Below are 144,179 nucleotides of genomic sequence, written 5' to 3' on the forward strand. Positions count from 1 at the left end.
GTATATAATTATACCCTCAATTACATTCTACAAATCAAACGGGTATTCTAATATGAGCACAAGCTCCCACACAGCTCTCAGCTAACGTGAACATTGAATATAATTTTACAATATGCAATCCTGATGTTTGTGGCCATGAACGGTGGCCATTGGAACCCATATAATATACGGGGAAATTGTTAAACGTGACTGTGCACAACAGTGGAAAAATACGATATAAACGTTCACTTGAGTACAGTTCAAATTATTTCGAACTCCTTTCGGCTATTGATCGCTTACCAGGATATTACTCTCATTGAACTAGCGTACAAGAAAAATAAATGTGTATAAATAAATATACTCATATTAACTATATGGAGTGCACATTTTGAATTCGGCCCTGATCTAAGAACTAAACTAATGAAACGAGAAATCCACATTCCTACAAGCAGCGACAAAACTCAAATAATCATGGCGATGGGGTGACGTGCGGCAACTGACTAATAAAATTCAATCATATCTGATGTTTGTGCTCGAAAAAAACGTGCACACTAAACTTAAAACCAAAACTATTCAATTTATAATTGTTGTTAGGTATTCGATTGGCAGTCAGAGTTGCGTGATTTCGTGACCATTAATGGAAGAATGATACCAAAATAAGGGTGTATGAACAGTACATAGAAATGAGAAAGGTTAATGGGAAAATGCTTTGAGCAAACTTCATAATTGATTTGTAATTCCGTTCTTTTTTCCAATTACAATCTTGTATTACATAGAATTGATTTTTTCTGATCATATGACGTTTTATATAACGTCTCATTTATCATGTCTCATACATCATCGTTCGGAGGAATCAGTCGCATTTATATACTATGCAATAAATTCAGTCAAATAAATAAGTCTCAGAATACCAACATTGTTTGAAGTTTGTATAAAAGATTTGTAAAATGTTTTTTGTTCTAATTTGTTTGAAAATGCAGTGCCTGTATTACGCTAAATCATTATTTGTTATTTCTGGAAAACATATCAAAACACGCACAAACCAAATATTGTTATTTCAGGTCCCAAGTATGTTCATGTAAAGGCGAGTTGAGTCTGAAACAGAAATGGATGGTGGTATGTTACTTAGTGTTTCTGATAAACTTGGTGTGATATTAACACGATTTGATAAAATGAATGTTAAACTATCGAGAATTGAAGAATTAAAAAAAAGATGTGTCGAGGATAAAACAAAAACAAACAAAACTATTGTTATGAAAGACAATGAAGTTAGAAATCTTCGGGAATGCATTGAACAAAAATCAGATGTGTCCACCACTGAAGCTATTACCGCACGGCAAGTGCAAAATGAGGATAGAAGCCGTAGAAATAATTTGATTTATTATGATATTCCAGAAAGATCGGAAAGTGGTGTTTGCTATAAGTTTATTAAACAACACATTTCACTTTCTTTGGTGTGTTTTTTTCTTTTAATTTATATTAGGCATGATTGGAATTATTAAATGCATTATGCGTATAAACAATTATATTTGTTCATTAAAATATTTCTGTCGTTAAATGTTCGAGGTTGTGCAGGAAATGAGAAGAGACATGGTATTTTAGATGGTTAAAAAAAATGTTCAATTGTATGTTTACAAGATATTCATTGTCAGATGGGTAAGGAAGAAAAATGGGAAAGTGAATGGGGTTATAAATGTTTCATTAGTCCATATAAGGGCAACTCTCGAGATGTTGGGATTTTTCTGAAAAATAATACATACAATCCATGGTTTTAAAGGGAATAGCAATTGAAACTGTTGGAAACTATGTTTCTTGATTTGACAGTCCAAAACCAGCGTTTTACGTTGGGTACTATTTATGGCCCAAATACAGATAAACCAGTTTTTTTAATGACATTGTTGACATTTTCGAGGATTTTGTTATTTTGTGTGGAGACTGGAATATTTTTCCAATATTAATTTAGATTCAAAACAATATACAAAATAATCCAAGGGCGAAATATTTATAGTTTGGGTGACATTTGTAAAGATAAAAATTCCAACACAATTCGTTATACCTGGCACAAACCAAACTCACTACAACAGATTCGCCTTGATTGTACTTCCTCGTATCTCCTGATATTACTATATTTGTGACTAAAGCAGGTATCTCATATGGGTATAGGTCAGACCACAGTTTAATAACGTTGTCATGTAATTCTACCTTTAAGGTCGGGGTCGATGTTTTTGAAGTTCATTGTTAAATAATAAAGTGTATGTTGAAAAAGTAAAAGATTCTATTAATGAAATAACCAAGCAATATGTTAATACAGAAAATAGTGATCTTGATGACTTCAATTGGCCATTTACCATTGACCCACAGCTCTTTTTTGATGTATTAATGAATATTAGGGGTACGACAAATGCTTATAGTTCTCAAAAGAAAAAAGAAAGAGATAAATATCAATTAAATTTTGAGTCTCAAATTAGCGATTTAGAGAAAAATATTGCTGTGAACATTCCTTTTTGTTTGGTTTCAGATTTAGAGAAGAACAAACAATAACGTTTTTCATAAAGAGAAAACAAAGGAGAGGGGGAGGGTAATGCTTCGCCCGGAAAATTGAATTAGGAGAATAATGCACTAAATATTTTCTGAATTTAGAAAAAAGAAATTATATTGAAAAAACAATCACTACCTCAAAGTTGATGACACAATTGTTACAGACCCCAAAGTAATTCTATCTGAGGAAAGACGAGTTTATGAAAAGCTTTACAAAAGTTCTGCTACTGAGCAGATTGATAATTACGGGGAGCCTGATGTGCACTTACCGCTATTGTCAGCTGAGCAGCAGGCATCTGCCAAGGGCGCTATAACACTATCGGAATGCCTCAATGTTCTTAAACATATGGAAAACGGTACTGATGGCTTCCCCTCAGAATATTTTAAGTTTTTTTGGCACGATATTAATTTATTTTTAATCCTTTCCATAAATCATTCTCTAGTATCTCTACAAATATTGAAAAGGCGTTTGACAGTATAGAATGGAGATATATTGATGCTACTTTACACTGCTTGCTGTGGCTTTAAAGAAAAATACTAATGTCAGGGGGGTAAAAATTCAACACAATGAATATAGTATGCACATGAAACAACGTTACTGCTTCGCTATAGAAAACATTTCAGATATACTGAACTGTAACCACGGTAACAGAAAATCTTCACGCACTAAATAATTATACTCCATACACGACATAACATACCGCACTATCAATTCAACTGTTGAAACTTAATGACATCGTTAGATAGCGTTCACAATTGTGACAACGAAGTGCCCTGGGAACAAGCGAAAAATGTTGGTCTGATTTTATCGGCCACATTGACTGGATGGATGATTTTCCTGTTTCACGTTTGCCCTGCTAAATTTCAAAGTTCATACTAGATCTGTTGTTTGCCGGCAGTGTTGACGGTGATGTTTTATGGCAAATCACACAGTGTAGCCGGACAGTGTATTTTCTTCTGAGGCGGTGTACTATGACACTCAGCATTGTTGTGAACTCACTATTAATCATCGACTACTACTGCTGCTGCTTCAAAAACTATTATGCTCCCCTTATTTCGAAACTGGAAGGGGACCTGCATTGGCGTATCTTACAAGGAACATACAGAACTGGGATTTTTCTGCTCAATGCAAAACAATGCACAAACTATAATTGCCCAACATATTTTGTATGATTGTCCCAACAATAACGACCCCAATTCATTGAGACAGGCAATTGCCTGCCAGTCTCACTAAAACGCAAACGCTCATTCCGCACTAGTGGTTTGTGCTGTTGCCAACACATAATGCTTCAAACTTTCTGTCTCGAAAAATCATTGAAATTTAATCAGAGTAAGATAAAAAGGAAGCTAAACTTACTTTATTGGGCACTTCATTACAAGTGAAAGGCTTAAATTTAAATCAGTGTTAGCAAAGCCTAAACCTACTGATACACCAAGTATTCAGGGATTCTTTGGATCAAGCTGGGTGTAAAATGTGAACACATTCAGTATTGAAGTACTATAACGGGACCAAAGAATTGATGCTTCGAGCTGATGCTTCATAATCAGGTTTGGGTGCAGCTCTCACACAGAAAAAAACAACCATTAGCATTTGCTAGCATCGCATTGACAGGTACAGACACTTCTTATACACACATTGAGAAGGAGCTGTTAGCTTTTGTGTTCGGCATTGTACATCTCCACCAATATACATATGGTAGGTCTACACATTACCCTAAAATAAATGTCTCAGAATGTTGCTGAGACTGCAGCATTAAAAATGAATCTGAAGTGCCACCCAGGAAAACAAATGCAACAGATGACTAGCAGACAGAACTAGAAAGTGTAAAAATGGCACAAACCCTGCTCATTTTGAAACCAAGATGTCTTTATATACAGAGATGGTTAAAAATATACAGTCATGTAATCCAGAATCAAGAATGGATTACCAAAACATAAGGCAGGTCTACCTATATCTATAAATTGTTATTACCATTTTCGTGATGAGCTGAGTACACAGAATGGTATAATCTTCAGGGGTGAATAAGCTGTTATAGCCAAAGGCAAGACATGCTAGAGCGCATGCATTCATCACACCTTGGAACAGAGGGTGTATAAGACACAGTGTATGTATATAATGGCCAAACATGACAACTGAAGTAGGTTGTGAAGTATGTTTTACCTTGAGTACAAGACAACAGAAAGAGACATATGTACCACACGATGTGCCAGACCGACCAAGGTGGGGATAGACCAATTTGTATATGGTGGAAGTGATTACCTAATAACAGTAGATTACTATTACAATTTGTATATGGTGGAAGTGATTACCTAATAACAGTAGATTACTATTACAATTTCTCGAAAATCGATTACCTACATAATAGCAGCGCATAATCAATCATCAGAAACCTCAACGCACAATTCCCTCATCCCAGACAAGAAGCATCAGAGAAACATGGGGTTTTGAACACACTACATCATCCCTATTATCTACAAATCAATGAAGAGCAGTAGCGGATCCAGAGGAGGGGGCAGGGGGGCCATGTCCCCCCCCCCCCAACGCATGACGATTCATGTGATCTGGATTACGCATAGCTTCTCTGCGATTTACGCTCCGTATATCTTAAGCGAAGCTTGCCCCCCCCCCCCCCAAATACATTTCGCTGGATCCGCCACTGATGGAAAGGTCGAAAAATGCAGTAAAGTCAGCGAAAACCACAATGAGAAAGGTAGCTGGAGCAGATTCAAACCTGGCTATGCAGTAAAGTCAGCGAAAACCACAATGAGAAAGGTAGCTGGAGCAGATTCAAACCTGGCTATGCTTGAATTTAGAAACACTTCTACACAAGACATATCTATAAGCCCAGCACAGAAGTGAACAGGTGGACAAAGACTACCAACCGTAAAAAACCTCTCAAACCCAGTATCGCGAAGAATGCTGCACAACAGATAAAGCGCAATAAAACCCAACCCCACACAACAAATCAACAAATTACAGCAAATTTTACAACAAATCAGCAAAAGATCTACCCGCATTAAAACAAAGTGAGACAGTAAGTATGATGCCAACCAAATTGAAAGCAAAAGAATGGTCAACAAGAAAACAAACATAACATACTATAAAAGGACAACTGAAGATGAAGAGCATACTGCAGAAACCGTAAACATCTGCAAAAGAATGTCGAGAGATTTCAGCCAATTGCAGATCATAACCAGATTCTTGAAAATTCCACAGGAGCTACTAATTCAATCTGATTTGGTCTCTGTTAATTACTATTGGGGTGGAATTATATCTGTTGATCCTTTGGTACGGCTATCCACAAAACTTGTTTTATCCAATGTGCCTCCCTTCTTCCCAGTGATTGTATATTGAAAACGGCCTCTTGGCTAACCGATTCCTCTTGGTTTTAAGCGCCTATCACTCAAACATGTCCAATCTTTCCGAAGGAAATTTTACATATGGTTGAACGTCGGTAAATTCAATAGATTACTACCTGCTACTTTTGAATGACGTTTTTACAATACTTATGTTTCTTCGGATGAATTACAATGTTTTTTTATATAAATCAAAAGGACAAATAAGAATTTCCCATGCGTTAACCATCCACCCATCTGATCATTTCTATTATGACGCCATTTTTCTCATACAATAGTATCGTTCTACATAGCTAGCGCGTATATAAAAACATTTTTTAACAAAATCAAAATGTACATGCGTTTCTGTCAGTGTGTAATTTGTTCTACTTTCATCATAATGTATTTGCTTTTTGTGTTATACTTTTTTTAATGGCACAATCAATTTCAGGTATTACTTTAAATGAGCGCGGAGCACAAGACGTCGTCAATAAAATGATTGATATCAAATCGTGAACATCAATTGACTTTTATAATTTACATGAAACGCATACTTTAAAGCAAGATGAACATACCTGGAGGATTGTGTGGAGGGGTAATGCAATATTTTCACACTGTGACACAAATCGCGCTAGCATAGCCATTTTATTCCATGCAGATGCTAATAAATGTAAATGTGCTTACTCTGGATGAAATCCTCAGGGGTCATTTATTGAATGTTCACATTTTAATTAACGACAATTCACTGCATATTGTTTTATGTCTATGCCCCTATAAATGGGGTAGAGCGTATGGCATGCTTTAAATTTTCAAAGAATCACCTTAATACACTTAATGATGACCCCGTTATTATTGGTGGAGAGTTTTAACTGCACAACTTCAGCACCTGTTCTTGACCGCAATGGCGGCGTCGAACCAGACATTCACACTTCACGTTTTTATTGAATATTTTAATTCGCTTTAAATTGATTGATGTATGGCGTTTGTATCATGGTAATGTGCACAATTTTACATGGAGTAGAAGGAAGACGCTGGTACGTCTAGCCAGATTTTATAATACAAAGTTTTTATCTATCAAAATTAACTGCATTTCAATCAGCAATGGCGTACTGGGGTGTACATATCAGTGCTGGGTGACGATAAGTATGATCATATAATTTCCGACTTTTGGGATAGTTGGCAGCAACATCGCGCCAATTACGTGAATCTTCAAACTTGGTGGAATTTGAAGAAATAGAAAATCAAGGTGATCTTGCAGCAATATTATCATTTTAAATACAACAATATAAACACCAAAAGCTTGAACTCGAAAATGCTTGCTAAGTTCACAAAGGTGGATGCGGGGGGGGGGGTGTTGCTACACTCGCTCGTGATATTATCATGTGATAATATAAGGTTATTACGAGAATATATCAAAGTATGCACGAAGACAGTACAGCTGGAGTATCGACCGACGAGCAGCAGAGGTCGATGCGCGGCGTACTGTCTGAGTGCATACTTTGAGGTATTCTCGTAATAACCTTATTATTATGCATCTTTTCCTTCCAAGGATACACCATGGGAATGCTGAAATTCAAAATGTTTAGAGCAGAGTCAGCGAACTTCTTTGTGTGGAGTCCGGTCAAACTCTGGTGGCAGCCATGTTTATTAGAGGACGCTTACGCGCGTAATCAGTCCATATTTGGAATTCGCATTTCCTAATATGGTAGGATGAAAATACCCCGTAAAATACCGCAAAAATACGGCACGCTTTAACTTATGATGTTACGGTGACAGATGTATAATAATAAACATGACAAGATGATGTTGGATTCTTTATTTTAAATTAGTTTTACATATATCTTTTGTTTGTCTTTTGTAGGAGTGTCCAGTCCGTGATTTGAAGTTGTAATCTCTGAGTTTCCAGCGCGTTGCTCTGTTTTCTGTACCACATATAACTAAAAATCTGTATTGCATGTTAGTGTTTGTGAGAAAAGACATGCAATAATGGTGTTTTAACCTATGCTCTTCTGATCAATAGATGTTGTAATTGAATTGAATATTCACTCGGTTTTAATTTCGCTATTTCCGCTGACAAGTGAGATGCGCTAAATCAAATCTACGTGTACACGTAAAATAACAATAAAACTCACTATTTCCTTGACAAATTGTGAAATTACAGCCCAGTAAATATGCTTAAATCACCAAAATAGTGAAATTAAATGTAAGTAAAAATGAATGGTTCTACAGTACACTACATATTTCAATTATTTAGTGGCCGATTTCTACGAAATGGCGAATATTCGACCCTTATTTTTCACATCGCCGATTTCACGCGACATTAACATTGTGTATGGTCTTTTTGCATGTATGTGTAATTGTGTCTAAAACAATATTTCCAAAAGATGTGGTTATTTTTATGTCGTCATATTTAACACCCCCCCCCCTAAACAAAATCAAAGTCATATCTATTGCCGCTTTGATAATAGTCTCATGGAATTCTCAGAGTTCCACAACTATAAACGTTCGAATGATGAAGGCTTCACAAATATATCAATCAAGATGTGCGGTGACTGTGTTTAACTTGGATCAAATGTATAGAGATACCTAGTATTTAACAGATAGTCATTTCAAAATGTGTCGTGGTTATTTACTTGGAGATCACAAAGAATCGATGTAGCTTCTAGGGCACATTGAACTCGATATACGTCATACGTGGTAGATATCTAAATGATAGTTCAGCATACAAAATGATTGAATATGTGTCAAAATAGGAATAGGCAGTTGGAAGCCATATGAATAGTTAATGGTAACCTAACTTGGGAATATGACGTCTCATCTGACATTTAGGATACATTTACATACATAGGGATATACATTTTGCTCATACAAGAAAGTAAGTAAGTAATTCTTTATTGCTATCGTATCCCATTTGAGATCTTGACAAAAAGTACAATAAAGTCAAAAACATGTAATAATAAAAAAATGAAAATAAAAGGAAATACTAAAAATACAGTAAATGAATGAAATAAATACACATCTCACAATAAGAGATAAATGAATAATTGTAATATAATGTAAATAAATGTAAATCTGTGTTTTGTGGGGGGTTTTTTTGAGGCAGCTGGTACTGAAGTTATTGTTTGATTTTTTGCTCCCTAAGCATAAAGCAAGTATAAATGTGTTTTGAAATGTCTTTAATTATGTGATCCTTTTTATTATTTAATATGTTTATTAATGTCTCTCCATGCATTTTATGTTTAGTAAAAAGGCTGGTTCTTTCTTTATCATATAGCTGGCACGTGAAAAGGAAATGTTTCTCATCTTCAATTTCTCCAAGATCACAGACAGGGCATATTCTATCAGAGATGGAGATGTTTTTGTATCTGCCTGATTCAATCTGTAAACGGTGGGCACTTATTCTAAGTTTAGTCATTGCAGCACGATATAGTGGATTTTTAATTATTTGGAGGTATTTCTCAAAAGAAAAATCAGTTTTTATTTCTCTGTATGTTCTCAATTTGTTTTTGTGATGCACGCCCTTATCATCATCAAACATGCATTCTTTACTTTTTTTCTGGAATTGCATTTTAAGTTTTTCTGTGATGTCTTCAATAGTAGCATTGCTGTATTTAATTTGCCCGTATTATTGTCTTTAACCACTATACGCCCTGTTGTAAACCTATTTATTTTAAATACTTTTGCTTTAAGAATTAGAGCTGGATCGCCAATTCAAACGACTTTATCTGTGCCCATTTACCTTGTGTTGTTAATCACGATGTCTCTTCTATATATATATAGATGTAATATAGCGTCACTACGTAGTTAACTTTAATTGACAGCGTGACAGGCAGTATGTAAACCTAACAATTTTACCGATTTTTAACATGTGAGATTTATCTAACTATAACCACGGTAGCAGTAACTAACCCCGTCACTAAGTAACCATATTAAGATCACACGAAATGGTTAAAATGCCCTAGTGTCAAGCGTCACGCGTAATGACACCGTTAAATGGCGTTCACAACAAAGGAACTTGCCGCCGGGGAAGTCCTTGGAATACACATTTTCTATTTGTCATACTATCTAATGACGACAGGAACCCGCGAAACTTAACTTCAATACACATATACACGGCAGATACCTATTTTGCTTTTGCAGAAAAAAACATGCACCAGAGAACCTCAACTGTGTTTATAAACGACAGCGTCTGGAAGATAATATCCTTGCACCTCTCCCCAAAATACAATAAAAGAACATAAATAACTATTGATGCAAATGCTCAGAGTTTAACTCATCACAAACTACCATGGATCATCAAAAGCTAAAATTATATTTATATTTACAAATGATTTGTACTGTAAAGTCGAATAAACAGTTACATTAGATTATGCTAATTTAGGTTGATGGGGGAACTCTTTGATTAGACTTGAAAGCAACACTTGAGCATTGTTCTTAGGCACTTCAATTTTCGTTTCTTTTCATGTGTTATGAAATGACTAGATACGAAATGCACATGTGGTACGAAGTAAGTTGGGAGGAAGTACATATGCGATACGAAGTAACTTGGAATGAAGTACATATGTGGTACGAAGTAACTTGGAACGAAGTACATATGTGGTACGAAGTAACTTGGAACGAAGTACATATGTGGTACGAAGTAACATGGAACGAAGTACATATGTGGTACGAAGTGACTTGGAACGAAATGCACATGTGGTACGAAGTGACTTGGGACAAAGTTCATATGTGGTACGAAGCGACTTGGGACGAAATGCACATATGATACAAAGTGACTTGGGACAAAGTGTACATGTAGTATCAAGTGACTTGGAATGAAGTACTTGTGTTGTACCAAGTACTTGGACAATGTGTTCATGTAATATGAAGTTACTTGGGACAATGTGTGCATGTGGTAAGAAGTTACTTGAGACAATGTGTGCATGTGGTATGAAGTTACTTGGGAAATGTGTACATGTGGTATGAAGTTACTTTGGACAATGTGTACATGTGGTATGAAGTTACTTGAGACAATGTGTACATGTGGTAAGAAGTTACTTGAGACAATGTGTACATGTGGTATGAAGTTACTTGGGACAATGTGTATATGTGGTATGAAGTTACTTGGAACAATGTGTACATGTGGTATGAAGTTACTTGAGACAATGTGTACATGTGGTATGAAGTTACTTGGGACAATGTGTACATGTGGTATGAAGTTACTTGGGAAATGTGTACATGTAATATGAAGTTACTTGGAACAATGTGTACATGTGGTATGAAGTTACTTGGGACAATGTGTACATGTGGTATGAAGTTACTTGGGAAATGTGTACATGTAATATGAAGTTACTTGGAACAATGTGTACATGTGGTATGAAGTTACTTGGAACAATGTGTACATGTAATATGAAGTTACTTGGAACAATGTGTATATGTGGTAAGAAGTTACTTGAGACAATGTGTACATGTGGTATGAAGTTACTTGGGACAATGTGTACATGTGGTATGAAGTTACTTGGGACAATGTGTACATGTGGTATGAAGTTACTTGGGACAATGTGTACATGTAATATGAAGTTACTTGGAACAATGTGTATATGTGGTAAGAAGTTACTTGAGACAATGTGTACATGTGGTATGAAGTTACTTGGGACAATGTGTACATGTGGTATGAAGTTACTTGGGACAATGTGTACATGTAATATGAAGTTACTTGGGAAATGTGTACATGTGGTATGAAGTTACTTTGGACAATGTGTACATGTGGTATGAAGTTACTTGGGACAATGTGTACATGTAATATGAAGTTACTTGGAACAATGTGTACATGTGGTGTGAAGTTACTTGGGACAATATGTACATGTAGTAAGAAGTTACTTGAGACAATGTGTGCATGTGGTATGAAGTTACTTGGGAAATGTGTACATGTAATATGAAGTTACTTTGGACAATGTGTACATGTGGTAAGAAGTTACTTGAGACAATGTGTACATGTGGTATGAAGTTACTTGGGACAATGTGTACATGTGGTATGAAGTTACTTGGGAAATGTGTACATGTGGTATGAAGTTACTTGGGACAATGTGTACATGTGGTATGAAGTTACTTGGGAAATGTGTACATGTAATATGAAGTTACTTGGAACAATGTGTACATGTGGTATGAAGTTACTTGGAACAATGTGTACATGTAATATGAAGTTACTTGGAACAATGTGTATATGTGTAAGAAGTTACTTGAGACAATGTGTACATGTGGTATGAAGTTACTTGGGACAATGTGTACATGTGGTATGAAGTTACTTGGGACAATGTGTACATGTGGTATGAAGTTACTTGGGACAATGTGTACATGTAATATGAAGTTACTTGGAACAATGTGTATATGTGGTAAGAAGTTACTTGAGACAATGTGTACATGTGGTAAGAAGTTACTTGAGACAATGTGTACATGTGGTATGAAGTTACTTGGGACAATGTGTACATGTGGTATGAAGTTACTTGGGACAATGTGTACATGTGGTATGAAGTTACTTGGGACAATGTGTACATGTAATATGAAGTTACTTGGAACAATGTGTATATGTGGTAAGAAGTTACTTGAGACAATGTGTACATGTGGTATGAAGTTACTTGGGACAATGTGTACATGTGGTATGAAGTTACTTGGGACAATGTGTACATGTAATATGAAGTTACTTGGGAAATGTGTACATGTGGTATGAAGTTACTTTGGACAATGTGTACATGTGGTATGAAGTTACTTGGGACAATGTGTACATGTAATATGAAGTTACTTGGAACAATGTGTACATGTGGTGTGAAGTTACTTGGGACAATATGTACATGTAGTAAGAAGTTACTTGAGACAATGTGTGCATGTGGTATGAAGTTACTTGGGAAATGTGTACATGTAATATGAAGTTACTTTGGACAATGTGTACATGTGGTAAGAAGTTACTTGAGACAATGTGTACATGTGGTATGAAGTTACTTGGGACAATGTGTACATGTGGTATGAAGTTACTTGGGAAATGTGTACATGTGGTATGAAGTTACTTGAGACAATGTGTACATGTGGTATGAAGTTACTTGGGACAATGTGTACATGTGGTATGAAGTTACTTGGAACGAAGTGCACATGTAGTATGAAGTTACTTGGGGGGAAGTGTACATGAGGTACTAAGTTAAAGTGTGATACGTATTTTCCTTGTGGCACCAATTAACCTAGGAAAGCCTTTGTCACATTTAACAGATGGAAACGGTGTGTTGTATGTTGTTCATATCCCGCATGTATGATGTGTCTTCTAGAAGTCATAGGACATATGTATGGTGTTATATGCATACGACTGAATTATAGCTGGGATGAAAAAAAATAGCGCAAGGATTAAATCAGAGCATGATACTTAACAATATTGACTGTAAATTATTAATATTAAATATTGTGTTAGATTTATCATCTATGCTAGAGGGCTATATATTATACCAGATTTTCAGTTACATGAATAAGTCGTTTTGATTAGCTGAGAGTGTATTTTTAATTATGCAACACCGTATACCACGGTTTTTTGTGTTTAGATGTAGTTAGATACAAAATTTAAATTCAGGATGGAAGTCGCCAGTTTAGAATTTACTGTTTCTTGAAGATTATGCGAGCGCCACCTATAGCTCAAAAAAGCAAATCTTTCGTTCAAGTTACGCTATAAGAACCACGCTTGAAGTCTGTATCGCGACAAAGCCGCATAGCCCTACAGAAATTTTAAGAGCGTGTGAATCATTGTAATTTGGAGAATAGAGCTGTATGATCAACAACCGAGTAGTGATGTATGTCAGAACAAAAACCAGGTATCCAGGTTTCACACAAATCTGGCAAGCTACAATTCTCAGTTTGATCCTGTATCGAGCTCGCAATAACAGTGGTAAATTGACTATATGGTTAAAACTGTGGAATAGATAACCCAGTCAATGACTGTTTCTGAATTGAAGTCAGAACTTATCATAAATAGGGGTTGTGTAGCGTCCATTCAAATCACACAGTATAAAAGTTGACGATCATAGTAGTCTGGAATTGAAATTTCATGTCATGTACGACTGTGGATAAGTTTTGAAAACGGTAATTCATGTGATACCAGGAATGTCGCCATCGTTATTTCGTAAGTATCTTTTCCATGGAGTTGTTACATGTAATCGCGTTACTAGGGAACCAACCTGGTTCTTGGAAAGTAAGAGTTATTATATGCAGAACTGGTCAAAGGTCGACAAGAATTTAGTGAATGCATGTGTGCTTAGAAATCGAGTTGTTGCATGGCTAATGGAAAATGGTGCAGATGACAAAATACTACTAGACAATAATTATCATTTAGGTGATAATAAGTCAGACACTGGAAGCAGGCTTAGGGGAAGGTCATCAAGGTTAAGCCTTGTTTCACACCAGAACACATGCATCTATGCTAGAAACACACATGCTAAGAAGAAAATGTGGAAATGGAAGCAGAGTTATAGGATAAACTTGTCCTAGAAAAGCAACTATTGTGTACCTGTAATATGACATTACTTGGAGAGAAACAAATCTTCAAGCATCATTTCCATCCCTTGCATTGTTACAAGCTGCCTTTAACACACGGAATAGTCCAGTCAGAGCCAAATAGATAGTCAGGCTGCATGTGATGGCATAACACACCACTGACCCAGCCTGAAAAGTCGAGAAAATGGTCTATAGTATACTTACATACACAAAAATTGAGTATGAAGTGGGCCCAAACATTGAAGTAGATCCACTACAAGTAACTGCCGCAGCCATAATTCCGACAGTGGACATAGTCTTTCTAAAATGGTACAATTGTTTATTTAGCAGAAAATAGCGGTGTTTAATTGTGAGACATTGAAATCATTACTGCAGGCATTTCAGTGAGACCTGAGGACTGCTAATGCTTGTAACGACCACCGGTAGTTTACAGAAAATAATGATTGACAGCTCATGCAAGAAACCAGCCAATCACAGATTCGGTGGTCATGTCATTGCGTGAAGTACACAGGAAATTAAAATATGCGATACTAAATACACGTTGACGTTTACTAATATTGGTCTCCGGAAATAATTGAAATTATCTGTTGAGCACGAGCACGAGGGAACAGCAAAAAAAACACATGGATCCGTGACCTTTATTTTGTTGACCTCTAAACAGGAAATGAACCGAGAAATGCTCTGCCTAATATTACAACCGTCATTCACTTGCGTGCAAAATTAATATCAAGGGAAACTATGCAGAATTGCACAGGTTAATTTACTTCCAAAGCTTTTATTGACACCCAGAGAAAACGATTGCTTTTTTTAAATTCTGATATTGATAAGAAACCTAGTCATGTGTTACATTGGTATAACAATAAATTATATTTTTTAATTTGTCGTTATGAAGAAGACAGCAATATACCAGTTCATAAAAATGACGATTGGAGCCTCGTTAACAATTAAAGGCCAATTTCTCTTCTACAAGTTATAAGTTAGATTTTTGAGAGATGTGGTTTAAATTATGTATTCGATGGAGTGGAACCTCTTATCCATCTCAAAAAGCAAATCAACTGTGTCTCAACTTCTCGAAGCAATGATCCCGGGACCCTCCGTAGACGACAGTATTTTCATGCGAAGTCAATTTTGGATCACCAGGTCATTCCTAAATGCGTAATTAGGACTGAGTCGAAAATCAATTTTGCGTGCCAGAAATCAACCAAAGACGCTTATTTGAATATAATTTTCGCTGTCAAGACAAAGTTCAGGTTAATAAAATAAGATTGACGACGTTTTCCCAGGAGAAAAAGGTGAATTATTTGTTGCAAAAAACGGAGAAAAATTGATACGCAAAAATTGTGACGTCGACTCTACGCATGCAAGGCAGCATCATGGAAATTGTCTACAGTACGCGTACACGCATCTTTCGATGACGTTGATTATTTTGCCAGCGAGCCGAGGACGCCGTACATTGTACATTGTAAGGTAAGAGCTCTTGCCCTTTTCCACAAATTTTAATATATTCTTAACAATTGCTTTACCTCTAAAACTCTGCACACCATGCTATGATTATTCACTGTTTTGAACTAAACGACTCATCGCTTAGCAAAGCTGATTTTCAGGACTTATTGGCACATGATGTCATGAATCAGGGAATCTAATGGCCAAAAATAAATCGCCAAATATTACATCGTACTTAAATGATGACAGCGATTTACTAGGCCTATGGCCTGTGAACTCGTATGATTTGTGTGATGTGCACATGCACGGTGCGACTAGTAACAATTACCTAACCTGCCGGTCCTTCACGGCCACAGTTGTTACGATGTATCTCAATAAAATAGCATCTAAAACCAAAATAAGGCCAATATGTGTAAATACTTGTACATTAATAGTCTGATCTATGCAGCCAGCAATAATTAAATTGCAAGAATAGCATTGGCAAAAAAAGTCTAGGGCATGGATACGATTTATAGTCTTTGCCCATTAATGTAATGTTATAGTGTATATGAAGTATGTGATCATGATCAATCTTCATGATCATTTGTGACTACGCTATTGATTATTCGACACAGACTATCACACACTGTATAATATTGAGCAGAAAGTCATGCAAGAAATTGCATTTCATTCACCACATTGGCATGGCTGGCTGTACTCATTTTTACTTTGTCATGACCATTGTTTGGCCCACTACAATTTTCTTGTGATTTAGGCGGATTTTTGTCACATGCAAGAAACAGTAAGAGCTGCAATGTGTACATCAGAGTGCTTTAATCATGTTTGTGTTGTTGCGATTGGAGATAAATGGCCACAGCAGGAATGTACATAACTTTAGGCGGTAACTGATAGGGGCCAATTCCTTGTGATCATGTCTACATACACATGTACATCAGTTTTGCTGTCGCCAGCTGCCATTTTTGAAATGGTACCCCCAACCAACAGTTCATGCCACTCACCTCAACCTTAAACAATGACATGTGTTGTCATTTGTTATTAAAGCGCGGTAGTCGTCGCGCTGCGCATGTGCGAAATATATGGGTCTCATATAAACAAAGATGGCGACTTTGACTGTTGCGCAGATCAACGAGTACGAACTGAGGCGTTTCCAAGCTTTAATTAGGCATTTTTCATGTGATTGGAAGGTATCGAAGGAGTCACCGTCGGTAATCAGCGCAAGTCGCGCCCAGGTCAAACCTCATATTTGTGATTTCCATTTGAAGAACGCATTGGATTGTGAGAAAATCAATGTCTATCAACACATATGTCGCGCATGCGCAGCGCGACGACTACCGCGCTTTAAGGCCGAATTTTATTTTTATGGAAATGAGTTACCTTTTCCTAAAATGAACAAAAGTTGATATTAATATCATGATGTAAAAAAAAAATGATTGAAAATGATTGTATTTAATATAGACAGAACATGTTGGAGAAAAAATAAATCTAAAATAATAAAACTCCTGCCTAAGTACCCAATATGTTGTACCCTAATACTAGAAATACCAAATTTGTTTTTCATTGGCCTCACAATGGTTTGAGGTCTTTTTTAACATGGTCCACATAAATAATGAGGGATGAACTGGTATTCTATACAAACAGGTCCATGCATTTACATTCTATTTTTCTGGTTTGATGTTGACTTATTTATCATTGGTGATACCAGGATTTTACTCCTTATAGCATATGTGTGGGCTGTCTTATGCAAACCAACAATGCTGCTCTTGCACATGGCCAGTTCACTCCGGTTATATGTCAGATGGCACATTGCCATGCGATAAATTCATTAATGATACGGGTTCTATCAGTCTGATGGGATTGATATCATCAATGATATTCCTATGAAGTACAATTACATTCCATAAAGTCTCTTTGCACCTACTTTATTTCCTATTCATTCTGAATGGACAGTTGGATGAACATACAATAGCCTAAAAGTAAGGGGGGTGTATTTGCACAGCACTCTGTAATTTTGCATGATATGGGTCTATAATACTGTCTTGTACAATGTTGTAAACAGTTAATTACTGGTTTTGTACAGTTTATTGTTGCAGATATATTGAAAACAACAAGATATAGTATTTTCGGCAATATGACTACTACCAAACTGGTTGTCGGTGGTGATACCTATCATATGGATCTTCCGTCAACACTTGTGCGCTTTTGCACCATTAGTTTTTTCATGCACATCATTCAGATTTAGTCACGACACTCTGTTTACAACACTAATTTACCTCATTATAATGTAAATGTGCATAACCTGTGTTTATTTTCGTTGAGAGGATGCTTGAATGCACGGTAGTGCTTTCAGCATCCACGGTAGTGCTTTTAGCATCCTCTCGCCAGTTATTTATTTGCCTCATTGAAAACACCGACCGCTCGCCCAAACACTGGTCACTGGCAGAGGAGTGATCGAAATAGTGGTTTTGAGTGGTACAGTTTGGGGATACAACGGGTACTAACTAATTTTAAACTCCGCACTACTTTTCAAATCTATACCACACTGTATCGTTCGCGGCGGAAACATCATCAGTGTCCAATATTAAATAACTGAGTTTGCGTAATTATTATGAAAGCGATATATTACAATGTTGAAATTTTTAGAGCAGGTACAACATTGTAAACAACTTGAAATTTGCGTAATTAGAAAACTTCGGCAGCGCACTAAGTAAACGACCTTAAAATATACAAGTTTGCGTACAGCACCGTCAGAACTAATAACAATTTTACAAGATCGACGCGCGGAGCGTGAAAGAAAAAGATTGCTAAGATAACGCACCTGTTTAGTACGTGACTTGGGGGTCAAACTTCGGTCAACACGCACTAGACGCCATCATTGCCGTGCAGTAAGTTACGCAATGAAGTACTTAATGTTCAATTGCGTCCCAAAATGATGTCGTTGATCACTTGATCACGTTTCTAAGCTTTTGGTGCAGCCAAATTTATTTAACTTTGTGGAAATATATTTTTTTTTTTAAATTACCCAGTTCTTTCTGGGACTGTAGTGTATTGAGTCATAAAGGTCATGCCCCCTGACCACCTTTTACCTCTTCATCCATGATGCAACAGTGTGTGTTATATAGTAATGGCTGCCACTAAATAAACCAAGTTACCAAGTTCAATCTGAGTGTTATCGTGCGCATCAGCAAGGGTCTGACGGAATATCATATATGGCGACGAGGATAAAGGTCCAGTTGACGTATATAAATCTATTTTGGGTGTTATTTTCATCGGATTGTCAAGAAAATGGCAGGTGAAAACGGAGCTCTGCAATGACAGTGATTGCTGGCGACATCGGAGGACTGCATCATTTTGATGTCAAAGAAAACCCAAATTCCATTTCACAACGATGGAAGAAATGGAGGAGAGCTTTTGAGCTATACTTAGTTGGAAAAGGAGTGAGTGTGGACGGACAGAAACGAGCACTACTTCTACATACCGCTGGACTGGATGTTCAAGAAATTTACGTCACACTGGTAGGTGACAATGATGAAAATGACTATGAGGAAACATTGAAAGTACTGAATGATCATTTTATTCCAAAAGAAAATATACCATTCGAGAGACATATGTTCAGACAAATCACACAGGGAAGTGACAAAACAGTGAATGAATTTGTGTGTAAACTCAGGCAACGGGCGGCTACATGTGCTTTTGATGGACGACAGGATGAGTACATACACGATCAGCTCATCGATAAATGTCACTCAACGCAGTTATGTAGAAAATTCCTTGAGGGAAAATGCCACTTTGACTGATTTACTGAAAGTTGCAAGAGCATATGAGGCAGTAAATGTACAGATGGAACTGATGGGTGAAAACAAAACTCCAGCACAGGTGAATTTTGTTCAAAGTGGGGAGAAACGGTTTTCTAGCGACCATGGCGCCCAGAAATCATTCAGAAGTCGAAATACAACTTGTTTCAACTGTGGTAGATTCGGACATTTCGCCAAAGATAAGATATGTCCAGCTAGAGGGGAGAAATGCCGAGGATGTGGTGAAAGCGGACATTTTCAAATCAAATGCCCAAAGAAACAACGAATGCTCCACGTCAAAGATGGAAGCCAAAACGACGCCATCGCAGTGAGAGAAATCGTGACAGCGCCAACTACGTCGAAACTAAACAAGATGTTACTGATGAAGCAGCTCAGAAACCAAATTATGCATTCACAGTAGGCAACGATACAGATAGGGATAGAGGGATTATATCACTCAATATTGGAGGGATAGACCTACATGATGTACCGATAGACTCAGGGGCAACATGTAGACCAACATGGGAATGGCTAAAGTCCCAGGGTATCGAATGCAAGTCCAGGTCCGACACTCCAACTACTGTCAACCACTGTCAACATTAGGATCGTTTACAGCGGACAAAGTAACAACAAATGAGACCAAGTGTCGGACAGACTTCGTTGTGATACAAGGAAAGGGGAACACATTGATGTGTCGAGAGACGGCTGAGAAACTCAAACTATTTCGCATTGGACCAATTGATGTGAACCGTGTTGGCAGAACAGCCTACAGGAATAACCATTCGCAAGGAATACAAAGACATACGGTGTGGGTCTTCTGAAAGATTACGAACTCAAACTACATATAGACACCTCAGTTAATCCAATCACACAACCAGTTCGCAGAATACCATACGGCCTCAGAGAGAAAGTTGACAAGAAACTAGATGAACTGTTGATGGGTATTATTGAGGAAATACCGGAAGGTCCAACAGAATGGGTCTCGCCACTGTCATACCAAAATCAGATGGGGATGTTTGAATTTGCGTGGATATGAGACGTGCGAATGAGGCAATTTTACGCGAACGACAGCCAATGCCTACAGTCGATGAATTACTGAATGATTTGAATGGTAGTACAGTATTTAGCCGGCTCGATTTGAAATGGGGATTCCACCAGATTCTGCTGAGTGAAGAAAGCCGACAAAGCAACGTATCGAGGTCTCTATCGGTACACCAGACTGATGTTCGGTGTTAACTCTGCGCCAGAAAAGTATCAACAGATAATTCACGATGTGTTTCGTGACTGTGAGGGCGTTGCAAATATCACAGATAATGTGATTATACATGGTGCTGATCTGAAAGAACATGATGAAAGATTAATCGCTGCTTTAGATCGCGTTCGTGAAGTCGGATTAACATTGAATAATGAGAAATGTAAATTTTGTTTAGCCAAACTGACATTCTTCGGACACGAAATAACCCAGAGAGGCATAAACCCGAGTGAAGAAAAGGTAGCAGCGATACAAAATGCGGAACCGCCAAAGAACACGAGTGAAACTAGATCGTTCATGGGTCTTGTGCAGTATGTTTCAAAGTTTGTACCCAACTTGTCGTCGATTGCAGAGCCAATTCAACGACTAACTAGAGATAACGTCACGTTCGTCTGGAGAAATGAACAAGATAACGCTTTCAATGAATTAAAGCGACTGATAACACAAGCAGAAACACTGGCATTTTTTAGTCTCGACTGAAAGACTAGAATAATCGCAGACGCGTCACCTTACTGTCTTGGAGCAGTTTTGACCCAGTTACAAGATAACGAATGGAGAGTTGTTTCCTACGCATCTTTGAGTCTTAGGGATGTTGAACGTCGATACAGCCAAACTGAGAAGGAAGCGCTGACACTGGTATGGTCGTGCGAAAGATTCAATATGCATATCTTCGGTAGAGGTAGAGTTAGAGACTGACCATAAACCGCTTGAGTGTATATTTACGCGTACTTCAAAATCTTCAGCACGAATAGAAAGATGGGTCCTGCGGTTACAATCGTATTACTTCAAAGTCGTTTACAGGCCTGGTAAGACAAATATTGCGAACACATTATCCAGATTGAATTTGAAAACTTGCGATAAGGGTGAAAGTTACGATTTTGTACGTGCAATCATTGAAACAAGTGTGCCAATCGCATTAACGGCCAGGGAAATCGAGGAAGCATCAGCTGAGGACTCAGAAATAAACCATATAAAGGAATGCATCGAGACAGGAAATTGGAACAATTGTAAAATACAGGCATTCTTACACGTAAAGAATGAACTTAGCTCATTTGGTGAACTACTACTACTACGTGGCACTCATATCGTGATTCCACAATCTATGCGCAGTCGTGTTTTAGATCTTGCACACGAGGGACACCAAGGTATTGTGAAAACCAAAAATAGGTTACGTACAAAAGTATGGTGGCCTAGAATTGATAAAGATGCTGAGAAAACCTGTCGAGAGTGTCATGGTTGTCAAGTCGTTGGCGAACCAATGTCTCGTGTGGTACCTTCGTGTGGACCATGGCAAGATTGTAGCGCAGATTTGTTAGGTCCGTTACCTTCCTGTGAATACATATTAGTTGTCGTGGACTATTATAGCAGTTACTATGAGGTAGTTATTTTGAAATCGATAACAAGCGCCAAGATAATCAAAGCATTGACTCCAATATTTGCCCGTTTTGGAGAACCCTACACATTGAGAACTGACAATGGGTCGCAACTTGTGTCAGACGAGTTTGAATTATACCTGAGGGAAAACGGCATAGAGCATCGGACAACAACACCGCTGTGGCCACAAGCAAATGGCGAAGTAGAACGCCAGAACCGGACCTAAATGAAAGCAATTCGCATTGCACAAATTGAAAAGGCGTAAGGAAATGTTGAAATTCCTTACGGCATATCGTTCCACACCACAGACGACCACTGAAGCTACACCATTTAGTTTAATGTTTGGTCGTGAAATGAAATCTAAATTACCGGAGTTACGTCGTGAACCTACTATACTTGATGAAAACACCCCTGAATGTGACTGGTCGAGAAAACTGACGGGAAAAGCGTATGCAGATGCAAAACGGCGTGCAGTCGAAAGTCCAGTAGAGATTGGGGACAAAGTTTTATTAAAAACTTCCAAAACCAACAAAATGTCAACTTCAGCCCAGATCCTTGTGAAATCTTAGATAGAAAAGGAGGAGAGGTTACATTTAAAAGTAAAGATGGAGCTGAGTATAAACGAAATGTAACATTCGTGAAAAAGTATCATGAGAAATCTGAATCAGAAATCACTCCAACAATGACACGGACTAAACCTCTCGTTGATGTAATCTCACAAGCACCGTTGACACCAGCTCGCAATGTCATAATTCCAAAACGCTATGACGATTTTGTTGTATACAAAGGATAATTATATGTAACTGCCTTGGTGACTTTTGTTGTTATGAACTAAACTGTTAGCAGTGTTATAACATTTGTTCCTGTTGAACTTTGAGGAGTTTTAATTTTAGACATTCGCAATTTATTTGAACTCTTTACGTGATGAGCTTTAAGATATTCCAAACATTTGCAATATTTGAGCTGTCGAATTTTTGAGATTTATACAGTGATATTGCCAATAGTTCGTTGAAATGTTGATTTACTGTAAGTCTGAAGGAAGGAGGGATGTAGTGTATTGAGTCATAAAGGTCATGCCCCCGACCACCTTTTACCTCTTCACCCATGATGCAACAGTGTATGTTATATAGTAATGGCTGCCACTAAATAAACATCTAGTTACCAAGTTCATTCTGAGTGTTATCGTGCGCATCAGCAAAAGTCTGACGGAATATCATAGGGACGAAACTAATTACGATATAACCGTCGTCATCCGGACCGCTATTAATGACAGTTGGGTATTTGCAGTTAGTAATATAGTGAACAATTAATCAAAAGATATGACTTGTCCAGTACTTAGTGTGATTGTCTGTATGATTGAAGGTTACACCCTATGTCTTTTATCTGTTCTGTATTTGGTTAAGTTTTTGATACGTAATAAACAGTATAAGTCCTTGGTCAGAGAGAGAGAGAGAGTTCGACGAGGCGAGGGAGTCTTGGGGAGTGCTGGGCAGAAACCCCGACGAGGCAGTTTGCCTCGAGGCATTCTCGATGTGGCTAAAGACTAGCTATTGAAATGTATTTCGTTGTGTGTGTCTATTTGACTGTAAAGCTGAAGTGACTTTCCCGGTCCGGTACCTCAAGCAGACGTGACATAGAGACATGACGAGAATTCCCCCTGACACGTGTTGGAGAACCCCAGACCAGAAGAATTTCCTCATGATACATCTTCGAGAATTTCCAACATTGACTGTTCATAAAAATCACAAAGATGGTTGAGGTTTGAAGTGAGCGAAAATTTCGAGTGTAACCTAAATTATCTTGAACAATAGCATTAATCTAAAAGACTTACGAAATGTACGTGTGACTTTAGCATATGGTGGTCGAGAAACCATAACATCAAACTGCACAAGATTATGATCGGTAACCAAATTTTGGCTGACTTTAACACCAGTTATTAGCTGAACAGATGCACGCGTTATCAGCAAACCGATTATATTATAAATAACATGGGTAGCAACTTCAACGTGTTGCAACAAATTTTGCCGAATTGAGTAAATACAATAACTGCAAAGAATCATGGGATTTATTACTGCCAAGATGAAACTTGAAATTGTCACCAATAAGTAGGAGTCCGGGTAACGGATTATTAATTTCCAGTAGAGAAGAAAATTCAACCAAGAAGAACTTTTTAGTCAACTTGTTTTTGTCGGATGCAGGTGGTCTATAATTAACGACAGTCCGTAGGAGTACACTTTGTAAACAAAAAGAAACGTCCACTCAAAAGTTTTAAAAGAATACGACTTCTTATTATCTAACTTGAGGCCAGGATCGCGACGTCCTCCTTCACGATGAGTACGTGGTTGCTGATAGAAATTGAATGCATAGACGGTCGCGTGGAAATCCGAAATTACAGGGTACTCGCGTCGCTTAATCCATGTCTCCGTAAGAAACACAAAATCCAATTTTTGTTTCAGTGAGTGTGGATGACAATAGTCCGATCTTTCCTGTCAGCTACCTCGCATTCCACAGCCCATTCATATTCAGTTTACACATATTTTTTGGAATTCTTCGAATGGGTACTAAAAAGACGCAAGGTTATCAATGTTAAAATACGAACCTAATGGTAGTTTAAGATGACGGTCAATGTGATTTTGTATGCCTAATTCCTCCTTTGGTGCAGCGAGGGTGGGTAAAAAACTTGATCTTCCGAGCTGCTTGCAATCCCGGGTGGTTTGACGTACGGGGGGAGAGTGTATAATAGGCCGGCTCAATGAGCTAATACCAGCAGCAGTCATTGCAGATACCAATCACGATTTTCACAAAAATCTAATGAGAAACACTAACTAGTAAAATCCTAATGTCACTAACACTGTCACTATAAGTTACAAAAAAACTCTGTTAAAAACTGGTAGCAGACGTTATAAAAACTCAAAAGACGAGGCAAAAATGCAAGTGGCAGCGGATCAGCAGCGCCACCAATTAGGTATTCCTACTTTTCGCGAAATGTTTCCCCTCCTACAAATCTTGTAGTAAAAATGTTGGACATATCTGCTTTTTGAGTTAAGGTCAGTGCTTCCACTGTGTCATTAAACCAAATTTACGAATAACTTAGTAATAATAAAATAAGCATTCTTTCAAGTCTATGAAGCAAGTTCATAAAAGGAGCTGCTTGTATGACACGTATCTGTCAAAGGGAAGTATGGCCATTACGTCAGCGTGTACCCACACAGACATTAGGTGACTGCGTGGATATTGACAGTGCAGTGCTTCAACCAATTTGAGTGAGAACACTGAATATACTCACTTTTACCGAGAACATTATTATTATTCAAATGATTTTGGAAATTCTGTATGACATATATATTCCTGGAAATGACATATATATTCCTGGAAAACGCTACTCCAACGTAGCCCATATATGGGCATCACGTGACATCCGTCTATGTTGCAACAGTGAATCTGTGTGTACCGCCATTATGGTCGAGCTTTATTCTTTAAATATATTCAAACTATGTTAACTGCGTCCAAGGAATCACTTTATTAACATAAGGATACTAAAGATGGCAGGTGAGACATTATTTTGTCAAATTCATTCATAATTGGTGAGTTTTATTTTGCACAGCAGGTTGAATTCCCGACGTATATTTTACTTTTGTGACAGTAAGGGAGCGGTCGCCGCGAAAAAATGTTGCGAGGCGTCGCCCCTCCAAGATCAAGCTGGAACCCTTTGTGGCAGCAAAATTTGCCCTTCAAACTGCAGGAAATAGCATTTCAGAGGGTCTGGATTTCAAAATTTTAGGAGGGAGAATGCCCCGGACCCCGATAGTAAGGTCCGTGCCTTTTGCGCGAGGTTGGTGAGCAGATCTCGCCCATCGATGCACAATTTCGTGCCGCCACATCTGTGTTTTAACCAATAAAGTCAAGTGTAAATAATGATTTAAGCTAACTCGGAATGTGCGTTTTGCGCGTGTCAAACCAGTAAAAACACTGGCGTCAACACAAAAACAAAACAGTCACTTTAGGCACACACTCACGAAAATTAGAATGAGATATTTCCGAGACTTTGACTCAAGGATTTGTACAAGAATACATTTTGTGCGAAGCTAAGTCAAAAAATAAAATTTCACCTTCCTAGAGTGCAGGTCTGACCGTGGAGTATGAACAAAGTCGGATCAAAGAGAAACGCTTTTTGCGAGGCCCGAAAATACTTATGTTGACCCAACTTCAGGAAATCAATGTATGAACTTGCTTGTTAGACTTGAATAATTGATGGACTTCTGAATCAATAAACTCCAAGATTCAGTAAATGTGAATGATTTATAGACATGTACATTTGAACGCTTGATGAACTAATTGTTGAAATATTTTGTAATACTGTAATAATGCATACTGTTGACGTAATAGAAGGATTGGCCTTGATTCAAAAACAATATAGTATGTTTGGGCAAACACTCAGAGTAGAATAAAATATGCCTGAATCTTGTTCTCAAATAGTTATTTAATTATAAGTCATGGCCACAATTTCAGGTTTTTGGCGTTGCAATGTCAATGGTAAGTTATGTTTGTCCATTTTTGCCATTTGACTGCATGTGTGATCTGTCCATCAAGTTTATGCAGAATTATAACCCTCCCCCCCAAATCACAAGAAAGTTAAAACTAAGTTAAGACTAATTTCTTGGCAACGAAAAAAGCAAACCAAAGTAGTAACTTTACCACATTGAAGCAGAATGGAATGGAATATGTAGGAGATTTTCAAAATTTATAGAAGAGTGTATTTAGCTGTTGCCATGTACGATGGGCGTGATTTTTTTAGATTGTTTCACTAGAGTGCAAGTGCGATACGCTGACACACAGACGACGGGTGGACAGACAGACGCACGGACAAACAGAATAGCGCAGACTAGCTGTGGCTTTCTAAATGAGCAAATTTTGAATTGTGTAAGATGAGCCATGTTAACATACACTACGTTCTTTGTCCACGACTTGTGTAAATTTCGTCACGTAATCCCTCATGGTAAAAGACCACCATCTACAAGACAATAGTTCATATACAAAAGATAGCTATCACGTTACACATTCTGTCAATAACATACTCGCGTAGTTCCAAGTAATTCATCTCATCTCGTTTGTAAAGGTTACTGTTCGCACACCCTAAAGAATGAGAATTCATTTATCAAATACTGTCGTGTTAGTCGGACGAGTTAGTTGAACAGCATTGCGAGAGGTTATCACCATAGAGATGGTTGATCCGAATGACTCCTTTTGCCTTCTAATGCAACAGTGAAGCTGTCTGTACCGCCATTTTGTTAGAGCTTTATTCTTTAAATATATTCAAACTATGTTAACTGCGTCCAAGGAATCACTTTATTAACGTAAGAATACTAAATATGGCAGGTGAGACATTATTTTGTCAAATTCATTCATAATTGGTGAGTTTTATTTTGCCCAGCAGGTTGAGTTCCCGGCGTATATTTTGCTTTTGTGACAGTAATTGCTATGTTGAAACGAACCGATGAGGTAAATTGCATGGCATACCTTCGGCAAACACGTTCTAACATGTGATATTATTATCTGCCCGTGTTGGCCCATAATTTGAAATGATAATATTCGCAGAAATTTACCAAACATTTAATGCAATCCAGTAAAAGCACTGGTGTCAACACAAAAAACAAAATATTCACTTTAGGCATATGAGATATTCTCGAGATTTTGACTCAAAAATTTGTACAAGAATACATTTTGCGCGAAACTAAAAAAAAAAAAATTACCTTCCGAGAGCGCAGCAGGTGTGACCTGCCTGCCAAGTTTGACCAAGAAAATCACAGAAAAGTTAATAAGCCGTTCCTTGCGAACGTTACCCAACGTCAAGATGACATTTCTGGGCATTGAAAAGATATATATAAAACATAACAACTTTGGGACCATACTCAAGCCGAGTGAATAGAATGAGATATATCCGAGGTTTTTACTCAAAGATTTGTAGGAGGAGATTCATTTGGCGCAAAGATTTTTAAAAATCAGTTGTTGAGCGATTTTATCGCCGAACTAAAGTGAAGGTGTGCCTGCCAAGTTTGAATGAAATCTGCCCGTCAAAAAAATAACAGAAAAATTAATACGTGAAAATGACACACAGACATTATAAGGGCAATCCAAGCTGTTCGCCAACAGACAGCCAGACCATGGTACATCCATGGCCAGACTAACACATAGTAGCGAAGACTAGCAGCTGATACTAGTAAGGTTCGCGTTCTCAATTTATGGCATTTGCGTGACGTAATCCTATGTGATAAAAAACCACCATGAACTAGCCATTAGTTCATACACAAAACGATAATATTTTGAATGCCACTGAATTGCTAAATGCAAATTTGTATAAAAGAAAATGGCATTGCAAATATATAATTAATTTTGTGTACTCATATACTTCCGATCTATGTCAAGTTTAAATAAATATATTAATAAACGCATATTTTGAAGAGACCCTATGAGAAAAAATAACCTATTAATCCTTTTAATATTCCACAAAAAATAAACTTAGCCACATTTTACGAAAATCACAGTACAATCTGTGATTGTAACAGAGCAATAGATATATTGATTGATTGATTGATTGGTATAGATGTTATTAATTGTTATTTTAAATTACATTTTATTGTTAAAGAAAAAACACAAATTATATTATAATTATGCATGAACAGTTAAATAGCTGATATAACATTTAGTCGAGGATTATTATGTGAATTGCAAAAATTGAGAATCAATATCCAGGCATGAGAATGTAATGGCATCAATGCAGTCAGGTGAGGCATTGAAGAAATTGTTTACATTGTCTCTGTGGAGTTCGAGCTCTACACACTTCTGTAATATATTATATATACTTAACTTTGCCTCTTTTAGCGTATGAGTTATACCACCATGTAGCATTGCTACAAACCGAGGCAATTTCGATATAATATATACAGTTACATATTGCGGTCTTGCCTCAACCTTGTTGTATTTGTATTTACTGCGAATTAATAGTAGATCTAATGGACTTTTGTATACATTGTACCAGCATGGCAATATACAATCCCTGTGTGTATTGAACAACAGCAACTGTAGCTATCACGTGACACATCCAATAACATACTTGCGTGATTCCACGTAATTCCGCGTCAGCTTTTCAATATACCTTTTCTGTAGAGCTTACTGGCCACAGTCCATAAAAAATGAAAATACATTGATCAAATATGATTGTTACAGACGAGTTAGTTGAACAGCATTGCGCGAGTTTATCACCATAGAGATGGTTGATCTCACTGACCCCTTTGACTTTCATTCACTTTATATACTTGGGAGTCTTAACCAGGTGTGTTCATACAATAGTAATATGTAACATGAAAGGTTTACTTTGTTTCTGCTCATTCAGATATTTTAGGTAATCTCTTGAATACTAAATACATTGTTTCTTACAACAGTTCGACAATTGGCTGTTCTTAAATAATGCCAATCCTCTCCAACACAAACAGATAACAAAACCGAAAATAACAAAACCACAATGTCGTGTCTAGTCGTGTACATAAATAGCTGAGGATATTATAGGTGATACATTGTTAATGCACAAGGAAAGCATCCAATAACTAATATAATTAATTGACAACCCAGACGAATTTTAGATTTTGGTTCTTATAACCTTTACACACTAGTTTAATTTGAATATTAAATTGCAATTCCTTAAAACATTTTTAAACAGAATTCTCCAAAGATGCAAGTTATCACCCATTGACGCATTCCTCAGCCTTACGCATTTGACACTTTTAAGGATGACAACCGCCGCATTTTGCCAAATACAAACAAAGAAAATACGTCTGGTTGTTGATGTTGAGTCAGTTGAATGGCTTTGTTACGACCATTCATCATTATATGTACTGGGGCATCAATGACCAATAAATACCCGTCTGTCTGACAATATTATTAATGCTTGTTATGGTTCTATGTTCCTAACCGTCCATAATTTTGTCTCGACATTTGTCATCAACCTAGGTTGGTTATTTGATTATGACAAAAACAAAGGCTAGTGCAATCTGATTAAAATCTGATGTAGTGTACGGGTTTTAATTATTTTGCCTATAAACTTATTTTAATTTTATTTTTTATTACTTTTGTTATTAATGCCCTTTTATTTTATTATTTTACTTTGATTTTGATTTTGTGATTTTTTTAATTCCGCCCTACCTACATCCGACCCGATGCCTATGTAACGAGATTTCAACGAGACCCACTATCGACGATTTTAGTCAACGAATCACAGACCTCCTTCTATAGCGCACATCATGATGTCACCGGGCGGAGTCGGGTGGCAAACACACTCAAATAAAATGGCGGATTATACCGACGTTAGCGACCGAGAATAACACGGTTTTTCGGTAAGTTTATTTAAGTCATTGTCAAATGCAACGAAAGTGATTTTTATGTTAATATTGTGGCTCGAATGGTTCGACTTTAGATCGTTATTTTGCATAGTTGTTCTGGGAGTGACGATTTTGTTTCCACCGTTTCGACCGAACACGAGTGTCTTTTTCCAGTCGCCTGCCCTGGAGACGGGTGATGTTTTGTTGACGATGGGGCCAACATCGTCTACGGTATTGAAGCCGTAGCTGTAAATATTCATCAAATTGTATCAACATTTTGTACATTATACAATAACTCTTTATTAAGTTAATTGAGCTGATTTGGACTGGAATAAAATATTTTTTATTGGAACACATCGCAATTGATCAGGAAATATTTTTTTGCTCCAATTTTTTGCGTCGATGCCGTGGGGCGGTGACCGTTATACAATTTAAAATCAGTTTGCATTGTTTACTATAGCTGTTTACTTATTTTTTTGCTTCCATTCTAGATAATTATGCTCAGTGATGTAAAATTGAAGCGATGACTGACTGAACGAACCTTGACTGGCGAAGATGTATCTGGAAGTGCACACATTTGTTGGAAGTGAAAAAAATATTCAATGTAATGACAAAAATTGTAAAATGCTGTGGAATTTCTTTTGCAAATAAAAATATACTAGCAATTTTCTATTAATGGTTCATCCAAGTGGGCGCAATATAATGTACAGAAAGATTGCCCGTAGAGTGTCGCTACACTGAAAAGTAAGCAACCGACAGCCTGTATAAAAGGGGGACTGTGATTGGCTGTTACTTACGTGAGATTTGAACGGGACTTGCATAGGCGTCGGATCAGATGTAGGTAGGGCGGAATTAAAAAAAAATCAAAATCAAAGTAAAATAATAAAATAAAAGGGCATTAATAACAAAAGTAATAAAAATAAAATTAAAATAAGTTTATAGCCAAAATAATTAAAGCCCGTACACTACATCAGATTTTAATCAGATTGAGTCTAGTGTAAAAATAGTGAAGTGTCACTGACTACATGTCATGCATCACAATGGTATGAGAGGGTTCAGTTTGAGGGCCGCACGTTATTTTATTGACCTAACGTCTATACCTACGGTGCATGATGCCCACGAAAATAAATTCATTATTTTGACAACTTATTTATCATTTTTATTTTATAAATTTAATTTTAAATCATTATGTAAAAGACTTGAATTTATCTACTGACGTACACATTTCACTACATTGCAATACAAATCAATATTCTATTTACAAATGAAAAAACACTAATTAAGGAAAACCCTGCTCCAGTATGCTATGACATAAGTGTGTACGATGAGTGAACTGGTCAAACTATATTTGAACTCGAAATGTAGCAAGGTCTTGTAAATCACATTTATGTCAATTATGAAGTCACTGGCTATTTTTCCCACGTCCTATTATTACATACAAACTAACATAAAACATGATTTGACTTTGGTATTTGTTTCTAAAATGTCGTGGACTGTGGTTGACATGCGGACAATTTGTGGTATGTTTGAGGTCCCTGTTGTAATGACGCAAACATACAATCATACATACATATGGCCTTACTTGTGCACTGCTTCGCGTGAGTGCAGTTAACTAGCATAATCATGTGTGTGTAAAATGTTTGACTACATATAGAATTGCTTTCTAATTGTTCATATACTGTAATACGTATCTACAATGTTGCCATATTGTACAATGTACTTACCATAAATTGATTAAATTACAATTAGCCTTTGTAACATTTTACCATTACTTTGTATTTAAATGACAGGGATTCCTATGTGGTACCATAGAATGGTTTTTGTCAGGTTTATTATGGATTATAAATTTATTGTAAATATGCCTTTGTTTAACAAAACGATTTGTTCCCAGTAACCATTAATATATCATATAGCAGCATGATTCAATGGCCTACAGGCAAAGCATTGTTGTTGCAGTTATATGTTGTATTGTGTTCACAAAGATGTGAATGGCAGAATACAACTGGTCATTTATTTAGTTACTGGTGCTTTCTGTCCAAACAAAAGTCTTGCTGTGTAGTCAAAGCGACTTCTCCAAAACTAGTTTACCATGACTAATTTATTTCTCTGATTATCTTTTGTAATTTGTTTTGCTCCTAGGATTTTCATCTTTAGGGTCTTTATCAGATGGTGTAGAACAACTTTTAGGACTAAAAAATAAATATTCTGGTAAGGGTAAGATTAAGATTATAATTATTATAAATTATTACAGAACTTACGAATGAAATATCACTATTATAATTGCTACTTCCATGTCTGTATATGTGTGTGTTTTCTATGCAGATACATATCAGAAGACCCACAAAAACATATTTGCTGATATCCACGCTGCACCATTCAGAGAGACGAGTGAAGAGGGTCCCGATTTAGGAAAGGCCTTTGAAAATGATTTTTTCACAAACAAATTGAATAATATTATATCTGATTACAAGAGCACAAAAAATGCTTCAGAATTTCTGTATAATATTTTGGCTTTTAAATCTGAACAAATTGATTTGGTCAGAGAAATTTCAGTGCATTTGGCTGAAGCAGAAATTCCCAAGTTGTTAGCTACAGAGGTGGAACAAACACTCAGGCAGGCACCTGAGATGACTGCTACGCAATGGAGCTTATTGTTTGATATCTATCTACTGATCGCTGAATTAGTCCGTAATATGGGTATCAGTGTCAAATTCATGAAACAGATTCGTGATAATGGATTCTTAAAAGAAACGGAGGCTTTGTTGAGTAGTCAGTATGTTTTTTCAAAACACCAGGAAAAAGAAGTAAGTTTTTACATCTTTATTTATTAGAAATTTGATTTAATAAGGATTCTAATCAATCAATCCTGATCCTAGTCACAGTATCAAGTAACAAATATACATTGAGATCTCAAATCTGGTGGCTGCAAATTATACAATAAGAGCTTGTTTTATGTGTATTTCATATCAATTGCAATATGGTTGTCATAATCTAACATGATACGATCTCTCACAACACGCGAAGGCGAGAATCGAACGTCTGTCGCAAAATCGAATGATTTGTTTTGTACATCAGTGTCAAATCCCTATCTTTAAAAAAGGAATATGGCGTTGAGATACCCTACTCCAAGAAAATCGAACATCATTAAATGTCTATACTACATTATTAAGCTTCGAAATAACAAAAAAATAGTCTATGGTCTATTTAGAGTGTAAAACCAAATCATACGCCTATTTACTAATGTATTCGTTGACTGAATTTGTTTGTTACCACAGGTGTACGCCCAAATAGTGGAATATGCCCTCCAGGTACTTTTCATCACCAATTTTTCACCACTCTTGCAACACGAATTCATTGGCAGTCATGATACATTGAAACGAATCACTGACAAGTATTGTAGTTCAACAGCTGAGAATGTGTCCAGAACAGCTGAATTAATAAAACCTGGTATAGCTGAACCAGGCAAAATCATTGATGAGCTATCAACAGGTTTATTGGGTCAAACTGCAGACTTTACATCTTTTTATTTACAAGCTAGTCGACTAACGAAGTCGCTTATGCAATGGTGAGCATTTTTTTTATTACATGTTACATAATCAAAGACAATTAACTGCCATTTACACGACAGACATAGTTTCCGATTTGTTAGAGTAGTACTGGCGAAAATTAATAGTACTCAAAATCTTTCTGTATTCATACCATTCCTTGCTCGATATATTATATATAGGCACGTAATGGTTAATTCTTTAATCCCTTCGAATCATCGACCCTGTTAGCAAGCAAATGTCGAAAATATTAAATTACCAAATATTTTAAAACGTCCCCGTCAACGCATTATCCCTGTATAAGTGTATATTATGTATGTTAAATCAATCAGTTGTATAATTACCTAATATATTTATTCTGAACTAGTATCAAATACAATACATTTTAATAGACAGTTTTATACACACTCGTCAATCAATGTACATGTAATTCCAGTGTCGAAAAGAGAACATTTGTGGATGTTATGATGACAGACGAACACACAGATGAGTGGGATTATATCAGATCAACACTCAACCGCCTCACTATGACTGCTAATGGCAATGAGGAATTCATATATTCGTTATGCAAACATGGTATCGTTAAAACGTTGTTTGATCTTCTGTCAAGACAGGATTTGTTACCAAACAAATCACAGGTAATAACAATCACATTGTAACATTATTGAATCATATCAACATTATTTAACACGTTGTATATGTATGATCTTTTATTGTTGCTTAACTTACTAGTTGTATTTGTTTTGGGTAATTTTCAGAGAGTCTGCTACTTGTTTAATCAGCTACTGAACTTGCTACAGACAATCTACAGTTCCAGAAGAGCAATGGTATCACTGCTCGATTATGCCTTTGAAGAAATCTTCTGGCAGTTATTTACCTCATCGTTAAATACCTATTTGCGGACTAAGTCAATATTTTTGCTAGCATTTCATTCGAAAGAAAATGGCTACAAAAATATCAAATCAGATTGTTTTCCGGCCACGCAAGAAAACACTGAAACCGTGACTGCTGTTAGGTATATCCAGAAATTCAGAGATGTTGATAACGTATTTGGGCCATTTCTCGTTGCATCTGGTTATGTACGCAGTGTATGTTCAAAGTTATCAGGTATTGTTGGGCCGTTTAATGTAATCCCTACAATATATGAAGACAAGTGGAATTCATTTTACACGTTGGTAATGTCTCTCGGAGTGAGTGTGATATACAGTAAGGATGTCATCGAGTGTCTGAAAAAACACAAGTATGAAAATATTATAAAAGCCTTCATGAAGGGTTCCGTTTGCCGATCAAACTCAGATAATAAGGTATGTTATGCCAAGCAATTATAATTGCGGATCGTGTGAGTTGTCAACTTGTTACGTATAATAAAACACTGATACATAACATTAGTAAAAGTGGAGAATGTAAATGTGTCGGCTAGTTCGCTCTGGCCCACTGATTTTATCCTCATATAGTGCAGTGAATTAAACAACCTTTTAACAAAGCTGTATTTGTTGATAATAGCAATTCAAATCAGTATTTCTCATCACGATGCTTGGTAATGTACAATATTGTATTAAACAAGTATATTTTTATTTTTTATTGTTTTTCCCCCTTTAAAATCTGCATACTAACATGACAATTATCTATATTACAGGAAGTGAGTAATGTAACATATAACATGACGGTATCCATACTCGATTTTGTTATGTGTGGCTACGGTGATTGCTTAGTAGACCATAAAGTATTACAATCGCTATACAAGTGTGCTAAACAAGATGGTGATCGTACCCTCTATTCAAAGCATGCAGCAATATCAGTTTTTGTTTTACTGTACCCTTCCTTACGAGGAAAACCAGGCATTACTTTTCCTGTAATCATTGACAGCTGTGATGTAACCGGCAGTTTCAGAACATTGAAATATATTCAGCGTTTTTTGAGTACCTATCCTGAACAGATAGGTCTAAATCTCGAAAAGCTAGGGGACTATATTGCTTCCCAAGATCCTCTGCTGTTTATAAAATCGGATTTAGAATTTTTAATCTATAATGACGTCATAGCTGAAGTGATACTCAATGTCAAACACAAGACCCCGCTTCTGTATTCCATTGCAACTCTAGCTGGTCATAGCCAGAGTCTATCTGCAATGTTCATGAATACCGACTATGAGATAATACGACTTCTAAATCGATTATTGTGTGACGAGAAATACAAGAAGAACTACACTTCAAAGGTAAGATTGTACATTGATAATCGTAACTGTCATTTATTTCATAATTTCTATTTTGTCTTTGAAAATATGGATATTTATTGACCAACATATTAAGCTTAACTTTTACAAATCGTTTCAATTAAATATATATATAATTCGATTGTAATTGCATCCTTGGCCTTGTTACATTTCTCATATTTATCCTGATTTTTGTTTATTTTTAGAATTCTGTTTTTATTAGTTTTCTTGGTGATGTCGTCAACACAGTAATTGAATTAGCGAAATTGGATTTAAATGTGAAGGGATTGTTAGAATTCAACTTTCACAAACATGTGATTCCATATTTGAGCGGGGAAATAGTTCAAGAGCCCGTCACAGTTACTCTATTGTGGGAACTGCTAGCAAGAATGTGGATTGGGTTAGGACACAAATGGCCTGATGACAGCGAAGTAACAGCGAACAACATTACAAATTCAATAACTAATACTCATAACTTAAAACACATTCTTGCAATCATGAATGGGAGCAGTAACCATGATGTTAAATCAGCAGTTCTTGAGATGCAAGATATTCCTACCTTGGTAAATAAGATTTGCAAAGAAACAAGACATTTTATATCAAAACTGAACTTTGTTTCACTTTCGACGCAAACTATTGGAAACACGATAATGGTACTTGATGCCATATTTTGCTTCAGTGATAATAATTTTGAGTTCAGCTTAGAAGTTCTTCTTAACCCGTATTTCGTGGCAGTAATGGAAATTTATCTTGAGCATTACCGAGAGAACGATGTAAGTGACAATATTATAATACAGTACACATAATAAATCTGCACGGTGTTTCCAGTTTTTATATCGTCCAATAACGGTTTATGGTGAAAAAATAGCTCATATGTTTATTGTATGACTTACTCATATTCATTTGTTCACATAAAAATCCTAGCCAATTCGAGCAAATGTCATGAACAAAAAAGATGGCCACACAACTCAGGGCGTTCATGTGAAATACAACACCATTGCGTCAACACAATACTAGACACGTACAATGTGGTGTTTTTCCAACAATAGTTCCTTTTGCAACACTACGCCTTTCAACACATGTTTTTTTTTTTCGTTTTTTAGAGGAAGCTAATCAATGTGTTTGAATGCATGCTTGGGATTCTGGCAGTTGCTGCCAAATACCCTCGCAATGAAACTCTGATAATAGGACATCCGTACATCGATGTACTAAAGAAAATGGTACAGTGTGATCATAAACACCTTAATTTGTTGTCATGCCTTGCTATGGGGCAGTTGAATTACCACACATCCATCAAAGAATGCATCAACAGCTTCGACAGTAGAAGATGCATATCTGTTGTTATTGAAATGTTAGAAATGTATACTTATGGGAAACTGCGTAGAGTGTGTATGTACGAAGCCTATCCTGATGTATTGCTGAAGTGTCTACTTCTATTCTCAAATCATGACAAAAACAAGCCTGGTGTATTATGGAGCTTTGAACAAATTGGTTTAGGTGACATAATTGATGTTGCCATGAGGGTTGTCAGTAATACTAATAGACATTTGAAAGATTGTGTAATCGGGTATACAACCGCCCTAGCATGGTCTCTGGCGTTAAATGAAAACAACATTGATGTTTTGAGGAGGGACACAACTCTTCTGAGTTCGCTTGAACTTTTGTGTGCTTCTTCTAATGATGAACTGCGACACTCAGTCTATTGTGCTCGACTACAAATAACTGGGGAACTGGCCGAAAATCAGAGACATGTAGGTTAGTAGTTACATGAATATCGTCCATGTGCCTCACAAAATACTGTGATATACTGCCTTCAGTCTTTCATTCTTCCAATGGTCGTACATTTGTTTTCTTTCTAGTTTAGAAATATTCTTGGAGTTGTGAAAGACTGAAGTTTAATTTGTTTAAACAAATTCTCATTACATGGCCACAGCATGACTAAATTATATAATTGCTTACTCATAACCTGGTGGTCAACTGTATTTATTCATTAAACAGATTTGTTTCCTATCATTGATTTGTATATTGTATTACAGATTGTTATGATTCTGTAATAGTTGCATCTGATATAGCAAAGGAAGAAGTTACACAAATCAAAACTTCACTGGAGGTTGGATGCTATCGTGTGGACTGTGTATACCTACCTATCTGAACCTCCTCCTAACATTATGGAGAAAATATGTGCATCAAATTTTATTATTTTTATCTTCAGCAAAGACACCATATATTCAAATGTATGTAGAACAGGTGAGAATCTATATAATAATAACATAATAAAAATAATGATGATGTGATTGTAATTGCACGAACATGTGTATTGTTAATGAAATAAGTAACAGTTCTGATTAATATCTAATTTGATTTGTCTTCAAAGCTGTCCATTATACGCGTAGAGTTGGAAAGGCTTACGTTGGTATATTCTGCAATGGTGTATTGCACCACGACAGCTGGCAACAAAGAGCAATCGTACCACAGAACAAGATGACACTGGACAAACCAGCTAAAGACATGTTTAAAGTTATAAGAAAAATAACTAATCAGCTGCCAAAAGTTAACCTTGCTCTGGTAAAGAAAACAGTTAATCACGTTTTTCATGTTATATGCATAGATATGTGCACGAATCTATGTTCTAATATGTTACCAATTACATTTTTGCAATGCATATTTTTATCTGACAAGCTTATGTTTTATTCTGTTAAGATTCCTGGTGCATATTGTGTTGAGACACAACTCATCGCTGAGTTCAATAAGTTTGCAAATAGCTGCGAAATAGGCGATGTCTTCATCCGGGACAACTTTGTGGGCAGTGTATTTGATGAACAAGGCGGCCATCTAGAAGTTCCGTCAGGAGAGGTTGTGATGTACATTCCGCCAGGTTCTATTGAATCTGGAGTGAAACAACCTGTGTACATGTATGTCAGTGAATACAAATATGGTGAAATTCATCCTGGTAAATCCGTCCTTACTCCAGTCGTAAATTGTGGTCCAGATGAAGCAACTTTCAAGAAAGATATCCTGTTAGCATGTCCACACTCAGCAGTGAAAGAAGAATCTTGGAAGTTTACTTCACTGAGAAGGGCAGCATGTGGTGTGTGGGAGAATTTACCAGAACGATCTGTGTTGGTTAACAGTGGATACGTCTTTTTATTTCTCAATCATTTCACACCATATTTGACTGAGGGGGAAGGGAGAGAGGATCAGAGCGCTGAACGCCGTATAAAAATTGGATTAAATGGCATCTTCTGTAAGGATACAAACTTCAAAATCAAGATAGGAGCCTGGAATGACGTTAATCAGGTGAATATACTAGTGTTCTCTATATTGTAGAGTGTTTGGTTTGTTAACATAGTAAAGCAGCTTTATATTCCAGTGACATACCTTTGTGCTTTAACATCCTGGTATGAAAGTATGTAAGGATTTCCAAATATTCTTAGAAATCTATATCAGGTACAGTCAAATTAAATCCTATGTCGATAGTGCTTTTTGTCAACTACATCTAACCAAATACCTAATAAATTTAAATATTGTCTATTTTTTTACTTTATTTCAGACACAAACTTCTTCGTGGACTGAATGTCGTCCTCTGCATATTTCTGCAAATGACACTGAACTTAGAATAGATATAAAGGACCTTGATGAAACATGGAAACAAAGAGGAGGAAATTCAATAAAGGTAGTTCAAATTTAGGCGAGGGTTCTCCGAACCCGCCTATTCACATAGTTCATACCCACCATAGACTCCGGTCAGTCAAAATGACTATTTTGAACTGTAGGCATTAATCAGCGATTCTGCCGGTGATGGAGAGATAGAATCCAGGTCAGGGGAAGCCCCATGACCTCAAGATTCTTTTACCCCTTACGTCACGAACCCACGTGACTGAGGCCACCTGGCAGCGCCACAGGTAGCCGTCCTTCACTCTGGTTCCTTTCTCTCCGCCTCGAGGACTTAGACCAACGCGACGGAAAGAGTGGGGAGGTTGGGGGGGACCCAGAGTCTATGGTGGGTATGAACTATGTGAATAGGCGGGTTCGGAGAACCCTCGCCTAAATTCACTACGTTCAATTACCCACCATAGACTTCGGTCAGTCAAAATGACTATTTTGAACTGTAGGCAGAGTCAGAAATCGATAGGTGGCGGGTTTTTCCGAGCAAACAGAAAAAAAGGAGAATGATGAAAGACTTTCCCCCAGTCCGGGATGAAAAACAAACCCAAAAACCTAAGTTAAGACCCAAGAAGGGTGGTGTCTTATCTTGCCTGTGCTGTCCCAGAAGCAAGAAGCCAATGCTGCTGTGGTGACAGGGTTCGGTGTGCCCGAGAAAGCTAGACCCAAGCCGAACTCGGGGGTGATAAGCTTGAAGTAGGACCGAAACAGTTCGCATGAGGGCATAGGTCGACAGAAGCGAAACCTGGGAGCTTCCAGGAAGTGCTAGTGGAACAGACAATCTGCCCGCAAAAATGCAGAGACTGACGTATCGCCTATGCACAGAGGCCCCTGCAGTCGTTCGGGCTGGGTCAGCAAACAAGGCCTGACCCGCTACGACGGGGCCTAACCTGAAGAGACCCTGCTCAATGGATTGGGTGTCTCCTAGGTAGTAGTTGATGAAGACGTTCTGCGTTCTCCAGAAGCCTGCCCTCAGAATGTGTTTGAGGGGGGGCACCTGACGCTAGCGCTAGTGAGTTAGCAATCACACGGACCTCATGTTCTTGTACTTGGTGTCTCTGCAAGGTCTGTGTTGAGGAGGATAGTGTATTATAGACCTCCAGTACAGTCGCAGTAATCCACCTGGGGATGGAAGTCGGGGAAACCGGCTTATCCCACTTGTCAGGGCCGTAACGCAAAAAACATGTGTTTGGTTCCCCATCTAGAAAACCTGGTACGGTTCTCGTAGCAACTCAGTGCTCGGACCGGGCAGAGAAGCAATTCCTCCTGATCCTCCAGACTGACAATATTTGCCAGCCGGGGGATGACAATCGGTTGAGGATCGTGTCCTGGGATTTGGTTCTTGGCGAGAACCCGATTCGTGTCTTAGTACAACTTGATCGCCCATGAAAGCGGCACAACCGTCCGCAAAGGATAGTGCGCGCCTAGCTTTGACCGGCGCCTACCTGAGGTGAGGGCCAGTAGGAAGACTATTTTCCACATCAAAAAATTGAGTGGTGCTGATTGGAGAGGCTCAAAAGGCAGTCTGCTTAGAGCAGACAATACAGCCGACGAGTCCCAGTTGGGCGGCTCCCTTGTATGGGGTCTTGGCGTCTGGAAAGCAGTAAATAGTCTCCTAAAAATAGGACAATCGGCTAGTCTTGTTCCCGTACGTTTGAATGGTGGGGCACAAGGCCGACCTGTAGCCAACGATCGCTGCGTAGGACAAACGCACTTCATCAAACAGGTGGACGAAGGAGCCTGCTACCTGGCCAATAGAGGGATGGTATCGATCAATCTCCCTTCCGCTACACTAACCAGTGTATGCTCGCAGCCTAGAAAAGTAGGCTGCATTGGTGGAATCCCTGTTCGCCCTGGCTAGGACGTTGGCAGCCCGCTCAGATAAAGCTTTCGTATGTGCGGGTCTAATGAGAGCCTCTATGCGGGTAAGTGATACCCGCTGGGCTCGTGGTAGTGCGCCGTCTGGTTGGGACGGCATGTCCGGTAAGTCCGGAAGCACTGCTGGTGTTTCGACTATCGTTTCCGACAGAAGTGGAAACTAGGCCCTGTTTGGCCAGTTGGGTGCGACCAATGATAATATGCAGGTGTGCACCTGTCGAAGTCTTCTCCGGTGCCCGGTGGACTAGCGGGAAGGGAGGAAAAGCGTACACAACTAAGTGGGTCTGTGGGGTAGCAAAGCGACCCTGGCCCAGGCTCCTGGAGTCAGCAGGAGTGTTACGTACATCGGGAGCTTGGTGTTCCGGGGTGCGACCGTCTACAGCCGAAACAGCCTGGAGGCTACCCACTGGGGTATCAGCCACTCCATGTTCTGGAGACGGAGTCGCCCTGAAAGGGCGTCGCCAGACTGTTCCTCACCCCTGGAAGGTGGTGTGCGGTTAGCTCCACATTGTATTCCAGGCACCAAAGGAGGATTTTGCTCCGCTAGGACTGACAACGATGGGGAATGCGTCCCCCCTCCTTCTTGAAGGAGACCACCGCTGCGGTGTCTGTGCGGAGCAGGACTCTGTGGTCTCGAACTACGGGTAGAAAGCGTGGTAGTGCTAAGTACACTGCTCACAGTTCGAGTCGGTTGATATGGTGGTCCCAAAACTATGCAGGAGCCATATTCTTGGGCTTGTTCGTCCAATAGATGCGCTACCCAACCCTGGGGGAGGCATCTGTTACCAGAGTCATACCTGTGGCGAGCGGGTCCAAGGGGGCCCTTCTGCCCGAGGTTGGTCAGTAACGACCACCAGGGCAGGGCTTCCTTCACTTGGTCCGAGATCGAAACCCGCCTATCTAGTTCCCATAGGAGAGCTCGGCGTTATAACAAGCGTTATACCGGAAGGCTGCGTAGTGCGGCCTGGGGAACGACCCTTCGAACCGAGGTCATCATTCTGATGATCCGCATTAGTTCACGGAGGGACACCGAGGGAACGCTGACTAGGCATTCGGCTAGGCTGCTTAGCGCTAAGCAATATGCTTGAAATAGCTAAGCCAAGCTTACCTCTGTGTCAAAACTTCATGCCCAGGGACACCAACTGCGCGTTGGCTCGAGGTGGGACTTGTCGATTTACTAACGAGCCCAACTGGTGAAGTAAATCCTGTGTTAGCCTGATGCATTTGGCTATTACCACTTGCCCGGGTTGTTGGTAACCAGTAGTCTGGGTACCGATTGAGGTGTACCGACATCTGGTGAAGCAGCAGCACTACCTGTTTCATCCCTCTGGTGAACAAGTAGGGCGCTGTGCCTAACCCGAACGGGGGGGGGGCACCGAAGTTCGAATACTTGGCAACTCGCTAGGTGCATCAGTACGTGCAGGTAGGCCCCGCTTAAGTCTAGCGGGGCTAGCCAATCAAAACGGTGGATGGAGAGAAGAACCCTGAATGGTGTCTCCATGTGGAACCGATCGAGGGGCACGTACTGATTCAGTCTGTCTAGGTCCAAAACTGGACGTCTGCCACTTGTAGATTGGTACTAGGAACACATTTGGGTAGAAGCCTGGACTTAGTTCCGGCTGATGTACCCTGTGTATGGCGTCTTTCCCCAGCAAACTGCTACTTCCTGTCTGATTGCTTCCGCCTTGCGGGAGTCCCCTGGCAGTTCCCAACAGGGGAGACACTGATGGGGGAAATGGAGATTTCAGCGGTATGCCGTAAACGGATGTCACCACCTGGAAAGGTCCAGGTATCGATCACCCTCCGTCTCCAAACCGGACTACACCGGTGCAATCTGTGTACGACAAGGATGTGTGGCCATGTGTTCGGCAGTTGCGAGGGGGGGTGCTCCCTTCCCCCATGAGGTGAGTTCCCCAAGGCCTGAAGTAGTCACTAAGTTGTGACCTGGCCACTCACCGAACACGTGCCTGTCCCCCCCCCCCCCCCCGGTTGCAGAGGTGAGCGTCAAACATGCTTCCCCTGCTGCCGGGTAGACATCCGCCCAGAGAGGGTGAGGAGCCACCACCTGGCTCTTACCTCCCTGGGGGCGCGCCACTACCCTTCCCTCCCATGGAAGGGTATAAGCGCTTGCCTCCTGGCTGACTCTGGCTAGCGGACAACGCCCTAGGGCGTTGTGTTTTCTGTGCTTGGGGTGCCCTCCGCATGCCCATGGCAGGACCAACTGGCTAGCGGATTCGATCTGAACCCTCTGATTCATTGCACTCCAAAGCTCCGAGACTGTACCCACCATTCCCTGAACAAAGATGGTGGAGGGTGTCCAGTCTGCGTCACTGAGGTGGGGACGTACACCGGCTCAGCTTGTCGCCGAAAACACGTGCGTCTAAGGCCGCGTCTCGTAGCACAGTAGTGGCCCTGGCCAAGCGAGCCAGGCAACACTAGGGGGTGTCGCACGTAGATGTGCAATGGCCCACCAGTAAAAATGTTGCCTGGTCTAGGAGGCTGGTGCGTTCTGCCTCCAAGGACACCAGAGTGCTGGGCATGCATAATAATGCGCTCAAGCAACTCTGCCCTCAGGGCTAGATGGGTCATCCTCAATTGGCAAAGACACCCATGGAACGCGGCTATCCCCCTTTGCCCGGTTTGCCAAATTCATGGTACCGGGGTCTGGGGAAGGAGCCTTGGAATCCGGTTGGGGGCGTTTTGGTCTCATCCCACGCTATGGGGTCTGATCCCGAAACACACCGACCGGGTAGCGTTTGGTCCAGTGGGAAGTGTTGCCTAACGCTATCCCCACCCGGGGGCCTTAAGCATTACATCCTCCGCGGCTGACCAACGCCGCCCATCAACACCGTTTGCGTGCTCTGCGACCCACTCCGCACTCAGACAGACAGGGGAGAGATGTGCCGACGGGGTTGCTTTGGATCCCGACGCCCGTGATCCCATAAGTGTTGAAGTAAGCTTAGGTGGTCGCTTTAGGATCAAGGGTGGGGGTATATACATCGTATCACTGGGATCGATGATACTCCGCCTCACCCCAAAAGCGTGGCTCACCGAGTCATACAGATGGAAGACTCTGAGGGACCGCCCGGAGTACCGACTGTATCCAACGCGAGCGAACTGCGTCTCCTTTAACTTAAAATATGTGAGAGGGAGCGTGTTCAACTGTGCGTCTCATGACAGGGTTGGTTCCCTCTGGGGACGCCCGTGGGTCGGTAAGAAAGGAGTCAAAACCCACAGCGGGGACCAGACACAAGGATTAATTCGTTACCGTTGTACCGTTACCGCGTGACGAACCCTAGCTGGCTGAAAGTGGGGGGGGGTCAACGCGTGCCCTGCCCTGAAAGCCCTGCCCCGAGATCGGAGACTTGGCTGCCAGCACCCCGTTGGCAATCAGTGCCTGCGGATCCAGAGAAGGACCGGTGCAATTAGCCTGAGCTTCGGCCACCCCCCAAAATAGTGGGAGAGCCGTGACTGGGAACAGGGGTTCCCCGGAAGAGACGTGTTTGAATGCAAACATGCTTTCGTGTCTCTTCCTGCTTGCCCACCGAAGGGACACAGTGGAGACAGCTCGCTCCAACTGCGTCTGATCTACCCGGCCTGCCAGGGACGCAATTGCCTTGACAGTCCTTCGACCAAAGCCCTCAACTCGGAGGCAAACCCAGTGCCGTGCAAGGAAGGGTCCACAAAGAGACCCGCAACGGGCCCCATAGGAGGAAAGCCTCCAGGGGCACAGCCTCGCTGCAGCCGGTAAAATCGGGTAAACCACCGCCTGGAAAAAACAGACTGTGAGGATGCCCTCCGATCAGCGGGAGAGACCGAGAAAAATGTCGGTACCTCCACCGTCGGGCCTGTTACTCGACGTCCCGGTACATGAAGTACCGGTAGCCGAGCGTGAGGACTTTCCACTCATGCAAAACACGCAACTCACTTTAATCGATTTGTTTACTGGACGCGCGACCTTGCTGTGACGTGGTCAGTCTCAGCGATTTTGATAGCTCTGAAAGAAAATCTCAGGCCTCAGAACTCCAGTGCAAAAAACACGCTTTCATGCAAAAACCCCGAAACCCGCACGTAGCTACGACAAAGTATCTCGGATGCGGGTTCTATGCTGGTAAATTCTGAATATAACCACTGCACGGTCGACTCGAAACACGAGGAGACCGGAAAGAAAACGGTGCTGTCATTACATCTATATATTGCTAAATACATTAAAAATAAAAGACGACATGCATGAGGGAAACGAATTACAGTTGTAAAAGGTGCTGCCATGAAATCAACATGTGACTACGTAGTGGCACCGGATTTTGATTTCTTTGCTATGAAAAATACTACACACAAAGGGGAAAACGACATGAGGGTAAAAATGACAAGGAAAACTTATCCTACCAGCTACCATGTCGGATGCCGAGCAGCGGCAACAACCCAAGCTATAAATCCGGACAGGGAAAAAAAAAAAGCAGGCGATCCAGCAGAGCTCGCTAGATTTCATCTCCACTCGAGGCGGAGAGAAATTAAGAGAAGGACGGCTACCTGTGGCGCTGCCAGGTGGCCTCGGTCACATGGGTTTGTGACGTAAGGGGTAAAAGAATCTTGAGGTCATGGGGCTTCCCCTGACCTGGATTCTATCTCTCCGTCACCGGCAGAATCGCTGATTAATGCCTACAGTTCAAAATAGTCATTTTGACTGACCGGAGTCTATGGTGGGTAATTGAACGTAGTGAATTTAACTGTTAGTTTCTGGTTGTTTTCTTCAATAAAACTCCCAGTGTGTGCATAGTAAATTATATTTCCCATAGAGATTTGACATGTTTGGTTTAATTTAACTCTCCTCCTATTTTCCCTCCTTTGATATTCTCTCCTCTGATTTCTCCTCCCCGCTTTCCCTTTTCCTTGTTTTACATAAGACAATTTAAAAATGTTATACATATTGTCCATATTTGGTTAATAAACTTCAAATACTTTTATTCCAATCAGTTCACATGACTTTCTCCCTGAACTCTCATGGTGAATGGCCTCATGAATATGAAATGTATAGTCTGATTGAATCTTTTCAGATTATTAGAGTAGCTGATATAAGTTCCAGTGAGGAAGTACACGAGACTTATACATTCCAATATATCAAACCTGGTGAAAAGCCTGATGACTTCTACTGTGTAGTGACTGCAACTTTAGAGAATTCCAAGTATGAAAAAGAAATAGAACTTGATGTTTCAAGGTCTGCTGATACAGTAAGTGATAACAATTACTCCAGGAAATTCTGATTCTGATAAAAAATCATTTTCTAATGAAAGATGCAGTCTTTGCTACCAAATGGTAAAGCAGTTCAGTCTACAGTTGAAAATATGTTCAGATAACAATTTCATCACGACTGTGAATTTCATGTTGACACTGTAAAACAACATAAAGCGATGAGTAATGTTGTAACAGTTAAACAGTATTAACAATTATATACCATAATGAGGATGGGCAATTGTAGTTATATAGTTTAAAGGTTCTGGTAGCACCTACCATCACAAAAGCAACACAGACTTTTTCAGAAACTATCAAAGTAGAAATAATAGTATATTACAAACATAGTTATTTGTGACATTTGAATATGTTCAATTATTAGCATACTGTGAAAGCCGAAGATTATACTACCAAGAGCAATGAAGAAATATTTCGAGCTCTTAATCCAAAATGGAAACCACTAGACCACCAGATATCTGCCGCACTTTGGAGGAAGTTATGTGAAAACCTTGACGTAGATCGAAGTGGGATAACAGACTGGAAGGCTATAGCATATAAATTGGAGCTTAATCATGACCAAGTATGCAATCTGAATAATTCTGACAGTCCAACAAGCAACTTGCTGTTGTTCTATTTTGGTCTGTCTCGTATCAGAGGGTGGCCCTTAATACATGCACTAGAAGGTTTGGCACATATGTGTGATAACGTCAAAAATCATGAGGCTCGGGATGATATTAACAACTACATTACCATCCGGGGCAATGGTAACTAATGGCAACAGTAAAATCGTAGCTCAATCAGGTCATTTACTTATATTTGTTGTTTGCTTATATTACAGCCTCGGATTTTATGAGCACCTACCGACATATTCAGTGAATTTTATATTGCACCACTTTGACGACATTCTGTATAAGAAATTGTCAGAAAATGACCTTAAATTATTATATGAATTTGTTAAAAGGGAATTTTCCTAATTATTCTACCATGACCAAGAACCACTGAACTAAGATTTTATCAGACATCAGAATTATTATAATTCGTTTTATATATTATGACATCTCAGTGTAATAATTGTCCAGACCTCCATAGTATGTCATAGAAATTCAGGCAATCTGATTGGTCCATGCAAGCACATAAAACTGTTGACATTATGCTGACTACCATAAAAAGCGTCAATATCTCATTATGGTGGTTTACAGATAAATACCCATGTAATATAAGGCAGCATGTATTTGAGGTGTCATTTAAAATCCTCTGAACCTCCAATTCTTATTGCTGGTATCTTCTAAACTCAGTTTTGAACCAAACAAACCTGTTCTTGTTGACACGGTGTCGCCAACAGCTGTTATAGCAAACCAAAACCCGTATCCGTAAACTGTAATCATAGACCTTAGAAAGGTCTATGATTTAATGATTGAAATGAAATGTAGCCTTCCCCCAATTCAGACTGATAAAGGACATTTACGTGCACATATTTTCTCTAATTAGTGAATCCATTAACCGTTAATAGGCAATCCCTTTAAATGAATTTTAATTCTAATTAATTTTATTTAGTAATTAATTATGCTATGATAAAACTATTATTTCTAGTTGTTTAGATGAATTGTAGATTAGCTGTATAACATTCTTTAATGTAATTACTAATTGCAGTGTGTAATATTTCGGATGTAAAACATTCTTATGTAACTTATCAGTAATACTTTCTGTAATGATGGTATGACCCTTAAGGTCAATGACCGAAGCATATGCATAATTATGTCAAGATGGCTACCTAGTATTCAACAGTGGTTTAACCACGCTATTTAAGTTGTAATGCCTGTCATTTCATAACCCCTCAAGTTTAAAAATCACTTTTTTGGAGAATATTCAAACACCACAGTGTGTCTTATTGTGTTACTGACAAAAGTTAAAAACACACACAGTCATTAAAAATTTTGCATGAAAATGAGGTATTTTTCTGTATGAAGCTGATATGCACTAACTTTATAAACACACTATTCAACCAATCAGTATCATTGTTTTATGTAAAATATTAAACACAAACTACATCTGTTATCTGCTTCATTATAAACCATATTATATATTATCGGTGCTGATAGTATTTTTTTTTTAAATATGAACTAACAAATAAGGCTAAAAATGAATATTGAGTTATACATTTATTTGGATATTGCAGTGCATTTTAAATATTTTAAATATTTTTGTTTCCAAGTGAACAGTATTGTAATAGCTGCGCATGTGTACATTTTCTTGTGTCACCTACATAGCGTGCATTCATACAAACACAATATGGCGGAAAGGGATGACTTGTCATATTTAGTATGTCTTCTGATACAAGCCTGCAAATACGTCCAGTATATGCAACTCATCGTCTGCCTGCACGGTGTTGTTCGAACATTCCTCCCTCCACAACCACAACACTATTACCAGGCTCTATGGTCGCAAGGCTGGTAAAGCATAATAACATAATGATTTACCATTTCAATTGCGACTAAGAACGAACACATCAGAATCTGAACTAAGTATAGCTTGAATAGCTTTGGTCTGAATATCTGTGAGTTGTATGATGTCTTGATATCGTCGCAGTATTGCCCCAACATCAAAGCCAACAAAGCTTTCACTGTGCGCTGCCATATTTGCTTTGATATCTTGGCCAAGCGCGTTGATGAAAGAAGCAATCTAATTGGCTGTTGATAAACTGAACTGTGGGGGCACTGTCACATACACATAGCTCTAATGAAATAATTCAAGGAGTGCTTTGCTGGAACATTCACCTTTAAAATTTAAGATGATGCAACTGCATATCCTGCATCATATACATGCAGACTGGCCATCTATAAATTGGTTGATAAGGCACATTATGTTTCGGTGGGATTCGTCATGTACGCATGCGTAGTTATGATGACACTTGTTTTCATCTTCAAGAAAATGTCATATTTTAAATGATCAAGTAATTATAAGATAATGTTATGCAAATAGTATGCATGTTATGCAAATGGTATGGTATGAAGTTAAGATCCAACAACTTTTCTGAGTGTTTATTGCATTTTGTAATTATAAATATTATAATAGCACAGTAAATGAAACTATAGTCTGTTTCACATTTAGCGTGTCTAAGACATGCCAAAATTGTACGTGTATGCAGCACAAAAATTTACTAGGGGCATGGTCATTCTAAAAAAAATTGTGAAACCAGCTTCTCAATGTTGTAGGTCATTCTTAACCACTATGAACTGTGCGTATTTGTATATCATACATGTAGTATGCATAAAGTAACAAAATAATGAAATTAAATTTTATTGAAAATTAATGATTTCCTGTAAACTTTCACATCAGAATTTATCATGTTTTGTCTTTAGCAAAAAATAGTAGTGAAAATTATGTAGATTAAATATACGCTTGACATGAATTTGTGTGTGGGTTTATTCTGTGTGTATTTGGATCAGGTGCAGCCAACAAGCAATAAATTGAAATAGTCAATTCTTTGGGACAAAATTTATTTTATTGGCCTTTTGAAGTATGCTAATTAATATAAAGGAAAGTGGGAAATTAAAAGCTGTTCATAAGCTACCCTAAACCTGAACAAAATTGTCTTCCCCTCCTGCTGACCAAATTCATCTTTCTCCTGCCCTCATTGGAAAACATTTTTTTGCCAACTCCCCTACTGCCAACTTGCCCTCCTGTTGAACAAATTAATATTTCCCCTCCCCTCATTAAAAAAACACTTCCCACATTTAGCAGATGTTATTTCCCCCAATGCATTTTTTTATTATACCCTGCCCTAAAGGCTGTTTTGCCCACCCTGCGATATTTTTTTATGTAAGTACCCTTCCCACTAAAAAATTTTCCCTATTCATGCATTTTTTTAGAAATCTGCCCTGCCCACTGGGGGTACTTTTATTTCCCGCCCCCTACAAAAAATAGCAAAAATCTTCTGCCCTCAACAAAAATCTCTTGGAATGGCTTTTCCGAAAAACAGCTCCATTGGCTGCACCTGTTGGATGTTCTAATCTTGGTGTTTTTCCAGTGATTTCTCTAGGTGCAATCCAAATACAGTAGATGTGTCTTGTTGGCCAACTTGTTAGTTTGTTTCATGTGGTTGATTACTGGCACGTTGATTTCCCATCAGGCCATTAGCCAGGAATTTGCAACTGCCAGTCCAAAACAATTTAACTTCATGAAAATGTAGATGGTTTTGGATATATTTTGGTAAAATTATCAAAGACCAATCGAAAAAAAAAACCCAGACTAGCAGCCTGTTGACTGAGATAGCTCCGCTGTTATCAATGCACATTTTAATTAAAGAACTGAAGATATCATCAGAAAATGAACAATAGTTTTGAAGCAATCAGACTTGCTGTTTTCAACAAAAATTTGAAAATATAACTTTTTATCAAAAATATTCATTAAAATTAGATAATTGAAGAATAAAATCATCACGAAATGAACAAATCTGAGAGTGGTCTACCTGTAATACTTATGTAGTATATATACCCTGATAATATCAAAGCATAATTGCGGTTTTTAACAAGAAGTCAAAAATATCACATTTTACCAAAAATGACAAAAATATTTATGAAAATTAGAGAATTAAAGATATCATCACGAAATGAACAAACCTGAGAGAGGTCCACTTGTAGTACCTAGATATGTAATATCAAAGCAATTGGACCTGCGATTTTTAACAAGAAGTCGAAAATATCACTTTTTACCAAAAGTTACAAAAATATTCATGAAATTAGAGAATTAAAGATATCACGAAATGAACAAATCTGAGAGAGGTCCACATGTAGTACCTAGATATGTAATATAAAAGCAATTGGACTTTCGGTTTTTAACGAGAAGTCGAAAATATCACTTTTTACCAAAAATGACAAAAATATTCATCAAAATTAGAGAATTAAAGATATCATCACAAAATGGTCAAATCTGAGAGAGGTCCACCCAAGATACCTACATACTAAGTATCAAAGCATTTGGGCTATCGGTTTTCAAGAACCAAAATTGACAAAAATATTCGCTATAAATAAGACAATTGAACATATCCAAATCTGAAATGAACAAATCTGACAGAGAACCACCCACCAGTTTGTGTTTTTTAAGAAGAAGTCGAAAATGTAAAGTTGATCATGGCGACGAGGACGACGGACAATCAGTAATACTATAAGCTCCGGAAATGGGAAAAAGTTGCCTGTCCAAAATCAAAGTTGCCAGTCCATTTGGTGGATTGACTGGTGGCTGGCTAACAAAGAAAATCCAAAGAAAGCCAATTTACATTGATATTCTTCAATACAAAAAATGATGATGAACATTAATTTTTCACTAGAACAGAATAATTTGTTAACAAAACATATACAGCAAATTGGCAAAGTTGTCAAAAAAAATACATAAATATCTGGAGAAAAAATGTTACTGAAAAAAACAAAGCTGAGAAAAATTCCAAGACTTATAATTTTGAAAAATACTTGGATGTGTTGAATTTGAAATAAAGAATTTCAATGACAACATTTCAAACTTTTTATTTTGACTTGTGCATTCATGCCGTTGGTTTACGCCATATTTTATAAGATCTAGAATGTGCCAGTTTAAGGTATGCAAAATTGGGTAGTACGGTACAAGTCCAACTTAACCATTCTTCAATGTGTTTATTTTTTAATAATCAAAATGACAGTGTGCATTCCTTTTCGTACATATTATCTCAATTTTCATGCAAGAATTTAATCTTTTAATTGTAAATATTCTTTAAATTCATGCAGCATATATATAAATACAACGTGTCTGAAAAGTGGCTGTCGTTGGTGGCGCAATATCTTGTTGATATATACATGTGCAAATCGACTTTCTATATCATACAGCTAATGACATAGATCACATTCCCACATCATTCACTTTAAGATACTATGGACCAAAGATGTTGTAACAGTTGTCTTGAATCACACAACATCGGAGTGGCACGTCTTACTACTCACACACACTGAACAATTAAATATGACACTAAGGAACTATTGGTAAGGAGATGGTAACCTGATTTGATATATACACGAGATAATGATGTGCCCTACCCTGCTTCACATATTACATCTTGTTTAGCTTACATCAAAAAATATCTCAAACTTTTCGCAGTCATGTGGAACTTTCATGAAATCATTGATAGGTGGCGCTGTTGTAAATTAGAAGCCTGCTTTACGATTCACTGCTTAAAAAAATCCACTCTCTCAACGACATAGAGTGAAAAGATTTGATTCACAGGGTTCTGGAATACGACTCCAGACAGATGGAAACCAAATTACAAGTCCTTGTTTCAAACTTCGTTCAATGGGAACTAACAAACCATTGTCATAGCTATAAGTGGTACATTATCAACACAGAATGAGTCTTCAACAATGTCAAATTATTTGCTTTCAACTTACTATCACATAAAGGAAACTTACGACTATTTAGATGAAGCTTTTAGATTGGACGGCAAGGAATATACGGATGTTAGCTATTATAATCATAATACATTCTATATAAAATTTTAGTAGTATTTCCAATTTTAACTTGCCTTTTCTCAATTTGTGACGAGGTTTCATGCAGATGAACATACCAGTACATCACACATACACCAATCAATTGTGGGATAGAGAAGGAAGAGTGTACAAGACTTGCAGCCTAATCATTGGTTACAACATTGCTTACATTTCAAAGTCATTGTGGAGCAAGTGTTTGAATTTTGTGTGAACATTTTTATTTCTCAGTTTTCGCCATTTATACACTTCCATAATATATTATTGAAAAAACACTAAAAGACAAACAAAAAGACAGTATGCAAGTCTACCTCCCTCCCCCAAATACAAGAGTTTAATATATAATATACATTTATCGATAGAAGAACCTTAAACATTGAGTGTGGGACTACCAACTCGTGTAGAATACAGTATTATACTATAAGTCAGTCTGTCTGAGTATGTGCCCGAGAACACGATGTCATTTGCCAATGATCTCATAATACATTTATCACAAACATGGGTTTCAGGCTGGAATATTTATCATACACACCTCTCGGCCACTATACATGAAATTCACTCACAATCACAGATTTCAACAAGTAACAAAATTAAGCTGAACTTTGGTGATGGTCGCCCATTAAATCTACTGAATAGTCAATAAGCGACAATACTATATAGTAATCAGTATTCTCCCCATAAAACAAGTCATTGTTAATGACATAGTACCTGCTGGTATTAGAAGAAATGTGATTCATGGGAAAAAAAAAAGTAATATGCATCAAAAGCATAGTTAATAATTTAGAGTGAATAATTGGCTGGTCTAGTATCAACAGAAATTAGATGTATTAAACGCCTTTTAAGATGATATACATGAATTTTACTCTCCAATTCAAACGCATACATCAATATCCAGTCAATTTTTTGCAAGCGCAGCCATCTTGAACAAGCATTCTGGTGTGTAGAAACAGTCGACAATACAAATAGCAGCAGTCAATACATTATTCACTGGATCAAAAATACACAGAATTTTTTTAATCTAAACCATATATAAAATTTCTATGAAAGCACTTGACAGGACTGCAAAATACCCATGATGCATTTCTTCTTAAGTGACGGTATTTTTTCACTTCAATAAATGATTTTAATACTTCACTGCTTCAAAAGAAATATTCCAGGAGCTCTGGGAATACAGTCAAGGCATAGACTTTACGCTCCATGGAATAAATACAATTAAAATGTTTATTTCTTGTCGTTTAGTCCATATTTAGATTTTAATTTGTCGAGTTCTTCTTTCTTCTTTGTTTGGTCCATTTTCTTGAAAGCCTACAAAAGTACATCAGAACATGAGAACATGAGTAAATGTTAAGTTATTGAGTTTTTGCAACATAGTTCAAAACAAAATGAATTCTTTTGTTTTTAGTTACTAAGATTACAAGCATTCTGTACATAGAGAGACTCAAATTTCATAAAATTACATTTAGTGTTTTGGAATAGTGTATGAAATATCTGTATTTTTTAAAAGTCACCATATGATAGCCTTAGATACCTCTGGTAAGTTCAAAGCTTATGTACACGTCACAGTGGTACATTTCATAAATGGCTAGCTTCTGTTCTAGAGTTAACCAAACATTGAAACAAAATCAATTTTCATTGGTGTGATTATAATTTATAATAGCCAGACTTAAATACGGCAGCCAACACACTGCAGAAGTAAAATTTATTATTATTGAGGCTGCATTGGCATTGATTTCACTGCAGATTTTTTTTAAAGGTGACTAACACATTTTAAAAGGTAAAACAAGTACTCAGATTTGTTGATGAAACTGAACAGATGAAATGTATTTTGACCCATTACGCAATAAAACTGTATTTATTAAAGTGATAAAAATCATTTTTGATTTTGTGACCATGAAAAAGTAATTGTGTTTTGATGGAAATGCCATCTATGTTTTTGTAATCACTGTGAATTTCACTCTTAAAATTCTACCTGTTGTATTCTAAAAAGATTCTGCTTGAGAACGCCCAAAATTAAAGACGAACCCTATATTTAGACAAGAAGTAGGTCCTATTTGTGATAAGGAAAAACAAAATTAAATTGTTAATTGCTTTCTCACTTGTTTTAAAAAGATGTTTTAGGCAATCCCAGAATTCAATGTCTGTAATACTTTTATACACTCTTAGAAATGTAACTAAAATTCCATGTTATCACAAGACCAGAGAATACTTACTCTGTTTGCTTGGTAATAAAGTACTACCAAATATCTGTTACAAACGTTGAAACCCGACAAGTGATCACAGGCATTTTTTGCATCAAAAATATCTTCATAAATAACATATGCTGTGCCTTTTGTCTCTGGAGTGTACCCACTGCAAAATAAAAGAGAAGTCTCTATTTAAATTTACAGTACTAACAATATGATATTGACAATTATAAATTTTAAACACAAGAACAAATTCTTGAAAGGGCATGAAAAACAAATAAGAAAATAATAAATATTAAGATGTAAGTGTATAAAGGAATGGATGCTATTGATATCAACCAACCAACACAGCTTAAAGCATTATAATAGCACAGTGGCTGGCTGCAATGCTCACACGCCCTAGACCAGGGGAAATTATGCAAATAAGTTGATTACCCAGAATGCAACACACACCAAATTTGTACACAATTTACTTTAACAAAAGAAAACCTTTTAGAAAAAACAATGAATATCATTGTATTAAAAATAAACAAAAATATTAAAAGGCAGAGATGTAATATTAAAAGTTGAGTGAAGTTCAGATAACTTATAAGCCACTTCATTATTTCTGCTCACCGTGTCCAATTATTTGCAGCACAATATGATACATATATAGCAAGACATGAGTATTAACATGATGTGTTGTATGAAAGGAGAGAAGGTTAGCACTCCCCTTGACAAGGACGGAATACACCCTCGGGTGTTCAACACATATACGGTTAAGGCATTGCCACTTACTTCGTGGCATCTAACCATGTTTTTAAGGGGGAAGCTAGATTACACATAGCAACATCAAAACACACTGTAGGATGCTTGTCATAATTCTGTAACAGGATTTCAACAAGACTACATTTCTGTCTATCCAAGGAATTGTTGTCAATCATGTCACCACAGATAATTCTAGTACAAGTGTGGAAAAGAGTGATATTGACATGAACAGTAGAACTAAGTTGCTGCTTTGAAGTCAACCTCATATGAAAACTTCTGCATACAACTTTTTTAATCTTTATGAAAATCTTTTGGACCCAATAGCCCGGAAACTTATTATTACACGTACATGTACAGTCAAACCTGTGTTAACGGCCACCTGGATACAGCGGCCACCTGCCTATAGCGGTCGCAACGGAACAGTCCCAACGAAAATTACATGTAAAGTACCCTGTATATAGCGGCCATCTGTCTAACGTGGCCAACGGCCAGGCTTCAGCGGCCGTCGCGATCAGTTGCACTGCATATAACGAACATAGTTCCCGGATGTCTTGCAGAGTATTGCCTTAAACCTCAGACAACTAATAAGCTCCAAAGATCACAAAGGAAAAAGTTAGCACGTTTTCACACCTTTCATTCAACCGATGGTTTCGGCAATTATGTTTTATTCAGTTTACCACGGCCAGCACACCGTACCGATGGTCTGGGAAGGCCAAAAAATAATAATAAGAATTTGAAAGTGTCCTGATAAAAACCTGTGTCATTAATGTTTTGTCGAAATATGTATACCACGGGAATAACTTGGACAGAAGTGCTTTGTACCAGGGGTTTTGTTCTATGAATCGAGCAACCACAACGATGACGACCTGAAACGTTTTGTGAATCGCCAGGGCACAGTCCCTATGTGGCCAGGGTGAATCGGAATGCCGACGGTAAATCCCAGATCGAATTGATTACCAACAGAAAAACATAACAACTCACTTTAGTATCGATATTCATTCACTTTGAACTCTATAAATATCGACAAATACGCAAGTAACTGGAACTGATAGCAAAAGGGAAAAATCAACGCAACGACCATGACTGTTGTTTTTCCATTCAAATAAATTATGCTAATTAGCCTTGCGCATGTGCGTTCTTGTTCTTCCGGGGTTATGATAACTTGGGTCAAAAAGTAGAGTCGTTTCCGTTACTGTGTATCGATCACTGTGAGGGAATGTGTGTGCAGTATCGTCTCGTTTTTTTCGGTCGCTACTGCCTCAGTACATGCTTTTAACAATGTTAAATTGACCTCACTTCGCCGACCAAAAAAACGCCAGGCATATTTCACATGTTTCTATTGTTGCAGCAGTACAATAACATGGAAGTCGCCCAGATTTCAATTGCGCAAAGTAATGTTTTGAGGGATCAATCATTTCGCAAGTGAGGGAGGTCAGGACGATTTTTGAAGAAAAAAAACACAAAATGTTAAGGGTATTGTGATTGGGGAGGAAACTTTCAAGTTGTCACGTAACTGGAAGAAGATCCATCAGTACAATAGATAAGTTTTTCGTATACATTGTAGGGATCAATAAAGCACTGCTAACTGTTCCTCTCCCTTCTCCTTGAAAGAATTTGCTATAGCCCAGAAACATTCCGATTTATTAGTGTACGAGACACACTCAATATTAAAAGAAACGCACAAATTCAGAATAGCTAAGCAAAGCAAGCTAAGTGATTTCTTTAGTAGGAAACGAGACTAAAACTGCTGCTGAACATGAACTTTTAATTTTCGGTACTACTCATTATTGTGCAGTGGTCGACTTTTGTGAAATGATTTTAATTTACATAATATATTTTAAAATTGAATAAAAAATCAACATTTTTTATTTGTAAATGTAATAGCGTTTGGATACTGTGTACAGTAGTGTGATAGTGTGTGTCAAATTGGGTTGCCAGATCTGTTTTAATACATTCATTCAATGCCTAATTAATATTCATGAATAAATTAGTGAACCTGTATAGAAAGGCCACCTGTCTATAAAGGCCAAAATCTCAAAGTTCCATGGGTGGCCACTATAGACAGGTTTGACTGTAATAACGTAAATAATCCATTTAAATATTGGAATCAGCCTTTCTTCAAATGATTTTTGTTTTCAAGTCGGATATTGGTGTTGGTGTGAATGATAAGGTTGCGTACAGACTGCTTGAATTTCAGTTGTTTTACAGATTCCAAAAAAACAGTTACAATGGAAAAGCATGTTCAACATTTTTTGTTCGATTGCAATTACAATTTTGTTTCGACATTACAATGATCAACAAGCACATGCCAACCCAAATAATCTTTGCATCCTTCTGAGGTGCAGAAATCAAGAGTGGGATGATTGAAATACCTACATTTCCCATTTGTCAATAAAACTAATACTTACACTCTTATTTGCCTGATAGCTCCATACTTTCCAAATATATCGTACATTTCTTCTGCAGTTATTTTGTATGGCAGGTTACGCACATAAAGTATGCGATTCACTTCTGGTGGAAGACGCACCTACGAATACACATTTGAAACAATAACATAATATTACGATCATGATTACTAAAACAAGATTACCCAAAGATGTATACAGTAAATTCATTCCAAAATAAATCAACAAAAAAGCTCAGATCTATTTGCAAGAAACACACACAAATACCATGTTTAGGGATTTCTATGATTTTTTTGCTTTTGTTGTGAAATGATTTCTGATTGAAAGGACACATTTGTATTTCATCACTACAGTGATTCCTGTAATCAGATGTATTTGTTTTGACTAGCATAACCAGTAGTCATATTCCATGGCGCCATATATTGAAACGTTGATTTTGTAATAATTACAACACTGTGGATGGGACGTTAAAATTTAGTCTACAGTGAAAATTGTTTTGACAGAACGCTTTCATCTTTCTCATCGCTCAATTGATTTTGACTGTAAAGTCAACCACATGTTCATCCGCTAGACCACGAGATACAAGCCCTTTGGGCTAGGCTTCATGGAAGACAAGGGTGTTCATTTTGATTTCCAAGGCAAGTGTTATAAACAGGTTATGTTAGCAGTCTGGAGGAGTAGTATGTACACAGAATGTGCATAGGAAGGTTCGTTCTCAGTTTTACTGTATACGGGATCGGTACTGTCAATAGACCGACACAACTGAAAGTCAGAAGATTTTCTTTGCGACAGTTTACCAAAATCTGGTTTTGTATCAAGTAGCCGGTGAACTGCTGCATTTACACTAGTGAGCCATCATCAACTTGGATTTGTGTAGTTCTGCGTCACTTTTCCCCGACAATGTATATATTACGTGTGTGATGTTTCAACTCATGGTATATTGAGCTAGCTCTGTGTTTGATGCAAATGACGAAACAGACTAACATGTACTTGGTTTGAAATTTAATTGTTATGTCATATTTAAACAAGCTAATTGTAATCCATTCAAAAAATGTTTATATCAGTTGTTTTGTGGGATTAGCAGGGGGTCATTCCAGTTTTTGATAAATTAAATATATCAAAAATATGACACCTCTCGGAATTAAACCATCAATACTTTTTGTAGAAATATGACCCTTCGGATTTAAACCATCCGTAGGGGGGGGGGGACTGGAATGACAGGACAGGGGAGAAAGATAAGCATTTATCTACTTAGTGGTCAGAGGCGGAGTATTACCCATGTTAAACATCCACGTCAATTTTGCGACTTTCCTTAAGCACAGGACATTACAAATAATTGTAAAATACGCACGCTTTCACAGGCAGCTTATTGGGTGACACATTTTATGTGGAAGTGGAAGTATCCGGACAAAAACACTAAGCGATCACAAATTATTTGAGTGCCAACGAGTCTTGTTTTCTTGTAATCGAGATTGATTATGATCGTAGCTACATTCCCCGTTGTTCTGCACATATCAATTCATAGTCTATGGGTTAGACTGATTCAATAAAACGCCAATATTGTCATTAAACTAACTAACAAACCAACTCACGTTTTGTCTCCTTTGCATCGCCATCTTGAGATCGAGTTCGTACTAAAAACGTAGTCTCGTTTCACTCTCGCGAGAATGACGCGAGATCCTACTCAACGATGATGTCATGCCTCTGCGGCGCATGCGTCAACAGCTGGAGAGCGAAATTCAGGAAGTGTTTCTGATATCACGAATCCAAAAAACTTTCCCTGTAATTAACAGTCTGTGGTACCGTAATCAAAATCTGAAATGGATTCTAAGAACAACCCACCGACCTACGACAAGATATACCCGGGAATGAGCCCCACAGGTGTGTACTTAGTGTTTATTATACAAGTTTATTATCGAAAGTGTAATTAATTTTTGACTCGTCTACGATCACATGCTTCTGTGAATGTGTACGTGGAGCTTCAAGTCTCTGCTTCAAACAGTTGTTGTGTTTCTCCGACGGTGTTATTTCTCAATACTTGCCGTAAAAGCTGGGATTGCCGTTCACTTTCGATAGTGCGTTGACTTTGTAAACATCTATAAATTTTGGAGTCGAAACTATGTTAAAACTGTTTATGTCATTCTGGGTTACTATAACCGTTATATGATGACGACATAATATTGTTTTTGTATTTTTATACAAATAGTAAGTTATACTTTTTTTAAATTCGGTGAAATTAAGTCCTAGGTCATAAGCAATTCACTTGTTGCACGGGGTTTGAAATTCACATTGGTATTGCATTTGTTCCCCTGGAAGTACTAGGATACATGATGTGTGATCTTTATGATCTATATGTAGGAAGTCTCACATGTTTACATGCTGTGTTCTTATGGCTTTGTCTACACATTGATTGGTTGGCAAGAATCAGTTTCTTGCTCTCAATGATAAAAAGAACATTTTTGCTGCTGCTGTTATAAAATAAGCATGTTCCTGTGTGGGTTAATAAAACAATGTATGGGCATTGTACAATGTCATCACAGATTGTAAGCTAGTGCTGATTTGTCCAATATGCACATACTGGTTAACATGAAATGTAAACAAATGATTATAATAATCTTGAATAATTATGTATTGTGTGTAGTTATCTGGGTACTGACCAACGATAAATAGATTAAATTACTTTTTTTCAAAATACAAATACCTCACTATAGTGTTTAATGTATGAATAATTTAATGACGTGATAAATATATGTATATAAATATAGTATATAGCATGTATTCAGTGTAATTAATAATATACATTTTAAAAATGGCATGGCATATTTGCTCCATTAATAATAGCACATGTGCTCATGTAAATGACAGAGGTGCATCTATGTGTATGGGCTGGATGAGTCCTATTTCAGTGATCCAGTATACAATAGGTGCAATTTTTCATTTAATGTGCACTACTAGGTGTATTAGATTTAGATATGAAGTGATAAATTTATGTAGTTGGGTATTTTTGTTGACCTTTGTATGAGGTTGTGTCAACTGTTGACTGCTATCTTTCATGTGATGTTAAATCTGCACTGCCTTGCTAATGTTTATAAACGATTGCAAATTTACTAGGTCCTAAGCAGTGCTATTTTGTGTTAGGTTGATAATAAATTTGTAACAGGAAGTAGAAAGGTTGCTGTAGCTACCTGCCATGTAATATCAAATCCCAAATAATCAGAAAAATTGTTGTATATGTGTTTTAAATATAATAATAATTTAATAATATTAATGTACCAAAATGTATATATTACTGTAATCTGATGTGTGGTACAATGGTTGCAACTGTGTTCGTTCAGCATCAGAAAGATTCTGTGTTTCACTCCCGCGGTCTTCCTTTCACTCAGCAGTGAAAAAAAAAAAGAGTACCGGTACATACTACCCACTTGTCTGGCCTACTTTCATTGTGAAAAAATGTCTGTCTTAACAAGTAAGAGATGTGTAGAATTCCTGAATCTACATAAATAGTGTACACCGGTAATGACTGTATAATTACCATTATTAGATGAAGGATGAGTTGTGCTTTAAGGTGTAATTGGTTAACAGGCATCCCTTGTGGGGATATCAGACTGAATGTCTGTCTGGATTAATTAATTAAGCAAGCAATCACTGTCACTTCTTCTTGTGACAAATGTTCAAATATTTTCATAAACATTGGTATGTGTTTTTATTCTTTGTTTTTTATATGACTTTCTAGATCACAAAATTTTCTCACTTCTTAGCTGATGCTTTTATTCACAGTATTAGAACATAAACCCTACAGAATTGCTCTTTCGGTGGATGTGCAAATTAACCAACATTTTTATATCATTCATTCATTCATTCATGAATATGAATTATTATGACTATCATAGACACATGCACCTCCAGAAACTGCATGGACATCATATTCTGCTTTCATGGCCCCTACTTTGAGAAAGAATTCGTCATAAAGGTACAGAGTCAATTCTGCTTCATTTCTCGACATGACTCGTTACAATGCAATCCCTTCACCTCTGTCATTTACTTAAACACATGCAAATATAGTACGGTAATATAATTTGCGTGATTGTGCAGTCTACAAAATTGAGTACTATATGTGCTCTTACAAAGCACTTCTATCCCATCACCAGTGTCTGTCATTACTCTTCTTGGGCATCTGTGTCATGATGGGACCCTCCCCCAAATTCTCTCCTCACAAACACCAGTTGTAATCATGTATTATCGTAACTGTACAAACGTGTTCTTTTTGATGTATCATAAAAACTGGTCTTTTTTAATTGCATTGGAAAAATAGTTCTTAGATACAAAATTACTGGTTGAACTTTGAGTCAGCTAGCTTACATAATGCATCATTTGTTGACAGAAACACAAATCACAAATGTTTTATGGCCACAAAAACCAAACAGATTACAAATACATCCAAATTTTATCCTGGCAAAAAAAGACTTGCAGATTTATCGCATGAATGGGGAAAATAAATTCTCTCTTTTTGATGTCAGAAAAGTAAGGGGTATATTTGTATGTACAAAAAAACAAAATTCTAGAAGCCAATAAATTACCCGTACAAATAATTATGTGGTTTATTTTTAGAATAGGCAGAGTTTTTTATTCTTTATGGTACTTGCCATTTTTTGAAGGACACAGATTGTTAAAAAATCATGTATGATTATTTCATTGGATTCTGTTGCCAGCTTCTCATCAGACATGAAACATTTGGGTCATGGTTTATATACCCTCATGAGACTACCGGTAATTGTCTCACAAAAATCCAAGAAAATACAAGTCATTCATAAATGTGAATTAAAATTTAATGAAATGACTCTTGTTTTTATAATAATAATAATAATATATTTGATATTTGATGCTAAGCCTTTTTACAAAAGACATTTGCATTTGAGATCCATGGTACACGTATATTTATAATAAGAGGTACATGGATGGGTAGTGATTGGAATATAAACTTGAATTATTCTTTTATAGTTCAATGTCAAACATGGTGTTGAGGTACCTTTACTTCATAGATCTTCACTCAATGTGTATAGCACATTGTTGAGTGTGAAAATGAAGTTCTTTTAGACATGTTGAATGTTTTGACGCCATCTCAGTGCTATGACCTTTGTTTAACTTATTTTAACGTCTGATTTAACACATAATGCAGAATTTTGAGAAAATGAAAAATTGTTTGTCTCGCATTTTCTAAACTAATGGAACATTTCTGCCTTACATATTAACCCCACCCACCCCACTGTATTGGGGGGGGGGGGTTAAAGGATGCAATGTTTTCATGAAAATATGTTATGATTTATCTGTGTTTATGATAATTAGTGGACATATTTGCTAATTTGAAAATGAACAATGGAAGTCACTGAGAAGCTTTTTGTGTCTTAAGAATGTCAATGAAATGCTACGATATATCTTGAATTAACAGAATGGCAAAAATATGTCTTAAGAAATTAAAGCCATTTTCATTCATTCATTGATAATGGGTAGAAAAAAAATTCTTTTACTTGTGATGAATGAGAAGATTGGGAATTGATTTCATCAAGACTGAATTGCATTAATCTCTAAAGAGTCTTGAATGTCACTAACATGTCAATTTATAAATTCCACACAGTGTAGAGAAAATCCTTCAAGGTAGAACAGAATATACATATTTTACAATCAATAAATAGGTTAACAATTAAATTAATAACAGACTGGTAGCTATATGATAGTTACCCATTGGGACAACCATGAAAATAGATTGTGAATACAAAAACACAACATGCGTTTCCTGTTTCAATATTATTACCTATATTTTCACTGAAGAAAAAACACTTCCAAATAGTATTTTAATTGAGAATATCAGTAAAAACCATATCCTTCCCAAAAATATCGATGTCATATTGTACTGTACTTCCGCCCAGGGGCCTGAACATGTAAAATTGGGAAAATTAGGGGTGGGCTTATACTCGAGGACCACCTCAGAAAAGATAATTTTTTAGGGGCTTTAAAATTGTAACCATCTTCCCAACCACGAAAAATTATCCAAATTACATTTTTCTCGGAGAAATATTACGTCTTTTTGATTTCCGCGACACTATTTACAATGAAGAAACAAATGTGTTCATAAACATTGTATTACAATACGATTTACATACCGCCTGAATTTACGGTACAAAAATGGGTAGGGATCTGAGGGAAAACAGTTGAAGGCAAGATCTTTATCATTATCTTCGTTGTGGAATGTTTTCGATCGTACGCAAACTCTCGATACAAAGTAATTTCCGCCATGGAGTTTTTCATCATGATTTGACCTGAACAACTTCCTTTGACCTAACAGGTCACGTCTTTCGTTAACCAATCAAAATGCTGTGTCGTACAGACAAAGTTTTCCAATTATTGACAAAGTCATTTTTCAACGCAATGCAGAAGTGAATTACCGTGATGTTAAAATGTGATCTGCTTTTGACACAAAACGGTGATTATTTTCCTAAAGCTGTTCATCTGCAATTTTCGAAAGGTAAACTGAGGATGGAGGAAGTATTTAAACTGTTCACGGTCGCCAATAAGTCATGTCGAAAAATAGTTTGCTCGTTCACATCCCATTCGCGAAGGTCTCAATGAACACGATTATTCGGAAAAGTTAAACGATGTTCAATGACCAGGTTTCAAGACTTGACAATGACATTTTTGACGTTTCTAAAACTACTACTGAATCAGTATTGCAACACTGGGGCTCATCCTGAGTAAATAACAGAATAAAAAAGGTGCGAACCATGTTCCATACGTTCGCCGGACATGCACTCTGAAATTAATGCGAGTTTTCTTGTAAAAGCAGGAACCAAACTACCGTACCAATCACGATTATTATGCAATGAAATACACTTTTTACGTGAATATTTGTAATGAATGTAGTTGACATCCGGTAAAAACACCCTGGGTCTATACTTAGGGATATCCTCAACCTGTTAAATGTCTAAAAACAGAGAATGGGCTTATACTCGGGGAGGGGCTGTAATTGTAACTATAGTGATCTCGTTAAAATCTCTCCTTTCGTGAGATTTGAATGTATTTGTGATTGAGGGTGCTACTTGCCATATCGTTTGTGTTCATGCCTTGTTAGCAAAAGCTACTGCCATAACTGAGTATGATTTTTTGTGCAATTTTGAAAGAACAACTTTTGTCCCACTGGACAACCAGTTAATTTATTAAATTTTGAGCCCTGCATCCCTGTATATCACACCATGCCCAAACTTAGTACACAGACAATTGTGTTCTTGTTTTATCTGTGTCTCAATCCAATCCAATACAGTCAACTGGCAGCCATTTTGTTTGATGTTTTAAGTAATTTTACATTCTGGGATTCATATGCACATGTATTTCCAATTCAAGATGGCTGAATGGTGGACATTTTGAATAATTAAACAAATTTGTCAAAAATAAGAATTGTTGTCATTCCAGAACCAGATGTTATTCATATATGGACTGATTCAACCTTGGTACATGTACATATGTTGCATATTATGGAACCTTGATGCAAGTTGTTTTTAAATGAATGCTGAACATGACTGATCACGTTTAAAATTCACATCACAGAGCTTTGGTGTGCAAATGACCATCATTTTTCAAAATCAAGCATTTCCAGGAAATGAATCTTGGTCGTGTATTGATGGATTTTGTTAGATGAACTGTGTACATACATTATACATTGTGATATGATGCCTGTTACTTTGTTTTTCAGATTGTATTCAAAATGGCCAGCTGGTGAACATTTTGTTTTCATTTATTGTTGTTCTGGAGCCATACATCTCTGTCAAGCCTTGATAGATCATATTCTGATTTATATACCGTACTCGACCGCGTTAGCGCCCATGCCCGGGCAAGCGCCCACCCCCCACTTTTGCGTATTTTTTATATTTGGGGTGTCATTCGGCAAAGCGCCCACCCCTTCATATTGCAACTAATTTAAAACTTGGTCTTGCATAACGAATCTTGGTAATCGTTTTTGTATGATACAGCGTGGACATCGATCGCTGTGAACATGTTGTGAATGCGTAGAACATGGTAACCGTGCGTAAACTACGCTTCGACAATGACCTGTTAATACAAGTAAAATGCGATAAATATTTCATGCCATATTCAGTTTACCTCTCAAAAATGGCTAGTTACTAGTTTTTTGGAAAAACCATGTCGTTTATTCGCTGAAATCAATTCCAACAGACCGTACTTCGACATCGATTATTCACTTCCGCATTGCGTTACCGGAAAGTCTTCGGGAATTTCCGAAGAATTGCGTCAGTGCAACACAGCATTCTGATTAGTTAATAACCAACTTTGACCCATTAGGTCAAACGACGCTGCTGTAGGTCAAATCTGCAATTGCATCATGGCGGAAAGTGATTTTCATCGAGAGTTTGCATACAATCCAACAACTTCGTCAGTGGAAATAATATGACAATTTTGACTTTGTCTGTGTTCCAACAGACTCAAACGTTTTTAATTCCGTAAATGATGGTGGTACGTAATTAATATTGTAATAAAATGTGCATATTTTTTGTGATCATTTCTGTTTCTTCATTGTGAAAATCAATGACGACGCAAATTAATTTAGTAATTTGATTTTCCCTAAAAGACGTAATCTGTCACTTGATGAATCAAAATTTTCATTTGCACTCTTTTTCGAGGGGGGTGCTCGGGTAAGCGACCACCCCTACAAAATCGTGATTTTCTGAGTTGAGGCCCCTGGGCGCCAACGCGGTCGAGTACGGTATATACATTATGCCACACATATGCAGATGTATTTGTTTGATGATCAGATGGCCAAGCAGTGGAATTTTTAAGAAGACAGGTCATCATGATTTAGAAAATTATGTTCACATGAATACCACCAAAATTTCATTTTGTGAAATTTGATACCATTAAAAATTAAACTTTTTACTACATTGTAGGCTACTTCAGGGATGGATCCAGAATTTTATTTCACCAGAAACCAAATTATTCAAATCTTAAGATTTAAATCCAATGAATGCCTTTCTTTGTTCACTCTTGTACAATAAACAAATCTATCTTCACCAAAATTCATTTTTTGACTCCCGTGTGCGAAGCACAAAAACAGAGTTTTGCAGTTAGTGTGTCTGTCTCTGTGTGTGTCTGTTCCACTGCTATCTCAAGAACCATACATCGGTTTTTGATGAAACTTGGTGCATAGATGCTCTGGACCAATGCGCAGATTTGATTAGGTTTTGGTAAAAATCCATGCATTACCTAATTTGCATGATAATTAGCTGATTTTTATTAGTTCCATGACTGTTCCACTGATACTTGTATCTAAAGAACCACTCATTGGATTTTGATGAAACTTGGCACATAGATGCTCTGAACTAATGTGCAGATTTTATTAGTTTTGGGTAAAAATCTGTGGAATATTAATTACCTAATTTGCATAATGATTAATCAATTTTTGGCTTTTCCACTGATATCTCAAGTACTAATCATCACATTTCAATAAAACTTGGTACATAGATATCATAGAACACTGCACAGATCTGATAGTTTTTAAGGTTATATCAGTACATATTAATTACCTAATTTGCATTATTAATTAATTATCAGCATTTGATATTTCAAGTAGTAATCATCACATTTCAATGAAACTTAGTACATAGTTACTTAAGGACTGTGCAGAGACCTGATTAGTTTGGGGGTAAATATTTGTGCATATTAATAACCTAATTTGCATAATTAGTTATTTTTTCCCATGAATGTTCCACTGTTGTATAAAGAACCACTAATTGGATTTTAATGAAACTTTTAAAGAGTATTCATCACATTTCAATGAACCTAGGACTAAGCAGAGTCCCAATTAGTTTTTGGTAAATATTTATGCTTATTAATCACCTAATTATAATAATTAATTAACACTGATATCTCAATTACTGATCATCACATTTGAATAAAATTTGGTACATAAATGCTTTAGGACAATAGACAGGCCCAATTAATTTTGGGTTGAAATTTGTTTTCATATTAATTCTCTAATAATAATTCATAGTTTTTTTGTTCTAATCACATTTCAATGAAACTTGGTACAAAGATATTACATTACGCAGGCCTTATTAGTTTTACACTCAAATCTGTTCATATCAGTTACCTAATTTACATAATTAGTTTTTAGCTATTCCATCAATATCTCAAGTACAAGTAATTTTGAATTAATTTTTAATGTGTCTTCAATACTCTCAGCACACCAGAGTTCTTTCTAAGCTTTCTTTGATTATAGATTAAATGCTATCATGACTGTAAGAATAGTTACCAGGCGATGATTTGGTGTGGGCAGTTGTATGATTATCGTTTGTAACATACCATAAATTCAATCATAATGTTTGGATCAGAGGATATAGCTTCAGGCTAGCTTCATACAAGGTTGTGCTATGAACCATTTCAGAATTGGATCAACGTATCAAATTACCTGAAATGATTTGAGGAAATATTGAAATCGATAAATATACTTTGAGTGCCATGAATCGTCTGACGTAGTACTGAAAAGTTGATTGATATTTTATGTTGGCTGCTTGTTATTAACTTTTGAAATGATTGATTTTCTTTATACAAACACTCAATATCATCTGTAGATAATCCCAATATAGGCATTGCTTTCTTGTAAGTACAACATTCATGTACTAAGTTCAGGAATAAACTTAATGACACTTTAGTGATGGGACTAATTACCGGTAGTAAAAGCTCAGCAAATTTGAAATAACAAAAAATGAAATCAATAAAACTGTAATTTCCTTGTAGTATTAAGTCATGCATTATATTGAATTGAAAATTACTCAAAATACATAATTAGGATTCTGAATACACTGAGGGAAAGAATCAAGAAATGTTTGTTCAACTTGTTCTTCTCATATTAGTATTTGTTCTGTTGCAAGGGAGTGCATGCCTATTAGAAGGGCTCTCCATCGTTCCCGGTCATCTATTCCCAGATAGCTGTCCTTATAGACTACAAAACAAGATATTCCTCAGTGTCAATAAGATAAAGGTATCAAAGTAATGCGAGATGTGATCAAGATCTCTTGCATATTGAACTGTGATTTTGAAATCACATTTGTACATTTCTAGGAATACCTAATGCAAATAATAGTTCTGTGAAAAAAATACTACATAGTATGTAACTTGATGTTTGTCTGGGGCTGCGTCTACTCACATACTTATTGGCAATGCATGTACTGTGTGTTTTTTCATTAATATTTCTTATTTCTGGTTACATAATCACATTTTTCAAAGTGTACTGCTTTCTGTGCTGCCATTTGTTAAAATTCTCATCTACGTCACAGAACGTCTATGTTGCTAAAACACACTCCACTGCAGCATGTATTTCTATGGGTTCTACGCAACTGCTGTAGAAATGACTTAAGTCGAAGAAACGTAACAAACTCAATTTTAAAGTAACCCTGAGCAACGAAATTTATAAATGTTGCACATACAGACGTACATGTAATCTTGTTACGCTATTCAGTGTAGAGTCCCAACAGCTATATCAAAGTACTGTTTTTTGAGATAGAGTTTTCACTGTGATGGTTGTGAAAATGCCCGGATGTCCGCAACGTGAATAGATTTTAATTGAGAAATGCATGGAATTTGCAATATCATGAGATTTTCATCACATACCGGTAGATATCAAAGGTAGAAGCCTACTCGGTACTCATAATTTTTTAGAAAATTGGTCATAAATTGCGTGACAATCATAGAGCTATTGTCCCATGGCACAATAAAATAGTGTTCTTTTGTGTGTTACAGTGATAGTTTTTGAGAGACTTGCCCCAATATTTTTAAAAAAATCATTATTTTTAGTAAAATTTCATAGAACACAACATTTTATGAAAATTGAAAAATTGCATTTTGTGACGCTTTTTTAAACCCAGATTGTTTAAATATTTCAAGATAACGATCAGATAAGTACCCCATCATTATTTTTATTTTTTTTCAGCCTATGTCACCAGCTGACAATTTTAGATATGACATATTTTCTCTGCCAAAGTAACCTATGGTAAAAGCATTATTATAATAATACTTTAAAAATGGCAACTATCCACTAAAACACAACTTGCATTTTCTCAAAAATTAGGCTTGTGATCCTCAACATTTTTTAATATAATTATATTATTCTGGAGTGTGGTTTATTGTAAAATGAATAAATTTTCATTTATGAGTAGTTTTCTACCTTAAGACATTAAAATATATTTACATGTACATGGCATTATACATGTAGCTGTATATTGTGTGTTGCATAAACAAGAATATATTGATGTATTCTGTATGAATTCAGTGTAATCAGGTAACCATGCATGATACAGAGACTCTGTCACTTGTGCTGAAATGTCGACTTGGCATGTAGAGCAGCAAGAGAGAAACTGTACAGTACAATAGTAGTGTACATGTACACCTGACAGCTTTAGGAAAGTATCTAGAGTTACATGCAGGTGTGCATGTTTGATCTTTAAGAGTTAATCATACTGCATTGTTGTAATTTCATTTTATATTTTGGAATCAAATTGCATCATTATCCAAGCATTCAATGTAATCTTTTACTTTCCTACAAGAAGGTCTTGACATTTTTTATTCCTGTGTGCAAAGAACACAGTGGCAGTCTTGCAGTAACTGTAAAAATTTTACATCCTTAAAAATAATTATTTTTTCAAAATCATGAATTTATAAAATAATTTATGCAACTGATACAAAAACACATGTAGCTTTATCGATTTGGCAGCTCGTACTGACATAGGGTCAAGCAGTTATCCAATCAAAGACTTGAATTCATGCATCAATTCATTATCTAATTTACATAAATCAGCCTATGATTGATGCATAGGAAGTTACTGCTGCAGTTTATGGTTTAAACTATGCATATTAATTACACAATTTATATAAATTATCCAAAATTTTGTTGTTCCACTGATATCTGATGTGCTTTTTAATGAAACATACTTTGATGCTGTGCTGTAATCCACTGATGAGATTAGGTTTAAATTAGGCAATGTTTTTGATATTTCATTTTTATTACTGCTCACAGATTCTGCACTCAACTGGGGTTCTGTGATATTTGTTGTGTCTAGTCTCTATTTTCACATCACATCATGGCATACTGATGCACAAGTTTTTTTCGAACTTGGTGGAAGGATTTACCATTATTGGTAGTTGATGTACATCACTTTGATTCGTGAATCTAACTCAAAATGGTCAACTGCTGGCCATTTTACTTTTGACAAATAAATAATATTTTGACCTGAATGAAAAAAAAAGTATTTGCATGTGTGACCATTAGCTATTTAATATTCATTATAAGCACAGCACTCTCATTGGGCTAGTGAGATCCTTGCCAGACATTCATGTATAACTCATACACGGTTTTTGTAATTCACTTCAAACTTTATGTTTTTATGTCCGTCATGACACAAATACAATAATGTTATCTATCAAAGATGACTGCCTGCTGATTATTTTTCTTGTACACTTAAATCATATTGGGCATGTGTTTGATTTTCTTCAAACTTAAAACTATAAACAAGATAGTGAATTTTATATATTTATCATGTTCAACATTTAGTACACAACAGGGACTATGCATTACAAAATGCTTGTCTTCACAATTTTGACATTTCAAAAAGGATTAAGAAAATAGAATGAAATTATGGGGTTGCCATACTAAATTACTGGTATCTACCATTTGGAAAACTTTATCGGCCTTAGCATGTGGCATTCTAATTGGTTAATGGCACACATGCCGGTCAACTATTGTGTCATGGCGGGTCTGTGTTTTTTTACCGATGCTATCAAGTGTTTAAAAACATTCTCTAATTATAAAACTACCAAAATCAAATATAACTTATAATTTATATCAAACAAAGAAGCAATAGTTCTTGCAAGGCATCATGACTATGTTGTGTTATATCGTAATTTAGATGATCATTGCAATAATATTCGTTATATCGTAATTTAGATGATCTTTGCAATAATATTCGTTCATTAAATGTAAATATTTTTAGAAGCTGATGACATGAATAATAAATTACAATCCACTGAATAATTACAATGTCAATTTTTTGAAGGAGAATGTTTTTTGTGGTATTAAATAAGATTATGCAACTCTTTACCATACTCTTGGCTACATGTCAATTGTGATTGTTTTGACTTTTTTTCAATAAACATTGCAACAATAGTAAATTTGTAGCAATGTTTAGTTTGCAGTATTTGCATTTTAAAATGTTTTGAGTTGTTTTATATTTAAATTCCAACTATTTTAAATTTTTCAGGAATTTTTGTGTTATTTAATGTCTAATTTTTATTTTTGTAAATTCAGGGAGTATTTCTTGGATATCTTGGCTTACTCGTATCATGCAGACAAATACAAGTATACTACATTTATTAAATAAAAAATATAATTGAACAGATCTTTCAAAAAAAGTAATCTTATTGTGAAATTCGTATTTTCATACCTAAAAAAAAATAAACAAATGATACTTGACTTGAATAAACCAAGCTCATTAATATGCATTAGCTCTTTAATATACACGAATGGCGAGCATTCCCAGTGGGCTGGTGAGATCCCTGCCTTTAATTCCTTTTGGGTGACCTTTAACCTCTTTGGTAACCTTTTACCCCCTTCTTGGGTGACATTTGACCCATTCTTGGGTCACCTTTGACCCCCCTTCTTGGGTGACCTTTGACCCCCCTTCTTGGGTGACCTTTGACCCCATTATTGGGTGACCTTTGCTCTACCCCACCCCCACCCCCTCTTGGGTGACCTTTGCTCCACCCCTCTTGGGTGAGCTTTTACCCTTTGGTAACCTTTTACCCCCTCTTGGGTGACCTTTGCTCCACCCCCTCTTGGGTGAGCTTTTACCCCTTTGGTAACCTTTTACCCCCTCTTGGGTGACATTTGACCCCCTTATTGGGTGACCTTTGCTCCACCCCCTCTTGGGTGAGCTTTTACCCCAGGAGTCATTTAACACCAGGTGACCTTTAACCCATTTTGTGCGTTTAATCCTATTTCAGGTGACCTTTAGTCCTGCCCCTTCAGGTGACCTTTAGTCCTGCCCCTTCAGGTGACCTTCAACCCCCTTTTCAGGTGACCTTCAACCCTTTGAGAAGCCCCAAACACATTTAATCCAACTCTGTAGCCTATAGAATTTGTTTAAGTTGTATTCATTTCATCCAAAATATTACAGAAAAATACATAAAAAGGCAAGTCATCTTGAGTTAGTAATCTAGCCTTTCAGTTCACTGTGAATATCTGTCTCCTGTGAATATGAATGAGGCAAACATGGCTATATACATTTACCATAATACTATTTTGCTGTCATCATGAAACACTGTTGATGTAATTGACAGGTCCTGTAATATATTGCCCGATTTGTGACCTATCTAGCGAAAATTAATTATTTCATCAATTGTAAAGAGTCCCAAGAGAAGAGACTTATGAGCAGTCTGCTAGAAAATATCCATCTACGAATTAAAATAAATAAATATGCATGAAGTTCAGTATAGGATATGTCATCATGCTACCACACTGAAGTGACGTTGATGATAATGTCATACTTTTGGTTTTATTAAGATTTGTGTGTTTTCAAGATTTTATTGTTTTTTTTCCGTTATGGCACTTCTCGCAGTGCATGTCTGCTTTCTCATTTTGTATGGTTGTATCTGGCTTTCATTTTGAAAAAGGCTGTGTAATATGGTAGTGTGTGAAATTGATATAATTTTGTCTTTTTAATTTTAAGTTACAGTGTAAATATGCTTTCTCACTAACAATTTAATGAAATTTACTGACCAGCCATGTTTGGGATCATGCAGTATCATACTTCATAAACTATGTGCTACATGTACAACGATATAGTGGTTTCCTGAGATTGTCAATAACATCCTGCCAAAGTTTTTTTTTTAAATTTGATCCAAATAGTAGGATGTACATTTAAAATGTAATTACAAAAAGCAGTTATTGAATCATCAATGTACGCAGTTCAGGTAACTCTGCTGACATGCAATTCTTATCATACGTCAAATGCACCCAAGAAGCAAAAATACTTTATCTTTTCTATTGCATGAAAGTGCATGTACCTTGTCAAAATTTTTTACAAAACATAAATAGGTATTTAAATACTTGGTAACTTAGCCTTATTATGTTTTGTGATTTGATTCTGAATGTCTGACTGTTGCTCATATTTTCAAGTGTCTTTACTAACATGTACTTTTCTGACATGCTTGACTTACTAGTTTTTAAAGGCAATATGTAATAGATTTCATGCTTATTTTGTATTAGTTTTGTGTTTCACTGATTTTCCTTGTCATTCAAATACAAAAAAAACATTGATATGTGGTGATGGCCCTGTATGCCATAGATATTGATGTACCCAGAGTCACCGTGCAAGCCAGGAATGGTGTTTGAAGTACAGACCCGCCAGAAAGTATTTACGCACCTGTCATTTGATCGTTTTTGTAACTAAAAATAACAATTCCGGGTAACATGATGTGTTGACTTTAAAATATACTAAATTTAAGAAGAACTAGTGCATTTTAGTCAAAATAAAATGGTTGATTTGTGTTTAGTTTTTTTGTATGTAGACGTTTTTTCAGTGAGCGAAAATCGCCATGGTTAACTCTATGGGAGCGCGCTCATTTGCATATCATTGGCATCTCATTAAAACTTCACGCCATAAAACATGTGCGATAGTCGTGTCCTTTCTCAGGCAAATTTGAACCAATTGGGAAGCTGAAATTATTTCAACACGCACTTCTGGGCAGGAATACCTGTCAGTTGTAGTTCATGAATATTCCTATCGAGGTCATAGTGTCAGATACTGTACGTAATTTTTGTTTACAAACATTGAGCCATGCCGAAAGTTAGGGAATTGTCAGAATTTACTAAAGGGAACATTGAAGCACTGTATACAGAAGGAGTGTCTAATAGGGAAATTGCAAGAAGACTGGGAATTTCTGAAGGCTCCATACGTTTCAACCTGCGAAAACTTCGTCTGCGAGGTAGTATGGGCAATCGTCGTCGATCAACGCAACGCGAAGACCGGCTACTCATCAGGTCCAGTTTAGCGAATCGGTTTCACACCGCCCGTGATTTGCGTGCCAATTTTAATCAACTCACTGGGAAAAGATTGAGTTTGAGCACTATAAAATCAAGACTATATAAGGATGGTAATCTTCGCGGCTGTGTTGCAAAAAAGAAACCAAAACTACAACCTCGACACATCGCAGCACGGTTGCAATTTGCCAGACAACACATCGACTGGACTCCGGCGCAGTGGGCTCAAATTATCTGGTCAGACGAATCAAAGTTTACGGTGTTTCGTAGCTGTGGAAGATTATTTGTACGTCGGAAACCAGGTGAATTGTACGAGCTGAAATGCATTAAACCTACAATAAAATTTGGTGGTGGTAGCGTCATGGTGTGGGGATGTTTTTCGGCTACCGGCTTAGGGTCGCTGGTCCGTGTATCGACGACCATGAACTGATGGAAATATTTGGATATCCTGCAAAACGAAATGATACCGTCGGCACTAAGACTCGTTGGATCCAATTTTCATTTCCAACAGGATAATGCCCCCGTTCACACAGCATTGGCAGTGAGGGATTTTCTAAATAATCCACAAGAGTACGGATATTTTTTCGACAACTTTACCACTTTGAATTGGCCTGCACAGTCTCCAGATTTGAATCCCATTGAGAACCTTTGGGAGTTGATCGATTTAGAGGTGCATTCCCAACCAGTTGCTAACATCGAGGATTTATACGCGAGTATAATGGAAGCTTGGGGACAGTTCCAGGTGAACATGTGTCGGAAACTCGTCGATACCATGCCAAAACGACTCAGAGAAGTCATCCAGCGAAGAAGTGGACACACGCATTATTGACAATCGCCGCGTTCTATGTATTCATGAATATTCATGAGCTTGCATTTACACTGTATTCACCATAGAGAATTCGAACGTTTTTTCACTGTTTTGTTCAGACTGCCGTTTTTATTCAATCCTGCATGACAATGACAATTTTGTTGTTTTTATTGTGTGTAAAAATGCATATTTTATTAGATATATAAATATATTTATTCAAACCGTTATTGAGTTTATTTTATTGTATGATATCGTAGGTAGTAGCTGCCTGTAGTGTGGTGTGTAAATACTTTCTGGCGGCTCTGTATATTTGCTGTTCATATCTTTATTACACCGTAATGAATAATGACAGTTCATCTTAAGTTGAAATAATAAAGTATAAAAAAGTAAAATACAAGACAATAAAGACAGCACATTTATAAAAGATGTTTACTAAATAAAGTTTTTAAATAGTGAACTACCTGTCTGATCAGGTGTATGTCTTGAGTATTCATTATTATATGAATTTGTTCAACAAAACAAAGTCAATAATGGCAAAAACGTCATGAAATAACATGGTACTGATCTCGTACAACACAGCACATCAAGTCATTTTTAGTTCCGCTATTAACTTTGTTGAGTGGAGCTTATCATATGAGTGATTGTCCACGTCAACTTCTTGAAAACTACAAGCCTGATTGCTTTGATACTTGGTGTATAGGTATCTCAGGTATACATTTCTCAGATTTGTTCATCTCATGATGATATCTTCAATTCTCTAATTTTGATAAATAATTTTGGTAAAAAGTATGATTACTTTGATACTATATATATAGGTATAGGTAGACCTCTTTCAGATTTGTTCATTTTCTACAGATATTTTTCAATTTCTTAATTGAAATGTACATTGCTATCTCAGCCAAGAGGCTGCTTGTTTACTTTATATAATATTTAGTCCCCATTCGGACGAAGTCCGGAAACGGGGACTTATGTTTTGACCTCCTTGTGTCCGTGTGTGCGTCTGTGCGTGCATCCGGACCTGTATCTTAGAAATGCCTGGACCAATCACAATCAAACTTCACACATACATCATACATGATATCATACATATGCACATCAGTTTGTTTTACGATCTGATTCAAGATGGCCGAATGGCGGCCATTTTTGTGCTAAAAAATCATAAAAATCAAGCATTTCTCGTCTGTTTACAGATGGATTTTGTTCAAACTTGATATATACATTAGACATTATGGGACCTTGATGCAAATAATTTTGTTTTTTAGATAACATTCAAAATGGCTGACTGGCGGCCATTTTGTTTTAATGAATGGGCTTCTAGACCCATATTTCCAACTTGTTTTGACTGATTATGTTCAAATTTTAAATATTCATTATACATCATGTCATAGATAGACAGATATATTGGTTTGACGATCCTATTCAAAATGGTCGAATGGTTGTCATTTTTGTGCTAAAAAATCATCAAATATCAAGCATTACTGGCATTTATGGATAGATTTCGTTCAAACTTGGTACATACATTAGACATTACGGGTTCCTGATGCACGTCATTTTATTTTTCAGATCAGACTCAAAATGGCTGTCCGGTGGCCATTTTGTTTTAATGAATGGGTTTCCAGACCCATATGTCTGACTTGTTTTGACTGACTATGTTCAAATTTCATACATGTATATTCATTATACATATATTCATAATGGCTGATTTTGTTTTAATTAATGCTGTTCTAGAACAATATCTCTCAATACTCATTTGACGATCAGATACAAATGTCAATCATTTAAATGTTAAACAATCATCATATTCCTGACATGTTTATATTCCAGCTACATGTATATTACTATAAACAAAACTTTATATCTTAAATTTGATAACTAACTGGGACTGTGCCATGCATGGCTTGTTTATTTTATTTTAATTTAAAAAAAAGTATTCCTTGGTATGTTGCAAACATCTGTGGCTTAAAGGTCATAGGTCATATATAGTGTTATTATTTCTCATTAAAACCAGTAAATAAAAACAGCTGTTGCACTCAAAACAAAATTAAATAAAAAACACGTCCACTTCATTTGTTTTGGATGTGAGGAGAAAGAAGGAATACCACTTCCCTACTTACTGTACAGATTCCAATCTTTTCTTTTGCCCTTTATAGAATAATGAATATCAGAATCTTTGACATCAGTGGCTTGCAACATAAATGTCATGTCGTATATGTGGGCGATTTCAAATGTCAAGAGCACAAAATATGTTTGCATTTACTCACATACTAGTAGGGGAAAATTGCTTTAAGTTAAATATCGCCAGAGGTTTTCTGTAATCAAGTCTGTGACCTATGCTGTATTCGCTAAATGTCATCTAAGCAAGATTAGAGGGGTACATTTGTATGTACTGTAAAATGACTAATTTTCACTGGGTTTAAATTTCACTGATTTACCATTTCAGGCATATTCAGTGGGTTTTAAATTCACGGTTTCGTCATTTAGATAATGTGTTCTATGCTAAATTTTACATATTCACTGTGTTTTAATTTAGCGCATTTTTCCAGTCAGCGAAATAAGCTAAATTAAAACCCAGTAAATAATTACCCCCTTTACAGTATATGAAAGGTATGTTGTGTCTACTTGCAACTGTGTACTGCCCTCTAGGGGTGGACAATGGATATGTCACACAGGCCTGACCAAGTATGTACACAATTTTCTGTTCTTAAAAGGTGGTGGACGTCGCTCCGCATCCTGTTTTAAAGGGGACTGTTTGAACACTAGCTATGTGATGTCTCTTTCTTAATTCTACAGGTTTCTGAATATATCAAATTTGTGCCAATAACTGATCTCTATACTTACAATACAAAAATTATTTATACTAAAAACTGAGAAAGTCAAATCAACCAAATTGGCACCCCCTTATAAACACTCGCCATTCACCTACCTCTTATAATTTATTAAAGGTATTATTATTGAAAGTTGTATTTGCACTTTGTATTTGGGGTCATGCAGTAGCATACTGTGTTCTCCATGTAAAATGATAAAATATTGAAGGTCATGGTGTTTAACCATTATGTGATCAAGTACAGGACTGCCAAGATTAGGGTCAATCACCAAACCAAACATACCTGTACTTATTTTTATTTTCCTAATAATGCAAGAACACTTTAGGAGAAGCTTTTGTTAGGTATAATATCTCATGAACTATACAAAAGTTTTTATGATCAGCAAAAGTTTATCTGCAGATCAACTTAACATGGAAAAGCAACTTTAAGGACTTGTTTATCTAACATTTATAGCTTTGACAGTAAAACATTAAAACATAAATTAACCTGTGTCTTGAAGTGTATGACTGCATGTTTATACTTATTGATGTGAATATATCCATACTATGTTGTAAGAATTGATAGGCCTGTCTAAATCATCAGTGTAATATCTACGTCATATGACGTACTAATGCAAATACTTAAAGTTGTCCCATCTGTGGCTTTTTTAATCAAATCAGTGATATCCGCCATGTAAATACGGTACTAGATGTATTTACATATGGTCAGTGTTTGCCATTCAATTCTGGACTTTGTAACATACATGTACATACAGTCTGTCGGTGGCATCATGGCGGCAAACACCACACACCTATTCTAGCCTTTCTGCAACAACAGAAACCAGTATGAACTCGTTTTGGAACAAATCCTATTATCCCGAAGGTAAATGCAGCCTTACATGGTTTATTGAAAATTTGCATATTCACGTGTGGACATAGTTGTGTTGAAAATTAACTTATTGGATTGATAATTACTCACATTGCTGTCAGGATATATTTTATTTACAAATTTTAATAATTTGTTGATGAGGGTTTCTGTTTTTAAATTGATAATATGCACCAGTTTTCCGTCTATGAGTTTTCAGGTAAGTGATATACATGTATTTAGTAGATGTACAGTACATGTACAGTGGCCATTGAATTGATATAATCCAACATACTGTGCCAATACGTATCTCCCAATGTTTAAATTTCAATTTATTTTATAAAATGTACATATTAAAATAAAAAAAAAATATATTTTCAATATTTTTGTTTTTTTAATTAGCCATTATGTCATCAAATTATAAAGCAAAGCATACATTATAATGCTGAAGTGATTCATTTCTGTATCAATTTGCTTGCTGATGATATTGATTAGACGATTTTTTTTTTAATATTGCAAAGTTCTGCTTCATATTTTAGCCTTTTATTCAGGTTATTAAGTATATAATTACAAAATGATAACCACACATCAGAGAAGCAACAAATCATTATATTTATAACTTGTTATGTTGTTATTATGTTATTTTTATGGTAATAGTGATTCGTTATGTACCCTCTGTAAGTGCGTGATTATTAATAGGTAAAAATGTACTTGATAATATTTTGACCCAATATCTATACCGTACATGTGTGTATCGGATGTCAACAAAAGTTAGCTGACACAAATTGTATTAAATGGTATGTACGGTAAGAAATGTTTTAACATTTGTTGATGTATCCTGTCCCAGCTTAATGCAGTTATAGCTACAGCATACGTTTGTATGTAAACAATGTATTATACATGTATGTGTGTTGTATCTGTTTCATGGGACCAATATTGGACAGAATGCATTACAGTGACTTTAATAATTATTTGTAAGTGAAACTGTTTCCATGGTATTGTGGTGTAGTTGTTAATTTCAGTTTTTTGTACTGTCAATAATGTGAACAACTTTTAAAGGTTTTTATTTTTCTATTTTGTGTGTTCATGAGGTTTTTAATTTTACTTATTCAAATTCATTTGTATTTTCAACTTTACATTTATGTTGTGTTATTTTCCAAATGTATTGATGGGCTGTTGTAGGAGTGTTATCGTGGCATCAGCTGTTCCTCACTGTATATGGACTACTGTACATGCTCCATTACAAGGCGATTTCTGATACAAAATAACAAAATTATTTATGCTATATCATTAAAATCAATGTGGTACCCATTGCTACAATCTTTTTGGACACAGCATTCCAATTTATTGTAATGTATTTATTTCCAACACTTATCACATTATACTATGATGTAACATGTTCAAATTCATGGTTTTTATGATAAAATGATAGACATGCAAAATACAAATGTGATATATGAATTAAAAAAAGCAAATTGTTGAGTAATGAGTGTTTAACCCTTTGTGTGCCGAAGTCAACTTAAGTAATCATTCACAAAATAGTTCTATTTAAAGTCTACTTTTTTGCCCATTGGCATAGATTCACAGGGATTGGTCTTACTGTTGTACAAATCTTTTATTAAAATATCAGGACGTTTTGACAAGTACAAAATGTACATGTACACTTAGTTAAATAATGCCTTGATTATTGATTGGGTTATTGATTGACTTGTACTATGTCACAATTGTTACTGAATCAGAACAATTAGTGAAATCAATACCCAGTGAATAAATAATTCACTTACAGTATTCTATTCTATGATGCATATAGGTGACAGAAACACCATTTTCAACAATTACATTGTTTTGGTGTGTTTAAAATTTGCTATATTCTAAGTAAGGCATCACTATATTTATGACCAAAGTCGTCTATCCGGATCTACATCATTTTGACAACACACAATCATTGAATCACTAGAAACTGAATATTAGTTTATTTATAGAATATGTGTCCAATATGTTTGTTGTGCAATATGTTGCACATCTTGTTTTCCCATTTTGATGTATTACTGGTTGCAAAAACTTAAATTACAAATCATGACACAGCCATGCACATGTCTGACATTTAGATTTAAATCCTTCAAGGTGGATGTCACATTAGGTACCTATATTAGGTTTCAGTTGTTAACTTGTATCTTTATATTTTGGTTTATTTGTATTAGAATATCTACCAGTGTTATTGCGTAGTGTCTGTATACATTTAATCCTAGCCAGTCCTTGTGATCTGCATGTGACTATCTATCACAGCTGTTGTATATCACATTTATTTACCTTTTGAATTTCATATTCTGTACCATATTAACTCTATTAGAATCACATTTCTAATAGGTGTACAATATTTGTTCTATTAGTTTATCTCTAATCGACATACAAGTACGACATTGCTCTACAACACATTGAGAGGTAAATATTCTGAACAGATTTTTGAAATATATTATAAAACTAGTCTTATTGTTTTCTCAAAAAATAAAAAAATGTGATAAAACGGAGTGCCTGAAAATATTTTTTAGTCCCCGTTCGGACGAAGTCCGAAAACGGGGCCTTATAATTCGGTCTCTGTCCGTCCGTGTGTCTGTGCGTCCGTCCGAAGTCATATCTCAGAATCCCTTGGACCGATTCTGTTCATTCTTCGCATGTGCCTAGTACTTTATGTGGGACATATGCACATGCAATGGTTTAGCGATTCGATTCAAAATGGCCGACTGGCAGCCATCTTGTTTTTTGAAAATGTTGTATTTTGGACATGCTTTGTCAGTTTTCATTCAAACTTGGTACATAGATTATACATGTTAGAATACATGTCTATGATGATTTATTTCACAATTGGATCAAAGATGGCCGACTGGGCGGCAGCCATCTTGTTTTTTGAAAATGTTGTATTTTGGACATGCTTTGTCAGTTGTCATTCAAACTTGGTACATAGATTATACATGTTAGGATACATGTCCATGACGATTTATTTCGCAATTGGATCAAAGATGGTCGACTGGCAGGCATCTTGTTTTTGTTTTTTTATGCGGTATCTTGGACATGCTCTGTCAGTTTTCATTCAAATTTGGCACATACCGGTACATGTACTTTATACATGTTAGGATGCATGTCCATGACAATTTGTTTCAAAATCTGGTCAAGGATGGCCGATTGACAGCCATCTGACTTTTTGGCCTTACTACTATATTTCCACAATTTATGTACCATTTTCATTCGTATTTGGCACATACATCATACATATCAGTGTGTTTCATAATCAGATCAAAGATGGCTGAATAACGGCTGTTTTTATTTTGGCCATATTACTACGACACGAAACACGTGTTTTGATGTAAATAAATAATCTGTTGTATACGCCACTTGGAACTCAAGTTTCAAGGACACGCTCGCGACAACCCCTCCGCTTTAATATGACCAGCACAAAGAGAACTTAACGGGGACTGTGTCATTTTCAATGACTTGTTTCATGATAGTTTTATTATTCTCATTTTTCTATTTTTGGTGATTTTTTTTTTAATTTCCACATTTGTGTAAGCAAGTGTTTCCTGGCCTTCATATATGTCATGTATTACATGTACCGTATTACCCCGGGCACGCGCCCCTCCCTGGGCAAGCGCCCACCCCCTGTTTTCACAAAAGTTACATGTTGGGGACATCCTCGGTTAAACGCCCAGAGTGATTTTTAGCCAAGGGGTCAACAATAAAGTTTTATTTGTCAAAAACGAACGCGTTCAATTTATTTAAATAGTGTGTTTGTTACGGTAGTTCTCTTATTGGAGTGTGTGGTGGCCCTGAAAAGGGCCTTTTTGTTTGTGTTTTTACGTAAAAACTCATTGGAACTTAACGACGTAAGATGAACCACGCAGCATGTGGCGCACACGTTCTGCTTTCTCTTCATTCACGATGAATCCAATATTGCAATATTGCAACGATCCATACCTTGGTGAGTGGTTTGAACCGGGGGTTTGAAGTACTTAGCTTTAGTTTCAAATCGTAGCATTTCGCTGACTGTGAATCCATAATGCGAGCTAGCACTTTTGAGACATCACGTCGTAAGCTTGCTACTTTCTTTCCATCCTTCATCACAGCATGTGGATTATTTTTCTGTCGTTGAAGAAAAAACATTTTGCCGACCTCAATTCCATTACGATAACCATAATGAGGCAAGCCGACGACGGGAACTTGTTGCATCATCGTTATTTTTGTAATTTTGTCACGTGTGTAGGTGCGTGAATAAATCATCTTAATGAGGTCGACCAGAGTTTATTTTCAGTCTGTTTTTATGTATCGCCATTTGGATATGTTTATGTATTCGCAATAGTTTGTAAACATTTCACATCAGTAATAAAAGGTTGATTTGTTTCATAACCCTGTCTGCTATTCTTCAGTAATTACGATGCGATGTATCAATACGTGCGTGAACAAAATTATGCTAATGAGGTCATCGCCATCTTGGATTACAAGCAGTAGTTTTTCCCGGCCGTTTCGACTTGCACTGATCACGGTTACCAGTACTAAAAAAGTAACCGTGCATTGATTACAATACTTACCATACTTTGTAGCCAATGAGTAATACTCAGTGAGTAATACAACTTCATTCACTGACATAAAACAAGTTTTATTCTTGAAATTCGACCCTGTGTCTTAGTGTTCCCACAGTTCTTGACCGAGTGCTCACGTTTATTGAAACCTCGCATAAATCAAGAAATAAGTTCGTGTACAAAGTGTACGAAAGCATTCCTTTATTTGACCTTATCATACGATCACAAAAACAACTTTTTAAAATCTTTTTTTGGGGTGGTCCTCGGGTAAGCGCCCACCTCCAATTTTTCCCGATTTTGTATGTTCAGGCCCCTGGGCGCGTGCCCGGGGTAATATGGTTTGTACTGCTGGGTAATAAATCTAAATTGTCCTTGGCCTTGCTTTATTTTCTGGCTTTATATTTACATATACCAGTACATATATATTTGTGATATTATTATTAGTCATTCCACAAATTCATATTAATCTCTTAATAGGTTTTGTATTCCTAAGATTTTTTGTATCCCAGTTTTGCTCAACTTTATTTGAAAATAGTTACATTCAGTGAGTTAAAATTAAAGCCCTATCAGTAACCAAAAGACTCTTTAGCACCTCCCAGATCTAAAAAAATGTTGTTGAGTGCATGCAAGGCAATAGAATAGTGAAGTCGTAACACTGTAAATTGATCTGTAGTTTGTATTGTTCTATTGGAAATATATGAATGTAGATACTTTACATGTACTTCTAGCGAGGTATAAAAATGTTGTTGAGTGCATGCAAGGCAATAGAATAGTGAAGTCGTAACACTGTAAATTGATCTGTAGTTTGTATTGTTCTATTGGAAATATATGAATGTAGATACTTTACATGTACTTCTAGCGAGGTATAAAAATGTTGTTGAGTGCATGCAAGACAATAGAATAGTGAAGTCGTAACACTGTAAATTGATCCGTAGTTTGTATTGTTCTATTGGAAATATATGAATGTAGATACTTTACATGTACTTCTAGCGAGGTATAAAAATGTTGTTGAGTGCATGCAAGACAATAGAATAGTGAAGTCGTAACACTGTAAATTGATCTGTAGTTTGTATTGTTCTATTGGAAATATATGAATGTAGATACTTTACATGTACTTCTAGCGAGGTATAAAAATGTTGTTGAGTGCATGCAAGACAATAGAATAGTGAAGTCGTAACACTGTAAATTGATCCGTAGTTTGTATTGTTCTATTGGAAATATATGAATGTAGATACTTTACATGTACTTCTAGCGAGGTATAAAAATGTTGTTGAGTGCATGCAAGACAATAGAATAGTGAAGTTGTAACACTGTAAATTGATCCGTAGTTTGTATTGTTCTATTGGAAATATATGAATGTAGATACTTTACATGTACTTCTAGCGAGGTAAAAAAATGTTGTTGAGTGCATGCAAGACAATAGAATAGTGAAGTCGTAACACTGTAAATTGATCCGTAGTTTGTATTGTTCTATTGGAAATATATGAATGTAGATACTTTACATGTACTTCTAGCGAGGTATAAAAATGTTGTTGAGTGCATGCAAGGCAATAGAATAGTGAAGTCGTAACACTGTAAATTGATCCGTAGTTTGTATTGTTCTATTGGAAATATATGAATGTAGATACTTTACATGTACTTCTAGCGAGGTATAAAAATGTTGTTGAGTGCATGCAAGACAATAGAATAGTGAAGTCGTAACACTGTAAATTGATCCGTAGTTTGTATTGTTCTATTGGAAATATATGAATGTAGATACTTTACATGTACTTCTAGCGAGGTATAATCTTAGGCGGTTCTTAGAATGTCAACAAAGTAATTGGTTGTCATTGGCTACCATGTAATAAGGTCTAGATTGTTTTATCTCATGCTATTACAATTTGTGGTCAGATACGATCGTAGATGTGCATGCAAAAAAGGTGAAAGTTAAGAAACATGTTTTAGCCCACTCTTTTTGGTTTCATTACAAAAATGACGATTTTTTTTCACAGTAATGCAAGCCGACGGTTATGCAATATATAACCAACAATAAATCACAGAATTCCAGATTTTATTGAGTGACCCACTCTGAAATGAAACAATTGTTATATCAGTACCAGTACATACATGTACAGTGTGTAATGATTTGCAGTTATTCTGTTTTTGACTCCTGTGTCAATGGGAGTCTTTACAGTTGGTGTGTCTGTCTGTCTGTCTGTCTGTCTGTATGTGTATGCCTGTGTGTATCCACTGATATCTCAAGAACCCTACCGGTATGTTGGTTTTTGATGAAACTTGATGCGTAAATGCTCTAGGCTAATTAGCAGATTTGATTAGGTTTTGTTTGAAATTCATGCATGATAATTAGCTAAGTTTTAGCTGTTCTGATATCCTAAAGAACCACTCATTGGATTTTGATGAAACTTTTGGGTAAAAATCCATGTGTATTAATTACTTTTTCGCTGAAATTTCAAATACTAATTATTTCATTTTAATAAAACTTGGTGCATAGACGCACTATGACTATGCACAGACCAAATTTGTTTTGGGTTAAATCTGTGCATATTAAATACCTAATTTGCATAATAATTTTTCATCTTTGTCATCGATATCTCAAGTTTTAATCACATTTCAAGGAAAAGTGGCACAAACATGCATATTAATTATCTAATTATTATGCAATTTCTGATATCTGATAAAAAAATTAAAATGAACTTGTAGTGGAATTGCTCTGGAATAAATTAGACTGAAAACCACAAATGTACAATCAAATTTAAGTAATATAATCATGTGAATCCCATTGTTTACATGTTGTGCATCTCAAATAACAAATATTAGTTGCCAAGCTTCTTGTTTGAAAGGCTAATTTTAAAATTTGGGTAAATTTTCAATATGTCAATACTCTCTCAGTTTTTTTTAAGCTTTCCTTGATTAATATATTGCATGCTAACACCAATATATTTACCATTTCTCCATGAAGACTTGTAGTTGTTCTAAGTTATAATTACTCTTTACGCATCATGATTGTTAATTCCATCTTGTTCATGTGTAGCCCATCTATGTCAATATATATTAGGTACATACATGTAGAGGTACGGGGTATAATTGACTGGTACATGTATGTATACATTAAAGTCCACCACAGTAGTTCAGTCACTAACTTGAGTTATGATTCACTGCTGTTGTAAGACTTAGCTGTCTTACCTTAACCCCCCCCCCCCAGGCCTCTATTATTCATTGGTTTGTCCCTTTATATATTCAGTGTTAATCAGTATAAGAATTTATAAACCGTTGTAAACTTCTCTTTGTTAGTCATTGAAATTTAGCGTGCGTCATATTTTGACTGCCCAAAAATGACGCAGTACGAGTATCCCGCTATGTGTGTGTCCTACGTATGTTAGCAAGATGCATATGAATGGACATCAAGGTTATTCAGTAACCAATGTTGCAAGTAGCTTATCGGTTTTATCACCAGCTGATGAAATTAGTCTATATGATGTGAGTGCGGACAACGATAAGTTTACAGATATGAATTTGGATCAGACAACAACACTGACTAACTCAGAGAGTTACTTAGCTTACTTGGACAGCCTTGCTGACAACTCTCACACTGAAGTCATATCAGGTATTAAGCCATCACGTTTGATGATGTCATTCTACTTTTAATTAATTTCCATGACAGTGGGTGGACAGTCAAATAATTGATCTGTGCATTCTTATATAACTACCAGGTCATTAAATTGTTTCAAGTCATGAAACTGCATGTAGATTTGCTTTTGTTTTCAAAATAAATTTTGATTTGTGTGGGATTTCATCGTATAGTGTATATGCATATCTTTATTGAATATATATGATATATATACAGATAAATACCACCTCTGTGGAGTCATTTGCACATACGTGTTAATTCACATGGTGTCTAGGTGGCATACAACTGACTGGTGATTTGAGTACAAGCAAACAGGTTGTTGTTTTTTTCATACAATTTTGTACATTTTAATTTTGAGCCATCTGAATCAATAGATGCATTGTACTATTCATGCAAGCCTAAATTGACAAGCAAGGTGGTTGACAAAGCACATGGACCATATACTTACACAAAAGCTTCAACAGGCATTGCCCTAGTTGTCCTGACTTCCTTGTCAGGTCATTCAAAAAATTCATATATTTCTATTGTAATCTGTCAAATGCTTTTACAGTTCAATTTGGACTATAATATGTGGATTGTGGATGGATGGATAAATACTTCTATCTGAAAATATAATTTCAAACACACAATCATTTGCATTCATTGGTAGTTAATTCATGTATTCTATATTTAAAGATTCAGAGTTTAAAGGACACCAGTTTTTTAAACCAAGCAAAAATAGGAATCCTGTAAAAAATAACTATAATAAATAACTATATATTTTCTTATTGTCACAAAGGTAAGCTCTTTGACACCGAGGCCATCACCTTGAATATCTCCATAATTGCAAGCCCTTCAATTTATTTGTTGACTTTTATAGCAGTATTTAGCATATTTTACCAGTATATGCTACACCATATATTTGTCATAGAAAAAAATAACTTGTCAATGTTGTTTTCATTCATTCATTCAATCAAAGTTATGTTACCAAAATGACACCAAGGGGAAGTGGTTGAACAGAATTCTACATTTGTAGATTAACAATAGTTTTATATACATGTAGGTGTTACAGGGTAGTACATGTATTGAGAGGTACATGCATTGAGAGGTACATGCATTGAGAGTAGTACAGCTGTTAACCTCACATGAATCTTGATATCAATTATACTACGTGTACAGTACATTCTGAGCATATACCATTTAGCTGGTTTAATAAAACCACCATATATCTTAAATGTAACCTGCCTAAATATGCCTTGTAAATAGTAAATATGTATTAATATAGAAACAATAACTTGAATGTATTGTTGACAAAGATAGTTGCTTACTTATAATTGTAAATTTTATTAACAATCAAAACCAGCTCAGACTGTACTGTAAAAAAAAAAGAATATTTACAATGTGTCTGAATTTAAATAGAAAACATTTTTTTCATTTTCTCATAACATTCAGAGTCAACTGGAGTATTGTTCTATTTCAGTGGATACCTGTTGTCCTCACAAAACAATATCTTGTGACTTTGGTTGATAACTACAGTAGTTTTTCTTCATTCATAAACTACATGTATTCACCAACATATTCGTTGTCGGCCTCGGTGGAGATATATGAGTTACCAGCTTCTGTTTGTACATCCATGCATACATATCAGGATCACTATTGCTATATTGAAGACATTGCCCACTAATTCTTATCAACATATTTAATGTCTACATATGGTCATGTGACTATACCGGTATATCATATCTGGATCACAATTACAGATATAAATGTTCAACCAGTGCTTGTAATATTGTGGGAAGATCTGCCAATTCTGATTTCTTATTGATTAGTATAAAATGTTGTTTTTATTTTAGAACCATTGTATGATGCTCCAACTGAAACACAGCCGTTGTATGACAATACAGCATCACCTACAAGTGGTAGCGGAGACGATACGTTATATACGGATCCCGAGTTAGTACATGATGAGGAAGAGAAGGAAGCACTTCGTATTGAACTTAATAAGGTAATACGAATTTATATTATTTGAACTAAATTAGCCGAATAATCTTAAGATGGATTCATTTTTGCACTCTTGTATCATAAGCTAGAGTTGTTCCCAGAAATTGATACTGGCACCCATTTTTTTTTTTAATAATGCAATTCAACATGTCTGGACCGATCAAATTTAAACCTCGTACATTAGGCATCATATCAGACCTTCGCACATGTACATGTATGTTCAACCATCAAATCTAAAATTGCTGACTGGCAGCCATATAGTGATTGTACTTCTATGGAGCCTTATTGCCTTGGTTTGTCATGCAGTACCATACAATACAAACAGGGAATAGGGAATATATGGTGATTTTAAAATCAAGTAATCTAAATTTAAGCCAGTTTAAATTTATGATAATTAAATCTTAAGTTACGTTCCGACTGTATTTGTATTGTGCACTGTAATGCATACAAAGTTTTCATTATTTGAGAGAATTTTGTAGCAGTGAAAACTATGAGTATGTGACGCAGTCATGGACTTTGCACCAATTTAACTCAGTCACATACAATTCTTATTTTCTTCAAAGACTTTTCTCCCCAGCTATCAACAAATTGACTCAACTTGATTTGTTGGATTCCATTTTGACTCTAAATGCCTACATAATCAGTCCTGGTACATTCTATATCTTATTACCAGTAGTGAGTGTATCATCTGTTAACAACTATGTATTTGATTTCTTTTTGAAAACTACTATCCTGACTGTTATCCTTCAACATGAGAATAAGGATGCATACATGTACAGTTCCAGTTTTATCAACATAAAGTACTTAGGCAGCTCGTTTTTTTTTTTTTATAGACTGAAGAAGAAATATCGACTTTGAAGCAGGTGTTGCATGCCAAAGAAAATAGAGTTGGTGAAATAAAAAGAAAGCTGGGACTCACACCCATGAACCAATTTTCAAAAAGTGTTAAACAGTCATGGACCAGCGTCCAACAGTCATCAGCGTGAGTATTGAATATGTTACTTAAAGTTGCGAACTGTTGGACCACTCAGATGATGCCGAACACAGGACAAGTTTTACGCAATTTGTCGCTCATTTTCATCGCATTTTTGTATTCAGTTAAACATCAACCATGGTAATTTTGTTTATTTCCTTCAATGAAATAATTTGTAAGCTAAAGAAATAATTTGTAAGCTAAAGAAATAATTTGTAAGCTAATGAAATATTTTGTAAGCTGAAGCTATGATTGTTCTCTATCTTTGACGCTTATAATCCCCACAAGCCATTCATTCTCACAAGGTATGCATGTAAATAGAGAAGTAAAAAATACTCCGATTCAAAAACCGTTAGTTGATGAAAATAAATGGTTGGTAAGGATTTGGATTAAAAATAAAATCAGATTTTAAGTGAAAGAATTCTATTTGAACATATACAGTGAATTATTATTTTGAACACTAACCTACATTTTTATTCAACTTTTAGCATCCTCATCAAATAGTGTAGACTTTTGAGATGCTAATGAGTGTCAATAATTACCAACAATTTAAGATAAAGTTGTAACAAACTATTCCTAGAAATATTATAATGTTGCAAGGGAAGGGGTTTATTTTGATGCCTACTGTAAAGTCACTGTGACATTGTTATCACTAAGGGTTCAGTGTACAAGACATTGTTGATGATTGTGGTGTTTTAAGCTTGCTTTCTTAGGTTTAATATTTGGTGCTGTGTAAGTGTTCTCTCCATCTTATAAGAATTGCAGAATTATGTGCAGCATGCTATCATTAATTAGAGATGGTTTGTGTTTGTACACATCCATCATCTCATCATCCAAAATGTTTTTGTGAATTGAATGAACTCTGGTTATGAGATATACCCTGAGCATATTCTCTTATGCAGACTGACATCACACTTTGCAGCAAATTTGGTAAAATTATGGCACTTTGAAAAATTTGACTAGTGTTCTTAAAGGCACAAAGTCATAGCAACTTTCATTAAAGTTTTACTTGTATGATCAAATCAGATAGAGCTCAGAAGTAAATGGACACCAAGATCTTGTTAGCAGTGGACCACAAAAAATTATTTTGTCTCGCAAATAGTGTTGTATTCTCTTCCATCATTGCGTCCAATGTTTCAGATACAGTGCTTCCATAGTCCATGATTCATCGCGTCCAATGTTTCAGATAGCATGTTTCTATGGTCCATGATTCATTGCGTCCAATGTTTCAGATACCGTGCTTCCATGGTCCATGATTCATTGTGTCCAATGTTTCAGATACCATGCTTCCATGGTCCATGATTCATTGCGCCTAATGTTTCAGATACAGTGCTTCCATAGTCCATGATTCATCGCGTCCAATGTTTCAGATACCATGCTTCCATAGTCCATGATTCATTGTGCCCAATGTTTCAGATACCGTGCTTCCATGGTCCATGATTCATTGCGTCCAATGTTTCGGATACCATTCTTCCATGGTCCATGATTCATTGCGTCCAATGTTTCAGATACCATGCTTCCATGGTCCATGATTCATTGCGTCCAATGTTTCAGATACCATGCTTCCATGGTCCATGATTCATTGCGTCCAATGTTTCGGATACCATTCTTCCATGGTCCATGATTCATTGCGTCCAATGTTTCAGATACCATGCTTCCATGGTCCATGATTCATTGCATCCAATGTTTCAGATACCATGCTTCTATGGTCCATTGCATCCAATGTTTCAGATACCGTGCTTCCATGGTCCATGATTCATTGCGTCCAATGTTTCAGATACCATGCTTCCATGGTCCATGATTCATTGCGTCCAATGTTTCAGATACCATGCTTCCATGGTCCATGATTCATTGCGCAGGGTTAGACAGTCAAAAAAGTTCATCACTATCCAGTAGGGCTAGTGAAGCTGGGAGAATACTATCCCACAAAAAACCTTACTGGTCCTTCTACTTTTTGTAAGAGTAGTCTATTTTCGCCTTTATTATTTTGCTTGAAGAAATGGGGAAAATGGGAGAGCTATTATATGTACCGTGTACTGAGGCGTGTTAATGCACTCATGTGTGGTAACTGACAGCTATTTGTTATATTATCAAATTAAAATGCAATGACAAATAGTAATAATGTTTGTATACAACTGGCAACTTTATTATTTAATTACTAGTACAAAGTTTACATAACATCTGAGATTGACTCTAGCAAATTGTGATATGCATTCACTTCATGATTTCGTCTGTTTTCTAAAGTTTCATCTTCATCAGAATAGAAATCATCCTCTGCCCCTGAATCATACAAATAATCATCATCATCTTCATTTATTTTCGCAGAAGAGATGGGTAATTTAACACCTGTTTCTTCTGTCATAACATCATCCTCAGTATCAATTTCAACAGCAGAATTGCCCATTTTTTTATCATTGAAAAATGGTCTTCTGTTTTTATTAAACCATAAATTGATGGCAGCATTTGGAGAAAATTTTCCTATTTCTGGGCTTTCTAATTTAACCATCATGAGGTCAGACAGAGTGGAGTCCTTCAAGCGACTCCTCCAGTCTGTCTTGATGATCTTCATCAAGGAGAATCCCCTCTCAGCTTCAGAGGAACTGGCAGGCATTGACAAAACCAAGTCAATTAAAGCTAATATATTTGGACATTTATCAACAAGAGCTGAGTTCACCTGGGCCCATGTCACTTCAGATAAATCAACAAATCTGCAAAAACAAAAGGTTAGACAAAATTAAACATGACAGTTATTGTGAACCCTTGTTGGCAAACATAACTATTTCAGTCAAGGTGTATAACAGTATGACATACCATACAAATAACATTGCAGATAAGGATAGAGGCTTAAGCTTACATGTTTTGTTATAACTATTTACCTGGCATACAAGAGGTGTTTAAATCTGATCCACTCAGGTTGTAAATCATCGGTACTTGTAAGACCATTAGCATGCTGTAGTAATGCAGGACCAAACTGCTGACTCAGAACTTCTATGGATGTTGCACCAAAGTCTAAATAAACAAATAATCAGCAATATATCCAAACATAGTGAATATATTTTTTTTATAATTGTACAACTTTGTAACTGCTATTAATGTTGAGTGTAGTGTTTCCTTTATCAATAATTAAGATTAATATTTATTTGCCCATGCATACGTGCAAATCGAGCAGTAAACTATGTCACTGACAAATTACCTGGTTCATCTTGGACTGATGCAGGCCATACTTTCAAGTCAGCAATAGCTGTTGCTTTAATAATGGCTTCATCTACTTCAAATCGTTTGGATAAACTGGCTATCAATTTATCAATTAACTTATTCCTGGCACTAGTAAAGCTCTGTGCATTCCCTGACAGCTTTTGGTTATTAAAAGTATCCCTGCCTAATACCTCTCTAAGCTTAGGACCATCACTAGGCGATTATAAAAAAATTATACATTTAACTAAATACTATGCATTATGATCAGCAAGATGCTAGCAAGAAAGAAGTGTATAAATATAAAATATTACATTTCAGAAATGTATAGATATCTAGTATAATTTACGTGGAAGTGGTTTATTATTTCAAATGATTTCATTAAATTTACAGTAGTTCAACAGTTCATTAAGATGTTAATATAATTGCATACTATAGACTAATCTTACCTTTCCTTGTAAGATTGCAGTATATCCCTAGCAGCACTGAGCTCACTGTGAATCACACCTACAGTAGTCTTCCTATCTTGAAACACCAGGGAGAGTCTTGAAAGACATATTGTTATATCTCATAAGAAGTAAATAAAATATAGAGCATTCTTGCTTGTTAACATCATGAGGAAATTCTTTGCTTTGGCAGCCGAGTCTTTTCTCGAAGCAGGATCATGAGGATTCTGGATCTGAGGTTTCAAAAATAACCCAAAATATTTAACTTTGTGTTAGTCACTATACTTATACTTTACAGTGCAGTGAAATTATTTAAATATACAGTAAACAAGTATTGAAGTTTTATAATATACACATTTTTATAATATTTTTACTACATTTGTACAGAAAGATGTTTGCTCTATCTATGTCAAAGGTATAAAATCTTGCTAAAAAATATTCACAAATAAATAACAGTATCTGTCACACAATATTTGCAATTCATTCATCTGGCTTCCAAAAAATACTACCAGTACATATTTTTTAAGCCAAATTTGATACTTTGTATTGATAGAGAAAACATCTATGTACAAATGTAAATTATAACAATACATTTAAAATATCAATTGCTAGTTAAATTGCACACATACCTGTTGAAGATGAGTGACAATAGCACTGTATCCATTAGCAATGTTCGATATTGCTCGCATAGTGTGAGGAACCCATCGCGTTCCAGATACTAGGGTAGGCATGAGTGGTTTTTTGCCCAACACTTCAAAAGAAACTATTAGATTGCTTCTATTAAGGCTGCTATTTCTATAAAAATAGTAGAGATTCATCATCAAATTGTCAACTTTTTTGTACAAAATGATCTCCCTTACAAGCATCTTTATATGCAAGTTCTAAACGGTGAGCAGAACAATGGACTCCAACGATGTATGGTCGCTCAAGTTGATCTTGAATTTTCCTGATTACGCCACCTTTTCTCCCCAACATGACGCTGGCACCATCAGTCCCCATGCCTATGACCTTTTCCTTCCATGTATCACCAGCTATATTACATAGTAGTCTTGTCAGTGCCTGGGATATTCCATTAGCATCAGCTTTGGCAATATTTGCGATACCAATAAACTTTGTTGATACAACACCCAAATGAGATGATTTAACAAAGCAAATCTCAGCTTCTCTATGTGAGGAGTCTGTAGCACCATCGGAAATAATTGATAGGAATTTTGTGTTTTCTATTAATGAAGATGTATTGATTCTCTCAGTATTTGCAATGGCTTCAATAAATTCTTTGCACCTTTTGTCATTTCTATACGTGTCTCCAATAACAAGTCCCTTTGCTTCATCCAAGTCGCACATCCAGGAGAAATCGGTGTACGGTCTACTGTGTTTAGCAAGGCCGTGAGCAGTTTTGAATAAAATCACTAGCTTGCTCACTACTTGTTTATTCATCGACAACAAGCTTTTCTCGGCCACAGTATGTCCCGGAGGAGCACGCATTGCTTCAAATCTTGCAAAATTTCTGGTATGACTCGCAGAGATACTGTGTGATTTGATGCTATCCAATTTAAAATTGGTACACCCTGTCACATACGTGCCTGTTGCTTCGAATTTTCGGCAAACGTCGCAAAACATCTTCCCCTTTCCATTCATCGTGAAAAATGACAACCAAGGGTACTTGTCCTTCCATTCAGTTTGGAAGCCACGCACACGTACCTCAGAGTCGTATTGGCGCCGTTTCTCTTTGTCATCAATTGCCGTTTTGGGTTTTTTACTCGCTGGAACATGATACCCAACCAAAAAACGCTCCATATCACCGATGTCTCGCGACGATAACTAAACTACTTGGATGCCGACATTAAAAGACGATTGCGCAACTATTTCTGCGCAACAACAGTATTCAAATGAAGTAACTGCGCAGAAAAGGTTGCGCAAACGTCTTAAATTGCATCGCTACGCAAGCTCTGAAATACACTGGCTTTCGCAATTTATTCACGCATATTACGTTATACACGCTATTTATTAATAACAGATTAATATCAGGTACGACCGACTGTCGAAAGTCTAGTTCTAAATGACAAGTGAATTGCAATAATTTGACTGGAATTTTATCGGTAAAATAACGGGTAAATAACCACTAGTCCTTCGGACTTCCACCCACGCATTTTTGCTGGTCCTGCAAGAAATTTACTAGACTCGGGATAGAGGACCAGCGTGAGAGTCGAACCCTGATTGCGTCCAATGTTTCAGATACCATGCTTCCATGGTCCATGATTCATTGCGTCCAATGTTTCAGATACCATTCTTCCATGGTCCATGATTCATTGCGTCCAATGTTTCAGATACCATGCTTCCATGGTCCATGATTCATTGCGTCCAATGTTTCAGATACCGTGCTTCCATGGTCCATGATTCATTGCGTCCAATGTTTCAGATACCATTCTTCCATGGTCCATGATTCATTGCGTCCAATGTTTCAGATACCATTCTTCAATGGTCCATGATTCATTGCGTCCAATGTTTCAGATACCATGCTTCCATGGTCCATGATTCATTGCGTCCAATGTTTCAGATACCGTTCTTCCATGGTCCATGATTCATTGCGTCCAATGTTTCAGATACCATGCTTCTATGGTCCATGATTCATTGCGTCCAATGTTTCAGATACCATGCTTCTATGGTCCATGATTCATTGCGTCCAATGTTTCAGATACCATTCTTCCATGGTCCATGATTCATTGCGTCAAATGTTTCAGATACCATGCTTCCATGGTCCATGATTCATTGCGTCCAATGTTTCAGATACCATGCTTCCATGGTCCATGATTCATTGCGTCAAATGTTTCAGATACCATGCTTCCATGGTCCATGATTCATTGCGTCCAATGTTTCAGATACCATGCTTCCATGGTCCATGATTCATTGCGTCCAATGTTTCAGATACCATGCTTCCATGGTCCATGATTCATTGCGTCCAATGTTTCGGATACCATTCTTCCATGGTCCATGATTCATTGCGTCCAATGTTTCAGATACCATGCTTCATTGCGTCCAATGTTTCAGATACCATGCTTCCATGGTCCATGATTCATTGCGTCCAATGTTTCGGATACCATTCTTCCATGGTCCATGATTCATTGCGTCCAATGTTTCAGATACCATGCTTCCATGGTCCATGATTCATTGCATCCAATGTTTCAGATACCATGCTTCTATAAACCATTGCATCCAATGTTTCAGATACCATGCTTCCATGGTCCATGATTCATTGCGTCCAATGTTTCGGATACCATTCTTCCATGGTCCATGATTCATTGCGTCCAATGTTTCAGATACCATGCTTCCATGGTCCATGATTCATTGCGTCCAATGTTTCAGATACCATGCTTCCATGGTCCATGATTCATTGCGTCCAATGTTTCAGATACCATGCTTCCATGGTCCATGATTCATTGCATCCAATGTTTCAGATACCATGCTTCTATGGTCCATTGCATCCAATGTTTCAGATACCGTGCTTCCATGGTCCATGATTCATTGCGTCCAATGTTTCAGATACCATGCTTCCATGGTCCATGATTCATTGCGTCCAATGTTTCACATACCATGCTTCCATGGTCCATGATTCATTGCGTCCAATGTTTCAGATACCATACTTCCATGGTCCATGATTCATTGCGTCCAATGTTTCAGATACCATTCTTCCATGGTCCATGATTCATTGCGTCCAATGTTTCAGATACCATGCTTCCATGGTCCATGATTCATTGCGTCCAATGTTTCAGATACCGTGCTTCCATGGTCCATGATTCATTGCGTCCAATGTTTCAGATACCATTCTTCCATGGTCCATGATTCATTGCGTCCAATGTTTCAGATACCATTCTTCAATGGTCCATGATTCATTGCGTCCAATGTTTCAGATACCATGCTTCCATGGTCCATGATTCATTGCGTCCAATGTTTCAGATACCGTTCTTCCATGGTCCATGATTCATTGCGTCCAATGTTTCAGATACCATGCTTCTATGGTCCATGATTCATTGCGTCCAATGTTTCAGATACCATGCTTCTATGGTCCATGATTCATTGCGTCCAATGTTTCAGATACCATTCTTCCATGGTCCATGATTCATTGCGTCAAATGTTTCAGATACCATGCTTCCATGGTCCATGATTCATTGCGTCCAATGTTTCAGATACCATGCTTCCATGGTCCATGATTCATTGCGTCAAATGTTTCAGATACCATGCTTCCATGGTCCATGATTCATTGCGTCCAATGTTTCAGATACCATGCTTCCATGGTCCATGATTCATTGCGTCCAATGTTTCAGATACCATGCTTCCATGGTCCATGCTTCATTGCGTCCAATGTTTCAGATACCATGCTTCATTGCGTCCAATGTTTCAGATACCATGCTTCCATGGTCCATGATTCATTGCGTCCAATGTTTCGGATACCATTCTTCCATGGTCCATGATTCATTGCGTCCAATGTTTCAGATACCATGCTTCCATGGTCCATGATTCATTGCATCCAATGTTTCAGATACCATGCTTCTATAAACCATTGCATCCAATGTTTCAGATACCGTGCTTCCATGGTCCATGATTCATTGCGTCCAATGTTTCAGATACCATGCTTCCATGGTCCATGATTCATTGCGTCCAATGTTTCAGATACCATGCTTCCATGGTCCATGATTCATTGCGTCCAATGTTTCAGATACCATTCTTCCATGGTCCATGATTCATTGCGTCCAATGTTTCAGATACCATTCTTCCATGGTCCATGATTCATTGCGTCCAATGTTTCAGATACCATGCTTCCATGGTCCATGATTCATTGCGTCCAATGTTTCAGATACCGTGCTTCCATGGTCCATGATTCATTGCGTCCAATGTTTCAGATACCATTCTTCCATGGTCCATGATTCTTTGCGTCCAATGTTTCAGATACCATTCTTCAATGGTCCATGATTCATTGCGTCCAATGTTTCAGATACCATGCTTCCATGGTCCATGATTCATTGCGTCCAATGTTTCAGATACCGTTCTTCCATGGTCCATGATTCATTGCGTCCAATGTTTCAGATACCATGCTTCTATGGTCCATGATTCATTGCGTCCAATGTTTCAGATACCATTCTTCCATGGTCCATGATTCATTGCGTCAAATGTTTCAGATACCATGCTTCCATGGTCCATGATTCATTGCGTCCAATGTTTCAGATACCATGCTTCCATGGTCCATGATTCATTGCGTCCAATGTTTCAGATACCATGCTTCTATGGTCCATGATTCATTGCGTCCAATGTTTCAGATACCATGCTTCTATATTCCATGATTCATTGCGTCCAATGTTTCAGATACCATTCTTCCATGGTCCATGATTCATTGCGTCAAATGTTTCAGATACCATGCTTCCATGGTCCATGATTCATTGCGTCCAATGTTTCAGATACCATGCTTCCATGGTCCATGATTAATTGCGTCAAATGTTTCAGATACCATGCTTCCATAGTCCATGATTCATTGCGTCCAATGTTTCAGATACCATGCTTCCATGGTCCATGATTCATTGCGTCCAATGTTTCAGATACCATGCTTCCATGGTCCATGATTCATTGCGTCCAATGTTTCAGATACCATGCTTCCATGGTCCATGATTCATTGCATCCAATGTTTCAGATACCATGCTTCTATGGTCCATTGCATCCAATGTTTCAGATACCGTGCTTCCATGGTCCATGATTCATTGCGTCCAATGTTTCAGATACCATGCTTCCATGGTCCATGATTCATTGCGTCCAATGTTTCAGATACCATGCTTCCATGGTCCATGATTCATTGCGTCCAATGTTTCAGATACCATGCTTCCATGGTCCATGATTCATTGCGTCCAATGTTTCAGATACCATTCTTCCATGGTCCATGATTCATTGCGTCCAATGTTTCAGATACCATGCTTCCATGGTCCATGATTCATTGCGTCCAATGTTTCAGATACCGTGCTTCCATGGTCCATGATTCATTGCGTCCAATGTTTCAGATACCATTCTTCCATGGTCCATGATTCATTGCGTCCAATGTTTCAGATACCATTCTTCAATGGTCCATGATTCATTGCGTCCAATGTTTCAGATACCATGCTTCCATGGTCCATGATTCATTGCGTCCAATGTTTCAGATACCGTTCTTCCATGGTCCATGATTCATTGCGTCCAATGTTTCAGATACCATGCTTCTATGGTCCATGATTCATTGCGTCCAATGTTTCAGATACCATGCTTCCATGGTCCATGATTCATTGCGTCCAATGTTTCAGATACCATTCTTCCATGGTCCATGATTCATTGCGTCCAATGTTTCAGATACCATTCTTCAATGGTCCATGATTCATTGCGTCCAATGTTTCAGATACCATGCTTCCATGGTCCATGATTCATTGCGTCCAATGTTTCAGATACCGTTCTTCCATGGTCCATGATTCATTGCGTCCAATGTTTCAGATACCATGCTTCTATGGTCCATGATTCATTGCGTCCAATGTTTCAGATACCATTCTTCCATGGTCCATGATTCATTGCGTCCAATGTTTCAGATACCATGCTTCCATGGTCCATGATTCATTGCGTCCAATGTTTCAGATACCATGCTTCCATGGTCCATGATTCATTGCGTCCAATGTTTCAGATACCATGCTTCTATGGTCCATGATTCATTGCGTCCAATGTTTCAGATACCATGCTTCTATGGTCCATGATTCCTTGCGTCCAATGTTTCAGATACCATTCTTCCATGGTCCATGATTCATTGCGTCAAATGTTTCAGATACCATGCTTCCATGGTCCATGATTCATTGCGTCCAATGTTTCAGATACCATGCTTCCATGGTCCATGATTCATTGCGTCAAATGTTTCAGATACCATGCTTCCATGGTCCATGATTCATTGCGTCAAATGTTTCAGATACCATGCTTCCATGGTCCATGATTCATTGCGTCCAATGTTTCAGATACCATGCTTCCATGGTCCATGATTCATTGCGTCCAATGTTTCAGATACCATGCTTCCATGGTCCATGATTCATTGCATCCAATGTTTCAGATACCATGCTTCTATGGTCCATTGCATCCAATGTTTCAGATACCGTGCTTCCATGGTCCATGATTCATTGCGTCCAATGTTTCAGATACCATGCTTCCATGGTCCATGATTCATTGCGTCCAATGTTTCAGATACCATGCTTCCATGGTCCATGATTCATTGCGTCCAATGTTTCAGATACCATGCTTCCATGGTCCATGATTCATTGCGTCCAATGTTTCAGATACCATTCTTCCATGGTCCATGATTCATTGCGTCCAATGTTTCAGATACCATGCTTCCATGGTCCCTGATTCATTGCGTCAAATGTTTCAGATACCATGCTTCCATGGTCCATGATTCATTGCGTCCAATGTTTCAGATACCGTGCTTCCATGGTCCATGATTCATTGCGTCCAATGTTTCAGATACCATTCTTCCATGGTCCATGATTCATTGCGTCCAATGTTTCAGATACCATTCTTCAATGGTCCATGATTCATTGCGTCCAATGTTTCAGATACCATGCTTCCATGGTCCATGATTCATTGCGTCCAATGTTTCAGATACCGTTCTTCCATGGTCCATGATTCATTGCGTCCAATGTTTCAGATACCATGCTTCTATGGTCCATGATTCATTGCGTCCAATGTTTCAGATACCATGCTTCTATGGTCCATGATTCATTGCGTCCAATGTTTCAGATACCATTCTTCCATGGTCCATGATTCATTGTGTCAAATGTTTCAGATACCATGCTTCCATGGTCCATGATTCATTGCGTCCAATGTTTCAGATACCATGCTTCCATGGTCCCTGATTCATTGCGTCAAATGTTTCAGATACCATGCTTCCATGGTCCATGATTCATTGCGTCCAATGTTTCTGATACCATGCTTTCATGGTCCATGATTCATTGCGTCCAATGTTTCAGATACCATGCTTCCATGGTCCATGATTCATTGCGTCCAATGTTTCGGATACCATTCTTCCATGGACCATGATTCATTGCGTCCAATGTTTCAGATACCATGCTTCCATGGTCCATGATTCATTGCGTCCAATGTTTCAGATACCATGCTTCCATGGTCCATGATTCATTGCGTCCAATGTTTCGGATACCATTCTTCCATGGTCCATGATTCATTGCGTCCAATGTTTCAGATACCATGCTTCCATGGTCCATGATTCATTGCATCCAATGTTTCAGATACCATGCTTCTATGGTCCATTGCATCCAATGTTTCAGATACCGTGCTTCCATGGTCCATGATTCATTGCGTCCAATGTTTCAGATACCATGCTTCCATGGTCCATGATTCATTGCGTCCAATGTTTCAGATACCATGCTTCCATGGTCCATGATTCATTGCGTCCAATGTTTCAGATACCATGCTTCCATGGTCCATGATTCATTGCGTCCAATGTTTCAGATACCATTCTTCCATGGTCCATGATTCATTGCGTCCAATGTTTCAGATACCATGCTTCCATGGTCCATGATTCATTGCGTCCAATGTTTCAGATACCGTGCTTCCATGGTTCATGATTCATTGCGTCCAATGTTTCAGATACCATTCTTCCATGGTCCATGATTCATTGCGTCCAATGTTTCAGATACCATTCTTCAATGGTCCATGATTCATTGCGTCCAATGTTTCAGATACCATGCTTCCATGGTCCATGATTCATTGCGTCCAATGTTTCAGATACCGTTCTTCCATGGTCCATGATTCATTGCGTCCAATGTTTCAGATACCATGCTTCTATGGTCCATGATTCATTGCGTCCAATGTTTCAGATACCATTCTTCCATGGTCCATGATTCATTGCGTCAAATGTTTCAGATACCATGCTTCCATGGTCCATGATTCATTGCGTCCAATGTTTCAGATACCATGCTTCCATGGTCCATGATTCATTGCGTCCAATGTTTCAGATACCATGCTTCTATGGTCCATGATTCATTGCGTCCAATGTTTCAGATACCATGCTTCTATGGTCCATGATTCATTGCGTCCAATGTTTCAGATACCATTCTTCCATGGTCCATGATTCATTGCGTCAAATGTTTCAGATACCATGCTTCCATGGTCCATGATTCATTGCGTCCAATGTTTCAGATACCATGCTTCCATGGTCCATGATTCATTGCGTCAAATGTTTCAGATACCATGCTTCCATGGTCCATGATTCATTGCGTCCAATGTTTCAGATACCATGCTTCCATGGTCCATGATTCATTGCGTCCAATGTTTCGGATACCATGCTTCCATGGTCCATGATTCATTGCATCCAATGTTTCAGATACCATGCTTCTATGGTCCATTGCATCCAATGTTTCAGATACCGTGCTTCCATGGTCCATGATTCATTGCGTCCAATGTTTCAGATACCATGCTTCCATGGTCCATGATTCATTGCGTCCAATGTTTCAGATACCATGCTTCCATGGTCCATGATTCATTGCGTCCAATGTTTCAGATACCATGCTTCCATGGTCCATGATTCATTGCGTCCAATGTTTCAGATACCATTCTTCCATGGTCCATGATTCATTGCGTCCAATGTTTCAGATACCATGCTTCTATGGTCCATGATTCATTGCTTCCAATGTTTCAGATACCATTCTTCCATGGTCCATGATTCATTGCGTCAAATGTTTCAGATACCATGCTTCCATGGTCCATGATTCATTGCGTCCAATGTTTCAGATACCATGCTTCCATGGTCCATGATTCATTGCGTCAAATGTTTCAGATACCATGCTTCCATGGTCCATGATTCATTGCGTCCAATGTTTCAGATACCATGCTTCCATGGTCCATGATTCATTGCGTCCAATGTTTCAGATACCATGCTTCCATGGTCCATGATTCATTGCGTCCAATGTTTCGGATACCATTCTTCCATGGTCCATGATTCATTGCGTCCAATGTTTCAGATACCATGCTTCCATGGTCCATGATTCATTGCGTCCAATGTTTCAGATACTATGCTTCCATGGTCCATGATTCATTGCGTCCAATGTTTCGGATACCATTCTTCCATGGTCCATGATTCATTGCGTCCAATGTTTCAGATACCATGCTTCCATGGTCCATGATTCATTGCGTCCAATGTTTCAGATACCATGCTTCCATGGTCCATGATTCATTGCGTCCAATGTTTCGGATACCATTCTTCCATGGTCCATGATTCATTGCGTCCAATGTTTCAGATACCATGCTTCCATGGTCCATGATTCATTGCATCCAATGTTTCAGATACCATGCTTCTATGGTCCATTGCATCCAATGTTTCAGATACCGTGCTTCCATGGTCCATGATTCATTGCGTCCAATGTTTCAGATACCATGCTTCCATGGTCCATGATTCATTGCGTCCAATGTTTCAGATACCATGCTTCCATGGTCCATGATTCATTGCGTCCAATGTTTCAGATACCATGCTTCCATGGTCCATGATTCATTGCGTCCAATGTTTCAGATACCATTCTTCCATGGTCCATGATTCATTGCGTCCAATGTTTCAGATACCGTGCTTCCATGGTCCATGATTCATTGCGTCCAATGTTTCAGATACCATTCTTCCATGGTCCATGATTCATTGCGTCCAATGTTTCAGATACCATTCTTCAATGGTCCATGATTCATTGCGTCCAATGTTTCAGATACCATGCTTCCATGGTCCATGATTCATTGCGTCCAATGTTTCAGATACCGTTCTTCCATGGTCCATGATTCATTGCGTCCAATGTTTCAGATACCATGCTTCTATGGTCCATGATTCATTGCGTCCAATGTTTCAGATACCATGCTTCTATGGTCCATGATTCATTGCGTCCAATGTTTCAGATACCATTCTTCCATGGTCCATGATTCATTGCGTCAAATGTTTCAGATACCATGCTTCCATGGTCCATGATTCATTGCGTCCAATGTTTCAGATACCATGCTTCCATGGTCCATGATTCATTGCGTCCAATGTTTCAGATACCATGCTTCCATGGTCCATGATTCATTGCGTCCAATGTTTCAGATACCATTCTTCCATGGTCCATGATTCATTGCGTCCAATGTTTCAGATACCGTGCTTCCATGGTCCATGATTCATTGCGTCCAATGTTTCAGATACCATTCTTCCATGGTCCATGATTCATTGCGTCCAATGTTTCAGATACCATTCTTCAATGGTCCATGATTCATTGCGTCCAATGTTTCAGATACCATGCTTCCATGGTCCATGATTCATTGCGTCCAATGTTTCAGATACCGTTCTTCCATGGTCCATGATTCATTGCGTCCAATGTTTCAGATACCATGCTTCCATGGTCCATGATTCATTGCGTCCAATGTTTCAGATACCATTCTTCCATAGTCCATGATTCATTGCGTCCAATGTTTCAGATACCATGCTTCCATGGTACATGATTCATTGCGTCCAATGTTTCAGATACCATGCTTCCATGGTCCATGATTCATTGCGTCAAATGTTTCAGATACCATGCTTCCATGGTCCATGATTCATTGCGTCCAATGTTTCAGATACCATGCTTCCATGGTCCATGATTCATTGCGTCCAATGTTTCAGATACCATGCTTCCATGGTCCATGATTCATTGCGTCCAATGTTTCAGATACCATGCTTCCATGGTCCATGATTCATTGCGTCCAATGTTTCAGATACCATGCTTCCATAGTCCATGATTCATTGTGCCCAATGTTTCAGATACCATGCTTCCATGGTCCATGATTCATTGCGTCCAATGTTTCAGATACCATGCTTCTATGGTCCATGATTTATTGCGTCCAATGTTTCAGATACCATGCTTCCATAGTCCATGATTCATTGCGTCCAATGTTTCAGATACCATGCTTCCATGGTCCATGATTCATTGCGTCCAATGTTTCAGATACCATGCTTCTATGGTCCATGATTCATTGCCTCCAATGTTTCAGATACCATGCTTCCATGGTCCATGATTCATTGCGTCCAATGTTTCAGATACCATGCTTCTATGGTCCATGATTCATTGATGCAATGGAACACCTATTCAGGACAAAAATATGTCTCATGACTATCTCACTCTCAATGATATCTGGCGGCCATTTTTGTTTACATGTAAGGTCTATTGTAATAATTCCATGCAGTGTATATGTACAGTGATTGCTGTATACTGATTTTTAGATATGTACATTTCATGACAGAAAGAAACATTTTTCCTGTTATACATGTATGTTGACTGCATTCATGTAAAATTGAAAATGTCATCTATCATCAACTTATATACTAACATGTACATGTAGTACATCTTATTCACTATGTAGTACTGTATTATTTCATTATATATCCCAGCATGCATCAGTACACCACCAAATTATGCAAAACTGTTAATCTTTGCGTCCAGAGAATAAAAAAACTACTTAACACTTTAATACAGATGTGCTAAGACCATAAACAACTTTCCAAATAATATACTATAGAATGTATTAATTATTATAACCGATAGATTCTCTAATTAACTTTAATTATGCATACAACATTAATTATATATTCATATTAATTATGCATACAACAATCTTTCATAGTACCAGTGACCATACAAATATAGTAGTTTTTTCAAGCATTCTTTCATATTTTTTTGTTTGCTTTTTTTTCTTTTCTTCAGCTATCAGACTACCAGCTCGCGATTAAAAGAATGGAACGAGAAAGTTACCCAGTCGTCAGCGTGAGTGTACATTTCTCATGATCCTCTACATCTAGGATCTGATTTTTGGAAACTCTCTCTGTCTCTCACTACTGACACTGACTTTTGGCATGCAGTGTTTTTTTTTCTGATCTGTCTCTTAACAAAACAACAACATAATGTAGTTAGAATAATACTCTAACAATATTTGCTTGGTTCATAGTGCATTATTAAACACTCGCACTGTCCACTGATAAAAAGGTTGTGCCTGAAACTCACTGCTAAAGCTTTTCTTTACTCAGCTAGTCGGTTTTATAAATAGCTTAGATTGCTTTTTGTGCACCATAAATTCAACAGCAAAAAATCTCTTGTGTTGATTTACAAAATATGATTCAATTTGTTTGAAATATTAAGTCTTCATTCCTACCATTTACAACCAAGGACAGCATAACATAACATAATCATAGTCTACATGCTATGCTAGTGTTATGTGTTTTGTTATTTTCTGTTAAGTTCATGTCAGTGTCAATGCTTTCTAATTTCACTCACTCTGCAAGACATCACCCAAAGTTGACACACAGATACAGACACAAGATACAAAGTGAAACTCAGATACCATTCTTCCATGGTCCATGATTCATTGCGTCAAATGTTTCAGATACCATGCTTCCATGGTCCATGATTCATTGCGTCCATAAACTAAACGTATCTGAAACTTTTGTGTACCTGATAAATAACCAATAAGTCTAGCGCAATTCTATTCTGTGATAGGTGTTGTTAAATTCCCTGGTAGGTGTAAATAATTTTATTCAAAGTAACAAATTTGATTGGTTATTTTTCATTTAGAATATACAAATCTCTTTATACATTTGTACATTGTTATCAGCAAACATTGTCAAATCAAAGTAATTGTAATCCTTCCGTGTTCCCAATTTACAATACAGAAATACTGCACTAGACACTGCTACTTATTAGAGGGGTGTATTGTATTTCTAATCTCACTGACACATGTGACCATTTAAAGCTTGCTGTCATGTGACGACTATCCACTTTTACTATAAAGCATTTTGTCTGAAGTGCCCAATCCAAATTTCCTATATATCCTTTAGACAGTATTTTAAGGCCCATATGGATGGTACAAATACATTGTTAGGATTTAAAGTTCACAAATAGGGACTTAAAGATTGACCTCAGTCTGTGCATTCTTTCATCTGTCTGTGCGTATCCAGCCATACAATGTATCTCACACATGGGCCTAATTAAACTTCACACATACCCGGTACATCATATTGGACATATGCACATGCATTTGTTTGATGATCCAATTCAAGATGGATGAATGGCAGCCATTTTAAGGCCAAAAGTGTATCAAAATAATATGTTTTACATAAATTGAACATAATGGAACCATGTTGCCTTTCATTTTATTTTTCGGATTGTGTTCAAAATGGCTGACTGGGGGCCATTTTCTTTGATCATACCTTGACTAAACACGTGCAAACTTCATGTGTACATTAGAGACATACATTGTATTAAATAAATGTATGTGCATTTTTTTCACCATGCATCAAATTCAAAATGGCTGACTTTCGAACATAGTGGGTTTGTTTCATGTCTGTCATGTAATAATTTTATAAGAGCTAAAAACATTTTCAGAAACAGAATTCTATTTCCATCACAGGCGATTTTTTTCAATGTAAACAAAATTAAGTGATCTGATGAAGTAATCTAAGACATACTCGGTATTGGCAATGTAGTTAAGTAACCCTTTTAAAGAGAAAATTCAATAAAATGAAATCAAATACATTTTGAAAGAATGCATATACAGCTTTTTACAGAACTTCAATTTCTTTGTTTTCTGTGCTAGATGGAAAATAATAATATCCACCATATAATAACTTTTTAAAATATCTGAGTACAGTGATGAAATGTTATACTATAGAATATAATAACTAGCTTATGAAACAACTCAAATGTGGGTGTGTGTAGATGATAAAACATTTTTAATCCAAACTGCTTTTTTAGCTCCGCTGTCGACTTTGTCGAGCGGAGCTTATCATATGAGTGATTGTCCGTCGTCCGTGTCAATGTTTTACTTTTTCGACTTCTTCTTGAAAACTACAAGCCTGAATGCTTTGATACTTGGTGTATATGTACCTTGGGTAGACCTCTCTTAGGTTAAATCATTTCATGTTGATATCTTCAATTCTCTAATTTTGGTGAATATTTTTGTCATTTTTGGTAGAAAGTGATATTTTCGACTTCTTGTTAAAAACCGCAAGTGCAATTGCTTTGATATTACATTTATAGATACTACATGTGGACCGCTCTCAGATTTGTTCATTTTGTAATGATATCTTTAATTCTCTAATTTTGGTGAATATTTTTGTCATTTTTGGTAAAAAGTGATATTTTCGACTTCTTGTTAAAAACCGCAAGTCCAATTGCTTTGATACTACATATATAGATACTATATGTAGATCTTTCTCAGATTTGTTCATTTCGTGATGTTATCTTCAATTCTCTAATTTTGGTGAATATTTTTGTCATTTTTGGTAGAAAGTGATATTTTCGACTTCTTGTTAAAAACTGCAACTCCGATTGCTTTGATACTATACATATTGTTCATTTTCTAATGATGTCTTCAGTTCCTTAATTGAAATGTGCATTGCTAACAGCAGAGCTATCTCAGCCGATAGGCTGCTTGTTTGCATTTTCTTTTCAGTAATTTATTAGATGAACAAAGATCTTGTAAATTGCTTTCACTAGTGCAAAAATTATAAATATGACTGTCGCTATTTTAGTGTTTGTTCACTTATTTTTTGTCATAATCGAAAGTTATCATAAACTGCATTACATTATACTTAGTGATCTACACTACAAATTTACAATTATGTAATCTTTGTTTTACTTCTCATCTTCGTCACTCTCACCTCATATTCATTATCAATTTAACTGTTTCTCAAAATGTTGATACAATGTTTTGCTCGTTTTCATGAAATTTTCTGTAATTTATTTGTTTATTTGGACCAGATTGATTTCATTTCTCATTGACTGCAGATCTTGATCAACAATTCAGAAAATTTTTTGAACAATTACAAGCGTAGGGTGAAAGTTAAATGTACATTGCTCCTAAACATTTGTCTGCAATATTAAATTGGCAAGTTTCTAAATATTCTATTTGTTACATAAAATAATAAATCAGTCTGAAAGGTTTTGACATGCTCATGAAAGATGTGTGGCTGTCAGTGTGAAAGAAAGATATGTTGTAGCACCACCATGCTGCCATCTTGAACAATCTTTTGTTTTTACTTCTGCCTGCCTGCCTCTATAACAATTCCTTGAATATTATATCATCTCATCCTGTATCTTCAGCACATGGGAGCCATATCATAATTTTTGTACATCTCACTAACAGTATTTTTCAAATAACTACATGTTCCATCAGTTTGGTGAAATGGCTTTACTATGATGTCCAGGAATTATTCTGCCCATTGCTGTATTTTTTATGATTAAATTTTTCTCTCAGATATCAGAAGACTAATGAAAAATTTACTACTTGGAATGATCAACTTGTTAGTTCTGATGCGTAAGTGGCCTAAATCAACACATTCCAAGTATTTGCATAACTCAAACTGAGGTTTTATGTATCAGATTGTACTTTCTATGTACCCTGCATTGTGCAATTTTAGTGAAAAGTTTAGTTTGTCATCTTATCAAAGTATAATCCTGTTACATTTGATGAACACTTCTGTGGAATGGATGTTTAGAATGCACTTACATACATGTAAATGATATCAATGTGTCTTTACTCAGAATAATTTAGCAAGTGATAAATGCATGTTTTGTTTATGTGTGTTAGCTCTGATGGAGCTAATACTGTGTTTGTACTTGTGCATTGTACATTTAGTGTTAATTGTTGCATCTTTTATCGTCATTTCTGTGACAATCATGTGTGATATCAATTGGTATGGTGGTGGTCATCAAATGTAAAAACTTATTTAAGGTTGAAATAACTGATATTTGTCATGTGACATATTTTTGACTCTCCATTTCAATATATGTTGCACAAATTAGGGATATCCAGCCTTGATTTCTAAGTAGAAGCTTTCCGATTCAAAATTGAAATGAGTTTTCCTCAAAAGTATATACTGGGGACTTCTGGCACATTCATTGACCAACGATATTGGAAAGTGAATAGATTCAACACTGGTGTACATCATTTCATGATGACTGTAATAAAATAATTTACTACATACACAAATTTGTTTCATCATTTTTAGATTAGGAGGTAACATTGTTGCTATACAGCTGTATTGTCAGCCAATTTGCATAAGTGATATGTTGTTAAATTACTTCTGTATTTATTTTTTTTTCGATGAGTAACCATGATTTTGAAGATTATATGAATAGATTTTTAAACAACCTGATTTAAAACTGTAACATGGTTTTTTTTTTACCTAGTAGCTAGGTGCATGTCTATGCTCAGTGCTGTTGAATTTTGACATTCAGTAATGAACACTGCCCTCTATAGTTATAGATGCAATCATTATCTGGTATGCTGTTGAAATCTTTACATGACATTAATACTGCCCTCTATGGCTACATTATACACTTATATTTTAAGGTGCTCTCGACATTGCACAATGAACACTGCCTTCTATGGATATAGATGCATTTATGATCTAGAATACTGTATTTGTTTTGCAGTTACACCAAGACTAAAACTGGATTAACTAGTGCTTCACAAAAGACTGGTGCTGCTTTCTCTTCATTTGGCAGCGCTGTTAGTAAGAAGATGGGTGAGATCAGAGGTTCAAATGCCTTTAAATCAATGGAAGAAAAAACCTCTAGTTTTGCCAGTACTGTCAAGGTATGTATTCACGTTAAAGGAAAGCAGAGGTCTGGCTTTTACTGCTCTGTGCAGGGAAGTTTGGATCAATGAAAGAATTATGTCAATAAAAACAACTTGTATCTGCAGCAGCGTGCCCTATATATCGGGTATAAAAGAGGCTGTGAAGTACTGTAAAGGGGTTAATTATTCACTGGGTTTTAATTTTGCTTATTTCGCTGACTGGAAAATGCGCTAAATTAAAACCCATTGACTATGTAAAATTTAGCATGGAACACATTATCTAAATGATAAAACCGTGAATTTAAAACCCGCTGAATATGCCTGAAATGGGAAATCAGTGAATTTTAACCCAGTGAAAATTAGTGATTTTACAGTAGACAACAAATGTTCACTTTGCATGACGTCATTTTGCCTCTAGAGGGCTAGTGAATGATGTCACCAATAAACAATGACACCTGAACCCATTTATTCTAGTTTGTTAACCCCATTGTAGTGCTACTATAAGTCCATGTTACTGACAATTTATAAGTTAAAACATGGTGAGGTGTTGTGCGTATGGATGCCAAAACTGTTCATGTAATATCCCATTTGATGCTAAGTTTTTTATATCCCATATAAAAAATTACATTGTTGATTGTAAAAAACGGCAGAGGAACTAACCTGGAAATGACGACACATGTGTACGAGTTATTAGTAGACAGTGAGTGAATAAATATTGCAATGTACAAGTTCAAACTAAATCGACCACTTATCACTTAATTACAGACTACACAGTTTTTTTCCGTAAATTCCTATCAGTGTTATATTTGTTTGAAATTAAAGTTATTAAGTTGGAAATAATTTATTACCTCATCAAATTTGTCATTTCATATAAATATGCATGTATGATAGATGGCAGACTATCTATCATGAGATTTATTTTATTGCATGGGAAAAAAACAGGAAGGGTAAAAAGGACGATGATCATCATTGTGATGTGTCCTCTTTGATGTGTGTCCCATGTGGTGTATACAATCAATATACACCATTGATGTACTTTGCAAATCAGACAATCATACCATACTTGTGGTACATTTTGTGGCAGTACGTCATGTCAGAATATTGTTTAAAGGGCGGCAGTCGTCATGTTGTGTCCTGTTCAATATGGGACTCACAGCGATGCATACAATGCGACGACCACCACGCTTTAAAATAAAATATTCCATCCCAGTAAAATCTAGGTCAAAGAGTCAGATTGCGTGCATATAATTATAGATATTTCATTACCGGTATTTATAAGTATTTCAACTTTAGACAGCTATGAACACCAGAAAGACAACTATAAACCAATGTGAACCTCTGAACATTTTTAGTTGTTTGAACTTTAAACGCAACCTGTTATTGCATCCATATTTACAACACCTCACCATGTTTTAACTTTTAAATTGTCAGTAACAAGGACTTATAGTAGCACTACTATGGGATAAACAAACTAGAATGAATGGTTCAGGTGTCATTGTTCAATTGTGAAGTCATCCACTAGTACTCTAGATGTGAAATGACACTTTGCATAGAGGAGATTCCTCTATTTCACAGCCCAGATTATACCCCATATATAGGGCATTCCGCAGCGTATACAAGTTGTTTTTATCACCAGAATCGTATTTCATGTATGAGTAACAAAAGCCAGACCTCTGTTTTCCTTTATTCAGCAAATGATGTCAACGATCTCCAGTTTTCTCTTCTTATTTTGAAAACATTGATGACCATCATATTCACAAAATATTACTTTTATAATATATATCATTTTGATAAAACTGACAACTAAAATAAGAATACAAACATATTTGTTAAAAAATATAAATATTTAATAAGACTGATTATAGTAGATATAGAACTTAATTATTTATTGTAAAATACTGAAGTGTTGCAAGCTTCAAGGTCAAAGTTAAGTGTAATATTCAATTTATATGCATTAATATACATAATTACCATACAGCAATCATAAACTCCCCTCAGTGTCATATTATTTTGAAATTAAAGTTATTGGGTTGGAAATAATTTATTAGCTCATCAAATTTGTCATTTCATATAAACATGCATGTATGATAGATGGCAGACTATCTATCATGAGATTTAACATCACTTTAAAATACTGTTATTTTATTGAATGGGAAAAAAACAGGATGAGTAAAAAGGGCGGTGATCGTCATCGTGATATGTCCTCTTTGATGTGCATCCCATGTGGTGTATACAATATGTGTAGAATACATTTGTTTGAAAGCAGATCGCCAACCAGCAATCGGCAGCCAGCAATCGCCAGCCAGCGATCGCTAGCCAGTAATCGTCACTGTATGAACAACAACACATCCAATTTTGGATTTAGATTTCTGAAATGCACTTTGTTCAATATTCCAGGCAAGATAATCAACCATAATTTATAATACAAATGTAACTCTGCTGTGTTTAATTAGCTAATGAACTATGTCAAAAATTATAATTTGGTCTTACATTTTCCCTGTTTTTATGTGTTTTGGAATAATTTTTACCAAATAGATATAATTCCTTATTGGTTGCAAGTCTTGAAAAACAAAATCCGCAAAAAAACTTTTGTGGTGACATAACCTTGGCAGTGAAAGAGTTAATGCAATGTGTGGGTCAGAGTGAAAACATCACAGTCGCATATCAGGTACTGTTATGGTATTTAAAATTTTCAAAAGATTTTGAGAAATGTTGCATGGATATTTGATGAAAAATTCAACTGCTGAAAACATCATAACACTAACAGGCAAATAATGAAGATCATTTTGTTGATTTAAAATAGAGGATTCTGGTAAAAATAACATTGTACCATACCAATATAAAAGAAATATTAATAATAAAAAGTGCTTTATATAAATATTCATTGAATGATTTATCACAACCTTTATTGTACTTTCTTTTGATAGACTGTAGTGACTGGACAACCAAGTCCTACAAACCAGGAGGGTTCCAGTTTTGAAGATGCTCTTAACAGCACTGCAGAAGAACAACACAAACAACATGATGAAGCTGATCTAGTTAGTCCAGGAACTAATACTTTGTCAGCAGAGGACAAAATTCCCTTATGAACTATTAAGCTTAATTGATTGACTGAACACACTTGAATCTGCTATGTAGGGTGTTTTATTTTCAGAATGGGTTTTTAAATTCTGGTCATTGTCTTCTGTTCTCTTGCTGTTGTAATTGCATGAAATTATATCCAACCACAATTATTTAAGTGCAATGTATACATTACTATGTGCGTTACATTATTTTGTAGATCTGAGATACATGTTTCAAAAATGTCTTTGATCCACATTTCCTTTAGGTAATATTTCATAAAACTTGCATTTAAGACAGAACACATGGCTTTGAATATTTAATTTGTTATTGTCTTACTTCAACACTTTACAAATCTCCTTATTTTATTGTGCATATCGCTGAAAACATTGGTCAATTATGTTGAAATGACTCAAATTTACATCGAGAATTGCAGGCAGAATTGTGCTCAAAGGTTAAGTTTGACATTATCATGGTAAGAAAAGTTAAAATTTTGGGCTTGACATGTGCTGAAAAAAAGATTGGTTCGTTGTTGATTCATCTATCAAGCAAGCTTCATCACTTTGTGTTATTGTGTATTAAATTCCATATGAGAACTCTCCTATTTATTACTTGTATCTGTAGACTACAGGAATTTTAGTTATTGAAGTTAGTTTTCTAAATGTACGAATTATTCATCAAGCCATTGTGTATATAGTTATTAATTCCTTTGATTAATCCGTATCTATCTTCTTTCCAACATGCAATTTAGTTCCTATATGTATATTCATCTGTTTTCACACAAGCATGGTCATATAATAGGTACATTCACCAAGGCAAGTTGATATACTCTTCAATCAGTTTCATTTTCTTCTTTTACAAAGTGATGTTGATTTTGTGCTTTGGCACATGTACTTACACATGTCCAATAATAACTTAGTTTTGCTGGAGAATGAACAGGATATATGTATGATATATGGTGTGTACCATCTCTCAGGCATGTAGATTGCAGTATTTCGCAGGTGTGGATCTTAAGTCCGTCAGTAGCATCATAACTAGGACTAAACGTTCACTACTTGGTCACTATTCAAACTCCACAGCAGTCCAGGCATATTATTTGCAAATGTAATGTGGTTAACTGAGAACAATTATTCCCAATCAATTTACAAATTGCTAGAATGAAACTTAGTGAGGATAAATTGCATTATTAAATTTTTGGATGATATGGTTAATCTCAATAAATTGAGTTGTTTATGTCAACTATGATTATCTGCTTATTGTTCCATAAAACAGTGATGATTTGATCAGACAACCTAATTACATTTTTATCATGACTGTGAATTGTTTGTATCTCTACCATATATGGCCGATCCTTTGTACCTTTCCATTCAGACAAGATCTGTGCTGTGAATATATTACCGGTAGTACATTTTGCAAATCATAAACACATTTCCATAGCAAGTGTAGTACATTGTACACTGTGTTTTTCTAGCATATGACGAATTTGAAAAGCATGAAACTGTGTCCATGCTTGATGTAACTTCTTTCATTACTATCAAAACTACATATTTCTACCAGAAGTGCAATTCAAAAAGTGTTTATTTCTGTGTATTTACGCAATGTCCTTGCCGTTCATTGATAGTTGGCATTGGATTATGTGCACCATTTCGAATTGTCACAGCATGTATAACTAACTAGTTTGCAATGTTTTCTTAATAATATATGTATCCCATGTTCTCTCTAATTGCTATTCTTCATTATTTTAACTGTTTTCGATTCTAAGTCGTAAAATCTGTTGTTTGCAAATGATTTGAGTTAGTTTGTATCATAATGTTGACAACCATTGGGTTTTAGGTGTAATACATACATGGTATATGGATATGGAGACTCCATATCGTTCATATATTGTTGAGAAACCATAATACAGAGACACACAATTTAATATCTTATTCGTGTCACGGCTGTTTACATTAATTTGTTAAGGCATTTAATCCTATTGGAAAAGTGCAGATGACAATTATAACATACCCAAAAGTTGCATGGACTAACTTTATTGAAGATAATAATCGTTGTTATAGCTGGCTAAATGAGGTGCATTTTGCATTGCAAACTTGTTTCTCATCTTAAATTTCAAATATAACCTCACAGCTAAGCCAAAAAAAAAAATGTTGGAAAAAATGGTTTATGATATATTTTAAAAATCGTTTTCACAACTGTTGAAACGAACTAATTTACTATATAATGTATTATATTAGATACGACTTAGGTGTTTCTTAATGTTGTATTCTGTCTGTTCTGCATGAATTCACTTCATTCCTAAACAAGGCTTAGAGCTCATTTCTGGTTATCAAAGTGAATAAAACTTTTTTCATAAACAATATTTATGACATATCCTGTTGATTCTATTTCCAATTCTTCATTATGTCTTTGAAAATAAGGGATCAATATTACGATTATGATAATTCAATTCCATTGTATTTCCATATATCTAATATGATGAATGTTAGTAATTATTAGAAATTATCGGACTGGTAAAATAAGGAATATTCGCGGTATGAATCTAAATTACAGACACATTTACAAACCTGAAACGCGAGATTCGAATTTGCGCCTCTGTAAATGAACACTCCCCTCTTGCTGTACCAACAGAACGTGGTGGGGAGGTCATGTGGTAGCACATTGGACTGAAAGATTTTGTATTTGACAAAAAAAGTTACAATGTAATTTTATGGACACATCTGTAATCGACAATCACGCACACACAGATTTGTATTATTCAGGGTGTGCATTTAGTGCATCAAAGGACGCCTTCTGTACGTGTTTATTGCACATTATCTTTCACCAGTTTGTCAGGCCTGAAAATGCACGATTGGGTAAGGTTAAACCACATACACAATCTTTATCGCTTGTGTGTGTTGTGGATCTGATCCAATTACAGTTGTATTCAATAAACACTTTTTGTGACGTTTTATCCACAAACTATTCACGCTGTAGAGAGTTAGGTACGACGTATATTCACCGCAACAAAAGTTAATTTTAATAGTGTTTGAGGGTCTCCTGTTTTGAGTCAAATAAGGCATCACACAGATGTGATTTTTTTCAATGTTAGAAACCATAAACTTGCGGTGGTGTAACTTTTTCTTAGTTGCATATTAGACAGAAGGAATTGGTTTGAGGACAAGGAAGCAACCAAGATTTGGAGTTTATACAAAATGTTTTGATGATGTTGGTCTCTGATACTATACTGATAAATGTACATGATAATATTTAAAAAGTAATGATCTTGCGCAAAGGTACTGTAATGTCCCTAGACCAATTATGTGATCATTTGAACATTCCTTATTTGCATAAAATCGAGTTGGTCGTATACCATTATTTGATTTTGTTTAGTTCAAATGTATTAAGGGTATGCTCGATTCCTGCAAAATTTCGATTTTATATGGATCCAAATTAGCGGCGATAATTGCATATATGGAACATTAATATACCTATATTGTGCATGCACTGAAGTACTATTAGCATGAATATAGTGAAAAGTGTTTGCACGTTGAATTCCTGCATGATTTTATGTCTCAAATGCTGGCCATAATAGAATATTTGGATTCATAATATGACTCTTGAAATCAGCTAAGCAATGCTTTTTGTAAAAATCATAATTATTAGTTTAAACTATCGCATATGTAAGACAAATAAATGAATGAACCCCTGTTCTTATCAGTGATCTGAATTAGAAGATAGAAAACTGTATTGTGTAAATAATCAAGAACATACGACTTGTGATATTTACTACAATATAAAAAAAATAGATGTTATTGTATTGATAAACATGTTAACCTATTAAGTATGGCACACATTTGTCAACTTTGTTCATCCATTATGTCTTGGTTCCGACTTGTTGCAAGTAATATGTCTATATTAGTTGTTATCACAGTTAGGGGTAACGAAATCACGATGTAATGACAGCGAGTAACTTTCCCAAAGTGGTTTACTGTACTCGCTTCAGTAGTTCGATCACTTGTATTTTGTTAGCTGAAGTGTTTACACCGAAAAACAGGAAATCATCAACATTTAATTTCCCAATATAGTCTCTGAGATAACCTATAGTATCTTTAACGCCACAGAGACACATTAAATAAATACCATTTTACATTCTGTGATGCATTTCCGGCCAAGATTGTCTCCTGTAAATGTTGGGTGTGGGAACAGGAGCTCATTCATGAGTAACTATTTTATCCAAACCTGTTCAATACTATACTAATTGAGTGACATTCTTTCAAATATGCTCACGTGAAAACTTCGACAATAAAAAGGTGAGTGATACATCAAAGTTCACAGATACAGAATAGATAACATGGCACTGAAACAAGAAAGAATAAGGAAAAGGTAATTGTTATAATGTGCAGTATATTAATAGAATATCTTCCACCAAGTTCAACATTACTCATGTAGGAATGTCCCATATAGTGATAAGCCATAGAGGAATAGTAATGCAACACCAAGATATCTCAACTTCCTTTGAACTGATTGTAACATTGTGGTGCATTGAAATGCATGAAATGGAGTCAGTTATTACTGGTGTATTACCCCATCTAAAACGGAACTACATATTAGAAGGCACATAATAAAAAGATCACCTATTCACAGAAGAACAATAACTGACATCGGCTAAAACAAGAAAATATACGTAGCACGGGTCTTGTCCATATATGCTTCTTCGGGCTGTGTTTTATTTTTAGTATTTGTAAAGTTTAAGCTCTGTCCGTGGTTAACAAAGTTGGCAAACATAGTACGACAATACAAGACATATTACCAAAACTAAACCATTTTGATAGTGTGGCAGGTTGTACTTGTGGTTTAGAAAGTGCTGATAGTGTGTCAGGTTGTGCTTGTGGTTTAGAAAGTGCTAATAGTGTGGCTGGTTGCACCTGTGGTTAGAAAGTGCTGACAGTGTGGCAGGTTGTGCATGTGGTTTAAAAAGTGCTGATAGTGTGGCTGGTTGTGCTTGTGGTTTAGAAAGTGCTAATAGTGTGGCTGGTTGCACCTGTGGTTTAGAAAGTGCTAATAGTGTGGCTGGTTGCACCTGTGGTTTAAAAAGTGCTGATAGTGTGGCAGGTTGTGCTAGTGGTTTAAAAAGTGCTGATAGTGTGGCAGGTTGTACCTGTGGTTTAGAAAGTTCTGATAGTGTGGCTGGTTGCACCTGTGGTTAGAAAGTGCTGACAGTGTGGCAGGTTGTGCTTGTGGTTTAAAAAGTGCTGATAGTGTGGCAGGTTGTGCTTGTGGTTTAAAAAGTGCTGATAGTGTGGCAGGTTGTGCTTGTGGTTTAAAAAGTGCTGATAGTGTGGCAGGTTGTGCTTGTGGTTTAAAAAGTGCTGATAGTGTGGCAGGTTGTGCTTGTGGTTTAGAAAGTTCTGATAGTGTGGCAGGTTGTGCTTGTGGTTTTAAAAGTGCTGATAGTGTGGCAGGTTGTACCTGTGGTTTAGAAAGTTCTGATAGTGTGGCAGGCTGTGCCTGTGGTTTGGAAAGTGCTCATAGTGCGGCAGGTTGTGCTTGTGGTTTAGAAAGTGCTGATAGTGTGGCAGGTTGTGCTTGTGATTCAGAAAGTGCTGATAGTGTGGCAGGTTTTGCCTGTGGTTTAGAAAGTGTGACAGGTTGTGCCTGTGGTTTAGAAAGTGCTCATAGTGTGGCAGGTTGTGCATGTGGTTTAGAAAGTTCTGATAGTGTGGCAGGTTGTGCCTGTGGTTTAGAAAGTGCTGATAGTGTGGCAGGTTGTGCCTGTGGTTTAGAAAGTGCTGATAGTGTGGCAGGTTGTGCCTGTGGTTTAGAAAGTGCTGATAGTGTGGCAGGTTGTGCCTGTGGTTTAGAAAGTGCTGATAGTGTGGCAGGTTGTGCATGTGGTTTAAAAAGTGCTGATAGTGTGGCTGGTTGTGCTTGTGGTTTAGAAAGTGCTAATAGTGTGGCTGGTTGCACCTGTGGTTTAGAAAGTGCTAATAGTGTGGCTGGTTGCACCTGTGGTTAGAAAGTGCTGACAGTGTGGCAGGTTGTGCTTGTGGTTTAAAAAGTGCTGATAGTGTGGCAGGTTGTGCTTGTGGTTTAAAAAGTGCTGATAGTGTGGCAGGTTGTGCTTGTGGTTTAAAAAGTGCTGATAGTGTGGCAGGTTGTACCTGTTGTTTAGAAAGTTCTGATAGTGTGGCAAACATAGTACGACAATACAAGACATATTACCAAAACTAAACCATTTTGATAGTGTGGCAGGTTGTACTTGTGGTTTAGAAAGTGCTGATAGTGTGTCAGGTTGTGCTTGTGGTTTAGAAAGTGCTAATAGTGTGGCTGGTTGCACCTGTGGTTAGAAAGTGCTGACAGTGTGGCAGGTTGTGCATGTGGTTTAAAAAGTGCTGATAGTGTGGCTGGTTGTGCTTGTGGTTTAGAAAGTGCTAATAGTGTGGCTGGTTGCACCTGTGGTTTAGAAAGTGCTAATAGTGTGGCTGGTTGCACCTGTGGTTTAAAAAGTGCTGATAGTGTGGCAGGTTGTGCTAGTGGTTTAAAAAGTGCTGATAGTGTGGCAGGTTGTACCTGTGGTTTAGAAAGTTCTGATAGTGTGGCTGGTTGCACCTGTGGTTAGAAAGTGCTGACAGTGTGGCAGGTTGTGCTTGTGGTTTAAAAAGTGCTGATAGTGTGGCAGGTTGTGCTTGTGGTTTAAAAAGTGCTGATAGTGTGGCAGGTTGTGCTTGTGGTTTAAAAAGTGCTGATAGTGTGGCAGGTTGTGCTTGTGGTTTAAAAAGTGCTGATAGTGTGGCAGGTTGTGCTTGTGGTTTAGAAAGTTCTGATAGTGTGGCAGGTTGTGCTTGTGGTTTTAAAAGTGCTGATAGTGTGGCAGGTTGTACCTGTGGTTTAGAAAGTTCTGATAGTGTGGCAGGCTGTGCCTGTGGTTTGGAAAGTGCTCATAGTGCGGCAGGTTGTGCTTGTGGTTTAGAAAGTGCTGATAGTGTGGCAGGTTGTGCTTGTGATTCAGAAAGTGCTGATAGTGTGGCAGGTTTTGCCTGTGGTTTAGAAAGTGTGACAGGTTGTGCCTGTGGTTTAGAAAGTGCTCATAGTGTGGCAGGTTGTGCATGTGGTTTAGAAAGTTCTGATAGTGTGGCAGGTTGTGCCTGTGGTTTAGAAAGTGCTGATAGTGTGGCAGGTTGTGCCTGTGGTTTAGAAAGTGCTGATAGTGTGGCAGGTTGTGCCTGTGGTTTAGAAAGTGCTGATAGTGTGGCAGGTTGTGCCTGTGGTTTAGAAAGTGCTGATAGTGTGGCAGGTTGTGCATGTGGTTTAAAAAGTGCTGATAGTGTGGCTGGTTGTGCTTGTGGTTTAGAAAGTGCTAATAGTGTGGCTGGTTGCACCTGTGGTTTAGAAAGTGCTAATAGTGTGGCTGGTTGCACCTGTGGTTAGAAAGTGCTGACAGTGTGGCAGGTTGTGCTTGTGGTTTAAAAAGTGCTGATAGTGTGGCAGGTTGTGCTTGTGGTTTAAAAAGTGCTGATAGTGTGGCAGGTTGTGCTTGTGGTTTAAAAAGTGCTGATAGTGTGGCAGGTTGTACCTGTTGTTTAGAAAGTTCTGATAGTGTGGCTGGTTGCACCTGTGGTTAGAAAGTGCTAATAGTGTGGCTGGTTGCACCTGTGGTTAGAAAGTGCTGACAGTGTGGCAGGTTGTGCTTGTGGTTTAAAAAGTGCAGATAGTGTGGCAGGTTGTACCTGTGGTTTAGAAAGTTCTGATAGTGTGGCTGGTTGCACCTGTGGTTAGAAAGTGCTGACAGTGTGGCAGGTTGTGCTTGTGGTTTAAAAAGTGCTGATAGTGTGGCAGGTTGTGCTTGTGGTTTAAAAAGTGCTGATAGTGTGGCAGGTTGTGCTTGTGGTTTAAAAAGTGCTGATAGTGTGGCAGGTTGTGCTTGTGGTTTAAAAAGTGCTGATAGTGTGGCAGGTTGTGCTTGTGGTTTAGAAAGTTCTGATAGTGTGGCAGGTTGTGCTTGTGGTTTTAAAAGTGCTGATAGTGTGGCAGGTTGTACCTGTGGTTTAGAAAGTTCTGATAGTGTGGCAGGCTGTGCCTGTGGTTTGGAAAGTGCTCATAGTGCGGCAGGTTGTGCTTGTGGTTTAGAAAGTGCTGATAGTGTGGCAGGTTGTGCTTGTGATTCAGAAAGTGCTGATAGTGTGGCAGGTTTTGCCTGTGGTTTAGAAAGTGTGACAGGTTGTGCCTGTGGTTTAGAAAGTGCTCATAGTGTGGCAGGTTGTGCATGTGGTTTAGAAAGTTCTGATAGTGTGGCAGGTTGTGCCTGTGGTTTAGAAAGTGCTGATAGTGTGGCAGGTTGTGCCTGTGGTTTAGAAAGTGCTGATAGTGTGGCAGGTTGTGCCTGTGGTTTAGAAAGTGCTGATAGTGTGGCAGGTTGTGCCTGTGGTTTAGAAAGTGCTGATAGTGTGGCAGGTTGTGCATGTGGTTTAAAAAGTGCTGATAGTGTGGCTGGTTGTGCTTGTGGTTTAGAAAGTGCTAATAGTGTGGCTGGTTGCACCTGTGGTTTAGAAAGTGCTAATAGTGTGGCTGGTTGCACCTGTGGTTAGAAAGTGCTGACAGTGTGGCAGGTTGTGCTTGTGGTTTAAAAAGTGCTGATAGTGTGGCAGGTTGTGCTTGTGGTTTAAAAAGTGCTGATAGTGTGGCAGGTTGTGCTTGTGGTTTAAAAAGTGCTGATAGTGTGGCAGGTTGTACCTGTTGTTTAGAAAGTTCTGATAGTGTGGCTGGTTGCACCTGTGGTTAGAAAGTGCTAATAGTGTGGCTGGTTGCACCTGTGGTTAGAAAGTGCTGACAGTGTGGCAGGTTGTGCTTGTGGTTTAAAAAGTGCAGATAGTGTGGCAGGTTGTGCATGTGGTTTAAAAAGTGCTGATAGTGTGGCAGGTTGTGCTTGTGGTTTAAAAAGTGCTGATAGTGTGGCAGGTTGTGCTTGTGGTTTAGAAAGTTCTGATAGTGTGGCAGGTTGTGCTTGTGGTTTAAAAAGTGCTGATAGTGTGGCAGGTTGTACCTGTGGTTTAGAAAGTTCTGATAGTGTGGCAGGTTGTGCCTGTGGTTTAGAAAGTGCTCATAGTGCGGCAGGTTGTGCTTGTGGTTTAGAAAGTGCTGATAGTGTGGCAGGTTGTGCTTGTGGTTCAGAAAGTGCTGATAGTGTGGCAGGTTGTGCCTGTGGTTTAGAAAGTTCTGATAGTGTAGTAGGTTGTGCCTGTAGTTTAGAAAGTTCTGATAGTGTGGCAGGTTGTACCTGTGGTTTAGAAAGTTCTGAGAGTGTGGCAAGTTGTGCCTGTGGTTTAGAAATTGCTGATAATGTGGCAGATTGTGCCTGTGGTTTAGAAAGTGCTCATAGTGTGGCAGGTTGTGCATGTGGTTTAGAAAGTTCTGATAGTGTGGCAGGTTGTGCTTGTGGTTTAAAAAGTGCTGATAGTGTGGCAGGTTGTGCTTGTGGTTTAAAAAGTGCTGATAGTGTGGCAGGTTGTGCTTGTGGTTTAAAAAGTGCTGATAGTGTGGCAGGTTGTGCTTGTGGTTTAGAAAGTTCTGATAGTGTGGCAGGTTGTGCTTGTGGTTTTAAAAGTGCTGATAGTGTGGCAGGTTGTACCTGTGGTTTAGAAAGTTCTGATAGTGTGGCAGGCTGTGCCTGTGGTTTGGAAAGTGCTCATAGTGCGGCAGGTTGTGCTTGTGGTTTAGAAAGTGCTGATAGTGTGGCAGGTTGTGCTTGTGATTCAGAAAGTGCTGATAGTGTGGCAGGTTTTGCCTGTGGTTTAGAAAGTGTGACAGGTTGTGCCTGTGGTTTAGAAAGTGCTCATAGTGTGGCAGGTTGTGCATGTGGTTTAGAAAGTTCTGATAGTGTGGCAGGTTGTGCCTGTGGTTTAGAAAGTGCTGATAGTGTGGCAGGTTGTGCCTGTGGTTTAGAAAGTGCTGATAGTGTGGCAGGTTGTGCCTGTGGTTTAGAAAGTGCTGATAGTGTGGCAGGTTGTGCCTGTGGTTTAGAAAGTGCTGATAGTGTGGCAGGTTGTGCATGTGGTTTAAAAAGTGCTGATAGTGTGGCTGGTTGTGCTTGTGGTTTAGAAAGTGCTAATAGTGTGGCTGGTTGCACCTGTGGTTTAGAAAGTGCTAATAGTGTGGCTGGTTGCACCTGTGGTTAGAAAGTGCTGACAGTGTGGCAGGTTGTGCTTGTGGTTTAAAAAGTGCTGATAGTGTGGCAGGTTGTGCTTGTGGTTTAAAAAGTGCTGATAGTGTGGCAGGTTGTGCTTGTGGTTTAAAAAGTGCTGATAGTGTGGCAGGTTGTACCTGTTGTTTAGAAAGTTCTGATAGTGTGGCTGGTTGCACCTGTGGTTAGAAAGTGCTAATAGTGTGGCTGGTTGCACCTGTGGTTAGAAAGTGCTGACAGTGTGGCAGGTTGTGCTTGTGGTTTAAAAAGTGCAGATAGTGTGGCAGGTTGTACCTGTGGTTTAGAAAGTTCTGATAGTGTGGCTGGTTGCACCTGTGGTTAGAAAGTGCTGACAGTGTGGCAGGTTGTGCTTGTGGTTTAAAAAGTGCTGATAGTGTGGCAGGTTGTGCTTGTGGTTTAAAAAGTGCTGATAGTGTGGCAGGTTGTGCTTGTGGTTTAAAAAGTGCTGATAGTGTGGCAGGTTGTGCTTGTGGTTTAAAAAGTGCTGATAGTGTGGCAGGTTGTGCTTGTGGTTTAGAAAGTTCTGATAGTGTGGCAGGTTGTGCTTGTGGTTTTAAAAGTGCTGATAGTGTGGCAGGTTGTACCTGTGGTTTAGAAAGTTCTGATAGTGTGGCAGGCTGTGCCTGTGGTTTGGAAAGTGCTCATAGTGCGGCAGGTTGTGCTTGTGGTTTAGAAAGTGCTGATAGTGTGGCAGGTTGTGCTTGTGATTCAGAAAGTGCTGATAGTGTGGCAGGTTTTGCCTGTGGTTTAGAAAGTGTGACAGGTTGTGCCTGTGGTTTAGAAAGTGCTCATAGTGTGGCAGGTTGTGCATGTGGTTTAGAAAGTTCTGATAGTGTGGCAGGTTGTGCCTGTGGTTTAGAAAGTGCTGATAGTGTGGCAGGTTGTGCCTGTGGTTTAGAAAGTGCTGATAGTGTGGCAGGTTGTGCCTGTGGTTTAGAAAGTGCTGATAGTGTGGCAGGTTGTGCCTGTGGTTTAGAAAGTGCTGATAGTGTGGCAGGTTGTGCATGTGGTTTAAAAAGTGCTGATAGTGTGGCTGGTTGTGCTTGTGGTTTAGAAAGTGCTAATAGTGTGGCTGGTTGCACCTGTGGTTTAGAAAGTGCTAATAGTGTGGCTGGTTGCACCTGTGGTTAGAAAGTGCTGACAGTGTGGCAGGTTGTGCTTGTGGTTTAAAAAGTGCTGATAGTGTGGCAGGTTGTGCTTGTGGTTTAAAAAGTGCTGATAGTGTGGCAGGTTGTGCTTGTGGTTTAAAAAGTGCTGATAGTGTGGCAGGTTGTACCTGTTGTTTAGAAAGTTCTGATAGTGTGGCTGGTTGCACCTGTGGTTAGAAAGTGCTAATAGTGTGGCTGGTTGCACCTGTGGTTAGAAAGTGCTGACAGTGTGGCAGGTTGTGCTTGTGGTTTAAAAAGTGCAGATAGTGTGGCAGGTTGTGCATGTGGTTTAAAAAGTGCTGATAGTGTGGCAGGTTGTGCTTGTGGTTTAAAAAGTGCTGATAGTGTGGCAGGTTGTGCTTGTGGTTTAGAAAGTTCTGATAGTGTGGCAGGTTGTGCTTGTGGTTTAAAAAGTGCTGATAGTGTGGCAGGTTGTACCTGTGGTTTAGAAAGTTCTGATAGTGTGGCAGGTTGTGCCTGTGGTTTAGAAAGTGCTCATAGTGCGGCAGGTTGTGCTTGTGGTTTAGAAAGTGCTGATAGTGTGGCAGGTTGTGCTTGTGGTTCAGAAAGTGCTGATAGTGTGGCAGGTTGTGCCTGTGGTTTAGAAAGTTCTGATAGTGTAGTAGGTTGTGCCTGTAGTTTAGAAAGTTCTGATAGTGTGGCAGGTTGTACCTGTGGTTTAGAAAGTTCTGATAGTGTGGCAAGTTGTGCCTGTGGTTTAGAAATTGCTGATAATGTGGCAGATTGTGCCTGTGGTTTAGAAAGTGCTCATAGTGTGGCAGGTTGTGCATGTGGTTTAGAAAGTTCTGATAGTGTGGCAGGTTGTGCCTGTGGTTTAGAAATTGCTGATAATGTGGCAGGTTGTGCCTGTGGTTTAGAAAGTTCTGATAGTGCGGCAGGTTGTGCCTGTGGTTTAGAAAGTGCTGATAGTGTGGCAGGTTGTGCCTGTGGTTTAGAAAGTTCTGATAGTGCGGCAGGTTGTGCCTGTGGTTTAGAAAGTTCTGGTAGTGTGGCAGGTTGTGCCTGTGGTTTAGAAAGTTCTGATAGTGCGGCAGGTTGTGCCTGTGGTTTAGAAAGTGCTCATAGTGTGGCAGGTTGTGCCTGTGGTTTAGAATGTGCTGATAGTGTGGCAGGTTGTGCCTGTGGTTTAGAAAGTGCTGATAGTGTGGCAGGTTGTGCCTGTGGTTTAGAAATTGCTGATAATGTGGCAGGTTGTGCCTGTGGTTTAGAAAGTGCTGATAGTGTGGCAGGTTGTGCCTGTGGTTTAGAAATTGCTGATAATGTGGCAGGTTGTGCCTGTGGTTTAGAAAGTGCTGATAGTGTGGCAGGTTGTACCTGTGGTTTAGTTTTGTAGAATTGTGAATAGTGGAACAAAAAAACGATTTTAAAATATAGATAACAGGTGCAAACATTCTCTCTTTTGAATGCTTAGCAAGATTTAGGCTGTACATAAATAATCAAAAAGAAACATGGTGAAAAAAGTAATGACGGGATCTCCATATTATGCACTATATTTAACTTTTTACAAAATAATAATACATTTAAATTTGGAACTGTTACAGCCATTTTAATTATGAGCATTAGCAAACTTCTTACTGAGTAAATTGTTATGCAAATTAGCAATTATCTCAGCTTCTTTTTAGTGCACATCCCAGAACTTTAAAAAAAATATAGCTTCTAGACGCTTTGACCTTTTGTTTTGAAATTTTCACAAATGATTGACAATGTGTTTATCTTCAAAACGCCATCGGGGCATTGTTTTTGATTGAAAAGTGTTACAACAATCGTACAGACAACTAGTCAGGGTGTTAATTTATGCATAAACTTGAAGTAGTGAAATTTGAGATGCTGCCCTGCACAATTGACAACAGGTAGACAGTTTTCAAGACGGCACTTTCTTCATCGTAAACAGATGTACCCATAAGCCAATTTTCACAGGAAACAGAAGCATGGTTTAGAAGCTATTTTTTTAAATCACTTTTGACTAAAAAAGGATATTTTTGTCTATATTTCAAACTACAGCGTTCATAAAAAAATACTAACAAAATTTTAAAAATTCATACAATAAGCTTTCCGAAAATATATATTGTTTTATGGACATGGGAGGTCATCTTGGTTTCCTAATTAAGTAATTAAAATACCTGTCAGGTAAACTGCATCTCTTAAAAAATATCCTCCAACACTGAACAGCCTACAAGTCAATATGACGCATATTAAGCAGATTGAAGAATACATTGCTAAAAGAAACAACTATATAGACAATTTCAACAAAAATAGGGAATATTAAATTTCTAATTAATATATCTAATCACCTCATTCATCTAGTCTCTTTTCGGCATCTCTAGCTTAAGGTCAGTTTTTTACAGACTCGTTAATTTTAACTAAGATTTCGAGAAATGTAGGTTTGAAACCATATCACATTTCGTGTCTTCTTCAACTTGCGTGTGATCTACATCGCATACCACACATCATGTGTGATCTACATCGCATACCACACATCATGTGTGATCTACATCGCATATCTCACATCACGTGTGATCTACATCGCATATCACACATCACGTGTGATCTACATCGCATATCAAACATAACGTGTGATCAACATCGCATATCTCACATCACGTGTGATCTACATCGCATATCACACATCACGTGTGATCTACATCGCATATCACACATCACGTGTGATCTACATCACATATCACACATCACGTGTGATTTACATCACATATCACACATCACGTGTGATCTACATCACATATCACACATCACGTGTGATTTACATCACATATCACACATCACGTGTGATATACATCGCATATCACACATCACGTGTGATCTACATCGCATATCACACATCACGTGTGATCTACATCGCATATCACACATCACGTGTGATCTACATCGCATATCAAACATAACGTGTGATCTACATCGCATATCTCACATCACGTGTGATCTACATCGCATATCACACATCACGTGTGATCTACATCACATATCACACATCACGTGTGATCTACATCGCATATCACACATCACGTGTGATCTACATCGCATATCACACATCACGTGTGATCTACATCACATATCACACATCACGTGTGATTTACATCACATTATCACACATCACGTGTGATTTACATCGCATATCTCACATAACGTGTGATATACATCGCATATCACACATCACGTGTGATCTACATCGCATATCACACATCACGTGTGATCTACATCGCATATCACACATCACGTGTGATCTACATCGCATATCTCACATCACGTGTGATCTACATCACATTTCACACATCACGTGTGATCTACATCGCATATCTCAGATCACGTGCGATCTTCATCACATATCAAACATAACGTGTGATCAACATCGCATATCTCACATCACGTGTGATCTACATCGCATATCACACATAACGTGTGATCTACATCGCATATCTCACATCACGTGTGATCTTCATCACATATCAAACATAACGTGTGATCTACATCACATATCAAACATCACGTGTGATCTACATCGCATATCAAACATAACGTGTGATCTACATCGCATATCACACATCACGTGTGATCTACATCGCATATCTCACATCATGTGTGATCTTCATCACATATCAAACATAACGTGTGATCTACATCGCACATCTCACATCATGTGTGATCTACATCGCATATCACACATCACGTGTGATCTACATCGCATATCAAACATAACGTGTGATCTACATCACATATCAAACATAACGTGTGATCTACATCGCATATCACACATTACGTGTGATCTACATCGCATATCACACATCACGTGTGATCTACATCGCATATCTCACATCACGTGTGATCTACATCGCATATCTCACATCATGTGTGATCTTCATCACATATCAAACATAACGTGTGATCTACATCGCACATCTCACATCATGTGTGATCTACATCGCATATCACACATCACGTGTGATCTACATCGTATATCACACATCACGTGTGATCTACATCGCATATCACACATCACGTGTGATCTACATCGCATATCAAACATAACGTGTGATCTACATCGCATATCACACATCACGTGTGATCTACATCGCATATCACACATCACGTGTGATCTACATCGCATATCAAACATAACGTGTGATCAACATCGCATATCTCACATCACGTGCGATCTACATTGCATATCACACATCACGTGTGATCTATATCGCATATCGCACATCACGTGTGATCTACATCACATATCAAACATAACGTGTGATCTACATCACATATCAAACATCACGTGTGATCTACATCGCATATCAAACATAACGTGTAATCTACATCGCATATCACACATCACGTGTGATCTACATCGCATATCTCACATCATGTGTGATCTTCATCACATATCAAACATAACGTGTGATCTACATCGCACATCTCACATCATGTGTGATCTACATCGCATATCACACATCATGTGTGATCTACATCGCATATCACACATCACGTGTGATCTTCATCACATATCAAACATAACGTGTGATCTACATCGCACATCTCACATCATGTGTGATCTACATCGCATATCACACATCACGTGTGATCTACATTGCATATCAAACATAACGTGTGATCTACATCACATATCAAACATAACGTGTGATCTACATCGCATATCACACATTACGTGTGATCTACATCGCATATCACACATCACGTGTGATCTACATCGCATATCTCACATCACGTGTGATCTACATCGCATATCTCACATCATGTGTGATCTTCATCACATATCAAACATAACGTGTGATCTACATCGCACATCTCACATCATGTGTGATCTACATCGCATATCACACATCACGTGTGATCTACATCGTATATCACACATCACGTGTGATCTACATCGCATATCACACATCACGTGTGATCTACATCGCATATCAAACATAACGTGTGATCTACATCGCATATCACACATCACGTGTGATCTACATCGCATATCACACATCACGTGTGATCTACATCGCATATCAAACATAACGTGTGATCAACATCGCATATCTCACATCACGTGCGATCTACATTGCATATCACACATCACGTGTGATCTATATCGCATATCACACATCACGTGTGATCTACATCACATATCAAACATCACGTGTGATCTACATCGCATATCAAACATAACGTGTGATCTACATCGCATATCACACATCACGTGTGATCTACATCGCATATCTCACATCATGTGTGATCTTCATCACATATCAAACATAACGTGTGATCTACATCGCACATCTCACATCATGTGTGATCTACATCGCATATCACACATCACGTGTGATCTACATCGCATATCAAACATAACGTGTGATCTACATCACATATCAAACATAACGTGTGATCTACATCGCATATCACACATTACGTGTGATCTACATCGCATATCACACATCACGTGTGATCTACATCGCATATCTCACATCACGTGTGATCTACATCGCATATCTCACATCATGTGTGATCTTCATCACATATCAAACATAACGTGTGATCTACATCGCACATCTCACATCATGTGTGATCTACATCGCATATCACACATCACGTGTGATCTACATCGTATATCACACATCACGTGTGATCTACATCGCATATCACACATCACGTGTGATCTACATCGCATATCAAACATAACGTGTGATCTACATCGCATATCACACATCACGTGTGATCTACATCGCATATCACACATCACGTGTGATCTACATCGCATATCAAACATAACGTGTGATCAACATCGCATATCTCACATCACGTGCGATCTACATTGCATATCACACATCACGTGTGATCTATATCGCATATCACACATCACGTGTGATCTACATCGCATATCACACATCACGTGTGATCTACATCGCATATCACACATCACGTGTGATCTACATCGCATATCACACATCACGTGTGATCTACATCGCATATCACACATCACGTGTGATCTTCATCGCATATCACACATCACGTGTGATCAACATCGCATATCTCACACCACGTGTGATCTACATCGCATATCTCACATCACGTGTGATCTACATCGCATATCACACATCACGTGTGATCTACATCGCATATCTCACATCACGTGTGATCTACATCGCACATCTCACATCATGTGTGATCTACATCGCATATCAAACATAACGTGTGATCTACATCGCATATCACACATCACGTGTGATCTACATCGCATATCACACATCACGTGTGATCTACATCGCATATCAAAAATAACGTGTGATCAACATCGCATATCTCACATCACGTGTGATCTACATTGCATATCACACATCACGTGTGATCTATATCGCATATCACACATCACGTGTGATCTACATCGCATATCACACATCACGTGTGATCTACATCGCATATCAAACATAACGTGTGATCTACATCACATATCAAACATAACGTGTGATCTACATCGCATATCACACATTACGTGTGATCTACATCGCATATCACACATCACGTGTGATCTACATCGCATATCTCACATCACGTGTGATCTACATCGCATATCTCACATCATGTGTGATCTTCATCACATATCAAACATAACGTGTGATCTACATCGCACATCTCACATCATGTGTGATCTACATCGCATTGATCTACATCGTATGTCACACATCACGTGTGATCTACATCGCATATCACACATCACGTGTGATCTACATCGCATATCAAACATAACGTGTGATCTACATCGCATATCACACATCACGTGTGATCTACATCGCATATCACACATCACGTGTGATCTACATCGCATATCAAACATAACGTGTGATCAACATCGCATATCTCACATCACGTGCGATCTACATTGCATATCACACATCACGTGTGATCTATATCGCATATCACACATCACGTGTGATCTACATCGCATATCACACATCACGTGTGATCTACATCGCATATCACACATCACGTGTGATCTACATCGCATATCACACATCACGTGTGATCTTCATCGCATATCACACATCACGTGTGATCAACATCGCATATCTCACACCACGTGTGATCTACATCGCATATCTCACATCACGTGTGATCTACATCGCATATCACACATCACGTGTGATCTACATCGCATATCTCACATCACGTGTGATCTACATCGCACATCTCACATCATGTGTGATCTACATCGCATATCACACATCACGTGTGATCTACATCGCATATCACACATCACGTGTGATCTACATCGCATATCAAACATAACGTGTGATCTACATCGCATATCACACATCACGTGTGATCTACATCGCATATCAAACATAACGTGTGATCAACATCGCATATCTCACATCACGTGTGATCTACATCGCATATCACACATCACGTGTGATCTACATCGCATATCAAACATAACGTGTGATCTACATCACATATCAAACATAACGTGTGATCTACATCGCATATCACACATTACGTGTGATCTACATCGCATATCACACATCACGTGTGATCTACATCGCATATCTCACATCACGTGTGATCTACATCGCATATCTCACATCACGTGTGATCTTCATCACATATCAAACATAACGTGTGATCTACATCGCACATCTCACATCATGTGTGATCTACATCGCATTGATCTACATCGTATATCACACATCACGTGTGATCTACATCGCATATCACACATCACGTGTGATCTACATCGCATATCAAACATAACGTGTGATCTACATCGCATATCACATATCACGTGTGATCTACATCGCATATCACACATCACGTGTGATCTACATCGCATATCAAACATAACGTGTGATCAACATCGCATATCTCACATCACGTGCGATCTACATTGCATATCACACATCACGTGTGATCTACATCGCATATCACACATCACGTGTGATCTTCATCGCATATCACACATCACGTGTGATCAACATCGCATATCTCACACCACGTGTGATCTACATCGCATATCTCACATCACGTGTGATCTACATCGCATATCACACATCACGTGTGATCTACATCGCATATCTCACATCACGTGTGATCTACATCGCACATCTCACATCATGTGTGATCTACATCGCATATCACACATCACGTGTGATCTACAGCGCATATCACACATCACGTGTGATCTACATCGCATATCAAACATAACGTGTGATCTACATCGCATATCACACATCACGTGTGATCTACATCGCATATCACACATCACGTGTGATCTACATCGCATATCAAACATAACGTGTGACCAACATCGCATATCTCACATCACGTGTGATCTACATTGCATATCACACATCACGTGTGATCTATATCGCATATCACACATCACGTGTGATCTACATCGCATATCACACATCACGTGTGATCTACATCGCATATCAAACATAACGTGTGATCAACATCACATATCTCACATCACGTGTGATCTACATTGCATATCACACATCACGTGTGATCTATATCGCATATCACACATCACGTGTGATCTACATCGCATATCACACATCACGTGTGATTTACATCACATATCACACATCACGTGTGATATACATCGCATATCACACATCACGTGTGATCTACATCGCATATCACACATCACGTGTGATCTACATCGCATATCACACATCACGTGTGATCTACATCGCATATCTCACATCACGTGTGATCTACATCGCATATCACACATCACGTGTGATCTACATCGCATATCAAAAATAACGTGTGATCAACATCGCATATCTCACATCACGTGTGATCTACATTGCATATCACACATCACGTGTGATCTATATCGCATATCACACATCACGTGTGATCTACATCGCATATCACACATCACGTGTGATCTACATCGCATATCAAACATAACGTGTGATCTACATCACATATCAAACATAACGTGTGATCTACATCGCATATCACACATTACGTGTGATCTACATCGCATATCACACATCACGTGTGATCTACATCGCATATCTCACATCACGTGTGATCTACATCGCATATCTCACATCATGTGTGATCTTCATCACATATCAAACATAACGTGTGATCTACATCGCACATCTCACATCATGTGTGATCTACATCGCATTGATCTACATCGTATATCACACATCACGTGTGATCTACATCGCATATCACACATCACGTGTGATCTACATCGCATATCAAACATAACGTGTGATCTACATCGCATATCACACATCACGTGTGATCTACATCGCATATCACACATCACGTGTGATCTACATCGCATATCAAACATAACGTGTGATCAACATCGCATATCTCACATCACGTGCGATCTACATTGCATATCACACATCACGTGTGATCTATATCGCATATCACACATCACGTGTGATCTACATCGCATATCACACATCACGTGTGATCTACATCGCATATCACACATCACGTGTGATCTACATCGCATATCACACATCACGTGCGATCTTCATCGCATATCACACATCACGTGTGATCAACATCGCATATCTCACACCACGTGTGATCTACATCGCATATTTCACATCACATGTGATCTACATCGCATATCACACATCACGTGTGATCTACATCGCATATCTCACATCACGTGTGATCTACATCGCACATCTCACATCATGTGTGATCTACATCGCATATCACACATCACGTGTGATCTACATCGCATATCACACATCACGTGTGATCTACATCGCATATCAAACATAACGTGTGATCTACATCGCATATCACACATCACGTGTGATCTACATCGCATATCAAACATAACGTGTGATCAACATCGCATATCTCACATCACGTGTGATCTACATCGCATATCACACATCACGTGTGATCTACATCGCATATCAAACATAACGTGTGATCTACATCACATATCAAACATAACGTGTGATCTACATCGCATATCACACATTACGTGTGATCTACATCGCATATCACACATCACGTGTGATCTACATCGCATATCTCACATCACGTGCGATCTACATCGCATATCACACATCACGTGTGATCTACATCGCATATCTCACATCACGTGTGATCTACATCGCACATCTCACATCATGTGTGATCTACATCGCATATCACACATCACGTGTGATCTACATCGCATATCACACATCACGTGTGATCTACATCGCATATCAAACATAACGTGCGATCTTCATCGCATATCACACATCACGTGTGATCAACATCGCATATCTCACACCACGTGTGATCTACATCGCATATTTCACATCACGTGTGATCTACATCGCATATCACACATCACGTGTGATCTACATCGCATATCTCACATCACGTGTGATCTACATCGCACATCTCACATCATGTGTGATCTACATCGCATATCACACATCACGTGTGATCTACATCGCATATCACACATCACGTGTGATCTACATCGCATATCAAACATAACGTGTGATCTACATCGCATATCACACATCACGTGTGATCTACATCGCATATCAAACATAACGTGTGATCAACATCGCATATCTCACATCACGTGTGATCTACATCGCATATCACACATCACGTGTGATCTACATCGCATATCAAACATAACGTGTGATCTACATCACATATCAAACATAACGTGTGATCTACATCGCATATCACACATTACGTGTGATCTACATCGCATATCACACATCACGTGTGATCTACATCGCATATCTCACATCACGTGTGATCTACATCGCATATCACACATCACGTGTGATCTACATCGCATATCTCACATCACGTGTGATCTACATCGCACATCTCACATCATGTGTGATCTACATCGCATATCACACATCACGTGTGATCTACATCGCATATCACACATCACGTGTGATCTACATCGCATATCAAACATAACGTGTGATCTACATCGCATATCACACATCACGTGTGATCTACATCGCATATCACACATCACGTGTGATCTACATCGCATATCAAAAATAACGTGTGATCAACATCGCATATCTCACATCACGTGTGATCTACATCGCATATCACACATCACGTGTGATCTACATCACATATCACACATCACGTGTGATTTACATCACATATCACACATCACGTGTGATTTACATCGCATATCTCACATAACGTGTGATATACATCGCATATCACACATCACGTGTGATCTACATCGCATATCACACATCACGTGTGATCTACATCGCATATCACACATCACGTGTGATCTACATCGCATATCTCACATCACGTGTGATCTACATCACATTTCACACATCACGTGTGATCTACATCGCATATCTCAGATCACGTGCGATCTTCATCACATATCAAACATAACGTGTGATCAACATCGCATATCTCACATCACGTGTGATCTACATCGCATATCACACATAACGTGTGATCTACATCGCATATCTCACATCACGTGTGATCTTCATCACATATCAAACATAACGTGTGATCCACATCACATATCAAACATCACGTGTGATCTACATCGCATATCAAACATAACGTGTGATCTACATCGCATATCACACATCACGTGTGATCTACATCGCATATCTCACATCATGTGTGATCTTCATCACATATCAAACATAACGTGTGATCTACATCGCACATCTCACATCATGTGTGATCTACATCGCATATCACACATCACGTGTGATCTACATCGCATATCAAACATAACGTGTGATCTACATCACATATCAAACATAACGTGTGATCTACATCGCATATCACACATTACGTGTGATCTACATCGCATATCACACATCACGTGTGATCTACATCGCATATCTCACATCACGTGTGATCTACATCGCATATCTCACATCATGTGTGATCTTCATCACATATCAAACATAACGTGTGATCTACATCGCACATCTCACATCATGTGTGATCTACATCGCATATCACACATCACGTGTGATCTACATCGTATATCACACATCACGTGTGATCTACATCGCATATCACACATCACGTGTGATCTACATCGCATATCAAACATAACGTGTGATCTACATCGCATATCACACATCACGTGTGATCTACATCGCATATCACACATCACGTGTGATCTACATCGCATATCAAACATAACGTGTGATCAACATCGCATATCTCACATCACGTGCGATCTACATTGCATATCACACATCACGTGTGATCTACATCGCATATCTCACATCACGTGTGATCTACATCGCACATCTCACATCATGTGTGATCTACATCGCATATCACACATCACGTGTGATCTACATCGCATATCACACATCACGTGTGATCTACATCGCATATCAAACATAACGTGTGATCTACATCGCATATCACACATCACGTGTGATCTACATCGCATATCACACATCACGTGTGATCTACATCGCATATCAAAAATAACGTGTGATCAACATCGCATATCTCACATCACGTGTGATCTACATTGCATATCACACATCACGTGTGATCTATATCGCATATCACACATCACGTGTGATCTACATCGCATATCACACATCACGTGTGATCTACATCGCATATCAAACATAACGTGTGATCTACATCACATATCAAACATAACGTGTGATCTACATCGCATATCACACATTACGTGTGATCTACATCGCATATCACACATCACGTGTGATCTACATCGCATATCTCACATCACGTGTGATCTACATCGCATATCTCACATCATGTGTGATCTTCATCACATATCAAACATAACGTGTGATCTACATCGCACATCTCACATCATGTGTGATCTACATCGCATTGATCTACATCGTATATCACACATCACGTGTGATCTACATCGCATATCACACATCACGTGTGATCTACATCGCATATCAAACATAACGTGTGATCTACATCGCATATCACACACCACGTGTGATCTACATCGCATATCACACATCACGTGTGATCTACATCGCATATCAAACATAACGTGTGATCAACATCGCATATCTCACATCACGTGCGATCTACATTGCATATCACACATCACGTGTGATCTATATCGCATATCACACATCACGTGTGATCTACATCGCATATCACACATCACGTGTGATCTACATCGCATATCACACATCACGTGTGATCTACATCGCATATCACACATCACGTGTGATCTTCATCGCATATCACACATCACGTGTGATCAACATCGCATATCTCACACCACGTGTGATCTACATCGCATATCTCACATCACGTGTGATCTACATCGCATATCACACATCACGTGTGATCTACATCGCATATCTCACATCACGTGTGATCTACATCGCACATCTCACATCATGTGTGATCTACATCGCATATCACACATCACGTGTGATCTACATCGCATATCTCACATCACGTGTGATCTACATCGCATATCTCACATCATGTGTGATCTTCATCACATATCAAACATAACGTGTGATCTACATCGCACATCTCACATCATGTGTGATCTACATCGCATATCACACATCACGTGTGATCTACATCGTATATCACACATCACGTGTGATCTACATCGCATATCACACATCACGTGTGATCTACATCGCATATCAAACATAACGTGTGATCTACATCGCATATCACACATCACGTGTGATCTACATCGCATATCACACATCACGTGTGATCTACATCGCATATCAAACATAACGTGTGATCAACATCGCATATCTCACATCACGTGCGATCTACATTGCATATCACACATCACGTGTGATCTATATCGCATATCACACATCACGTGTGATCTACATCACATATCAAACATAACGTGTGATCTACATCACATATCAAACATCACGTGTGATCTACATCGCATATCAAACATAACGTGTAATCTACATCGCATATCACACATCACGTGTGATCTACATCGCATATCTCACATCATGTGTGATCTTCATCACATATCAAACATAACGTGTGATCTACATCGCACATCTCACATCATGTGTGATCTACATCGCATATCACACATCATGTGTGATCTACATCGCATATCACACATCACGTGTGATCTTCATCACATATCAAACATAACGTGTGATCTACATCGCACATCTCACATCATGTGTGATCTACATCGCATATCACACATCACGTGTGATCTACATTGCATATCAAACATAACGTGTGATCTACATCACATATCAAACATAACGTGTGATCTACATCGCATATCACACATTACGTGTGATCTACATCGCATATCACACATCACGTGTGATCTACATCGCATATCTCACATCACGTGTGATCTACATCGCATATCTCACATCATGTGTGATCTTCATCACATATCAAACATAACGTGTGATCTACATCGCACATCTCACATCATGTGTGATCTACATCGCATATCACACATCACGTGTGATCTACATCGCATATCAAACATAACGTGTGATCTACATCACATATCAAACATAACGTGTGATCTACATCGCATATCACACATTACGTGTGATCTACATCGCATATCACACATCACGTGTGATCTACATCGCATATCTCACATCACGTGTGATCTACATCGCATATCTCACATCATGTGTGATCTTCATCACATATCAAACATAACGTGTGATCTACATCGCACATCTCACATCATGTGTGATCTACATCGCATATCACACATCACGTGTGATCTACATCGTATATCACACATCACGTGTGATCTACATCGCATATCACACATCACGTGTGATCTACATCGCATATCAAACATAACGTGTGATCTACATCGCATATCACACATCACGTGTGATCTACATCGCATATCACACATCACGTGTGATCTACATCGCATATCAAACATAACGTGTGATCAACATCGCATATCTCACATCACGTGCGATCTACATTGCATATCACACATCACGTGTGATCTATATCGCATATCACACATCACGTGTGATCTACATCGCATATCACACATCACGTGTGATCTACATCGCATATCACACATCACGTGTGATCTACATCGCATATCACACATCACGTGTGATCTTCATCGCATATCACACATCACGTGTGATCAACATCGCATATCTCACACCACGTGTGATCTACATCGCATATCTCACATTACGTGTGATCTACATCGCATATCACACATCACGTGTGATCTACATCGCATATCTCACATCACGTGTGATCTACATCGCACATCTCACATCATGTGTGATCTACATCGCATATCAAACATAACGTGTGATCTACATCGCATATCACACATCACGTGTGATCTACATCGCATATCACACATCACGTGTGATCTACATCGCATATCAAAAATAACGTGTGATCAACATCGCATATCTCACATCACGTGTGATCTACATTGCATATCACACATCACGTGTGATCTATATCGCATATCACACATCACGTGTGATCTACATCGCATATCACACATCACGTGTGATCTACATCGCATATCAAACATAACGTGTGATCTACATCACATATCAAACATAACGTGTGATCTACATCGCATATCACACATTACGTGTGATCTACATCGCATATCACACATCACGTGTGATCTACATCGCATATCTCACATCACGTGTGATCTACATCGCATATCTCACATCATGTGTGATCTTCATCACATATCAAACATAACGTGTGATCTACATCGCACATCTCACATCATGTGTGATCTACATCGCATTGATCTACATCGTATGTCACACATCACGTGTGATCTACATCGCATATCACACATCACGTGTGATCTACATCGCATATCAAACATAACGTGTGATCTACATCGCATATCACACATCACGTGTGATCTACATCGCATATCACACATCACGTGTGATCTACATCGCATATCAAACATAACGTGTGATCAACATCGCATATCTCACATCACGTGCGATCTACATTGCATATCACACATCACGTGTGATCTATATCGCATATCACACATCACGTGTGATCTACATCGCATATCACACATCACGTGTGATCTACATCGCATATCACACATCACGTGTGATCTACATCGCATATCACACATCACGTGTGATCTTCATCGCATATCACACATCACGTGTGATCAACATCGCATATCTCACACCACGTGTGATCTACATCGCATATCTCACATCACGTGTGATCTACATCGCATATCACACATCACGTGTGATCTACATCGCATATCTCACATCACGTGTGATCTACATCGCACATCTCACATCATGTGTGATCTACATCGCATATCACACATCACGTGTGATCTACATCGCATATCACACATCACGTGTGATCTACATCGCATATCAAACATAACGTGTGATCTACATCGCATATCACACATCACGTGTGATCTACATCGCATATCAAACATAACGTGTGATCAACATCGCATATCTCACATCACGTGTGATCTACATCGCATATCACACATCACGTGTGATCTACATCGCATATCAAACATAACGTGTGATCTACATCACATATCAAACATAACGTGTGATCTACATCGCATATCACACATTACGTGTGATCTACATCGCATATCACACATCACGTGTGATCTACATCGCATATCTCACATCACGTGTGATCTACATCGCATATCTCACATCACGTGTGATCTTCATCACATATCAAACATAACGTGTGATCTACATCGCACATCTCACATCATGTGTGATCTACATCGCATTGATCTACATCGTATATCACACATCACGTGTGATCTACATCGC

The 144,179-nt window shown here is 37.5% G+C and overlaps 5 protein-coding genes, 1 long non-coding RNA gene and 1 other non-coding gene across 13 annotated transcripts; 5 read left to right on the forward strand and 2 right to left on the reverse strand.

The window, feature by feature from the left end:
- Positions 1 to 19,109: 19,109 nt before the first annotated feature.
- LOC146734372 (uncharacterized) lies at positions 19,110 to 19,595 on the forward strand. The gene has a single exon (XM_085508222.1). It carries the CDS (start codon positions 19,110 to 19,112, stop codon positions 19,593 to 19,595), a length of 486 nt encoding a protein of 161 aa, XP_085364348.1.
- Positions 19,596 to 25,649: 6,054 nt separating this feature from the next.
- Positions 25,650 to 50,523, forward strand: LOC144342925 (uncharacterized). Its single transcript, XM_078005788.2, has 16 exons — positions 25,650 to 25,767; positions 32,730 to 32,798; positions 32,913 to 33,394; positions 33,866 to 34,155; positions 34,572 to 34,773; positions 34,894 to 35,439; positions 35,772 to 36,347; positions 36,551 to 37,117; positions 37,448 to 38,099; positions 38,381 to 38,454; positions 38,483 to 38,591; positions 38,719 to 38,909; positions 39,045 to 39,641; positions 39,895 to 40,017; positions 46,940 to 47,113; positions 47,497 to 50,523. The coding sequence occupies exons 1-16, from the start codon at positions 25,761 to 25,763 to the stop codon at positions 47,884 to 47,886; spliced, it is 5,049 nt and encodes a 1,682-aa protein (XP_077861914.2). The 5' UTR covers positions 25,650 to 25,760; the 3' UTR covers positions 47,887 to 50,523.
- Positions 30,218 to 31,261, forward strand: LOC146734373 (uncharacterized). The gene is made up of 2 exons (XR_014931583.1): positions 30,218 to 30,605; positions 31,082 to 31,261. It is a non-coding gene; the product is annotated as an uncharacterized LOC146734373 (long non-coding RNA).
- Positions 50,524 to 53,860: 3,337 nt separating the features above from the next.
- Positions 53,861 to 60,643, reverse strand: LOC100369005 (splicing factor 3B subunit 6-like). The gene is made up of 4 exons (XM_002741476.4): positions 60,548 to 60,643; positions 58,959 to 59,077; positions 55,831 to 55,969; positions 53,861 to 54,925 (listed from the first exon to the last, which is right to left on the reverse strand). Exons 1-4 carry the CDS (start codon positions 60,569 to 60,571, stop codon positions 54,842 to 54,844), a joined length of 366 nt encoding a protein of 121 aa, XP_002741522.1. The 5' UTR covers positions 60,572 to 60,643; the 3' UTR covers positions 53,861 to 54,841.
- LOC144342926 (U6atac minor spliceosomal RNA) lies at positions 56,482 to 56,606 on the forward strand. Its single transcript, XR_013418851.1, has one exon. It is a non-coding gene; the product is annotated as a U6atac minor spliceosomal RNA (small nuclear RNA).
- Positions 60,644 to 60,650: 7 nt separating the features above from the next.
- Positions 60,651 to 118,354, forward strand: LOC100368208 (tumor protein D54-like). Of its 7 annotated transcripts, none has more exons than XM_078005786.2 (7): positions 60,651 to 60,836; positions 90,555 to 90,706; positions 91,536 to 91,684; positions 108,063 to 108,122; positions 111,610 to 111,669; positions 112,791 to 112,953; positions 115,863 to 118,354. In XM_078005786.2, exons 1-7 carry the CDS (start codon positions 60,776 to 60,778, stop codon positions 116,022 to 116,024), a joined length of 807 nt encoding a protein of 268 aa, XP_077861912.1. In that variant the 5' UTR covers positions 60,651 to 60,775; the 3' UTR covers positions 116,025 to 118,354. The 7 variants fall into 7 exon arrangements, with proteins under 7 accessions (XP_077861912.1, XP_006825007.1, XP_002741517.1 ...); XM_085507794.1 differs by lacking the exon at positions 60,651 to 60,836 and adding an exon at positions 80,330 to 80,541; XM_085507795.1 differs by lacking the exon at positions 60,651 to 60,836 and adding an exon at positions 80,559 to 80,743.
- On the reverse strand, positions 93,795 to 97,110 carry LOC146734374 (zinc finger protein 862-like). Its single transcript, XM_085508195.1, has 5 exons — positions 96,174 to 97,110; positions 95,317 to 95,434; positions 94,869 to 95,083; positions 94,552 to 94,684; positions 93,795 to 94,383 (listed from the first exon to the last, which is right to left on the reverse strand). Exons 1-5 carry the CDS (start codon positions 97,108 to 97,110, stop codon positions 93,846 to 93,848), a joined length of 1,941 nt encoding a protein of 646 aa, XP_085364321.1. The 3' UTR covers positions 93,795 to 93,845.
- Positions 118,355 to 144,179: the final 25,825 nt, after the last annotated feature.

The sequence above is a fragment of the Saccoglossus kowalevskii genome, chromosome 14, assembly GCF_978046115.1.
Source record: "Saccoglossus kowalevskii chromosome 14, keSacKowa6.1, whole genome shotgun sequence".
NCBI lineage: Eukaryota > Metazoa > Hemichordata > Enteropneusta > Harrimaniidae > Saccoglossus > Saccoglossus kowalevskii.

What these genes read in the sequence shown, in the direction of transcription:
- LOC146734372 (XM_085508222.1), top strand. Translation starts at nt 19,110, where the DNA reads ATGACAGTGATTGCTGGCGACATCGGAGGACTGCATCATTTTGATGTC.
- LOC144342925 (XM_078005788.2), top strand. An exon ending in ACGAAGTCGCTTATGCAATG is followed by an intron (nt 34,156 to 34,571) that starts GTGAGCATTTTT and finishes ATGTAATTCCAG; the next exon opens with TGTCGAAAAGAGAACATTTG. An exon ending in AAATCAAAACTTCACTGGAG is followed by an intron (nt 38,455 to 38,482) that starts GTTGGATGCTAT and finishes TGGACTGTGTAT; the next exon opens with ACCTACCTATCTGAACCTCC.
- LOC100369005 (XM_002741476.4), bottom strand. Translation starts at nt 60,571, where the DNA reads ATGGCGATGCAAAGGAGACAAAAC. An exon ending in CGATGCAAAGGAGACAAAAC is followed by an intron (nt 59,078 to 60,547) that starts GTGAGTTGGTTT and finishes GTGTATTCGTAG; the next exon opens with GTGCGTCTTCCACCAGAAGT. An exon ending in TTTATTACCAAGCAAACAGA is followed by an intron (nt 54,926 to 55,830) that starts GTAAGTATTCTC and finishes GTACTTTTGTAG; the next exon opens with GCTTTCAAGAAAATGGACCA.
- LOC100368208 (XM_078005786.2), top strand. Translation starts at nt 60,776, where the DNA reads ATGGATTCTAAGAACAACCCACCGACCTACGACAAGATATACCCGGGA. An exon ending in CCCGGGAATGAGCCCCACAG is followed by an intron (nt 60,837 to 90,554) that starts GTGTGTACTTAG and finishes TTTTTATTTTAG; the next exon opens with AACCATTGTATGATGCTCCA. An exon ending in AAAGTTACCCAGTCGTCAGC is followed by an intron (nt 108,123 to 111,609) that starts GTGAGTGTACAT and finishes TTTTTCTCTCAG; the next exon opens with ATATCAGAAGACTAATGAAA.
- LOC146734374 (XM_085508195.1), bottom strand. Translation starts at nt 97,110, where the DNA reads ATGGAGCGTTTTTTGGTTGGGTATCATGTTCCAGCGAGTAAAAAACCC. An exon ending in ACTTGCATATAAAGATGCTT is followed by an intron (nt 95,435 to 96,173) that starts GTAAGGGAGATC and finishes ACTTCTTATGAG; the next exon opens with ATATAACAATATGTCTTTCA. An exon ending in AAACACCTCTTGTATGCCAG is followed by an intron (nt 94,384 to 94,551) that starts GTAAATAGTTAT and finishes TTGTTTTTGCAG; the next exon opens with ATTTGTTGATTTATCTGAAG.